This window comes from Ooceraea biroi, chromosome 5 (genome assembly GCF_003672135.1).
Source record: "Ooceraea biroi isolate clonal line C1 chromosome 5, Obir_v5.4, whole genome shotgun sequence".
In the NCBI taxonomy this organism is placed as follows: domain Eukaryota; kingdom Metazoa; phylum Arthropoda; class Insecta; order Hymenoptera; family Formicidae; genus Ooceraea; species Ooceraea biroi.
In genome coordinates, this window is record NC_039510.1 from 4125703 (window position 1) to 4229329 (window position 103627).

The following is a 103627-nucleotide window of genomic DNA, read 5'->3' on the forward strand; positions in this document are numbered from 1 at the left end:
TTCTTTTCCTCGTGGACTACCTCTCGTCGAGGGAGTTCAATTATCCCGGCGAGACTTGGCGCGACGAGTTTTCGTCGGGACGAAAACCACAACGACGAAATAAGACGCGAAGAATAATGAAGCGGCCCGGAGGCAGCTTTTCCATTCCGCTTTCCGTCTGCTTGATGCGCTCGTGAGCCGCGCGAACGAGCGAGCGTTGCACGTCCGACACAAATTATCGATTTTATTGGTGCGCGAGATAAATTTAACGCCGATTCATTGCGCGATTACATTTAATTGCCTCCAATTAAATCGCCGTTCCAATTAAAATCGAAGCGAGAGCACGGAGGGTTCATTACGATTTATTGGGCCGATGGCAGCGACCCTTCTTTCCGCCTTTCATCTCACGCGCTCTCGCTTCTCGTAAATTTATATAAAGAATTCAACCAAAGGAGTCACAATGCGTTTTTCTTGGTGCATTTTCGAGATTTTGACAAGAAGTCTGTTTTTTATTCCTGCACTGCTGAACTGGTGCAATACGTTAAAGTGAGACAAGTATATTTTTTCTCACTCTAACTTATTACAGTTCAGTAGTGCAGGAATAAAAAATAGACCTTAGATTTTCCTCGAAAGATCTGTTACTTGATTGCTCAAAATTATTTTTTTATTACTTTTTTACGCCAAAAAATTATAGCACAATGAGAAGATCAATTATTAATTTCTTCGATAAAAAAAAAGCGGATTGTTCGTACTTTGTATTTAAGTGCACGCATAGAAAGATCGGCATAATTTTTCCATAAATAGAAAAAATCAAGTCATCATTCTGATACCCCAATCAGGGATGACTCTTTCGCAGCCGCTATATTACAGAAAACAATATTTATTTCCAATAATGACAATATTTAGTAAAACGCAGAATTGTATTTTGCAACACATCACCTGGCAATACCATCCTGTGAAAGGGACACTACCGTCCCTACGGTCAAAAGATTCTACATTTTTATTTGTAGTTGAAAAATACAAAAGTTCACGGTATGCGTGAACATGTCTTTGCAGAATCAAATAATGGTTCTTACAAAGTAACGTTCTTAGGTGTCTGTACGCGCGTAGACATGGAAGCGTTCACTGATTAGTCGGTGGCGAGCCACCGTTGTCGTACTGGCTCTTGTTCCTGAGCAAGTAGCCGGCGAGGAAGCTTATGGGATCGGCAGGTCTCTCCTTCGCTAGGCAGGACAACGCCTGCAGCAGTATCGGCACCACCGTCTGATCCAGATACTGTCTGGTTGGAAGAGATTGCACTTCGACCCGAGACTTCTTTGGTGGTATACCAGACAGATCACCATCCTTATCCATTCCTATTGTCTTCTGCAAGAGAAAGAGAGACTCGTGAGTTCTCGATGTGTGATCGATTTGCTGCACAAGCGGATACACATGCTTCGTGTCAGCAGCGACATCGACGACTGTAAGATGGGACGAGAATATATTGAAATAAATAAAGAAATATTTACTAGATGCATATTTGTTAATAGAGAAATTGCTAATTCGGAACAAATCTACGAGTCGAGACTTCCCGTATCGAACTGTGCTAACCTCGACTACCAAAGCAGTCTCTCTTGTCTCCAGCCTGGCACTCCTTTATATAGATATAGATTTATATAGATAGCTTAGACAAAAAGTGGTCTGTTTATCGAGTATTGATATCGAGTGCAAATCATGCGTTCGATCGGCCTTGATAATATTTCTCGCAAGACGGATGCCGTGCGACGAGCGCTGATGACGCCGCGAAACTCGGCGCTAGCCTGGTTTGCACGAGTTTACGCTCGCTCTTACGCGACTTACAATTAGAACGATAACGGCGGAGCGAAGTGCCGCTGCTGTCGAACTCGAACCGCCGCCATGCCTTAGAGGTTATGCGTAAAGTCCCAACTTCACTTACGTGTGTCGTGTCGGCCGCGGCATTGGCGATGGGTTGAGTTGGCGTCGACGCTTCCGTCCGTTCCTCGGTCGCGTTTTCTGTCGTCAAAAAAGAAAGAAAGGGTTCGGCCGTTATTAGAGCGTGAGATTCTGAGTGATTGGCCTGGCCGCGCGACCGCCAGACCGGCTCGCGATTACATCGGAATGGGAAGTAAGCGGACACGTACCACCGCCGGACGCCATCGTGTAAACAACCGTCGCTTTCAAACGACGTCGAGCCGTAAAACGCAGCCAACGTCAGGCCGGTAATGCGCCCGGTCGATAAAACTGCGCTGCAGAGCACTGTTGCGGAGTAATATGTTGGTTTGACCGAAAAGTGCGGACTTTTTCCAGCAAGATTCAAACGCAAAACTTTGTATTAAGAATTAATAATTATTTTTAATACTATTATATTTTTTATTTAATTGTATGAATTCTTAATTCTGTTATGAATTAACACAAAGGTTATTTAATCAAAGCACATAAATATACATTTTCGATTAATAAATTAGACACGCACGTGACGATTATGTTATATTGGACTGATTAGAAAGTTCGTTCGAATTCTTTTAGCGCAATTCAAACAAGTAGCAAACCTTTGTGTTAATTCATAACAGAATTAAGAATTCATACAATTAAATAAAAAATATAATAGTATTAAAAATAATTATTAATTCTTAATACAAAGTTTTGCGTTTGATTGCGTTTCATTATTTCATTAGCATTTGATTGCAAAATTGCTAATGAAATAATTAAACGCAATTATCACACTATTGAATATCCAATGAAAGATGTAACATATATAATCGAATAACCATGATTCGGTGTATGATAATTGTTTAATGTCTCATGATTAAACATATGCATATATAACGTAACAAAAATCTCAATCAACAGATCCCAAATTGTATAATGCCGAAATTGTCCTTCTCTGAATAACTTGGGTTGCAATTATTAATACTCCCGTGATCAATGGCAGATGAAAATATAAAAAACTATAAAAACAAATAAATGTAATATATAATGCACTACAGGTGATGCAAAAATTATTATTATTACCGCGCAGGCAACTCGGAGGGAAGCTGAAGGAACGCCAACGCCTCGATTCCGTTTTAGATTATTTATTTAACGCAAAGTTAGACGCTACAACTTTGGTACAAAAACATAAAATAGTGGCGTTGAGGAAACGGTACATTGCGAGCGGGTCCTCGAGTCTCTGGGATCGCGGAGCACGATGCTGCGAGCGCGCATCTCCTCTCGATTTTTTACGATGACCATCCCGCTTTCGTTGAGGATCAAGGGATGCGCGGAGGAAAAACGCTTCGGGTCCGGCAGGTGACGATGAGGAAGGGGCCACGTGCTCGAAGAACCGCGTTCGCCGTCGTACAGAAAGAACAGCCAAACATGCTTTTATCAACGCGTATATCAATCAAGCGGTACACAAGCGAGCGACCGCGTTGCGGCGCGGCGTCCAAAAAGTAACATCGATCCTGCAAAGAATTACGCGTCGTCGTCGCGCGAGACGACGAGCGAACGACGACGGGCTCGTGGACGTTTCTCGGCAGAAAGGGGCAGAGATGGCTGGCAAACGAATGCGTAGGCGAATTTTACTTTCAGCTCGCACTCAGGGACGCTGCGTGGCAGCAAAGCAATCATCCGCGCGAGATAAATGAAGCAACGTGGACGTGAATTCTCAGTCTTTACGTTGTATATCGCATTGCCTGTGTTGACATTTGATATTTCGCTGAAATTCGACTTAACTAATCGATTAATTGAATCGAACGTTCTTCCTCGTGGTTTTCCAGCCCTCTCTGCCGAGCGTCCCGTGTCCGTTCACATAACATAACGCGTTTATCACCTGTGCGACGTCGCGGACGTCCACTTCGCTTGGCGACAAAATGATGAGCCGCGACCGAAAACAACGCACGGACGTGATCGCATCGCGACATACACGAATGCATTAATATATAATCAGCAGCATCATCATTATCATTATCATCATTATACCATTATCGTCGGCCTGCATTAGCTTTGCCGCGCTAGCTCTGGTTAAATCCGGAAGCGAGTCAAAAGCGACGAAGTTTTTCGCGCGGGGGCGAGTTAAGTGAGCGAGTAGAACGTGACGCTATAAGTCGTAGAGGGTGACTTGGGACAATACGGCTACGTTAATTACGATAAAGAGCGCGATCGTAACATATACACGAGACACGAGGCTTCTGCGCAGCCTTTTAAAATCACATCAATGAGTAAAAATGCGTCGGCGCGTCGAGCCGCGGCCAGTTTCGGGAAGCAGAGGGTAGGAATTCCTCTGCGAGGAGCGGAAGCGACCCGCGGACGAAGCACCCTTGGAACCATTCTCTCCCGTGCATCACGGAAGGTTTCCCTCGTTCTGCCTATTTAATTTTAGAATAATAAATAAGAAACAACGATATCGATCCGAAGCATAATCAGAACTAAATCAAAATTAATTTTTAAGATGCAATAATAAGTTAATAACGAGTAAAGAATTTAATAAACTTGCCATTAATCAATAGTTGGACAAATTTAAATAAATTAGGCGCACCAAGTTAACATTAACAATAACGAAAGACGATAACTTTCTGGGCGCACTTTCTTGAACGTGGCGGTACGCTTCTAGGATCCGATCAGTTATACGTTTTGCACCGAAAAGTCTCACACAACGGAGATCATCACAAGCTCGACAGTAAACGTTACTACTCGCGCAGCAGTCGCTTCATGAGGGGGTGCTTTTCCGCCCGATCGCCAAACTGGGGTCGGCTCGTGCATCGCCTCGGCAAACAAATGCGACACCTAGAAATAGCTACTTACAACGTATGTATAACATATAGTTAGTGTATATTATATATAATATTTATATATATTTATATATTTATATTTATACTTTATATATATATCTAGAGAAATAGTATCGTGATAAAAACGAACTATGAGACGCGGCGTCGCGATCGCGGCGTCGCGTGATCTCGGGCTGATGCAGAACGCGAAGAAGCACGGAGGAGCATCCGCTTCGTCAAGCCAGTAGGGGACCGAGCATCGCGTAATCACGATCATCGCGATCTTCTCGATCGGATTTTTGAGGGAACAGTCCTGTCAGTCGACCCGAGAACTCGCCGCGCCGCCGCGATGAAACGACGCCTTCTCGCGACCATCCGTCCGATGCTTACGAGCTACCTACGTTAAATCGGTTTTCATTACTTCGCTTATATCTGTAACGAACATCGTCGCGATATCAGTGAATTACTTATCGGTACGTCGCAATCGATCGAAGAGGATTAGCACGAGGGAGGAGGATAATTACGTGTGTACAGCGGACTAAATATGTATATCATATAGGACGACAGCAAATGTGTATTTTTGTGGGTATGTGTCTGTATGTGGATATGTGTGTATGTGTGTGGAGGTGTAGCTGACTGTATCATGTGGCCGTGTATCGCGTGCACGCGTGAGCACGCGGAGTAGCAGATAATGTCGTAATAATATCTCGTGGCTGGCCTGCCGTGTATCGAAGCGATTCCCTCGATGGCTTGCCGCTTTTTTCTTCCTACGGACAGTCGATCGGCTGATTTTTCTGTGTACGGGAGACTCTTCCTCTCGAGCGTGTGATGGGAATGCCCGAGGGGATGGTGGTCGATCGCCTAAACGGATCACTAAAAGGACGACGACGACGACGACGAAAGAGGAAAAGCGACGATATCCTAGAAACCTTGCTCTCCGCGACGTCGAGACTCAAAACCGCCGATCGTCAAAAAGGGGGGGGGGACCGTGTAGGGGACACAACCTTCGTTACGAAATTATAAATCGTACAGTATATGTATATAGTATATGTACGCGTATATACGCCCGCGGGGAGCGGCAGTGTGGCACAACCATGACTTAAAAAGCGACCAACTAATCTCATGTGTGTGTTATACATGTCGTTATACGTTTCTCCCTCCGTTACACGCGACTCCCGCTTGTAACCTGGGATTTCACACCCCGGACATCATATGTGAGGAAACCCCCGTTTAGATCCACCGTCGCCGAGAGCACCATCGCGGGCCGCGTCCCTGCCGCGGCTTGAGCGTCCGCGAACACGACTTCCGAGCGTGTTCGCTTTCCTACAGGACAGAGCCGCTCGCGGCAGTCGCGAGTCTCGATCTCCCCCGCGCACGTTCGACGAAAACGTGGGAACATCCCCAGATGGATTTCCTTCAGAAATCAAAATAGAAATCGTCCCGCAAGTATGTTCAATTAATTAATCCGTGATCATCGATGTCTGTTTCATGAATTCGGATGCACGTCACCAAGGAAGACTCGTACGCAGCTCTTTCTGTCCAATTTGCCAATCGGTATGCGAAACTGTCGCGCGATCGCATCGTCGAACGTGCGCGAGGACTTCCGGGAGCCGCAAGACTCACGAAGCTAAATGACCGGCCTCGCGGATCGCTGTGCCTCCTTCGCGAAAGGGCAGTAGATGCAGACAGTCTTTAAGTTTGGCCTTCCTGGATGTGTGCGTAATCGACTGAATCCACTCCGAACAAGAGTATAAAAAACAAGGCAGTTTCAAGTTTGGCCCATCAGATCGTTTAAACTAACGCGCTCTCGAAAGCGATGGAGAGCACGTGGATAAATCGAAAGGCCGAAGAGATAAATTGAGAAGAAGAACGCCGTATGGTCGCAGGGCGAAGGAGACGGTCCCATTCCGCGAGGCGGGCCACGAATCTTCGTCCGTAATCACGATCTCGAGATGATATCATAACGCGCGTACACCTTACTTCGGTAATCGAATCTATCTACTCGCGACGACGTCTAATTTCTATCGTAAATCGTTGCAAATTGGACCGACGACAGCACCGGGGGAAGAGTTAGCGTAGCGCTTCATTTCCGCGTCTCTCGGCTGCTTTCCTCGCGGCCGCCGGCTATCGAGAGAGAGGCGGAAGAGACCACGGAAGATGATGATTTTACAGGTTACACTGCCACAGTATCGTAGGGTGTGAGGAGTCCCCCGTGACCGCCGTGGGGGCTGCCGGTTTGCCGGCCGGGAGCTTCGTTTCTGCAACACAAACCTGCATTTTTGGCATCCGACGACGACCAAGCTGACGTTACGACTCCAACGCAAGTCCAACGATTGCCCTCGCGTGCAGACGTCTTCCGCGCGTTCTCGCACTCTAATCAGATCAGGAAATTTAAATAGCGCGTCTTTAATTTCTAAACGGTTTTTTGTTAAACAGACAGGCCGAGATACCTGACGAATCTCCATGAGAGAGGAAATGTTATACGAAAGAGAGATCTGCACGCGAATTTGGCGAGTGCATGCTATAACAACAGCCAGAGCAGTGACGACGGCAACGATATTTAATTATGCGATGAATGAAATAAAATATAAAGATGATGATCGTAGGCATGTCAGTCGTTAGTAGCATCGCAGCAGTCCGGATAGAGGTTCAGTAGTAGCGGTGACAGTGGCAACACACAGCTGTAGTGGGAATCGGCGTTGCTTGACGTACTTGTATCGCATTCTATTCATTACTCGGATTAGTTACACAGCTACACGTTACACACTGTTAATAGTCGAAGGCCAACCGCATTAATCGAAGCTACATGCAAACACATGATCATATCGGTAAAGCGTTTCTCGGTGGAGAACTTGGGGGACTCGGTCATGTCCGTAAGCAACGTTCTGGAGGATCGTCTACTCTGATCGTCGCAAAACAAATCGAGTGATAGGTCGAACTTTTAAATGGGATATGATGAAACTCAGTGGAAAAATGGTGTACGACGCATCTCAAAAGCATCTCTTCGCAAGTCTTTAACAGTTCTTTGTACATCCTGATTTCGATTATGTTTGACAAACTTACGGCTTCCTGTGTAATTAGCCATGAAACAAGAAAAGATCAGACGTACGTTAAACAGACAATCAGACACATTGAATGTTCGAGGCTCTTTGAAAGTCTAGCGAACCACCGTGCACTCGACGCTCGGTCATTCAAATCACGTACTCGAGTGACCGAGTAAGAGAAAGTGAGAACACGAATTGAGAGAACTCGTTACCGAACTCGATGCAGCTTGATCCTCCACGGAGGAAGATAGAGATGAGAGCCGGATCGCGGTCGAGCGACCGCAACGAGCGATCGTGAGCGATCGTCGCTGAATTCGAAAAACGTTCTTGCGGGAAAAGCGTTTCGATGAACGCGTATCCCTCTCGCGGGAGGGAAACGATCGCTCGAGACACAGCGGCGGAAATAATGGTGTAACGCCATTAAAGACCGTCCACCGTTAACCAAGCTCACTCGCGCTCTACTGACCTCTCTATGAGTTTACGCATCTCCTCGGTGGTCATGCCGTCCTTGCCGCGAGCATTCACTGAAATAGAAAAACACACGGCACGATTGACACAACGATTAAACTACTACGACAACACGTAACATGCAATTTGTGGAAGCGATGAACCATTAGAGAATTTAAAAAAATTGAAAAAAAAAGAAGAGTAAAGACACATAAATCCACGGCGAGTCTTCTCCATTCGCGACTCGCTCGCCATGCGATATACGTCCGCATAATGAGCCGCCGATACGCCTAATGATGCGTAGTGCATAGTAAAACGAGCATCTGTAGTAATGGAGCTGAATCGGAGTGATGCCTCAGGGAGGGAAGCATGTCGCCAGACTGACGAGGATCGAACGGGGAAGGGCGAGCCCTTAGGCTCCTCCCGATCAAACCAAGTCAGGTCTCGGCTTCATGGTCTGGCCTCCGGCTCGTTCTCCGACTAATCGCGAATTTTTCTACTGACCGCCGTAGTTGCGGTTGACAAGCTGATCACGGTCGCACTCGGCCTCGCTGATCTCGTTGCTCTCCTTGCTGTCGTTGAAGCTGGAATTGTTCTGATCCTGGTGGTTCCTCGGCGGCGGTGGAGGCGGTTCAGGCGAGCCAGAAACGGGAATGTTGCGAATTGATCCTACGCTGCGACGTCCGACAGATCCGCGAGATCCGTAATGATCGTAGGGTGCGCCGTATTGCGATCCGTACTGCGATCCATACTGGTCTTCCTCGGGTGCGCAATTGGCCGGGTCGTCGTATTCGGGCGAGAAGACGTTGTGGGTACCGCTGCCGCCTCCTTGGGATGGTACTCGAGAGTAGCGGCCGTTCTGACGAGGCTGTGGAAACGATCGATCGTGACTTTAACAATGTTTGCTGACGGAGCGAACGTAATTTGCGAAATAAATGGATTTTATAAATGTTCTGCGAGAGCACAGAATGTTTTCGTTTGCGATGCGCATATTGCTCTTGCGGACTTGCGAATGAGAGGTAAGATACCATGGATTGAGATCCGGAGCGACTGTGAGCGGAAGCGTTGGTCGGATGTCCTACGGGTGGTCCCATGGTGCCGGAGTGACCGTTTCCTGGGTGAGGGAATGTCTGAAACTGCATGGCCTTACTTGGATCCATCTCCTCGCGGAATCCCAGAAGGTGGAAGGTCGCATACGGGCAGATCTCATCCTCCATACCTGCAAATGGGCAATCAAGCAGGGTAGACTCTGCCGTTATGGGTGAGAAATCTAGGAGACGGGATTTGTTGAACGATAAAGATTGCTTCGACGGTGTCTCCTTGTGTATAAAAAAACCATCGCGATGATTTCAGATTTACTTCGAAACGGAACAAGATTGTGAGAGCAATCTTTCCCTCGACTGAATTCACATGCGCCTTCTATCGCGGATTTAAACGAGGCAGAAAGGAAACTTTACTCACTTTAAGTTTCTTCTTTCCTCGATTCTCTCGTTCTACATTTATGAGAACTTTAAATCTTCCATAACTGATCATGCGTATTAAAAAATGTGTTTGAATAGACTTGAGTCCATTGACGCCCGATTCATCTTATCGATCAGTCACGTAATCTTTATTAAACACGTATAAATTTATTCTGCGATTAATTAATTAACATTTTACACTTCGCTGTTATGTAGATGAGCAATTAACCGAAACCTTAAATCGATATGACGATAACGGGCACACGGAGACCTTGAAAGATCTTCTCGAAAGATGATGAATGAATGAATGTAATTCCTTTCTACATGGTATTCGTGTTGTCTGTCGGCGTGCTATGAGCGCAAGCATGCGAAAACGTGCAACATCGAGTGACGTGCCGGAATTAAAATGACACGAGGGTTCAAGTGGTACGGGTGGGGGACTTACGAAGACCGAGCTGGGACCGAGCCAGCAACGTCAGCCGGTTCCGGCCTGCGATCATCGATCGGGCGAATGCCGGATACCCCCATGAACCGAAATTGCTATTACCAACCTCTGTGCGGGAGACCTTCTGCGCTGCCCATACGTGGTGGCGGCGGGCATCTTCTGTTGGGCACGTAGTGACTCAATTCCTCATACATGTGCCGTCTCGGATCCCACGTCGAGTGACTCCTTACCGAGCCAGTTCCACCTATCGAACACATACTACAAAGGTCGTACGACACGCTGGTGCCTACCAAGATTCGTTTTACCAACCGACCAACCCTGTTCCCTTTGGCTGGCTCGAGACTCGGGGGGGATGTCTTTTTGTCTTTCTTGTTTTTTTCTTTCTTTCCTAAAGACACGATTGTTATATGCGAATCGGCATTATACTCGACACTCGTTAGGCACCAACGGCGTGATAAGCGCAAACAAATAGGAACAAATGAACGAATAATGGTCTCCGCTGGGACACACACCTCGGTAATGTAAGAACGAATAACGTGAGAACATTTCGAAGCGAGAGGCGAGCGAAAAATAGAAACTGGCAATGATGTATGATCGTGTGTCTGGCATGGGAGTCTGTGAGGCGTTGAATCGGACGTTATGTGTGCGAATCGACGTTGTATCCCTTGAGAAAAGATGAAAGAAGGAACTATCGTGCCGATGCGACAACAACTAGACAAGAATAATGGAAACTCGTCTAAAAGGTAAGTGTTGGCAGTTGTGGCTTACTTATAACTGTACCTCGCTTGATACGATCGCAGGTGTTGTAATTGGAACCGGGTACCGGTGGCAGCTTGCGATTCGGTGGAGCAATGTACCCCAGTTCGTCCCGGAGATCGGATCTGCGTTTGTCCAGGGTTGCACCGCCAACTCCAGTCTGCTGATAGACTACGTCATCTGGAATAGCGGCACAGTATAGCAAATGTCAACGTGAGCACGATGCTTGTGCTTTTATGTTGCAATGCATTATGCCATCACCCACGCTTGTGCAACAAAGGAAAAACTGGGAAGGAGAGAATCGAGAGAGGATCGCTCGGGAGGATGGCAAGACTAGGGTGGCCGACGCGTGGATCGATCGTCGAGAAACATTGACGAGCTGGTGAACATAATTACACTTTGTTCTCGAGAACCTGCAGCTGATTAAAAAAGCACTTGCAAAATTCCCAGCGCGTTTCCCGACGAGCCTCCATCGTCCTCATGCGACTTAGCGAGTAAAAGTAAGAAAAAAAAATTGGTATACATTGTCCCTCGTAATATTTCTCGTCGGCTGAAGAGATACCTCGCAGCCGTGTTTGCTCCGGACCTCGAGTTCGCCTCGAGAGCGCCACGCAAATCACAACTATTCCTACTATTATGACAACGACCGTTGCGCCGACCGGCACCACCACGTTTACGTCGAGCCAGCTGGGCAACCACGGGAAGTAACGCCTGACATCCGCGGTGTTGTCGCCGTTACCGCCGTTACGTACGGGAGGTGCGATCGTGCCTGCACGAAGAGAAAAACGGACGGAAGACGATTAGAGTGCGGTATGCAATTACCTTTATCGCTACCGTGACTCTTCCCCCTGAGGAAGCACATCACGATGACGGCAACGAAGATAACGAGAATCGCCGCCGCCACGGGAACGATCAGATTTAAGTTAGCCATGAAAATTTTCATCGGGTCGTCGTCGTTGCCACCACCGTTCACGTCCGGTAGCTCGCGGGCCGGTGCAATGGTGCCTGGAACAGAAAACGTTTCGGCAACCGCTCAATCCAGCCACCATTGGCACCGCCAGCGCGAACTGACAGACAGACTCACCCTAGTAGCACAGTACATTGGCAATACGTTGGCTAAATATTGATTACATTGGGAATATCTTGGTCAATATTTCCCAATGCAAAGCTAATATTGGTTATTAACAAAATGCAATTGCACTGCCAATATTGTAGTGCCCATGACAACACCAATTAGTTATCAAATAAATGTAATTGTGCTGCCAACATCATTACACCCATGAATTTTGGTGAAGTCCATCCTTTTTATATCTATTCTAATCCTATTCTATAATAACTTATAATAACAATTCTAATCCTATAAAAACAAAAGTGATACTTTATCATATCAATTAACGGTTAATCAATTTAGTATTAATAAATAGAGGATAGTTTAATTAGACTTACATAAAAAATACGCATATATATTGCTTAAAAACGTAATTATATACTGTTACGTACAGTTCAATTACAATGTCTTTAAAGAGACGTACTAAATGGAAAATAATAAATGAAAGAGTTAAAAAACATGTAGCAATACTTGAGACACAGGATAAGGAAACAAATAGTGCTAGATAGAAGAATAGAAGAATTAATTAGGTCAAAATACTCTAAAGAATCTCTTAATTCTGACTTGTATAGCATAACCAGCAATTTAATCAATATGAATTTTGTGAGTGAATTTAATAAATGAGGATGAATGTATAAATTCTAATTGCATTAATAATGAATCTGACAGCTCATGTTCTTCTATTGAGTATTATTTATTTGAAGATGATTTTAATGAAGCAAGTTTTCATGACAATAATACTTAGGTATAGAAGTTTTGTTTCTAGAGATTATTTCGAAGAAATTACAAGATGCATCAAAAAGTGAAATTTAAAAAAAATATCGAAGTTTCTTGCAGAAAGCGGGGACAGAGAAGAAGAAAGGAAAGAGAGAACATAATAAACGTGATAAGGTTAATAAGAAAAATAAGATTTTTTATTAATAAGATTATTAATAAGATATTTTATATGCTAAAGAGTATTGTTATCAAAGAGTAACATTATTTTCTTATTAAAATACTTTATGTTTTTTTTTATTTTATTATTATATATTAATACATATATAATATTATATATTATGCTTATAAGAATGTTTATAAACTTTCGTAAAACAAATAAACTGAATAAAATTAAAAATTAGAAAATTATTGAACTATATACCTTTAATTTTTTGTACGTATTTATTTTTTGTTTGTTGAAATTGTTTGGCATTTTATACAACAGGCTCGATATTTAATAATGTATTTTGTAGCCAATAATGAATTATATATATTTATAAAGGACCCTGCACAAATCTTATGGGAAATGGATCCCAGTCGAATCGGCTGAAAATTTAATATTGGCCAAAAAAGAAAGTTGTTTACTTTACAATATTAATTCAATATTAGAAACTGATCTGTATCCAATGTAAAAAACTTGGATATGTATTAGCCAATCTTGGCAAAAAAATGAAAGTAATCTATTGGTCCAATAACAAAATTCAATATTGGCTAAAAAAGAGAGCGCCTACTTTACACTATTGGAGCAATGTGGGAAATCACTACATAGTATAGTGGACTGACAAAGATCGAACCTTCTAAGATTCCTTCGTTCCTTCGAAGTCTTTCGAAGCTTCGAAAAAGTAACAGTCCTACTATATACCCAACAACATGAAAGATTGGACATATGTTGTTGCAATGCAGTTGTGCTACTAAGGTCATCCTCGTACTCACCGCCAGTCACCGTCAATGTTGCGAATTCGTACTCAGCCACAGCGAAGCCGGCATTGTTGTGAGCCGTGACGCGCAAGTAGTACCAGCTAGCCGGATCCAGGTCCAACACTACGAAGTTACCGCCCGGCTTGACGTTGTTCGAGACCTGGTTCCATTCCTGCTGATGCCTGGAGAACGCGAAACACGCATCTTTAACTACCGACTCCGACTACGTGGACCGGGTGTGCCAAACCGCCGCGTTCTATCGTTTCTTTATCGTCTTACTTCTTTTTGTGCTCGACGACGAAGTACAGCATGGGACAGCCACCGTCCGACCAGGCGCTCAAATGCAGGGTGATGCTGTTCGTGGATACCTCGATGAATCTCGCCGCTTCGGGGATGATCGGCTTCGAGCCCTTCGTACGTGTGTTTAGGATGTCTGAGGGATCGCCAGTACCAATTCTGCGAATGATTCTCGTAAGTAAAATTCTCTGTGACGTTAATTAGAGCAGTTTTGGTAATTAAGTTACCCATTATATGCCGTAACGTAGATCTGATAACGGGAACCACACCACAGGTTTTCAAGAGTGTATTTCTGCGCCGTGGAGCTGATCTGAACGGTCTCCCAGTCACCGAATTCGGGTTTATAATGAATCGTGTAGCCATGGATCGGTGCATTGTCGGTGGGATGCGGGCGCAGCTTCATCGTCAAGGAGTTTGTGGTGGTTGCGGTAAGAGTGACTTGCGGCGAGTGCGGGGGAGCTGTATACAGACCATTAATTTTATTAAAATTCGAAATGTTTCTATAATTTTATTAAATTCATTATTGACAGTATTAAACCTGAAGTATTAATTTTTTAATAGATAAAATTGAAAATTTGCATCCACGTACCGTGAACGACCAACTGATGAGTCACGGTGTCGTGTCCGAAGGAGTTTTCAACGTAGCAAGAGTATTCGCCAGCATCAGCGCGGTCGACTTCCTTGATAAATAGAGATCCCTCGGGCAGCTGTCTCAATCGATCACTCGGCTGGAGAGTGGCACCTCGTACCTTCCACGTTACTTCCGGTGCGGGCACGCCAACGGTGAGACACGGCAGCTTCACGTCTTCCTTGTACGTGGCGGTGAATTTGTCATCGAACGACGCGATCTTCGCCGGTACTATGAGAATAAAAATTAAAGTATAACAATTTACTTATGATCAGTTCTGAAAAATTATAATCGGTTTGTTTCGATTTCTCTCAAGATATTGTAATTAAATAAGAGTTAGAAATTTACTTATTTGAATTTTATTCAATTTTAAAAAGAAAAAATTTACCTCGAACGCTAGGTCCTAGCGTGACGATCTTGGAAGCTTCTCCTTCGCCGATATTCGTGCTAGCAGTCACCCAGAACTCGTATCTGCGTTGCTTATCCAGTCCAGACGCTTCGTGAGTGAGTTGATTCGGCGGTACCTTCTGACTGGTAGGTTCCTCTGCGTTATCGGCCTTGGTGTAAACGGTATATTGAGAAATAACTCCGTTGGGCTGGCTGGGTGGGCGCCATGAGATGAGAATGGATTCCGCGGACATGACCAGAGCTTTAATGGCGATCGGAGCTTCGGGTGCTGGAAATTAGCGCAGAAAATACTAGTAAACTAATGTATTCCATTAAAAAATGCCTGATAAATAAATTTTAATTACCGTCTTGTTCGGTCTGGCAGTGAATCGGTGCGGATTTGACGCCGTCTCCGCCGGAAGTGAAGGCCAGAACTTGCATGCTGTAGTTCGTATACTTTTTCAGGCCGTGCAGAATGGTCTCGCTGGAAGACGTGATCTTCGTGTCCTTCGTGTTCTCGTCATACCACGTGTCGGAGGGTCCATAGATTACCTGAAATAAGTATTTAAAGATTCTATCGTGAAAGATTTTTACATCTTTTTCTTCTCAAGTCGCGCTTTTACTAACTTTGTAGCCGGTGATCACGCCATTGGCCGCGATGAGAGGTGGTGACATCCAGGACACTCGAATAGTCTGAGATGTTAGAGTTGTGCAAGTGGTGTCGTGAGGTGGTTGCTCAGGTACGCCCTCCGCTGTGTGCTGTCTGCGTTCTTCGCTCATAGGGCCAGAACCGACCTTGTTGAACGCCTGAACCACCACGCCGTACTGCGTATAAGTCTTGAGGTTCATGATCTGCAAGTGGTGCTCCTTTCCATCTTCCTTGGAGAACTCGACGGTCTCGAACATGTACGGCTTGTCGGCTGATTGTCTATATCCAACGTAGTAACCAAGAATCTCGCCGTTCCAGTCTTCGCGTGGCGGCGGTTTCCATGTTACCTGGGTAATTCATAAAAATTGCATAAAATTATGTAATTTAGTTATTTAATTATCGCAATTCGTATTAATTTACTTAATTCGATTGATTTAATTTAGTTTATCGTGTTATTGTAGTTTTGAAGCCACAATTGCAACCGATCGTTACCTTAAGCGTGTGCTGATCGAGAGCGTCCACTTTGACGGAAGTCGGCGGGCCGCTAGGCGCTTCCTCGGCCGTGATGATCGTGACTGTGTCGGAAGGATCGGACGTGCCGATTTCGTTCTCAGCGACGATTCGGAGGTGATACGTGGTCGCGGGCCTCAAGTTGAACACTCCGGCTACATTCTGTCGAGAGCCAGGTACGAGCACTCGGTCGATGTCGGTTTCCCAGGAGCCCTTACTGATCTTGTACTCGATGACGTATCGCGTGATCGGGCTATTTCCATCGTAAGGCGCGGCCCATGATAACTGCACCGAACGCCCCGATTTATCCAACACCTTGAGACCATAGGGGACTTCCGGCACCTCTATAAAAAATTGTGCGAATTACATCGACATTCCAGACATTTAAAAAATATTTACTGATATTAATCGCATAAACCAACCTTGTACGATCATATTGATGCTGGTGTCGTCGCTGCCGAAGGCGTTCGTGGCCACGCAGGTGAACAACGCGGAATCGGTTCTCTCGGTTCGTTTGATGCTCAAGTCGGACAGCACTCCGTTGGCCAAGATCTCTTCGCGAATAGTGTAGCGAGGATCGCTCTTCGTGTCCAGTCTCTTGTTGTTCATGTTCCATAGAATGCCGATCGGTTTCTCTCCTTGCGCCTCGCATTGCAATACGGCTGGCTCTCCGCGACGAGCAGTCTGGTTTCGCAGTTTGATCTCGAATTGCGGAGGGGCTGAGAGATTGCAAGAGGGCACAACGTACAAAACTCGCCAGAAATAACAACGAGATGCGAGAGGTTACTGAAATATCGAAAACTCGAACCTTGAACCGAGATGAGAATGACGGCGGACAGGCCAGATCCGATGCCGTTGACAGCCTCGCAAAGGTAATAGCCTTCGTTCGTCTTTTGAATATTATTGATCGAGAGGGTGCCATCCTCCACGCTGATGTCGGGGTTGCTCAGTTTCAGGTCGGTGTAATCTCCCGGCGTATCCCCTGCGAAGCGGAATAAATTGACAATTAACGCTCGTGACTGGATTAAGAGACCGGCGTTTATCAGATCGTGGATTTGATAAGCGCGACTCACCAGCAGCTCTCTTCCATGTGACTTGCGGCTTGGGGAATCCGTCGGCTTTGCATTCGACTCGTGCGTCAGATCCCTGAGCGAATGCCTTATCAGTGGGCTCCAGAATCCAACGTGGAGGTACTGTTACAGAACAAACAGATTAGCCATAATGCTCTCTCGCGCAACGTGCGATTGTGCAGTATCCAGAAGCCAGTCGCTTGCACACTCGAGTCGCTTACTTTTGCGAAATCTTCAATTATGTTTATTTATTATCTCGATGGACTCAATATGTTATATTATATTAATTATAAAATATGACAATCTATTAAAGAAATAACTAATTCTTTCTTTATCGTGAAATCTATGATTAATATATGATACAAATTAATTCAATTTTTTAATTGAAAATTCTATATATTTTTAAACTGAATACATTTGCCGATTGAAAGTTGCAGTTTTAATATCATTAAAATCGGCAAAGACTCGACTCGTGGCAATTGGTTTTGTCGCGTGCAAAGGACAAAACGGCGACACGCTCCTGCTACTGCGATGAATGAATAGTCAGGCATGCGGGTTTTGAAATGATTACATATGCAGGTATCTAATGCATGAATAAAGAGAGAGATAGAGAGAGAGGAAGAGAGAAAGTGAGAAAGAGATAGAAATACAGACTAAAAGAGAGACTACGGATTCAGCTCAGAAGGAGCCCAAAGGCGTGCGTGCACAAAGCGCCATCGAATCTTTACTCGAGCACGGTGCGACATGCTGTACCGCGTTTACGAATAATACTCGATTACGCTCATCCACGTAATAAAGATGCATGCATAATTAAGTGTTCACTACACTACCACACACGCGTACTACTAAAATGAACAAGGCAAGACATGTGAGGTGAGGTGGCAAGGGTTCGAGGAGGGGACGTGTTCGGGGGACTTCATTCATAGGGCGAACGGAGGCTGGGGATGAATTCGTTAAGAGGGTTGACTTCTGAGATGTGGTTGGATGGTCGGTCGGTCATCTTAGAACAAGGACGCGTTTTGGCGCGACGGGGGTACGGTGAGGTATAAATCGACACTCGAACGTAACGAGACGAGACAGTAAAAATTGCACGTGAGAGAGAAAGTGAGATCCTACGCGATCCTGTGATCGCAAAAGGTGGTATTTTCGCTCTTGCACGACTCGGAATGACGAACAAATTCATCGACAGATGCGAGAGAGAAAGAGAGAAAGAGAAAGAGAGAGAGAGAGAGGGGGAGACACGGTAAGAATCTCGCGTGAAAAGGAGGTACGTCCTGAGCGTCGCGTTACTTCGCCGCAGGGATGGTGCCGAAGCCAACGTAAAAAGTTGCAGAGGAGCGGCTGACGATGACAGCTAGGTAACCAGGCGGGCAAAATAAACGACGAAAGCCCAACGGCTCGACAGAAGCTATTGATTCAACTCTAAGCAAACTCGAGGGACTTTGCACTGATCCTTGCTAGTTCGCTCGCTTGAAAAACCGATGGACAGTAAAGGCGGGATTTACAGCGTGAAATAAACGGCAAAGAGAAAGAGAGAGAGAAACAGAGAGAAAGAGACAGAAAGAGAGAGCGTAAAAGGAAAGAGGCAAGACAGCGGGAGAAAGATTGTACGCGCGAGAAATTCGTCAACGGCCTGGACGGAAGCAACGCGCTGCGTACAGTCGTCGAGTCGCGCGAGCAATTCCGCGTGAGATTCCAACTGAAATTCCAGAAAGCTTTCGCCAACAGGGAAACAACACACGATCAGCTTCAAGTCACAGCAACGATGAGTAAAAATGCAACCAATCAAGCCTGCACTCTGCAAATACTGCCGCGAGACCTGCGCGGCCTGCATCGTATTCTCATTCCGGTAACTTCGCTCAACGACGCTCAATCATCATTAATCATATCATCATTCTCAGTGCTCCGTTCTTTACTCAGGACCTAACCATGGACTCGTAAGGTTGCCTCGTAGACCGCCCTGCCCGACGGATTACTAGCGATACACGCGTAACATCCGCCGTGCTCCGGTGTTACCGGCTCGATCAGTAGTATACTCGTCCGTGGGCCGAGTTTCCCAAAGCTGTATCCCATGAACTGCGACAGCGGTCGGCCCTCGTGGGTCCAGGCGATCTCGATCGGCGTGTCGCCTACTAGCACCATGCATGCCAATTGGGCGGCCTGCCCGGCATAGATCGGTCGGTCTCCAAAATCGAACGGACTGATCCGTGGCAGGACTGCAACGGAATGCCAGGGTAGTTCTCGTGATCTCCGATCACTCTCTCCGAGTCCTTCGCGATCGATGCAACGCGATCGATGATCGTGTCTGTTTTCGCATCTTGTCTGTTGCAACGCGCTGCCGCGCGCTCGTCTGTAGCTTCATCGAGATCTAACAGTCTTCTTCGGTATCGACGCGAATAATCGACGGTACTAAATTAATCAAGGTATAATAAATCCATTAACGCACGGAGTCAGTAGTAATTCGGTAACCGAGTTGTCGAGATGAGAGAAGGGATACGGAGTGACAGAGAATGTGGCAGATGTGAGAGAAAGACAGTTCTGGACCGGGAAAGAGCGGGAGACACGGCGCGTCTCGTGATATCGACGGCTCGTACTTGATTGAAAACGGCTGACACATCAGCTGCGTGAAGTGATCGTGGGCACTAACTACTCGCGCTCGCCTATGCAAACCAGCTAAAAATGACTCGGCCTCGTTACAAGGAGGAGAACTCGCTACAGACAGGAGGATAGAGATTGTATGCGTCGAGCAATGCAGACTTCCAGATACACACATCTCGGTATAACGTCATCGCAACAGTCAGGGCAGACAGATTGGAGATTTTACGACGTACGGCGAAGCGGCAGCAAGGGTACAAAAGTCTACCGAACGCTACTTGACAAGATATATGGATGCACGTATATAATATATGTATATAAGTCTACAACCGAATAAAAGAGAGGGTAAACGTACCACTGCTTTCCGCTCAAATAGTAACACGCATTACAAAACGGTAGTACTCTCACTACGCGTACGCCCGTTAAACACCATCACATCATGCCGCGCGGTATCGCTTAGTGTCTCAAAGATAATATATATAATACATATGTACGTATGTAATCTTTTGAAATTTCTTTTTCTGTTTATCTCTTTCTGCTGGATGCTTTTGTGATCGTGTGTTCGTATTCTCTGTACCGTTCACTTTCAGGTGGGCGCTGTGCCGAGCACTACCCGCTGGATTATCGGCGACGCAAGCATACTCCCCGGCGTGCTCCCCCCTGACAGCGGGTATCGTCAGGGCCGAGACTCTATCCCCCAACGCGGTGATACCAACTCCGTCGCCTACTTCTAAGTGGCGGCCCTCGAACAACCACTTGAGCGAAATCGGCGTGTCCCCCTTCACGACCGCGCAATGGACGATTATCAGATCGCCGGAGTTGGCCTCGTCGAACGCGAACGGCTGCAGATGTGGAGCGACTGCCGGGAGATAGAGAACGGAACAGAAGCTAGAGACAACTGGCAAATAATCACACGAGAAAGAGACACGCGAGCGAGAACGAACGACCCGCTTATCGAGGTGGATCGCGATACCACCCGGGCGCCAATTATCCTGGTTCCCGATCGTCGTAACAGCCTGCTCTCTCGTATCTGCTCGCGTCCGCAGAAGCGCGGATCGCGAGCAAATCTTGAGACGCGACGGATATTTGAGCGGAAATAGGTTCTCATCGAACGAGCGTCTAGAAGCGGGAGAAGCGATGGTCTAGGACAGGTGGCGGAGTCGCTCAAGGGTGGATGAGGATGGTTTTCGCAGGGCTCAACGAAATATCGAGTATATCCTTGCGGATCGTTTTATGCACCGTTCACTATGAGATCGGCCGAAAGCTCGTGCCTGCCGGCAAGGTTTTCCGCGACACACGTGTACGTTCCAGCATGGGTCGCCTGGACGGATCCTATGCTCAGTATGGCGCCGCGTCCGCCCAGATCCACGATCGAGATTCCAGAGTGCGGCGAGATCGCATGACCGTTTAAGGTCCAACGGAGCTTCAAGGGTGGATCGCCCTCGACCACTGCGCACGGTACCGTTACTACTTGACCCGAGTTAAGCGGCTCCTCACCGAACGAGAATGGCAATAATTTCGGAATTACTGGAAGAGAGAAAGAGAAAGAGATCAGAGGAGGAAAGAAAGGATCTACGCCGCGGGTAGAACAGCGCGATTTGAAAATGTGAACATTGACGTCCGAGCCTTACTCCGTTCGTCCTCCTCTCGTTTCCTCTTGCTTCCGCCTTGCGAGTGTATCGCTATCACTCTGCGGCGATTGATTTGTTCTGCAGTTTCTGGTACCATACTCCTGATTACCGCGCGCGAATCTCATCGCGGATGACGAAAATAAAATCGAAAGAAAGGACAGGCGTGTGCAACCAAGAAGATCGAGAAACGTGGTGTTCGACGCTGGCTAAAATGACAGTAACGAACTCTAGAGAACACAGACACACGTCGTGCTACGAGCATAATATAAAAAGCGAGAGAACGAAGTGCAGAGGAACTCAGAGAAAAGTAACGACGTGGAGGATGAAGCTGTCAGGATGAAATCGGGATTTGTCAGAGGGTGTCAAAGAAAGAACGGGAAGGACGAGGGACAATTCGGCTGAATGCGGCTAAATCGCGGACATAGATCTCGTCGAGAGATGTACCATTCACGTCCAAGGTAGCCGAATGCGAGACCGATCCAGCCGCATTTGAAGCGACGCAGGTGTACTCTCCGGCGTGTCGCGCAGCCACCGATTCGATGGTGAGTTGTTTGACGCGCTTTCCGGTATCGGACACGATCACGTCGCTGTGATAAGACTGTATGGGACGGCCATCGAAGGTCCACGTGATCTCCAGAGGAGAGTCGCCCTTTGTCACCACGCACTGCACCGACACCAAGTCTCCGGCGTTAACGGGCTCGTCGCCGAAGGAAATCGGTCCTATCTGTGGGGAGACTGCGACACGAACGGCAAGATAAAGCACGATTCGAAAAATGTGGGAAAATCACGCGTGAAATTCAACGAGCGAATGCTCGGATCGTTTCAGCCTGCAGAGTTCGACAAAGATAACGAAGAATAATTCGACGAGTGGCTTCCGTGATTTTGTTTGAATTGGTATTTATTTTGGCACAACTCCAAGGTAGCGTCAGCTAGCATATCAATTGGACACCATGCCGAATGATAGTTGATATAGCCTTATCTCAAAACTCGGAATTTAAAGCAGATTTCAGTCGTGGTAGCACCACAGTAAAATGATCACTAGTCACAGTTTCCTTTTTTGAATTAATTTATTAACGTCCAAATATAATTGGCGAGGCGAACTATGTTTCCAGTCGATCGTGATAGATATACAGGGTGAGGCACCTAAAACAGGCCACCTGAATATCTCGGCTGTTATTGGTGATAGAAAAAAATGTGTCAGACCAAACTTGCATGATTTGTTCTAAATAGTTTTTTATTAGGTGGACGCGTAGAGGTCGTATGAAGGTAAACTTCGTTTTTTTAAATGGTATGATATGTTTTTTTACGTACCATCTAGTAGAGCGTTTGAAGATGCGCACATTGATCTACGGGTCAAAATCATTCAAGGTCACTGAAGGCTAAAATTTCTAAGTGCTAGAACTTTTTCATTTCTGAGTTTACGGTATTTTCAATAGCAGAGAACTCTAGGCAATATAAAAAATATAGATATCAATAACTCAGAACTTCGCGGAAAAAGAAAAAATTTCTAAGGGCTAGAACTTTTTCATTTTTGAGTTTACAGTATTTTTAATAGCAGAGAACTCTAGGCAATATAAAGTAAATTATTTTCCCTTGCAGTTGGCCTTCAGTGACCTTGAATGATTTTGACCTGTAGATCAATGTGCGCATCTTCAAACATTCTACTAGATGGTACGTCAAAAAACATATCATACCATTTAAAAAACGAAGACCTTCATATGACCTCTACGCGTCCATCTAATAAAAAACTATTTAGAACAAATTATGTATCCCTCGAAACCATGCAAGTTTGGTCTGACACATTTTTTTCTATCACCAATAACAGCCGAGATATTCAGGTGGCCTGTTTTAGGTGCCTCACCCTGTATATGGCCCATGATAAGATTTTTTATCCGACTTGGATTGTCTAAAAATGACTGTACAATTCTCGAAACGAGATTTAACGTATTGCGAGGCTTTCTGGAAAAAGTCATCGGAATCACCAAAAAGTGAAACAAATAATTAGATCGGAGCGCGATATATTGATACTTAAAATAAAATCGATAACTTGTTCCGAAAGTGTTTCCAAACATCTCGCAAATCGCAGGATATTGGAATATATATAATTTCTAACATATTTAACGGCATTGAATGCTCCGAAATATAACGCAGTCTAGACTTAGAATGCAAACTATCCCCAAACAGTATTAAGAGTGAGTATAAATGCAGAGCGAAGAGAATGAAATTACGGATCTCTGTCCAAGGGTCGATTTTCTAAATGAGTATAGCAAGATCAGTGAGTTTAGAACTTCAGCGATTTGTATTGATTGGAAAGGATAGATTCTGAAGTATTTTGCGGGATGAAAAGTGCTGGCGTAGTGACACTACGTCTTAACATGCGGCTTTCCAGTACCGTTGACCGATAGGATGGCAGAACGGCTGACGGATCCGACCAGGTTGCTCGCGACGCAGCTGTATTCGCCAGCATGACGGGCGGTCACGGATTCAATGGTCAGCACGGATGTCTTTTTCCCGGTATTCGTGATTGTTACGTCCGGATGAGTGAGATGCGTTATGAGCTCCCCATTGAGACTCCACCGTATCTCGATCGGCAAGTCACCCTTCAAGACACTACACACTGCGGAGACTTGCTCACCCCAATTAGCCGGTTCTTCGCTGATGGAAAATGGAGCGATTTGCGGTGCGACTGGAAACAATCGCAGAAAGCCGTCAGTATACCGTGCACATAAACGGCGCGTGTATCCTCCTCGGTCAACGAGACTTACGTGGATGCTGTCGTGAGCAAACGTACCCCGCTTTTATTCGATAAAAATATATTTATCAAATTATGAAAGATATCCGTACGCTATCGATTGCCAATTATACCTCACGCGATGGGACATTTTTACAGGAGTGTCGCGTCATCGCTGCATACGCGAGGAAAGGAGAGCGGTGCCTCGTTCAAGCACGTGTGCTTGCAAGCAGAGCAGAGACGGGGACTCGATCCTTCGATCGTACAGCGAGCCACTTCGTTTCATGCAGTGCTGTACCGTTCACAGCCAAGGTAGCAGAGTAGCTGGTTGCCCCGGCTGCGTTCGAGGCTGTGCAAGTGTACTCCCCGGCGTGTCTCGGGCTCACGGCCTCGATAGTCATCACGCTGACTCGCTTGCTGTTTCTCGAGATAGACACGTCCCCGTAATTCTCCTTCGTGATCGGTTCGCCGTTCAGCGCCCACGACACCTCGATCGGCAGGTCTCCCTTCACGATCGTGCAGACTGCAGAGACCGCCTCTCCCCAATTCGCGGGCTCGTCGCCGATCGAGAACGGTGCGATCTGCGGAGCGACTGAAAACGATTTTCCAATGCCTGGTAAGACCCATTTGCGGAATATCTGAGTGTCGTCAGAGAAACCGGCACACCGACGCGCATCTTACTTCATGATTTGCGCGGTGTACATCCCTCTATGCTATTCGGCTTTCCTATCTTTCACGATTCTCATACAAGCAATAAAATACAGTTTCAAGAAGAATGTGAAATTAATCAAGAGAGGATACATCGTAGCGTCGTTGATATCGAACTCCGTGCGGTAGCGAGATCCCCGCGGTCGCTGCAAACACGCGGATGACAGCAGACGACAGGCAGACGCGGTTCTCATCGACCCCCGTACTCGACGAAACGCGCGAGAACGTTGAAAAGATTATGAGCGCGCGGGTGAGGATTGAAGAGGATGATGAAAAGAAGGGACGCCTTGTCTTTGTCCAGCGGATAAAGAATAGTCGGGACACCGGTACGATATACTCGTCTATACATGCGTGTTACCATTCACTGCCAACGCGGCCGTGTGGCTGGAGGCCCCGGCTTTGTTCGACGCGGTGCAAGTGTACTCGCCGGCGTATCTCGCCGCGACGGCATCGATCGACAAGACGCTGAGACGCTTGCTCTTCGTGATAGAGAACTGATCTGTATGCTCGGCGGATATCGGCTCGCCGTTGAACGCCCAGGCAATGTCCATCGGGAAGTCCCCCTTGAGAATGGAGCAGGTGGCGGAGATCGCCTCGCCCGAGTTCACCGGCTCGTCGCCGAACGTGAACGGGAAGATCTGCGGAGCAACTGCGATCGCGGATCGCGCGTGAGAAATTCGACGATCCACCAGACGAGTGTCTCCCGGATGGAATCACCTCGCGACTCGCTCGCGAACGATCGTCGGGATTAATCACGTCGGACGATTAGGAGCGGCGATTAAGGGTGTCGTGAGGCTAAGACGATGCGATGAGATGTGGGTGATTTGCGAATAAATTATGAGATCGCAGCGTGATGGATTTTAGGCAAGTGCTGGTTTTAGCGACGTTTAGCTGGCGTGCAGGTGTACTTCTGGTGATACGTAGGTAGGTACCGTTGACGGCGAGGGTGTCCGAGTGGCTGACGTTGCCGGCTCTGTTCGTAGCCACGCACGTGTACACGCCCGCGTGCCTCGCAGCCACGGATTCGATGCTGAGGGCGCTCATATGCTTATTAATCCTCGTGATCGTGATATCCGAATCGTGCGGATTAATCCGATCGCCGTTAAATTTCCAAGTGATCTTTACGGGAAAGTCGCCCTTCGTAATGGAACACGTCGCCGAGACCATGTCACCCCAATTCGCCGGTCCGTCATTGATCGCGAAAGGCCCTATGTGCGGCGCAACTATAATATCACGATAAAAGACGATCAGGCAAACTTCGCAGAGCAAAGTTCTATGTAAAACCATAGCGTCGGACCTGCAATCTTAGAGTACAGCTGAAATATGTCACCACGATGCTTCCTGATACCGCTGAAATGGAAAGAACAGATGTCGACGAGATTGGTTTGTGTAACGGTTCGGTGATTCTGTTTCGCGCCTCCGTGCGAAAGAAAGGAATTGACGGGAGATATCATGTGGGAATGATAAACCGCTCGACGCATGCACGATATACAGGGTGAGGTGAGAGAAACTACGCGATGCACAGGACGTGGGAAGGCCTTAATACCGTTCACGGCCAGTGATGCGGAATAACTCGTTCCACCAGCAACGTTGCTAGCCGTGCAGGTATATTCTCCCGCGTGGCGCGCCGTCACGGCATCGATCGTGAGCAGACTGACGCGCTTGCTGGTACTGACTATGGATATGTCGGGGTGATCCCGAGAAATCGGCTCGCCGTTGTGCGCCCACTCGATCTGGATCGGATGATCACCCTTCAACACCGTGCAAGTCACGGTGATGGTATCCCCCCAATTAGCCGGCTCGTCGCCGATATCGAACGGCATAATTTCCGGGGCAACTACGGAAGTATCTTAATTACAGTTCTATTCTACTGCTGCAGTGAATTTTAAAATCTGATATTCAAATTTATGGTTCGGCCCGTCGGAGCCTTCGTCGAATCTAAAGAACGCGAGGAACGTGACGGGACCTCTCGGGATTGAGTGTGTGAACGGTGTTAGTGTCGAGCTACATGAGCGGATGCCTCGTACATGCACCGGAGAATTAATAAGAGTTTCGAAGAACGTCGTATTGTACCATTGACGGCTAAGGAAGCAGAATAGCTCGTCCCACCAGCGGCATTAGTGGCCACGCAGGTGTACTCTCCGGCGTGGCTCGCCGTGACAGCGTCGATCGTGAGGAGGCTGACGCGTTTGTTGGTGACGATCGTTATATCGGAAAAATCGTGGGAGATCGGCTCGCCGTTGAGCGCCCACTCGATCTGTATCGGATGGTCTCCTTTCAGGACGGTGCACGTCGCGGTCACCGTCTCTCCCCAATTCGCCGGTTTCTCACTGATCACGAAGGGCGCAATATCCGGAGCAACTACAGTAGATAGAGATCGTGCAGCGACTGATCACGAAACGAGTAAGAATAACGCGACGTTTACGATCCGAAAAACCTCGAAGACCGCGATCGACCATTGACGACGAATCGGGAAAGGGGCGGGTAAAGGGTGTTGCAGGGAATGCGCAGGGTTCAAAGGGTAAATGATGCACAGGGAATCTCTCGGGCGAGATGTACCGTTCACAGCTAAGATCGCCGAATGGCTGGTCGCTCCGGCTTTGTTCGACGCCGAGCACGTGTATTCTCCTGCGTGTCTCGCGGCCACGGACTCGATGCTGAGGATGCTATTCTTCCGCGTGGTCGCCAGAATATTAATGTCCGAACGATCTGGCCGGATCGGCTCGCCGTTCAACGCCCACGTGATCTCGATCGGCAAGTCACCCTTGAGGATGGCGCACACCACGGAAATGGAGTCGCCCCAGTTTGCTGGTTCCTCGGCGACAGCGAACGGTGCGATTTGCGGTGCGACTGCAACGTGTTACTACGTGTTCAGTTTCCTCTCTCTTTTTAATTCGCGCAAATCGTGTACGACATCGTGCCGTTATCTCGACGCGACGCACGCAAGATCAGAGAAAGGTTCGAGGGGGAAATGAATGAAAATGATCAGGACAGTTTGCTGCGATGACCGCTGCGCTGTCGTTTTTCCATTAAACGTTCGATAGCGTAAGTTTCGATCGGAAAAGGGAGGAAAGAATAAAGGGGAAGATTTCGGCAAGACCGGCATTCCTTTGTAACGGCTGTCGTAAGTACCGTTGACTGTCAACTCCGCGGAATAAGTGGTCGCACCAGCAGCATTGGAGGCAACGCAAGTGTAAGTGCCCGCGTGACTCGGACTCGCAGAATCTATGGACAGCAGGCTGTTCCTCTTGGTGGTGGTCACGGATATTCGATGGGTCTCCTCGATAGGCATTCCGTTCAACGCCCACGTGATCTCTAACGGGGTGTCCCCGTTCACCACCGTGCAGACCGCCGAAACGGAATCGCCCCAGTTCACCGCCCTGTCGGCCATCTCGAAAGGGGCGATACGCGGCGATACTGTCAAGTTACAGAAACGCTACTTCATACCGAACCGGAAGCGGGACAAGCGAAGTATGACGCGCGGGAAGAGGAGGCTTGGAAATAGCAGATCGCACAAAATTTCGGTCCCCTGAACGATCCTGGACAATTCGTCGTCTCTCGAGACTCGCTTGAAGGCATTCTAACGTGCGGAAAAAGAAATGATCGCCACACCACTCTAAAGCACATCTCCGCTACTGACGCGTGACTGTCACCAGTTACATCTCAAAGCTGCGCTGCATTACCGTACACGCAAACGTTCTTTTTCCTGGGTGCCACGAAGCGCTAAGGAAAGCATAGCCCGGTGTCTACGTGCGTCCAACCAACCACCCAACCGTCATTGATTCTGAACTGGACAAGCGTACCGTTCACCGAAAGAACCGAAGAGTGGGTAGCGGTTCCGGCCGTGTTGCTCGCAGTGCACGAGTACTCGCCCGCGTGTCTTGCGGCTACCGATTCGATCGTCAGCGTGCTGGCCCGTTTGCTACTCCTGCTTATCACTATGTCGGGATTGTCGTAATTGTGCTCGTCGAATGCGCCATTCGCGGCCTCGATCTCGCGCCCGTTAAACGACCAGACCACGTCGATAGGCAGGTCGCCTTTTATCACGGCGCACTGAACGGTCGCCATCTCTCCCGCATTGGCCGCTTCGTCACCGAAGCTGAAGGGCGCCAGTTGCGGTGCCACTGCAACCGCGAAGGGCACACTCTTGAGTGAATCACACGTGGGAGCTTCCGGGAGTGGCACCACGAACACTCGCGGTAACAGGATTAACTGGTGCCGCCAAACCAAAGTCAGAACTAAACGGAACGACTCACGAAAGCGCTTCCAGATTTCCAGAGGGAAGATCGAGGAACGGGAACGGAGAACGTTACTCAAACGGAGGACATCGAACAACAGTGTGACGATAAAGCGATACGGGGAAATAGTTTAACGGAAAAAAAATTTAAAAAAAAGAGAGAAGACTCAGAAACGCAGGCCATCATTTCGCTGTCTCTGCGGGATGGACCTTGCTTGTCGCTTGCTGCCGTCATCTTGGGCGATAATCTCGCTCCTGCGGGATTACGTCAAGATCGAGATTGCCGCCAACGACGACGACAGCGAGCGAGCGGTGATTACTCAATCGATATTACTGCGGAAGTACAAGAAATTACAAGAGAGTAACGAAAGTGCGATTACAGGTGTAAGGCGATAAGTTGTCTTTTTTTTACATATACGAGCGCGGTACCGTTCACCGATAGTACTGCGGTGTGACTGTCAGATCCGGCGGCATTGGTCGCAGTGCATTTGTATCTTCCAGCATGTCTCGCCGCCACGCTGTCGATGCTCAAGAAGCTGACCCTCTTATTGTTTACGATAGTAACGTCCGGCCGACTCGAGTCGATCGGGATGTCGTCGAATGTCCACGTCAATTTTACGGGGAAGTCGCCCTTGACGATTGTGCAAGTGACCGACAGCATCTCGCCGGAGTTGAGAGGATCGTCGCCGAAGGAAAACTGGAGTATCTGTGGCGCGACTGCGCGAACGGCAAAGCGGCACAGACGGAAGGGCGTGATAAGAGACAGAGAAACGTGAGAGTGGATGTGTATGTGTATGTGTGTGGGCGAAGGGAAAAACGACGTACTTTTGTTTCGTATTTCGCATAACGTTACACGAATAAAAAATTCTATACGTATTTAACGTAACGAGAAAACGGAAAGAACGAAAACGTCAGAATTCTAAAATTATTAAACTGTTAGTAACGAAATAGTAGTGATTAATCGAACATGATAATAGAATGTCAGTGTATAGCATTTGCGTAACCGTGTGCGAGGATATTTAGTGACCAGTTACGATAATCGATGGACGATTATCGCATGCTTCGGGGAGAAACGAAGAAGAACGAGGAAGATGATGCATGGTAGTAGGCAGAGAGATGGGCGAGCATTCATTTCTTCTTCATGGGAATCGGTTGCATGTACCGTTTACAGCCAGATGAGCCGTGTGCGTGGTGGCACCGACACGATTGGACGCAGTACAGGTATAATCGCCGGCGTGTCTGGCCGCGACCGATTCGATAGTTAAGACGCTGTTCTTTCGGTTCGTGCTGCCTATCACGACATCCGAGTCGTGATTGTCGATTGGCGTCCCGTTAAAAGCCCACGTTATTTCGATGGGCTGATCGCCCTTCGTGACGGAACAGGTAACTGAGACCAGCTCGCCCCAGCTGGCCGGTTCGTCCCCGAAAGCGAAAGGCAGTATTTGCGGGGCAACTGGAAAGAGCGACTGGGAGAAACGAAACAAGAAAGAGCAAGTGTGGGTTCGTAACGATCGAGGAACCCCATGATTGCGGACGTTCGTCTCGGAATCATTGAAATCGAGTGGCGATGGATCGGTAGACGTGGTTGGTATGGCGGTGGAATATGTTGTGTAACTCGTCGTTTGGCAAGGATGGCGGATGATTCGGGCTACTGGAAGGTACTCGAGGTTCGGTGTACAACAATTATGCACATCGGATTCGCGATTGCGACGGGAACCGTGCGGAGGGGAGTGAGATCGTACCGTTGACGGTCAAAGTAGTCGATCGACTGACGGAACCGGCCAGATTCGACGCGGAGCAGGCGTATTCCCCGGCGTGGCGCGCCGAGACGCCGTCGATGCTGAGGGTGCTTAAGTGCTTGCTGATTCTGGTGATCGTGATACCCGTGTCTTTCGACGTGTCGATCGGTACGCCGTTGAACGCCCACGATATGTCCATGGGCATGTCGCCCTTCAGGATCGAGCAGGGCACTGACGCGGAGTCTCCCCAATTGGCGATCTCGGCATTGAAAGCAATGGGTAGAAGCTGCGGCCCGACTAGAAGGCAATCGGCAGGTGAACGATCATGCTTCGTTCCATGTGAAACGTTCTGCGTAACTGCGGATCACGCTCGGTGGTTCTAGTAGACACCTGTGTGCGCGTCGATCAACCGTTCGTCCATCATTCGTTCATCGTCGTCGACGCGTTTTGGGGGATCTCGACAGGCGGAGGATGCGATAACACTGACGTAGAGAGGGTGTGAGAAACGAGGGAGCAATGCTGGTGGTGCTTGCTGAGTCTGAGTGCAGGGACGTGACGAAAGGTGGCAAAACGCAACTGAAGAGTCAAAAGAAAAGGCTGTGTTCTCTAGGAACAGATCGTGTAGTCCCGAACCATTGACGGTGAGGACGGTCGAGTGGGACGACGTTCCAGCCGCGTTTTCGGCGGTACAAACGTACTCCCCCGCGTGTCTCGCGGTGATGACCGAGATCATGAGCATGCTAACGCGATCCGCGACCTTCTTCGCGAGCACGCCGGACGAACCGCCCATCTCTTCTCCGGGATAGCTCCAACGTATGTTCAACGGCAGGTCGCCGGATGGCACGATACACTGCAGATTCGCAAACTCCCCGGCGTTCATCGGTAGCTTCGTGAACGCGAACTCCTGAACGACGGGTGGCACTGGGGATGGAGGAGCGATGTATGGATGTGTACGATTAGGTGTCGCGCACGTGTCTATCCGCATTTGCGTCCGCGTCATACACCATTTTCATGAGTGTTACAGACACGTTACGTTAACATTGTTTTAACATCAATATTAACTGTTGATCGAAGAAAATTCAAGATTTCATTTAGTATTTTATTTCAACGATGCAGAGAGTGTCTATTCACGCGCTTGGTGTCTGTAACACGCACGAATGCATGGTACTTGTTGCTGCACGAGACGGACACGCGATGTGAGAAGAGATCTGAATTGAAAACAAGCGCATCAGAGTTCTTACTGACGATTCAGTCGGCCACCGCCATACCAACTCCCGAACTTTCCACGAGTGAGTGCGTGTCCTCTTTGTGGATCGACGTACGTTTGCTCTACGTTATTAAATGTGGTCGCAACGCCGTCAACGGGATCGTTCGTGCGCGTGTCCGAGTCCGTGCCCGTGTCCTACATACAGTCGCACCCTTTAGAATCTATGACACGTTTTCTATAATACGCGAATGACACCCTCAAAAAATATTCGTCGACACCCTTTGGCTCGGCAATGCGGTCATCGATATATGGGGCGATGCGACGTGACAAAGTTTAGCTACAAAGGACACGACAATCCGCTGTAAAGAGAATAGCTGCAAATAAATATTCGCTATTCTAACATTATCGTATATCTCGTCGGTTGCTACTCGATCGATGGCTGCAAATGTCAGTGGTATCCTGTTTTCGAAAATATATTGCTAGACACGCTATTTTGCTAAAGAATTCATTAAATGGAACATGAGAGATAAGTCGTTTCGCGTATCTGCTTAAAAGTATCAAAATTGACGATTGGATGTAAACACGTTCTGATTTACTCAAATTTAATGAAATATTCGCGATATTTTTCAGATATTTATCAGTATCGAATAAATTTTATGTCAATTCTGTTAAACGTCAAAAATTATTTAAATAGTAAGATATTACTTTGCATTTTTGTAATTATTAATCCGAGTAATTGCGAGTAAAAGATTAATATTTATTATAAGATCCGGTATCAAAGTATCGATATTACGCGAAATGACATAAGGGAGTAAAATTTCGAACTTACCCATAACTTGAACTTCCAGAGTTCCACGTGCGCTGTAGCCCTGTGCATTACGTGCTACACAGGTGTAGGTTGCTTGATCGCTCATTCGTTCGACGTTTTCAATGATGAGTGTGCCATTGGGGAAAACTTTTTGCTTTCTGTTGATCGGCAGAACTCTGGTATCTCGCTCCCAGACGATACTCTCGATCGGATATCCAGCAACGGGGCAAGTGACTCGCAGAGTCTCTCCAGCGACGATAGCCTTCTTGTCCATGTGACGAATGAACGGTAATCCGTAAACGTTGAGACGTGCAGAATGTTCAGCAGATCCAACCTGTGAGGAAATTTCACGATCACGCACTTTTCTATGAACGTTTTTAAAAAATTTCAAATTGCTTCTGTGAAAATTAACCGATAAAAGAAAATGAATAATAATATCTAATTTCTTGTTAAAATTATATTTCTATAAATTTTGATAAAGAATATTGTGAAATACAGTGGCACCGACCTTCGATGCAGCGATGCACTTGTATAGTCCACCATCATTGGTATGGATGCTCGAGATATTCAGATGCGACACGACATCACCGTTGACTGTGACGTATTGGCCCACTTGCAGTCTCTCAGTGTTCGACAGGCGTTTTCCATCGAGTTCCCAGGTGATTTCGGGAGTAGGATTTCCGCTGGCGACACAGTTCAAAAACATGCTCGGTCCGGGCTGAAGAGTCTCTTCGGCAAAGGCTTGACGAATCTGTGGCGGCTCGACTATCGATGATCAAAAAAGTGAGAAGATAATACCACACAATCATCTCGCTGTCTTTTTAATCATGTTTGTTACGCCAATTTTTCCAATTAACGATTTAGAATTCGTTTAATTGATGCTTTAACAAGGAGTACAATGATCGCGTCAAAGAAACTTAATTTCGATAAATTATTGACAACAATAAAAATGGGAAAATATGTCAAATTCAAGAAAATCCTCCAGAGTATAACATATTTATGACATATTTCCACAAATCTAAATGTTCAAAAACTTTAAAGTGATATAACGATATAACTTACATCTTCCACCAAGTTTCAGCTCAGCCGTTGCTTGCGCGCTTTCCTGGTCATTTCTAACGAAGCACTGGTACATTCCCTTATCCTCCTTCTTCACGCTCTCGATCCTGAGCACGCGATCTTCCAGTCCAAGAGGTTTTCCATCCTTAAGCCAGGAGATGGTCTTGATTGGGTTGCCTTGGACGGTGCAGGTGAAAGTCGCGGGTCTTCCAAAATCGATGGTCTGAGTGCTCGGCTCGATTTCCGCAGTCAGTGGTGCCGTGACGGTCAAGACAGTCTCCACGCTCTCGCCACCGACGGAATTGTTAACGATGCAGAGATATTTGCCGGAATCTTCGACTCGTGCTTCACGGATGATCAGAGTGCCGCTGACCTGGCGTACGCGCTCATTCAACTGGACCGGCTGACGCCTCGACGTACCCTCGATGAACTTGTACCATCTGAAAAGAGAGGATGAGAACTGCCGATTTTCACGCTCACGACGGAACGAGATTCGTTCCGTATCTTCCTTGTTTTTTTCATTTATGCAAATCAATCTCGCAAAATGGAACAAGGAACTGCTACAACCAGATTTTAATCAATTTCGTTTCAATCAATCAAGTTCTTCTACACAAATTATTCGTACATGAAAATGATTTTTTAACAGAAAATGCTTTTCTTTACTCTAAAATGAAATAAAAGACAGACGGCAATGAATTTTGACAAGTGCGATAACGTGATTTGCTCCATTCTACGCTATTATGCCTTATTCTACACGCGGGGCTTTGGGCGTCTCTGGGCACGGCCTTCCATTTCTTCTACCAACCATTCGGTGTCGCGTCTCTTACGCGAGATAATTTTGTACAAGAACAAAACCATAATTCAAGAAGAAAAATAAGACATTTCTACTGCAGCCTTACGATCGAGAAGCGATGCAGGCAGGGACGCAACAGAAGAACAAGGATTGGCGGCGACGACGGACGATGGAAAGCGTAAAACAAAAATGCGTAAAAACGCGAGGATTCCTAAGGGCGGGAAGGTGTGAGGCGACTGCAACGTGAAAGCAAGTACGAACGACACTATTCGATTCTTCGTGATGTGCGATCTCGGAGCGACGACTGTTCGCAACGACAATTGTAAGACAAAGGAGAGCGGAAAACAGAAACGCCAATAATCCAGAAAATAATAACCAAGTAACCAAGCGATCGTAGCAACGGTCCTTTGATTGTCTGGGCTGTTGGATTGGCAGGTGCTGGTGGTGCAGGGGATCACTTTCGCACTTCTCCAAGTAACGATATCTCACGTAACGACGTTGCAGCGCAAAATCGTTTCGAGATTTTCTCCGTTCGAACAATGAATCTCAAAATTGGCGGACGATCGTTTCGCTTGGAGCTACGAAGTGTTGCGGAGGACACACGCTGGTGGTGAACGGATGTAGAGCGGTCGGTCGGGCGGGCAGGAAACGTGAACTGGTGAACTGGCGGTACGCTTAATGGCGATAGTGCAAAACTGGACGACGTGAAATAACGTTAAGGCTCGATCCTCCTCAGTCACTCAGTCACACACGCGCAACGAGTAAACGCAAGGTGAAACAAACGATCCGCTTCTTTACCTTTCCTCTTGAACGAGTGAGAGAGAGAGGGCGAGGGGATGAATTAACACGAGCGGATGAACGGAGGCACGAGACGGCGGCGAGGACTTACCAGCCAGATATTGTGGGACTTATTTGGAGGTGTGCAGGTGTAGGGCAACATTGACCGCCCCATCGATCGGGTGACACCCTCTCGGACCACCCGGATCAGCATCGAGGATACCGGGGGAGCAGAGGGCCCGCATCCTTTTCGAGGTCGCGCATCCGTCACCTATCTCGAGGGTTGCGCCGCGGGGGAGGATCCAGTTGGCACTGAAAACCAACACGTCCGATTGGCCCCGGATCAGGGATACACATTTCGTCGATTAACGCTATCGTTTGTGTGTGTATGTGTGTATTGCACCGTGTATTTTCAGTCTTGGAGCTCAGTGAGGCCGCTAGATTGTCGCGCGAAAATTGAGAGCGTCTACTCTTCCCAGATGAGCCCTTGGTTCCATCCATTACTACATAAGCTCTGTTCTAATCTACGCTCTCTCACGTTCGCTCCCTCTCTCTTTCGCCTTCTGCACGTTCTCTACGCTCTTCCTCTCGCACGTCTCGCACCGAGTCTTAACGGTAGCTCTAATATCTCCTTCGTAATCCTGGCGTTTACAATGTACCCCTATGCCCCTTGTGGAAAACGTGTCCTTTCTCTCTTCTTGCCCCTGAATTTTACGGTACCGCCACCCGACACGGGGTAGAGGGTAAGGATGGAAAATATCAAATGTGAATCACAGGATCTGTGCCCCGCGGAGCGTGAAACTACGTCCAAATCAGGGAGAATAGTTAGAGATCTTATACGGAGGTGTGTGTACCTAGTTATCGGGGCAGGAAAGCCTTGTGCCGCACACGCCAGCGCCAGAGACTCGCCCTCTACCCCGCGGTACTTAAGACCGTCTCCAGTCGCCTTTGGGGCGGTACGACCAGACGGTTCTGAAATTAACAGATTGCCCAAAGTGAGAGCTTCGTCTCTTCATTCCAATTTTTCATTTTATTTTCGTTATTTTATATCCCGTAACCGGTGCGCGATCCTTGAATCCGAGCAATTAAGAGTGTGATTATACGTACCCCATTACGTACGCCAATGCGTTTGTCCTGGCCCGACTCGATAGTATTGTCGCATGCAATTTACTCACCTGACAACGATGCCAATCTCGCCAGATGGTGAACGAATGTGAATAGCGCGTTGCAATAATCTTAGATCTGACAATTTATGACATGACGTTTATACATGACAATCGTGAGATTGTAATATAGGATAATGCGTCAAGACAATCAAATTTTTGATGCTGCACGTCATGTAATAAATGTTAGATGTAGATTTGATTACTATTAGATGTCTACTTAATTTCACGAAACAATTACTGTGCTCATTTTTATTCTCTGTTATTCAGTAAAAGCAGAATCCTCACGTGGACACTCAACGTTAACGAACAGCTGTAACTTAATTCGATTGACAGCGATGAAGATGACGACGACGACGATGAAGAATGGAAGGAAAACGGAAATAAATTTCGAGAGCGGCTCATCGTCTACCTTGTGATGGGTGCAGGATATCCTTGGAGCGAATGACTCAGCGCGATATCCTGATTTTCAGTGGCCGAGATAACTTCGAACCCAAACTTCTTGCCGGATAATCGCGGCGCGATCTTATTTGTACCGTCTGAAAACGGATTGTGAGAACATGGGAGATTTTTGACGATTTCTGTCAATGTACCTCGTCAGTGGGACAGGGAAACCTTGAGTCGCGCAGTCCAAGGCCGCCATACTCGTCTTTGGTACATCTGCTAATTTATGACCCTCGTAACGTTCACCGGCAATGCGTGGCGCAACATTGCCGGTCGGTTCTGTAAGCAGGATCGGTGCAACTACTAAATTTCCTACTCAAATTACGCTCTTCCAGCAATAGTTGTGTTACAACTTGATACATCAGAGATTCTAAAAGCCCCACTTGAATGCATATCACGCTTTGTGAAGCCTATAAATGCCTGTACCTGAATGCGGGAGCTGGGAAACCTTGAACAGGGCACGGTAGACCGACCATCTGTTCGACTAGGATGTCCCTCCTCAATCCGTTTATATCTTTGTCTCGTACGTTCGGACGTACGCTGCCTCGCGGCTCTGCAATAGCGCAAGTATCGGAAAAATGGGGAACGCGATACTACCATCATCGTCATTGTCGTCGTTGTCGTCATTATTGAGCGTATCGTTGATGCACGGCACGCAGAATGCGGGCGTCGCAGGATGTGAAGATAACGATTGATTCACTTTGAGTTTTTCACAAAGAATCACAATATTTTATCGTTTTTAATTCCTCCTTTATCAATATTAATGAATTTTAGACAGTTTAAATAATTTTGTCGTGTATAAATTTTCAGCAAAAATTATAACGATCAGTTCATACTAAACTGGTCGACTCTGCTCACCTGAACAAAGGCGACGGACTAGCCTGAGCATCGCAGAGCAACGTTATTGCTTGACCCTGGATTTTCCAAATCGCATCGAACTTGGATTTAGGCGGCAAGCGAGGTGGACTACTTCCAACCGGTTCTAAAAACGAAAAGGCGAAAAGTTCACCAGCCAGTCGAGGAATCGATCGATATCTTCACATATATGCTTCAATCCAGAATACGCGATGCAAGGTGCATTTCTTTTCATAAAGAAATAACGATATCGTAGTGTTTAAAAAAATTAATTAAAGGGATTTAAATTTCTGAATAATTCCTTTTTCAAAAATCGAAGAAAATCTTTTATGATCTCAACTCGAAAAATTCATTCTATACGTGCAGGAAATATAATCCTCATTCATAGCAACCTTATTTTCATTTAATTTCCATTTCAGACAAATTTCAACCATCGACATTCACATCGAGCCAGCCTCGACATACCTGAAGACAGGAAGTGGATTCGCCTGAGCCTGACACAGCATTGCCATGGAGATTCGCGACGCGACCGAGAGGACAGTTATTTTAGCTGTCGGTGGCACTTTCGGTGCTGCGCCAGTTACTGGCTCTAGATACACAAATAATAAAGCGATGAAACGAGTCGACAGACGTATCCTGCATCCATTGACATGTAACAATCGAGCGACAAAAGTTCTCCTTCAGCGGAAGCTGTTGCGTAACGTCGGAAGAGGAGTATTTTTATGCAAGAATCTAATAATATCGATAGGACGGCGAGCCGAGCCTCCGCTACGGATATCGGCAGTAATAATCCTAAATACCTATAAGCTGGTAAAGGGTGTCCCTGCGCAGGGCATAGCATCGTCACAGCCGCTCCGACAATGCTCGCGAGAACGTCGTACTTCGACGTAGACGCGACTCTAGGCTTGGCACCATTTACCGGTTCTACAGAACGATAATGTTACGGAAGCTACATTAGACACGAAGAAATTCTACACGAACGTTTAACGTTAAGTTAATTAAGCATGTCGATGAACTGACCTAAATGCGGGAGCAGGGAACGCCTGTGCGTCGCACAATAAGCTGATTTCGGCATGGTTCACCACTTCAAAGGAATTGATTTTTGCCATTTTCGGAAATTTTGGAGATACACGACCTGCTGGTTCTAATGTGAACGAAATTTGTTATTTCTGTTGAAGCGACAGGTCTGCGTTAGGACAGAACGCGCCACCGCCGCATAATTTGCTTTTTATCAAATATTTCACTAAAATTTATTAATTTTATTTATTTATTTATTTACTACTAAAATTAAATTCATAATATTCAAAACAGGCTAATTAAATCTGATAATGACTGACCTAAATCCAGGAGCAGGGAATGCCTGCGCATCGCACAATAAGCTTATTACGGCGCCATTCACTACCTCAAAGGAGTCGGATTTCGCCGATTTCGGGAATTTTGGGGATACACGGCCTGCTGGTTCTAATTTAGAAACGAAGATCGTTATTTCTCTTAAAATGATACGTCTACACCAGGACGGAACGCGCCACCGCTGTATTATATGTTTTAATCAAGTAATTTACTAGAATTAAATTAGAAATGCTGTATAATATCTAACGATGAAAATTGTACATAAAATTATATAAAATTCATATCAATTGTACAATTGATCCAAAACTGTGTAAGATGCATCGTGACAGACAGCAACCATTGTTAGTTAAATGACCAATTATGCAATCCGCATTCAGCTTGTTAACAGCGCATTACCTGTGACTCGGAGGTGGCGAAGCCTGAGCGGAGCAAGTTAGCGCGAGAGACGATTTCGCGCTTCTTACATAAGTACTGCTCTTTGCGTCGCTCTGAAAGGCGGGCGCCTTCGATCCCACGGGCTCTGCAGCGAAACGAGGAGTTTGAGCATCGAGAATCTTTTATTCTCTTAATTACCTGAACGACGGTACCGGGAACCCCTGCGCAGGACAGTGCAAGCTCGACGTGCTTCCGGCGGCACGTATAAACGAGTTCGCGCGATCGTCACTCGAGAATTTCGGACCCTTCGCTCCCATGGGCTCTGGTAATACAATAATCGTAGCAATATGGATCGCTTGTTAATTGAAGGATGAATCACACAATTCGCGTTTTGATTTCACGTAAAAGTGAAATCCTCGATATGAGTAAAACGAATCTCTATGTACGCGACTCGTCTGTCAGTATCATAGAATTCTCTTATTGATATTCAAATTGGCAATCAATAAACAGCAATCGCCATCTAACTACCTGAACGCTGGTACCGGGTGACTCTGCGCTTGGCACTGCAACGCGAATCCAGCCGTCGATTTCGTCTCCAGCCATCGTTTCGCATCACCCGTGACGGAGGGTGCTTTGCTGCCTACTGGCTCTTTGAGCAAGAAAAAGCATCACAGGCTTTTGTCATCGGAATTAAGAAAGTTACCGTATAGTATCAATTTAGTCCCGAGTAAAATTTTATCGTTGCGTTCCTTAAGAAAAAAGGAAACAAGAGCGAAGTCCTTCCGATTAATCGCGTGATTCGACCACGTTTGATTTACCTGAATGTTGGCACAGGGTAAGCTTGCCCTTGGCAGAGGATCACGATGTGCGTGTCGGTGCGCCTTTCCATCAGGCTGCCCTTCTCCCCCAGAATCGAGGGTGCTTTCGTGCCGACCGGTTCTATCGACGTACAATGCACTTTAATCGTTCCGAACGCGCGGGAGTCGCGCAAAAATAACGTTACCTAAAACTGGGCACAGGGTGGCCCTGAGCCGGGCAGAACAATACGACCGTGAAGCCCGCATCTCTCTGCTTCCATCCACCTTTTAAGTCGCCCGTCAATGCCGGCGCTTTGCCGCCGACCGGTTCTGGCGGGACAAAAGTCACCGCGAAATCAGAGAGAAGTGACACGCAACGCGCGCTCGTTAATTGCTCGGTAACTTTACCTAAAGGAAGGTACAGGATATCCCTGCGCAGGGCACGGCAACACGGCGCTAGAACCCGTTCTCTTCTTCAACCATCCCCCTCTTATCTCGTTCGTGAGAGCCGGTGCTTTAGTTCCGATCGGCTCTGACGATCATAGACGTGCACGCGATCAAGCAACTTGGAGTTTGCAAAATTAAACCGCGCGGTTTGTCTAAATCTCATTAATTTCGCATCTTAAATCGCATATTAGAGCCCGAGTCCACTGTCACGTGGATAAATCGAGGCAAATCCGAAGAATTTGGAAATAATAAAATAAACCGCGAACGCTTTATCGTAGATCGACATGAATCCTGCGAGATTTTAATCAAATACTAGCTAAATCGCGAGATGCTAAAAACATAAATGTTGAGTCTATTATTCTACTAAGATGTTTATATTTTTATACATTGCAGTTACCTAAACGAGGGTACAGGATAGCCTTGCGCCGGGCACGACAACACAGCATTGGAGTTCATTCTTTTCTTCAACCATCCCGCTCTTAGCTCGCTGAGAGCCGGAGCTTTAGTTCCGATCGGTTCTGACAATTACAAACGCACACATGCGATAAACCAGCTCGGTTTTTCGGTAATTTTACGAATTATTTGAAATAGAATAACTTTTAATTTGAATTTAATTAAAAATGAACAAAACTGCTGGTTTATCGAATTTAATCATACTTTTTATATGATGCGCCATTACCTAAAGGAGGGTACAGGATAGCCCTGCGCTGGACAGAACAATACGATGTCGGATTCCGCAACAGACTCCATCCATACACCCTTCACGATGCCGGTTATCGCAGGTGCTTTGCTTCCGACTGGCTCTAATCATTTATGTAACGATCGTTCAACAAGCTGATATTTTTATTCGATGCGACTGCTCTCGTCGCGTTTTTATATAAGTATACTGGTGGAACAGGAGACCCCTTCGTCGAGGCAGGAAACAGAGCGGAAAATCGGAGCAAAAACCGCGCAGAGATAAAACGTGAAACGAGGAAGCGATAACTTGCGCTTGATTCGCATAATCGATCGCGAAGTCTCGATATCGTTATATCCGAACGCACTTCGTCGTTTTTCTTTTAGAAGATTCATAGTAACTTTACCTAAAGGAAGGCACAGGATATCCCTGCGCTGGACACGGTAACACGACACTGGATGCCATCATCTTTTCCATCCATACGCCTTTTACGTCGCCTGTAAACGCTGGCGCCTTGCTGCCCACGGGTTCTAACGTACAAGGAAACCATGCGGTGAACACTAGCAAAATTGCAAAATTGCATACGTTGCCCGACGGGGGACAGGGGACCCCTCTTTGATTAAGAAAATAATACAAAATCAAATAAACATATAATAATTTTAAAAGAACCGATAAAATAAAATTCATAAAATCGTAAGTAAAATAAATTAAAATGAATAAAACTGCATGTACGAGCACAACAAGGATTTACCTAAACGAGGGTACCGGATAGCCCTGCGCAGGGCAAAATTGTACAACGCTGGAAGCAGCCTTTCTCTCCATGAAGCCTCCTTTCAAAGTGCCCGTCATCGCTGGCGCTTTGCTTCCGACTGGCTCTGACAATTTACAGACAGACACGGGCATGCTTTGAAAATCCTATTAAGCTCTACGGTACTTTAGAGTACTTGCATGTGTACCTATACGTTGGAACCGGGAACCCCTGCGCGGGACAAAACAGGGTGAGATCATCCCCGCGAACGCGATCGTACCAGGCTTTCTTCGCGTCGCTCGAGAACTTGGGCTTCTTCGTGGCGACTGGCTCTAATTGCGTGATAAACGATGAAGCGGAATTCTCCGCGAGAATCATCTATCGTTCTACCTACGATTCTGATACTTATGCCTGTACCTATATGCTGGCACCGGGAACCCTTGCGCGGGACAGAACAGGGTCAGGTTCTCCCCTCGAACGCGGTGGTACCAAGCCAGCTTCGCGTCGCTCGAGAACTTGGGCTTCTTCGTGGCGACTGGTTCTGATCGCGTGATCGGAAACGAAATGAAACTCTGTTTGCATGCTGCGGGAAGTCTGGCGTTTCCGTCGATAATCTTAGAGAGAGCATTCAGAGCGTGTACCTATACGCTGGAACCGGGAACCCCTGCGCGGGGCACAACAGGGTAAGATCCTCTCCTCGAACGCGATCGTAGCCGGCGAACTTTGCGTCGCTCGAGAACTTTGGTTTCTTCGTGGCGACCGGCTCTAATCACACGACAAGGAACGAAATAAAATTCCACTCGCGTGCTGTGGGACTTGCCTAACTGCTCTAATCTACGGCCTTTAGAGTACTTGTGCATGTACCTATACGTGGGAACTGGGAACCCCTGCGCGGGACACAGCAGAGTCTGATCGTCTCCGCGACCACGATCATACCAAGCCAGCTTTGACTCGCTCGAGAACTTTGGTTTCTTCGTGGCGACTGGTTCTAATTACATGAGAGGAAACGAAGTAATCGTACGGCTGTATCGAGTTCCAGCGATTCCAAAAGTGAGGGAATCCGAGTGACCGTACGGAGATCATTAAACCCCGGCCTATTACTACTAATAATAATACTAGAAGACAAACTGCGAAGTAGATTATGATGTAAATCGACGATAATAATGCGTTATGGTACCTGGTTACAGCAACAGGATGCCCCTGCGCGTTACACAGCATGCTCGCTTCCGATCCGCGATTACGAACGATAGAGAACGTTTTAACGTCCCCGATAAATGCGGGCGCTTTACTTCCCATAGGTTCTAAATGAGAGAACAAAAGGTCCACGTAATACGAGAGATACGCGTTTCTTATGTGGCTGAATACTCTCGGACAGAGTTCCCCTCACCGACATATCTCGCGCGATTATTTCACGTAAGAGAAAAAGAAATTAATTGATTTTACGTTTTTTTGTTAATAATTAATATTCCATGTGATGTAGATTTCTTTCAAAGCGTTTCTGCATTGATATTATTTTCAGGGACGCGTTCTTATTGCATTCAACTCGATGTCATTTGAACCTTCATTAAATATCGTACCTAGACACGGGAGCAGGATGGCCTTGGGCATTGCACGGAAGACTGATTTCTGCGTTCGCTTTCCGTGCCAATAGAGAGATCTTTGCTTCGCCGGCGAAGGCGGGCGCCTTGCTTCCGACAGGCTCTAAAGAATATCGGCTTGCCATTATTTCGAACCCGATCTTTGTTTGGCAATGTAGAGCGGAGACAGGGCTACCCCTCGCCAACAACGAATTGCTACGCATAATTAATTCTACAAACTTTTAATTAAGAATATCACGTTGCGAATAAATATTTCGCGTTATTTTCTGCTTTATAAGATGAAAACCTTGTCAAATTAAACAGTTTTTTTCCCGTTAATATGTATAAATAATATCATCGCTTTTAATAAAATTTCTTTGTGTTTTTTTAATTACATTCCGTACCTAGATACCGGAGGAGGATGACCCTGAGCATTGCAAGGCAGACTAACGTCCATGTTCGCTCTTCGCACCAAGAGAGACAACTTCGCATCGCCCGCAAAAGCGGGTGCTTTGCTTCCAATGGGTTCTAAAGAATATTGAATTATTTGAGAAGCTGTACTACGTGCACACAACGCGGGAACAGGGTTTCCCCTCAAACATGAAGCTCGACCTCAGCCAATCGATACAATCTTCGCTTCTCTCAGAGTTTATCGAGATCAATACAGAACGCTTTTATCTACAAAATTGAATTTGGTCAACTGAAACTAAAATCTATTACCTAGTAGTGGGCACAGGACTTCCCTGAGCAGCACAGAAAATACTAATTGGCTGTCCTTCGTGTCGCCGAATTGTGCGACTAACATCATCCGATGTCAGTCTGGGCGACCTGGCGCCTATCGGTTCTGAAATCGACGGAAATTGGATTCGCGCATAAGAATCTCTTATGGGAGATTACCTGGCAGTTGGAATGGGGAATCCCTGAGCGTTGCAGGCAAGCACCACGTCCGTGCCCATACGTCTAGGATAAGCTCTAAGAGTATCGTCGGTGGAGAAGATCGGCGATTTAAACCCGACCGGTTCTACGGGAAACAACGTGACCGAGATGATCAATGTATCGCACGTGGCGACCACCAAAGAGAATCATTAATTAGATGATTAAATTGAAGAGGTAAGCTATCGTAAATTTTCCAACCCGAGATTCGACGTGCCGATTATTTAATTAAAATCTTTAATTCCAGATTTTAGCGTGACAACCAGGAGCATAACGTATCCACGTCTCACCTCGAAATCGGAACAGGGTAACCCTGCACTGGGCACATCAGATTGGCAGCGTCACCCGACTTAGACTCCATGAATTCGACCTTACGCACACTGGGCAGTTTTGGCTTCGCGCTCGACGTGGGTTCTAAGAGACGCGCGAGGACGAGAACAAGCGATTGTTAAGCATGGAGAACGGTACTGACCGTGTAATGGGGACAGGGAACCCTTGAGCGGGACAAGTCATCGACACCGCGGTGGAGCTCGGTGTTGGCCTCACCACTTTTATGTCTGCGTTCGTGAATTTCGGTTTCGCACTGGACACCGGCTCTGTATCGAGGAAACGTTAGAACGTCACGTACGAACGTCGATATCGTATCACGATCCGAACGCTGGGACCGGGTATCCCGAGGGAGAGACCCAGATGTAAGGCCAGATAAAATAACGTAAAGCTGTGTGTCAAGTACGGGATACAAACTGTTCTCCAACAAGCATATCTGTACTTTTCAAAATCCATCGAGATTAGACTACGATACATTCTCGAGCATTAATGCGCTAGATTATACGATAAGTTTTCGTTCTTGGAAATTCGAAATGTTAAATGTTACACATATGCAATATAATATCTTATAATTTTCAGAAATCCATATCATGTGTATGCAGAAATACTGTTCAAGTCTGACTAGAAGCAGAAAACGACAGTTATCGAGTGCCTCAGCTGAGAGAAACCCTAGAACAAAAGCCGCGACAGAAGAATTAAGCGGGATCTGAATGTAATTTGAATAACAAGGACGCGATTAAACCTGGAGGAAAAATCGATGGTTGCCCTTTTGCGTCCACTTTCTCTCGGCTTTTACTCACCGCCTGCATCGCAACTGTGCATCAATCGATACATACTCATTGTCAGACGCATTCTGTGCACGTTTGATATACCTGTAGCTCGGTACGGGGAATGCCTGGGCTGGACACGGCAAAGTCAGCGGTTGCTCACGTTGCACCGTATACGTCGTGTAGGTGCGAGAATTTTCGGTCATCGGAAATTTTGGTCTTGTACTGGCAACCGGTTCTACAAAAGAGAAACCGAGGAAGCTGCAGTCTCTGGATAACCGATCGTTAAATAATGATTCTACGGAAGTCCTGTCCACAAATTATACAAGAATCGCGATTCGTATTACGATGCAGTCATCGTAATACTTAAGAAGAACCTGAACTGCCACAATTTGGTAGTAAGTATCATTGCACAATTAATGATTTTCAAATGACATTTGCCACGAAAAAGATACGATTATTTCTTTCTTTTTCATCGTTTCTAATCTTCTAATTTTCCTAGGAAAAATCATGTACCGGGACAAGGTACAGCTCCGTGCTGAGGCAATCAGACAGCATTATTGTATCGACTATCCAGTGCTCGGCAACCGCCGCGAAACACTAGGGAGGATAATCACCTGCGATGACGTGTCCTCGATGACTTCACCCGGCGCGATCAAAGGCCGCGGCAGACGGCGGGGATGGCTCAGACGAAATATTATACGATAAAGAGCAATTTACCTGAATGCTGGCACGGGAAACCCTTGAACGGGACAGAGGAGGGTCGCGACGGTGCCCAATATCGCATTCGGATTCGTCGATTTCACGTCGAGCGCCGTTAATTTCGGCTTCGAGCTCGACAACGGTTCTACGTAACATCAGAAATACACACGACTGAATACCGGATCGTTTTGGCGGTAGAAAATCGATCGGTAGGAAATCAAGTCCCCTCGCAAACTTACTTGAAGACTGGGACGGGATACGCCTGGGCGGGACACTGCAGTGTCAGACCTTGGTCCTCCGCAATCTCGAATGTACGGCTTTTATCAATGGTCGAGAACTTGGGCTTCGCCAAGCCGACCGGCTCTATAAACGAAACCCGCGATCAAGAGCGAAATCGATGCATCGATTGATTCCATCATTATACGGGGTGTCCCAGACCTACCGTACCACCGGTTAATGGTAGATCCCTGAGGTGATTCTGAGACGAATGTTCCTCTTGCAAAATGTCGAGGGTGGCGTAGTTTCGGCGCTACGAAGGGTTATAATTATCCCATCCTTGTGTAGAATTTTCCCGCGTTCAGTGACGGTGGGTCGAAGGGGTCCCGCGCATCGCGCACACTTCAATTTGAACAGCCGCGAAAAATTAAGATCAAATTGAAGTGTGCGCGATGCGCGGGACCCCTTCGACCCACCGTCACTGAACGCGGGAAAATTCTACACAAGGAGAGGTAACTACAACCCTTCGTAGCGCCGAAACTACGCCACCCTCGACATTTTGCAAGAGGAACATTCGTCTCAGAATCACCTCAGGAATCTACCATTAACCGGTGGTACGGTATGTCTGGGACACCCTGTATATAAATCTACTTTTAGAAACATAAATCGTGATCGGTACTATTAACGTTAAGCCAATGAAATTAAGTACCGCAAATGAAGCGGATATCGTCTCACGGATGAAGAATTTACGTAACTTTTATCGTCGGTCGGATGAAAACCGAGATTAAATGCGGTTTTCTGCACGAGGAATCGATACTGGGACAGGATAGCATCCTCAGGGAAAAGAAGTTCCTCGGGTGTCTACCGCTCGCGTACTCCGCCCTCCAGAACGATAAAAGGAGATCGACCGATTCATCGACGTACCTATACGTGGCGAGCGGGAACGCCTGAGCCGGGCATAGCAACGTAAAACCCGCGCCTTTTGTAACGCGCAGCCCAACGTCGTTTACAGATGGAAACCGAGGCTTGGTGCTCGACGCGGGTTCTAAAAACAGAATGCTAGACAGTCCGATATGCACAAAGCCGGCGGCGCCGGGTTATTCTAAATATGCTGGAATAGGGTTTGCCCCCGTCGACATCGCGACGAACTAGTGCGCGAGCTAAAGACTTTTCGTTGGATTAGATTGCCCACCTAATTGCTTACTACACGGCAGCAACGATATCTTGAAATTTTACAGTGCCAGGAGAGGTCTTAGGAAAATTACCGTTGCAATTATGCAAGAAAATTGAACGGAAGCTAACTGTTGGAGGTAATAACGTAGAAATTTCAGGCTGCAGCACGAAAAGTGGCTCACCGAGGCCTCGATTCCCTACCGAAAAGTGATTACAGTAATCTACGAACGCCTACCTATAGAGAGGCACCGGAAATCCTTGAGCGGGGCAAAGGAGAGTAACGTTTCTCTGCGAGGAGGCGCTAAATCGCTGAAGATCGCTCGAGCCGGACAATTGCGGGCGCGTGCTGGAGGCTGGTTCTGATGAGACAGATCATCGAAGGGTGAGAGAGCTTTTTACCTGTACGATGGGACGGGGAACCCTTGAGCAGGACACAGCAACGTCATCGCACCGCCAAGATACACTTTGAATCCTTGCGAATCCGCCAACGACGGAAATTTCGGACGAGCGCTTGCGACTGGTTCTACGGAAGTTCGATGAAGCCAGAGAAACATTTTTTAAATTAGCAGCGTATACTATGCGTACTTGGATAAAATGTAATATAACATTAAGATAAATGTAGAACAGTTAATGCGTTTTTGTACACGATAATCGCCGGAAATTAATGGATGTATTGATTCTTGGAGAAATCGAATGAGAAGAAAGAGAAGAATGAACAAGGCGCGCACGTGTTTCCGTCCGCACTTCCTTCCTCCGTATTCTCTCTGGTATTCCGCATTGCGGTCGTGCACCAACCGGGGATATAGTCGCTCTATAGTACGCATTTACTTTCTTATGGCATAGACGTTTTGTGTACCTGAAGGCTGGAACGGGGAACGCCTGTGCCGGACACATAAGAGTCAATGGCCGATCGCAGTGAACAGTGTACGTACGCGAGTTCTCTGTCATCGGAAATTTTGGTTTTGTGCTGGCGACTGGTTCTACAAGAAAGCGAAAGAAAGCACGAGCGTACAACGCAAGTCTGCAATTTGGACGGTCGCAAATTTGCGCAGCAACGGAATTTCTACTTCCGGAACTCACGTCTCTGCTTAATCGGTCTAAAAATCGTTATCGTTAAAACTGATTGCTGCGACAGGGTGCGTCATATAATGTTCCTCTCAGATAAATTATCGCTAAAATTTCAGATATTTCAAATATAATATTATCAAACGATGTAGGTAATTAAACAAAATGTATAACGAGAAACAAACCCGTTGAATTTCTTTGTTACAAAGATGCGGTTTTCGAAAGTAATTAGCTTTAATTATCGCTCGCTGTTTCCGACGCTTCCGCGTTTCAGATTTATTCCTGAAATCTAAATATACTGCGATATAACCTTGTCCCACCTATGCGACGGAACGGGAAATCCTTGTGCAGGGCACAGTAGAGTCAAAGCATCTCCCTCGTTCGAGACAAATCCACGCGAATTATCCATTGTTGGAAACTTTGGGCGTACGCTCCCTACGGGCTCTAAGGAAGAAGACCGAGGGTGAAAGGAAACGCTGACGATGTCACAATGATCCACTTATGTATGCCGAGAGACAGGGAACCCTTTGGAGGCATTGAAGTGCTTAAAGGGAGGTAACCACCCATCCGAAATCCATTATATATCCAGGTCGTTTCCGTGTCACAGTTTCGTAAATATCGGATCATAAATAATCTAACAAATACCTAACATTTTCTAAGTAGAGCTTTTTTTCTCCAATTATCACAAAAATACGGCAATCTCTGAAATCGTGCGAGAAATCTCGATTTTATTAGAAATTAATTTTTTCTAGTGATACAATTTCAAGATCCTACCTATAAGACGGAACCGGAAATCCTTGTGCAGGACAGAAAAGCGGCAAGCTCCCGTTGGTCTTCGTCACGAATCCAATCAAGTTGACGATACTTGAAAGTTTTGGACGTGCGCTCGCTACGGGCTCTGGCAATCGCAGCCCGGGGAAGAAGAGGACAATTATAAGAGACGACGAGGAGGCAGGCGAAGCGTCGTCGCGAGTTTCGACTTACTTGTGAAACGGGACAGGGAACCCTTGAGCGGGACACAACAATGTGACGGATCCACCTTTGATCATGCGGAATCCCCGGATGTCGTCTATCGTCGGGAATTTCGGTTTCACGCTTCCGACTGGCTCTAAACATCGGTGAATCATACATATACTGTACCACCAGCTGGGGATTACAGAACGACGAAGAACCTCTGAACCTCTGAATTCACATGCTGCGATTTCGTGACCAATAATTAACGATAAAACCGTAATACGATTTCTCCGTGTTACGAATGTATGAGCGCAGGCGGTCTTCGCATAACGTTTAATCCTGGAAATTGCGACACGATGAGAAATTCTCTCTTGAACAATGTTAGATTTTAATTATATATACAGGGTGAGGCACCTAAAACAGGCCACCTGAATATCTCGGCTGTTATTGGTGACAGAAAAAAATGTGTCAAACCAAACTTGTATGGTTTCGAGGGATACATAATTTTTTCTAAATACTTTTTTATTAGATGGACGCGTAGAGGTCATATGAAGGTAAACTTCGTTTTTTTAAATGGTATGATGTGTTTTTTTTACGTACCATCTAGTAGAGCGTTTGAAGATGCGCACATTGATCTACGGGTCAAAATTATTCAAAGTCACTGAAGGCTAAAATTTCTAAGTGCTAGAACTTTTTCATTTCTGAGTTTACGGTATTTTCAATAGCAGAGAACTCTAGGCAATATAAGAAATAATGATATGAACAACTCAGAACTTCTCGGAAAAGAAAAAATTTTTAACGGCTAGAACTTTTTCATTTCTGAATTTACGGTATTTTCAATAGCAGAGAACTCTAGGCAATATAAGAAATAATGATATGAACAACTCAGAACTTCTCGGAAAAGAAAAAATTTTTAACGGCTAGAACTTTTTCATTTCTGAATTTACGGTATTTTCAATAGCAGAGAACTCTAGGCAATATAAAAAATAATGATAACAACTCAGAACTTCGCGGAAAAAGAAAAAATTTCTAAGGGCTAGAACTTTTTCATTTCTGAGTTTACGGTATTTTCAATAGCAGAGAACTCTAGGCAATATAAGAAATAATGATATGAACAACTCAGAACTTCTCGGAAAAGAAAAAATTTCTAACGGCTAGAACTTTTTCATTTCTGAATTTACGGTATTTTCAATAGCAGAGAACTCTAGGCAATATAAAAAATAATGATAACAACTCAGAACTTCTGGGAAAAAGAAAAACTTTCTAAGGGCTAGAATTTTTTCATTTCTGAGTTTACAGTATTTTTAATAGCAGAGAACTCTAGGCAATGTAAAGTAAATTATTTTCCCTTGCAGTTGGCCTTCAGTGACCTTGAATGATTTTGACCCGTAGATCAATGTGCGCATCTTCAAACGCTCTACTAGATGGTACGCAAAAAAAATTGTTAACACAAATTTACATTCTTGTTAAAAATGAAAACCGCTACGATATCGTTGTCAATTAGGCCTCGACATCAAAGACGAGAAGACCGCCCTCACTCATTATCAAGTACGGAATATCTAATTGCAATTTCTTAATGGAGAACCAGCGCAAGGGCCGCTTTAAGATTTGAGACACTCGATGTACCTATATGACGGGACCGGGAAGCCCTGCGCAGGGCACAGAAGCGGCAGGGTTCCGTTCGTGGACGTGACAAGGCCGTTTATGTTGCTGACGCTGGGGAACTTCGGGCGCACGCTTCCCACGGGCTCTGCGGCGGATTGCGGAATCCCGGAAGAAGAAAGAAAAGAAAGAGCACATAGCGCGACTTCCGCGTGGCTTCCGCGACTTACTTGTACAGGGGGACAGGGAAACCCTGCGCGGGGCACATCAGCGTGACCGAGCCGTCCTTCGTCGTGCGGAAGCTCCTGGAGTCGTCGATCGTCGGAAACTTGGGCCTCACGCTGCCGATTGGTTCTGATCACATCGTTACAATTGGGACACTTGCGCGTCCGCAAACGGCGAACGGTCATCCCGCGGGACTCGCGTTCGCTCATCGACGTTGCGGTCTCTACCTGAACAGGGGAACGGGAAACCCCTGTGCCGGGCACACCAGGGCCTGGGAACCACCGACGAGCGTCCGGAACCCGCGCACGTCGTCCGTCGACGGGATCTTTGGGCGCACGCTGCCCACCGGCTCTAAAAAGCACGCGGTGTTTCTTCTGTTCTTTTACGTTCTCTCTCTTACGGGTTGAATGCTTGGGTACGCGACACCATGGATCATCCTTGTGAAAGGATGTGGATGATGAATCGACCTCGACATCATGTTACGTTACGAGCGAATCTGAGTGCCTTCCAGAACGATGACACCGGTTACTTTAACTAGATCAATGAGAAGGAACGGGAACCCCTGTGCTAGACACATACACATCGCGACGCCTCGAGGCACAATTTGCGTAGGTACACGAAGTGATATCTTTATGTTAAATATAAATCCGAGATCGTTAAACTGCGAGTTGTGCGTACGAAAACTGGACATACGAAAGCTCAGTCGCAAGTTATTTCTATAAATTTCTGCTCGACGTGCGATTCAGTTTATTACCTCGGCTATAATTTTCCCCATTGATTCTTAAGAAATTAAGAATTAAACTTAAGAAAATTAATTAGTTTCTTAAGCATAATTCAAACAAAGAAAAACATGCAATCGATAATTATCGTCGCGTCGAGCAGTACTAAAACTGTCTCATCTGATTAGGATCTTCACAAATTCCTTTGCGCTCGATCAAGAGTGTCGTACCTATGAGATGGTACCGGGAATCCTTGGGCAGGGCACAGGAGCGGTATGCTGCCTCTCAAACCCACGGAAAGGCCATTTATGTTGTCCATCGAAGGGAACTTTGGCCGTACACTCCCCACGGGTTCTGCGTAACGAAAAGCCAGTAGAGAGCCCCCCTGGTTCGTGCCGCCAATTATCCTTATTACGGCTACATTGCATCTTGCTCCAGTTAGCCCCCAGATTGTTGCATCGCGCATCGTGTTCCATCAACGTGACTCGACAAGTTTGCTTTCGCGCTACTGCCCATCGTACGGTATATAAGCGATCCGTTCATCGGTGTCATCATGTCGATCAGCATAGCGCTCGAGGGCTATTAGCGGCGGAGCGAAAGTGGTTTTGCATTCAGCGTTCATTATAACGTGGTGAATCCGCGTGAAGAATTAAAAGAGAATCTTGATTCCGAGTTATCCAAGTCACGCAACGAGACGAGCCGTTGAGCGTAATAGCGGTGTAAGTCGTGAATGAAAATGAGATTTTTATCACACACATTGGTAATTATTTAGTTTAACGGAGCAACCTCGGATGACCTTGACCTTGACATATATTATAGAGGTCACCCTCCTGAGTGACCTTCAAAAGATTTTAGCCGTCGCTCATTGTTTATTAAAAAGTTATTAACAAAAGAAGTTTAATGATTTTGCACGAATTTTCACCTGTCCACGCGAAGCAAGGACTTGAGTTTGACATATATTACAAAAGTCACCTTCCCGAATAACCCGCACTAGGTTTCACCCGTCGCTCGTTGTTTGTTAAAAAGTTATTAACAAAAAAGTTTAATGAATAGAGCATAATTTTACGATATCATATACGTTTACGAAAGAGTATATTTGATGGAATTTTACCTTTAAATCAGAAATAGGTTTGGGTTAGGTTATATTTTCCGAAACTGGAGCCCCGGACACATACGCTCGTTTTCAGCCCGCTTCGCGGGAGGGCGGGGGGAGGGGCAAAGCCCCTCCCCCCGCCGGAGCCGGTGTTACAGATTTCACCGTACAGATTTTGATCACCTGGTACACGGCACGGATTCTGGCGGGGGGAGGAGCGAAGCCCCTTCCCCCCCGCCCTCCCGCGAAGCGGGCTGAAAAACGAGCGTATATGTGTCCGGGCTCCAGTTTTGGAAAATATAACCTAACCTAACCTAACCAGGTTAGATTAGATTAGGTTAGGTTAAATCACTTTCCTTCCTTCGTTCATATTCGTCGTTTATGTCTTTCAATATTCAAAATAACTACTATATTTTCGAAACTTCTTTTGTTAATAACTTTTTAATAAACAATGAGCGACGGCTAAAACCTTTTGAAGGTCACTCAGGAGGGTGACCGTGACAACATATGTCAAGGTCAAGGTCATTCGAGGTTGCTCCGTTAATCTAAATAATTACCCACCATTATATGGCAGTCTGTTACGTAATCGTTCCAGCTTAATTTAAGACCTGTAATTGTTGTCGAGCAAAATAGCAAGATGGAACGCGCTTTTGAGCGCACTTCTGAGCTACGAGATGACGGAAACTTGGCTGGTACCACTGTCGCGCTTAACGGCTGAAATATCGTTAGTCCACGTAATTTATAACGCGGAACGGAACTCGGCTGCGTTGAGTGCCACGTGTATGGAACGTGCGCAACGTCCACACACGGAGGAGTTCTCGGCTGAAAGAACATGTTCCGTAAACTTACCACGCGAGAGCGAAGGACAGAGCCCGGAGATCGCGGAAGGCGCCGCGAAGCGTCGAAAGAATTTCGCACAAGTCATGGTCTCTTTCTTTCTCTCTTTCTTTCTCATTTTCATCTTTTATCTCTCTTTGGACAATTGCTCTCGAAACCGATCATGCCAAGAGTCGAGTTTTGGGCGGGCGGTGGCGCGTGCCCGCAGGGGTACCCTGTCCCAGCATTCAGGTTCACCCGCGAGCTTGATCGCATTACAATGCCAGACATGCGTCTCGTCTAAGATAAAAGAGCTCGTAGGACAATATAAAAATGTCTGTTTTCCTTGACAATTAATGTTTTGCTAATTAATCGAGGAGACTCGAGAAATCGAATAAGTCGATCAAGCTCGTTGGCGCAAACGATTGCACGTTCATCGAACGTGATTACAAACTCGCAGAGACAACTGATTTTCTAATAATATATAAATACCTTACATGGCAGTGAAATAAGCAAATTGTGAAAGAATCACAACAAAGTCAGCATTGTGAATAAAATTCTTTTGTTATGGAAAATCAATTGTCTATCGAGCTTTAGTTTCGAACCCAGACACCTCGTAATACAATGAATGATTTATGATGACGTTCAAATATTAATGTTGGCAAATTTTTAAAAAATTGCAAGGTATTATATATAAATTATTTGATATTTAATATTGAAAATTTTCTCATTATGATAAGGATAAATTTATATCTCACGTTAAAGCGGAGAGTGCAAGCGAATTGTGTTACACAGATAGTTTCTTAATTATTTACTTCTTATCACTGCACTGTGCCTGTGTATATATATATATATATATTTACAATATATATTTACAGAGAGCAATTTATATATGTATACATATAAAAATAAACGAATAATTATATTAAATGTATTAATTTACAAAGCCGGAAGAGAATGTGCGAGTCGCTGGTATCCGGGTCCGAAACTAGAAATACGATTCTGATTTCGTCTGAGAAACAGATGCGAGACGCTGATTAATGTGAAGCCGGGCCCTCCGCTTGCATCGAAGGATCAACGAGAGAAACGTTACTAAAGAGAGCGGTGCTGAATCAGAATCGTGATTTCCATATGAAAGAAAGACGAGACACGCTTTTGCGTTTTAACTCACCGGTAATGACGAGGCGTCCCTTCGTGGCGGACAGTCTAGTTTCACCTGTGAGCCTGTGCTTCGTGCGACACTGGTAGGTCTTGTATCCATCTTCAGGCCCGACGTCCCTGATGTGAAGTTCGCCGGACGGCAGTACCAAGTATTTTCCATCTAAGCCCGCCCAGAATCGCAGACACGTTAGTCATCATTGCACATCGGTCCACGTAAGTGACACGTCAGGATAATCGAACAATTATTAAGTCTGACCTCGCTTGGCGTCATTATTAACTGTTTAATTAGATACTCGATTAATTAACACGCGCATACTATTGGTATCAAGGAAAGCTCGATTATCCAGACACGATCGGCACGATGCTGGAACGACGACAATGTAAAATTGCCAGACTTCGAGCACAATGCCGTCTCGATTATTATACATGCAGTACTGTTCGCGTACGAATTCGTCGAACGCTGAATAGCCGCGGACCCTTCGTCAATGCTCCTCCTGCATCAACGTCCGGCGAATTCTTTACGGAGGCAAAGCACGTTCGCCAAACAACGGCATGGGAATCTCGCGGCCACATCGTCGCAAAGGAGAGACATTAAGCGATGTTGCAATGCGGAATCACGTCCTCATCCTTGTGCAAGTGAAGCGACACGAGGCGCGCGAGATTCCTCTCGCTCGTTCATGCATCCAGGAAGGATCGGTTCTTTTCATTCGTTACGAGAAACCTGTGCAAATGAGACGGTGCGTTTATTCTAAGAACAAAAGTATGAGAATGCGATAAATAATTAATGAGCTAAATAACTTTTGAATTACTTTCGCACGTTATTTATCATGAAATTAAATCTGATTTTAATTAAAGACGCGAATCAGCATTGTCGCGACAAGCGGATCACAACAAATTGTCCATTAACGCGTTAAAATGACTCCACTGCGATGGAAATTGCAACTTCGACGCCTCTAACGAATCGGATCGTTTTTGTAACCGGGTGTCATCGACAGACGAAACTTCCTGGCTGGGCGATCTGGTTACATGCGATCACACACAAGCGGTTATTCATAACTATTACCACACACGCAGAAGAGGACACAGGTGAGAAGAGATGAATGGTCCGATCGAACGATCGGAAAAAAAAATAAATCACTGGGAAGAGGAGGGCAGGAGGGGGTCTGGAACAGCGCGAGCAGCGGCAGTCAACGTCGTACGAATTTCCACGTGGAATCCCGCATTGCACGGTTGTACTTTCGAAACGAGGGACATCCGAGATCGCAGAAAATGAAACACGCATTCTTGTATTCTGCATCTTGCGCGCATCTGTATCGTGACGTAACGTCGTGATTCGATTGGCATCTGGTATCGACAGAGCGGAGGCCGATGGAACGATTTAGACGACCTGGATTCGTGTGTTACACTTTGCAGCTAAACTCGTCGGCGAAAATACCTATTTCCCTTTCTTCGCCATTCTCTCTTTCCCTCTTGTGTGTCGGCCCTCATAAAATGGAAATTTTCTGTGCAACAATCGTTGCTCCATCGAATCGTATAATATATTCGGATCTCGTGACCAAGGCCAGCGCGTTTCATGCCTGTATCCGATCGGAACATAATTTTTGCGCGAATGCGATCGCCATAGAAGTATCATTACCGAACGACTTATGAGAGAATCCTTGAACCACATTGCGGTACACTAATGGCTTACTAAGCCATCGTTTATCGTAATTCTGCGTTTCAAACTGAACCAATCGTTCGAGGCATTCGCTCTCTTATGGAACACATGACACGAAGAAGTTGCAGTTCTTCTGAACAAAACGCAAGGTATATACAAGAAAAAAGGAGATTGAAAAGTAACATGAGAAAATCGGCTCCGAACGTGTCAATAGATACTTTCCTCATAATTTAAGTCTGAAGTACTCCGTGTTACAGAAATATCTCACGAGAATCGTACGACTTCGGGATAACGGAGCAACAGAAAATATTTTAATGCACACAGAAACGAGCGACGTGATTCCTATTACGATCTCGCGGATTGCGAGTGCGCTAAAGGCTACGGAAGATTCACGCGGCGTTCTCGCCGAGCGACGTCAAGTGTTTGCTTGCACATCATCATGTACCGTAATCGGCGCTAGGATATATATCAGTGGTCTCGTCTTCGATCCAAGAGTCAACCTCGACGAATTCGGCGACGAAGCTCGGTATGTGACACTTGATAATTGCGGCGTTCCCCCGAAGGACATGTTCGTCCATCACGTTCACTGCATACCGCTGCCCGACAACTGCAACCAGACACCGGTTTCCGGTTTTACCATAAGGCGCACATCTACCTACACGCAGGACGCGTTCGATCGCTCGTTGATTGATTATGATTTCAATTGTAAGATGCAAATGAAAATATCATTTCCAGGATTCTGCTTCGTTACGCAAGTTTCCTGTCAATCTCAACTAAATTTATGAACTACGGGAAAAGCTGAATGAAAAATTGCGAAGTGAAGATCCATACATCATTTTGCCGAGAAGTCAAGATTTTGCTAAGCCAGAATTGATATTGCGCAACGTCTCCGTGTCGCATTCAACAAGAGACAAGTTAATTCATAACATTCCAATGTAGTGAATCTAATTTGAATGTTCATATCGCGATAAAGCTGGAATCAAGACATCTTACTACTCAAATCTATATCCAGGCAGTAAATGTATATTTTTAATCAAACTGTACATCTTTAGGTATTCTTTATTCGAGAAAGCCGTATTTACTGGAATCACAAAAATATTTAAAGATCATCCAACTAAACTTCTTTTCATTTCCAACGAAATTAGGCCAACTCGATGAACAATCCTTACGTTATTCTCAATGTAATCGTCGTAAGGACTTTCAATGACTCGATCAATCGCGCTTGGCGAAACGTATCATAATCGCATACTCTATTCACGTCACGTCGGCGAATTAAAATAAACTTTGTTGTCACGGCGTCTAAAGAGTACGTTCCTGCGTTCATCTAAAGAGAACTGGTCGTGCGACTGGTCTTGAAATAGATAGGCGATCGATATTCAGCATTACGATTCGTTACATACGACGTTCAATAAGCAAGTAGCACACACTCGTGCGATACGCAATGCAATGTACAACACCGCAAGAGCGATGTCTATCCGCGTTGCACGCACTTTATACACCTCGCAAACATGATACTAGTAATCGATCGGAGAAAAGGAGAGAAGTGTAGAAAGCGCGTGCGACACGTCGAGCGACCCGAAAGCTCGAAACACGGACCAGTTCTCTCGTTCGGTGATCTGCGCCTCCCCTAAACGGAACCTGTGCCCTTCCGGCTTGCCAGGGAGGATACGTGCGCCCTTCCAGTTTTAACTACCATATGACTGTTCCTCGGCGACGTAGCTGCCGCTGTTGGAATCGATCCATCCCACCACGTCCACGTGGTCGGCCACGAACGAGGGAACTTGACACTTGAAAATCGCCGCGTTGCCGCGTATCGCGAACTGATCGTAAACCTGAACCTCGAAATACTGGGCGACCACTGAAACGAAGCGAGAAAGAGAAAAAAAGGGATGTAAAAAAGCGCGTTTGTCCGGGCTGCGCCGGTGTGCACCTTGGTGAGCTTTGATCGCGGCGATTAAAATTTCAATGAAGCCAAGTATCGGTAAACTGCCAGTTTCTCGATCGTGCCTGCGACGAGCACGGTGGAGTTCCATTGCACGTGGACATCGATCCGATCAAATCCGACTTGATCTAATTGCAAATTACGCGCGCGAGAGAGCGAGGTAGATTAACGAGAGACTGATTCATCACGCTTTCAAGTAGTATTTAAAATAACATTTTTTTCTTGGCGTTACAATAATCATAAAAAGAATTTAACATTATTTTTTAATAATGCGGCTTGTGTTATAAGAAATGTCCATTTCTGAACATAGATGACCTAAGCACGAAAGCGACCTAAGTACGAGATCTCGATTGTTCATATGAGTACGTAACGAGGACAAGAAATTGAATACACATCGATGCCTACCGTGCAGCTTCGTCCCACTAATTAATATTGCAATATCTTCGGCCGTCGCGCGGCTGTAAAGTAAATTCGATTACGTCGCCGGAAATAACCCTTTAACGATCCTCTCTCTCTCTGTCTTTACCGAAAGTGGATCAACCTGGTCGCGCGGGCGTTAATTCGCTTCTCGGCTCGATTAATCCGGATTAATCCGATCCGGGGATACCACGTCGAACGAGGCCACTGCCAGCCGCACGCTCTACCTTCGTTCACCCTCGCCGATCGCCGGATCAGAAAGGGTAAACTTCCCAGACAAAATCCGCGTTCCACCTCATCAACCCTTAAGCCTGCTCTCCACTGGCCGAGAATGCACGTTTTGTCGAATAATGCGAGCGTGTGCCTCACGTATGCATGAATAGAGCGTCTCCACTCACCTAGGACATGCACGTGGTAATTTAATTCGCAAAGCACTCCGCCGGGGATATGAATATTTTGGAAAAATTCCAGAATGTAGACAAAATTTTATAGAAAATGAATTCGCAAATAAAATTACTTGTTGACTTTAATTATGACGTTAATTCTGACTATTATTGCAGTTTGATCAATCAAGATGGAGCGAGATTACATCGGAGGGTGGTTGGAGTAACGTTATTCCGTGACGGTTGGTCTCGTGCAATCGACTTAACGTCAAGTACCCTTCTCCTGCTGGCTGTTCGCGGTATACATCGAACCGTCCTCGGCCACCCACTCAATCACATCTACGAAATCCGCCACAAAGCTGGGCACGAGGCACTTCAGGGTCGCCGTATTGCCGCGTAAGACGAATTCGTCGATGACCCTCGTCTCGTAGAACTGCTGGACCACTGCAACGCGCGATTTCACAGAGAAGATCATTCACGGCGTGACCGTAATCGTCGTATCGAATTAACAAATTGTCCACCTTGACGGACGCCACTCGAACTGACCCGACGAGCAATTAAAATTCTACGAGGCTATCAGCTCCTCCGTCGAAGCTGTTAACGTTCTCCCAGACCCATTTCGGTATTGTCTTTGAAGCATCAATCTCTCGGACGATTATTACACGTGCGACGATTCGCAGGCGTAATTTACAAACGTGACTCATTCTCGTTTTGTGTAGCTACGGTGAATTATCGTGGATCCGAAAGTAAAAGTTGGAGCGTAACTGCAGGTCGCGAGCTGCAGACGACAGTTGTTGGCAAGCGAACGAGAAGAAAGTGCGAGAACTCGTTTGTGGTAGGGAAATGAGAATGCGGGAAAGAAAGAAGAAAACATAGAAGCTGTCTCGCGGACAACGCGCACATCGACCGGCCTCATACCGTACTCCTGTCCGGGCGTGTAAATCGTCCCGTCGTCGGCCACCCACTGATCCACGTGGACGAACTCGGACACGAAGCTCGGTATTTTGCATTTCATGATCGCGCTGTTAGCTCGGATCACGTACTCGTTCTCGGCCTCGGTGACGTAGAACTGCGAAACGACTGCCGGCGCCGGCAACGTGTTAACTCTTTGAGACACGATGAGAGATCAATTGCAGAGAGGCCTTCTTAAGAATTCAACTAGAATTGTCTCGATGATTGTAAGCTAATTTTTGTATCGTTCTAATCGATCGAATCATAAAAATCATAAAAATCATAAAAATATTTTTTCGTATTCTTTTGTTATGCTCTTTTAGGAGATATTTACTTTATATTATCCATCTTTTGAATATAGCGCATATGCTTCAAAGAGTTAAACCGAGTAGACGAATCCCACGAAATTGTGGCAGATGTTATTTCGGTTAGCGGGATTAGCAGACATAAAGAAGCGACAGATTTCTTTCATCGCCCACAGAAAATTCACGTAGGATTTGGTCGTAAAGAAGGAACGCGCAGTAATAGCATTAACAGAATTAGTCTCAGTTTATTCTTTCTCACTTTAAAAGTAAGTTTCAAATTAAAGTCTGTAAAGTTTTAATCTCTGCTGCTGTGATTACTGAACTCTTTCATTTCTTGCTTTCCAGATTATTTATTACTAGAAAAAAACTAAACCGCAAAGAAAATTAATTGTCAGAAAGGATAAATATCTGGCATTCTAGTCCGTGCACTAATTTTCTGTGAGAGATAGCTGAAATAATCAAAAACCGCTATGGATATGTAATACCCTGCACGACCGCAGGATCCTCTGGAAGGTAGACCTCTTTATCCTCGCGAATCCACGCCTCGACAGTAACGAATTCCGCGATGTAACTGGGGATGCTGCATTTTAAGATCGCGCTGTTTCCCCTTATAACGTACTCAGTTAAGATCTCCGGATTGTATGGCTGAGTGACGACTGCGTGGGGAGTCAGATTAAAATAAACGAATGTTCGATTAAATCAGAGTTAAAAATCGCATCGTGTCGTTTAAAGAGAGCATTGTGCAGATACGCAAAGCAAAATGCATTTATTTCCAGGTTGTCAAATTATTCATAAGCAGTGAAATCACGTTTGCAATCTTGCGCGAAGGAAGGTATATAATCAGACAGGAAAAAGATTATACACAATTCTCTATACTTGACTGTTCTTCTCGTGAATGCACTTTCACATGTCTGAAGTAGAAATGGATCACGACAACGGAATCACGCGATTAATATTAATAACCATCAGTTTAAGAAAACATCAGATTCAACTCTGTTCCTTCAAGCTTCGCGCTTATTACTTCCAATCTGATGAATCGCAGTGTCGGTGCAGCCTGCCGTTACATCGAAAAGTCGAGCTGCGGACTTTTTCCCGCGCAGCCTGGACGTGCTTCCTCGAGATTTTCCCCGCTCGACGCGGCATCGGCTTATTTTCTTAGGCCTGTCGTAATTCGCGGCGTGTGAGCCACCGGATGATTCATTAAACCCCATGTGTGCCGTGTACTGCCGCCGCCGTTCAGTCGCTGTCAGAGCAGATCGCGCGGCCGGCGGAAACGAATCGTTACCACGTGCCACTTTGAACTTTGACAAAGTTGGACGAGGGGACGGGTGTCCGAACAGCAGGAAGACTGAGGGCGATACGACCGGAAAGGGAATTTCCTTGTTCTGTATACTCATCGGGGCAATCATCGGCCGACATGATCATCAATGCATAATGACGCAGATTGCGCAATGCGCGTTTGCTTATCGCGAATCAACCAAGATGCAGCTTTACTGACAGCGAATACTTAGAATGTTTTATACATGCGATACTATATATCTCTGAGCAAGTAGAATGATTTGTCTTGCAGATCTGCAAAGATTCTTAGCTTTGAATAAATGATTCTTTCTTACTAGAAAGAACTATCTATCACATTTTTAAGACTCATTTCTTTTTCTTTTCCAGGACTTCAAGAATTACATATATTAGCGTTCTGCGCTTCGTACACGTCGGCCGCGACAACGACAGTGACAAAATATCGTCGTCCGTTTCATCAGATTAACGAGGACAGTCGGGGTCGGTTTTCCCAAGACGAATGAATAAAGGTGGACGAGGTGAAAGAGGAGAATAAAAATTGCTGCCGGCGGTATCAACCCTCTCAGGATCGAGCTCCCCCTCTGGCAGGAATGGAGAACAAGCGCACTTAATGAACGGAAGCTGCATTTATGGTATACCATAATCGGTAGACGGTCTGAAGGTCGTGCCATCGCTTCCCACCCACGATTCCACCGACACGAATTCGGCGACGAAGCTCGGTATGGTGCACTTCAAGATAGCTGCGTTTCCACGTATCACGTATTCCGATACGACTTCCGCCTCGTAATACTGAGTCACGACTGCGAAAGATAATAGCGTATTATAATAGCCCATTGTGCAACTGCATCGCGCGCTTCCTAACATCGCCCTGCGTTCCTGCGTGCCTAATCGGTAGGAATCAATTTTCTCTTCAATCAGGGCACGCCGCGGCATTCCTTCATCATCGTGCAAATCATCGCAGGACAATACCTCGTTACGCACGCACCGTGATTCGACCGCAGAAATGAAATGAGTTTCTCCGGAGAGGATCGGCCGATCACGATCGAGAAGATTGCAACCGGCCAGTAGCTCATCCTAGCTCCGACACATGGTACAATTTAATCCTACGCTCCGCTTGCACGCAATTACGAAAACTAGTTCTCAGTAAGCAGGGATCCGGCGATAGAGATCTGGATTATCTGAGAAATTACGACAGCACGATCTCATTAAACGAAACGTTAAACATCCGTTCCGATGCGCGCGTGAAATATTTTAATCGTTTAAACCAGAATCATTCCTGCACTTGTCATTACTCTTGATAGTTTAAGCCTCACGCGAGGTATTTACGATTTCTTATTTTATGCAATCTTATTTTCAGATAGAGACTTGTCACGCGACATCGACGACGTTGACCAGTTGATTTCTCGCTGCCCACGCGCGTTCGGAACAACCGCCGAGTTTCCTACAAGTCTCGGATTTGGTACCGTTGTCCTGATCCGGATCGAAAGAGTTTCCCTGGTCATCTTGCCAGCCAACGACTTGAACGAACTCCGCGACAAAGCTCGGTATGCTGCACTTGAGGATGGCCGCGTTGCCACGTATCACGTACTCATTGTTGACTTCGGACTGATAATACTGATGCACCACTGCAACGAACGAGCAATGTAAGTCCGCGCGAGCTCGTTCCTTCCATCGAACGTGCCATTTAACACCCGATAATCGGGAGAACGCTTATCGGGGGAACTGTCAGCGACGGGGCTTGCGTTTTACGATTGCAATGCATCGAGCTGCTCGAACGCTGAAACGCGATTTAGCAAGGCGAGGAAACGCGTACGTGGTCGGTGATGAACGTTTCTTTCAGATGCACGAAGAGATTGTAATGTTCAACTTGAACTGGCCGTGGAACCTCGACGACGTTGACGGCAGCCTCGGACGATAAGTCTCGCCGTTGTTCCGCGAGCAGAATAATTCGCATTGTCGCATCTTATGTCGCAGTCGCCGACGAGACAGGCGTCGCAACGACAGTGGTGCGATCGATTGACGTTCAATTCCCGATATGTGCGTATGCAGACTGAATATGTCGATACATGACATATCGAGAAAATTTTCAATGAGACTGTGAAACTTGTTTTGCACTTGAAAAATCATATTTATCCGTGATTAAAAATAATTTACGCGCAATTAATAGTCTTGATTATTTTTTGCGTAGATTTTACGAAATGCCGAGTAAAATTGACAATTAGGCAGTGTTTAGCAGAAATTAATTCAAAGTAAAACGAAAATTCACAAAAACGAAAATTGGTGCCATCGATTAGTCAGCAACTGCTTTATTTCCCGAGAGAGAGAGAGAGAGAGAGGCCAGACTGAAAGTAAAATATTACTAAATAAACTAACGTGTTTAAATTGTATAGTCCGCGACGCCAGAGACGGATACCGTATAATCACGTGGTTTAACAGAAAACCGAGAGAGACAACAGGTCAGTCAAATATCCGATCGTTTCGGCCAGCACGCCCGATTTAACGAGCTAGGAACGACCCGTTAACGAGACGAATGACGATACGCGTATATATATATATATATGTATATATGAATGTATACGTATTGGCCCCATGGAAGTGGAAAGTGAGCGACCCATATACTTTCGCGTTGCACCGCTCGCAAATGGATTTGCATTTCGCCACTGCGGCAATTGAGATCAATATACGAGAAGCGACCGAGTCGCACGGATGGTGTCAGTTATTATAGCGAGGGATAATACGTGTCATTTCTTAATTATGTACTTATAAAAAATGTCGAAGAAATTTAGACGAGTTTCCGAACTGATTTTCCAAACTGAGAAATATTTTATTTCACTTTTCATCAGACATTTAGGGCAGCTGCGCATGTCGATGCGTGAATTTCATGCGTCATTACGAAACCTCAGATTTCTCCGAACTTGTGAAATCGTAATGAATAATATCTATAGTTCGAGTTCCTGTCGACGAGGATTATTGTACGACGAAGATGCAACAATGAAATTTTCTGCTCGCAGGAGAGATGTGGGAGTCGGTAAATTTGCTGTTCGAATGCTCCGAAAAGTGATACCGAAATCATCGCCGGGCACGAACTCCTCTCCCTGATCCGTGTGCCAGGACAGGACTTTGACGAAATCGGCGACGAAAGAAGGAACGACACACTTCAAAATGGCACTGTTTCCACGGATCGCGTATTCCTTATTGACGTCGGTGTCGTAGTATTGCGCCACAACTATAATTTCATACACAGTTAAATAGCGTGTACGGTGCGTCAAGTGTAGTTTTGCTCCAGTCTCCATAGCTCTAAGAATTTTTCAACAATGTTTTGACTCAATTATAGATAAGAATTACAATTTGAGACTATAATTTTAAAAAATCGCTGCTTTTGTTAAATAATTTCATCAATTAACATAATCAAAAAATTTTATCGTTTTACTTATGATGCATGTATGTAACAGTCGCCAATTTATTTAATAATTTGCGTTTATCATTGTTAAAGCAGACGACTTATAAATGAAATTCTGCGGAAGAGAAGATACATCGTTAACTAATGCGATAAGAATACTACTGAAAAATCATATTACAGTCGATGAAACGACGTGACGTCAGGTCTAATGACATCATTGTGTGATTCAGGAGTATAATATTTTTAATCTCTCAAGAAATACGATGATATCACGTGGAAATGGGATTACATCAATCTCATAACAAGTAATTTGCTGATTATCCTTAATTTTGATTAGCTTAAAACTGGAGAACGAAATTAAATTATAGATTCGTATAAACGGCGGCGGCAGAGACTGCAAAGTATTTAAAATCGCGATGCAATGCATCCTGATCGGATTTTATGTTATCCAACACTGATGCCTTTTACCTACTTAAAGTCCTTCCAAAATAAAACATCGGACAAATGTGGAAGAAATGGAACGTAGAATCATGCTACGTTCAGCTATAGCTGGAATGAATGTTCTTTAAATTTTCTTCTATATTTAGCCATCCTACACTCTATCCTAAGATAGCTTGCTTTTAAGATTTATATGTATAATATTAACTATCACACAAATATAAAATTGAAAACTCTTCAATTAAAATTAATTTTCTTTTTTAGAAAATTCTGAAGGAAGTAATTACATTACGAGAAAATACTTTTTTTTTATTACAGAATATCCCAGACTCCTTGACTTCAATTTTAACGAGTTTTCCTTGCCAAGTTACGATTACTTTAAAGTTTCCTTTTTCTCTTCCTCTCTGAAAGCGAAAGTTGATGTCAAATTTGTCGAAGAATTCATTAAGATTGCAGTTGCAGTTGCTAGCAAACAAGTTCTGGGACATTCTCTGTCAAAATTCCGTAGAGATGGCTAAATTTAAGGGAAGTCCTTAATGGATAAACGTAAAAATCGACGCTTACCGGCTCTCACGTTGACATCACGGCTATGTACCGAACCTGCAGAGGAGCGTGCCAAGCAACTATACACCTGAGCGTGAACTTCCTGGCGGTAATCCTCGGCGCGGAAAGGAGGGAACACCAAATTTCCGTTCGGCAGAACCTGTGTGGGATCAATAACCATATGTAAAATCCCAAACCAAACGTACAATTACGTGCTCGGCAAGTTTCAAAATAATTGACGCGTCCTTCGCGATCGCGTGAATGAACGTAGGATGACATGGGTGTTTAACGATCCCATTCACACATTGCTGAACAGCACTTGACTCTAGAAACGGCCGATAGTGTTGGCGGCTGTTTAAAAGAATAGCTTCTTACAAGATGGTAAGAGAAAGAATCCATTTTCAATAATTTGCGATAATTTTTGCCGAAATTGCTTACTGCAAGTATCGACAGAAAATTTATATAAGAATATTATTAAAATTAAAGATTGTTTCTTCGGAGATTTTTATGAGATTGATTAAGATTTTAAGAAAATATCGTAGCTTGACGTAATACCTGTCGCAATCCGGGAACGTCCCCTACGGCGGTTCCATCGGAACGAACCCAGATGATGTCCGGTTGAGGATTTCCTCGTGCCTGGCATTCGACGACGGCTCCGGTTCCGTTTGAAAAATCAATGCGGTTTGGCGGTTCCTTGACGAACACAGGTCCCATAGATTCATCCTCGGCCGAAACAACTGCAAACGAAACGCAAAGATTTTTATTGATTACGTTGTACGAGCGTCTGAATCATTCAAGCATTTATCTTCAAAAGAATTACATGCAATTCCGGAATTTCTAGTAAATTTGAATCTATCGAAATCAACAACGTTTCTCTCTTTCTCTCTCTTTATCTTCATCGTTTCTCAGATAAATGGCTCATTTTACAGTTGTCTTCGAAATGACAAACGACATGCCGTGACTCTACGAATATTTCTTTTTGCAGATGCGGCAATCAATTTTAACTAAACCGCTGCAGCAGACTTTTGATTACAAGAAATGTTTCGTGCGCACAGCGAAATGTAAGGGACACTCGACAGTTTGCGGGAATTAGCACGAAGACAATTAATTTAAAGCGTCACGAATGACGAGACCTTTTGTCCCGTGTCTTCGAGTTTCGCTTATCATCCGTTTCAACCAGGATATGCGACACCCACATTCAATTGGCGCGTTGCCAATTGCAGCAAACAACAGGTTGTCAGGGCCTGTTATTGAATAATATGCGAATCAACGTCACGTGACCATAAGGGAGACGACAATGCGTGATTCCTTTTCCGTCGTGGACAGAGTTGCGCTGCCCGCATCCACCAATACCATCGATAGCAAGAAATATTTTTTCCGTCGATGGCAAACCGCGTGCCATTCGTTGCAAAGTTCATTACGGGTGCATAGGCCAGATCAAAGGGCAGAATGTTGCCTTTTCCACACAGTAATGATTATCAAGTTTTACGGAGATGTAACATTTAAACGTCATTTTTAGTGACGTCACTCATAGTTCGTGACCTCTGCTCGATCGACGAATATTTAGTGATGCGAGTCGCTCGTCGCTGCAAAGGACTGCAGAAGCCGACCTGCAGGAGGCTACCGTACTACTTTCTTCGCACGTAGCCGCCTACTGATTCACCTACGACGACGACTGCAATCCAGCGAGAGCAAATAAACCCGGTGCAAGTATAAAATCAAGTCACGAAGAACCGGTTGGGCGAAGCGTGCGCCATTGGGCGAACGGCTGGGTATACCTACACGCAGGTATAAAGAACAGGTGTTCCGAATTTTTCTGGATCCGCGCCGCCTGCCACTCTGAACTTTAGGTCTGCGGGACTGCAGCTTTGCTGTCGCCCGTCCTTGCTCTGCGAATCATTTCATTCATGTGTCGATTGCAAGAGAAACTTTCCTCCGACGAAACTGGTCAGATTAAATTAGAGCAGATGACGAAAAGAAAAGAGAGGAACGTAGGGCGTATATAGAAAGCAATAGTTTATTTATCGTCTTTTTATGAATATTGTTGTGCGCTGTTTTAATTTTTCTGCAATACGTCTCGGTCAATATTCACCCTTCTTTCTCTTTTGAGTCTCTTCGTGCGGGGCCGATAATGCTGGTACCGAGAGGGTACTAAGAGGGATTATACATGGGTATTATGTATGATGATTAGCCGGATGGATTCATGTCGTTTTAATAGTGAGCGCACCGTCCGGTGCTCGTGTCTTGGTCTCTTTGTGCATTTTATGGCGCGTGCACGGTACCATGTAATGGCCAGGAGAATTGTCGCAGCTTCGTGACAGACGTAATACGTTGCGTCAGGGTATCGATCGCAGAAGCGGCTCGTAAAATTTTTTCCGAGATTAAACCTCTCTCCTTCACGCCTCTTCGATGAAAGACGAGATTCTTCCCGGTCGACAACCGCTCGGTAATCTATATATAGAGGTAGCTTCGAAACGTCCGGACACGCTGCATCGAATATATTTCCAGCGCACACGCGCGTATGGTGGCACACACGTCTCTCGCGTGTGTGTGCGTGCATGTGTCGGAACGTGAAACCTCGTGATCTGCATAATAATGAGCAATATTTCGAAATTATCAAGCCGCCGAAGAACAATGATGCGAATCGATTGAATAGCCTCCCGCTGAGGTTTTGTTCCGATCCTTTTGTTAGCCCAAAGTTCAATTTTGATCTTGAAAATGCTCATTCAAGTCAAAATCAATTATGTTTTTACCCAAATATTTTGTTAATATTATCGTTCATTGTTAGATGTCTTCGTCCGTGGCTTTTTATAACGTTTCCCACAGAATTTTCGAAATCTCCTCAACGTTGTTTCCTCAACGCGCTAAACGCGTATTTCGGTGATAGTGAGGGTGGACACGCAATTCTCGCGTAGGTGGAAGCAGCCTGAGGAAATTCTTAAGCTCGGACTTTGTTTGGTGTCTCGTATGGCTTCTTCGATTTAAGTGCATCTATTTCTGTGACTTCCTGCCAGATACCGAAACATCGAACGTGTCTTTCAACATCGTTTACGATAAAATTTATGCGGTGAATTCTTTTGTATTTTTTGTTTTCAAGGTTCACGTTTCGTAGATCTACGATGCTGATGCGATCTCCGCGTGGCCAAGTTTTCCTGATGGAGCCAGTAGATCCCGCATAAAAAACGGATTCACCTGGTGGCCGAGGATCCGCGCGCGCAATTCTCTCCGCAGCCTGATGTGAGCCTGCATTCTGGGAACAGCAGCTGTTCCCTTCCCTCGATCTCCCCGTCCCCTTCATCTTAGTCTTTCCTCCGGCAGCTGCACTTCGTGATTCGCCTGTACCTTATACTTGGGACCTTTCACGGTCCCAACTAACCGCCTGCTAGGTTCAAAATACGCGGACGCTGCGCGAAGAAAGAGCAGGAGAACCGTTATGATGGGTCACGAGGAATAATACCCTCAAATACTCGAAAATCAAAAAAATAGATCAAATAATAATTAATCTGCACAATTATTTTACATACACCGCAATAAAATATATCTGTATATAATTATGAAATTAATTGGAAGACTATTACACGTAGGAATTATCATATTATTTATATTATATATTATAAATTAATCTGAGGATTAAGCATTCTTATGTAACATCGTCTTCAAATTAATTTATATAATATAATATAAAGATATGCTAATTCATAATTAATTTTAAAATATTTAAGAGCTTTATATTAGTTGCATATTTTGTTACGGTGCACGCACGGAAGTCACGGCATGTCTCTCTTGTGCGAATGTCTTGCCGATCTCCGACGCAAATCGAGACGGCCGACATCCATTAACGCTGCTCCGTAAAATGATCGTCGAAGCACGTGGTGCGAAACGCGACGTGAATGAGATCTCCTCGCGCAAAGTTGACTCACCAGTTGTCAATGCCAGGAAAGCAGCTAACAGGAGCATAGCGATGACGTGGGTGGGTGTCTTACACCCCCCGCCTGGAGGTTCTCGCCACATCCTTATCCCAGCTTCGCAGAGCTCACTGATTTTCACCTGATTTCGCATAAAACACCCTGATTGAACGCTACGTTCGTCGATCGCGAGGCGATCACCACTGGTATCGGCCTCGATGGTGTCTCAACAGCTATCAGACGGTCATTTCGTTGACATTTAACGTATCAAGTCGAATAAATTTCGCGAATGAACGCGAGAAGGCTTTTCTAAGTTCAAGGTCAGCTGGTTGGTGACGATCAGAGGCAGGATCGTTCCCAATGCGCGCAGCGATTTAGCATGCATTAAAGAATTCACGTACGCTAATCCCTGTCGCTCTCAAGCCGCGCATGATTGGTCATCCTCCGCTTGTGGGATAATAAATATTGTTTGATTGGGCGGCAAGATTGATAACCCGGAACCAAGTAATCATTATTCAACGGATCCTCTAGCCCACCGGAATAAACATGGAATTCGGGTTAAAGTAGGCATCGAAGAACTCGTGATTAAAATCGAGGTCAGCGAAGCTGCTAGCAGACGTGCGTCAGCATGGAAATGTAACGAATGCATCAGCTCTTGAATTTAATAAAAACAGAGAGAGGGAAAGTTTGTAGATTCTACAAAATAATTGCATTCCCTCGCCCGAGAAGAAGAAGAAGAAGCAATTAAAGTTGCCAGGAGAATTCTGAAAAGCCTAGAAGTCCCTTTGGCGTCCGTCGGTCCGCAATAATCCGCAAAAACGTGACAGTGCTATCTCGCCATGGAACGAAGTGGAAGTGCACGTGCTGAATCGCTGATAGCAAGGGGTTACGGGTTGGAGAACAGCGAGCCAGCGGGGAGGACGAAAGCGGAAAACAGCGCGAGCACGAGGAGGGATGAAGTGGCCGCGGGGGTTGAAGGGGAGCCAGAATGTGGCGGAGTTGAACGGCTCGTCACGGGGCTGCTCCCTCTCGGCGAGTTTATTGATCGCAGGGTGCGGAGCGGTTCAATCTACCCTCGCAACCGTAAGCGCCATGCTGCCATCCGGAGCCTCGGAGCCAGCCAGGCGGCCACGATGGTGTTCGTGGACCCCCGCTAAATTCACACGACCCCTTCACGCCCCCCGTGGCGGACCTACCGCGCGATCAGAAATTGCTATCCTATCCGGTATTGTCAGCCAGTGCGTTGCTCGCGGAAGTCGATTGATCGCGACGAAAATACGAAATGTGACGCCAACACTTACGTCACTTGCCGTTACATCGTGTAACTTGGCGGCGTGTAAGAAACTACAAAGTCGAAAAAAAGATTCTAGGATTAGAGGACCAAAAATCTTTAAAAGAAGGGAAGATCCGTAAAGAGATCGTGGCGTGCTCATCGCGCAGATGTTACTTCGCGATTACTTCTTTTCAGAGAAGAAGAGAAAAAAAAGAAAAAATAATCTCTTGGACTCGCTCGATGCTGATCCTCTGCATGAGAAAACGGGGAACGATGAGAGAAAAAGTCAGTCGCCAAGGAAATCGCCCGTTGCGACAAAAAGAGCGAAATCTTGCAACCATATGAGAGGAACGGAGGAGAAATAAAAAAGGGTCCACGCAGACTCCCCCCCATGCCGAGATCCGTCGCGTTCGGGAGAACGATTAAGGACAAATGCGCGCATAGAGAGAATCATTGTCCTAGATCTTAGTTGCACAGCTCGCTCTTCCCGTGAACCGACTGACATAAAGATCGCTGTTGGTCCATCATCTCAACGACTCCATCGAGGTCCAGCGACCAGTGGCGATCGCGTCTTGCCGAATTCGCCAGCTTCCGCTGACGCAGGCCGATCGCCCACAGATCGGCACACATGCACACATGGCACGATCACTGCCGATACGTTCCACCACACATGCACACACAAGCAGACAGACACACGAGCACACACCCACAGGAATTTCGCAAAATCGGCTCCCGATTTGCCTCCGTGAGATCGGCGTCCTCCACTTCCGGGGGAGGATGCGCGCGTAAGACGTCGCGACGCCGGTCTTACGTACCAACGACACTATCGTGTGTACTATATGCAAGAACACAAGATGCACGCCGACCGCAACGATCGGAGCAGAGAGACGAGCACTCCGGATCCGTCAACGACCGACCGTAGAGTGCGGCGTCGTTTGCTTCGGAGCGGCGGCTGCTCCTCGGCTATCTCGAGGTCGGCAACGGCGGTGGAGGCGGTGGGGCACGTCGGTGTGAACACTCACGTTGCGCCGCGGGGTGAAGGGTACATCAGCGTGCCAGGGCCGTTCGGAAGTTTTAATGTCCAACCCTCCACCGTGACACAGGGGATGCAGAAACAGATGGATCGGAGACCCGAGGCACACATTGAGGTTTAATTTTTATTTTCCGTGAAAATATAAGTAAATTCGGAATTATTAATCCGTGTACGAAAATTATATTTTAATTAATAGAACGTACAAAATTTGAGATGTAAAAATAACGGGCCAGGAGAAGCCTATGGAATAAAACGTAGGACTTTATCGCAAGAGAGAGTTCAAGGATTCTCTGTAATTAACATGTTTTATTAAATATGTCTGACAATTCGGCCTTCTTTGCCGATCAACGGAATTAGTACTTTGTGAAAAAGTATATACATTTTTATGCGTTGTATAATAATTCATTGCATTTTATGCGTTGTACAATAATAATAATGCATTATATGGTCGTTTCATAAATTATTTAAATTGGAAAAATAACAGGTCACATGTAGTAAAATCTCGTTAGGGGTATCAAAAACGGTGGACCGGCACTGCCGGTTAGCCGACCTTTGTCGCACGCGGCGGAAACGGCCAATGGACCAAATATATATGAAATATGTACATTTGTGTGCGAATGTGCATGCGCGAATGTGTGTGTGCGCATCTCCGCGGATATTTGCGGAATGCTCATGGTCTCGTTACTGGGTGATAAGTAATTATCGACGATTATGCAAAGTAACAACCGATAATAGCGGCCAGCAGGGATAAACTGATTGCGAAAATGCACATGCAATTTCAAACTGTACCAAAAAATGCAATACGAAAGCAGAATGTATGAAAGCGCTTCTGCAGCAACATTTATATCAGCGTTGAGAATTTGTGTAGCAAAAATTGATGATTCCGAGGAAATAACTCCAGCATTGCTTCTTCGAGATGTAATATATTACAAGAGAAAGATAAATGTGTGTGTTTGTGTAACAATAAATTAATGGATTGCATAAGATGGACAGATATGTTGGAAAACAGGAAATATAAAGGTAATAAAAACTTCTATTGCAATTTCGTGGAATATGAGACATTTTATTAAATATTTTCTACATCTAAAGTATTTCTCTTAATTTCTACAAAGCATCTGTTTTTTCCGGAAACTTGCTCAATTACTTTGATGTGCGCAATTACTTAATTACACGCGCTTTCTATTACTCTAGTTGGATGCGATGAGTTGTTCCGTTATGTACAGATGTGTAATATTTTATTACAATAATAAATTTTTGTATTGCAACAATATTTTACATTTTGTGTAAAATTACAATATTAGTAAAATAAGTTTTATTTAATTCCGCGAGTATACATCGCGTTTCGAATTTGTTGAAATGACTGGATGCATTTCTGCTAATAATTTTAATATTACAGAAGAAGTAAATGTTAGTCAAAAAATTCTTCAAAATTTGTTATTTTGTAGGATGTTTGTCGATTTGAAAATGGCGGGTCTCTGATGTCGCTGCAATCATTTCAATGGCGGAACATATCAGACAAGCAGATGAAGCAGACCAAGCAGACCAAGCAGACCCTGACCGGTTGCTGTTGCTCGTTGACACGTCACTTCTTTTTGTACAGCTGTCAAAATGGTAAACAAGGAACAGGTGAAGAGGGACATAAAAGAGCTCTGCAAAAATGACAAGTACTCCATCCTACTTCCCACCTACAACGAAGTGGAGAACCTACCGATAATAGTATGGCTTATCGTGAAATACATGGAGGAGAGGTAACTAGATTATCTGCATAACCTCGTAAACAATTGAAACGATTAACAATAAAAAAAGCTAAATTTAAGAAATCAATCACATGGATGCGTGAAAAAAATCATCAAGTGAAAGAAAATGTGCGACATTACAGCGAGCTCGCCTATGAGGTCATCGTGATTGATGATGGTTCTCCAGACGGAACTCTTGACGTGGCGAAACAATTGCAACGCGTTTATGGCGAGGACAAGATAGTCTTGAAACCCAGAGAGAAGAAACTAGGTCTGGGGACCGCGTACATGCACGGGATCAAATACGCGACCGGGAACTTCATCGTTATCATGGACGCCGACTTGTCCCATCATGTACATATCACGTTAAAAAACACTATTGTTATTTAATGACGCGTCAAGTGTTTCCGTAAAACAGAATGCGTTCTATTTTGCAGCCTAAATTCATCCCGAAAATGGCAGAGCTGCAGCGGTACCTCGACCTGGACGTAGTTAGCGGCACCAGGTACGCGCAAGGCGCCGGTGTTTATGGCTGGGACTTCAAGAGGAAATTAGTCAGCAGGGGTGCAAATTTCCTGACACAGATCCTGCTGAGGCCTGGCGCAAGCGATCTCACCGGTAGCTTCAGGTGGTGAATCTTTCTATAGATCCAGTTCAGACCTTGCGAGATCTTACGGTTTTGCTGAGGCCCGAGTGTCTTCCGATTTTATCATTGCAGGCTTTACAAAAAGGACGTGCTGGAGAAGTTGATACAGTCGTGCGTATCGAAGGGATACGTGTTCCAGATGGAAATGATAGTAAGAGCTAGGCAACTCAATTGCACGATAGGAGAGGTGCCAATTACATTCGTGGACAGGGTGTATGGGCAGTCAAAATTAGGTGGTTCAGAAATCTTCCAGTTTGTAAAAGGTCTATTGTATCTCTTCGCCACTACGTAACCGAACATACTTGCAACACACACACACACACACACACACGTACACACAAAACATTCCTTTAAATAAATAAAAATCCTGTTCCTCCCTTAGGATAATGTCGACCATCCTGGTCACACATATTTCAGATTTTCTATTAATTTAAACCAATGTCGATATATATTTAAAAGTATAATAATGTTTTTCTAAAAATAAATTATTACGATACTATTTTATATAGTGTTAATTATGCTTTTGAATTCAAAAGCACGTTTGCCGCAAAAATGACCTAATCGTGACGAGTGCCTTGAATACTCGGACAAAGCATGTACGTCTCTCGGAGTCTCCTTAAAAGTTGACGGTATCCCGTCATTAAATCATGCCGGATTATCATGCAAATATTTTCATGCAATATTTGCATGGGGTATGTACTTTTGCGCGGAAAGAATCAAAGTTACTTTAACGTGACACGTGCGCCTACACGTGGCCACGAATGGTGAAAAGGAGCGTGCGTATACAGCGATACTCGTGGGCTCGTCAACCCTTGCCGCACCCTCTGACGTCACGCAACCTCCATTTATTGATCCATTATGAAATCACAGTCTATGTTTCGACTCGGCAGACTTAAATACAATGCAAGAGGCGAGTAAAGTATAGTAAAGTTTATCAACTAGATAGTGACGTAAGAAATAAATTGCAAGGTGCGACAGTTTTCGTAAAGATAATTTATTTTGAGAATTCTCAAATATTATATTCAACAAACAGTATTTAAATTAGAATAAGTTAAAGGAAATTTATATTAAATTAAAAATTAAATTTAAAAACTTTAATTTTATATTTCAACAACCTAATACCTCGTGTTAATTACTTAGATCAATAATTTAGTGTGAAAGATATATTTTTAAGCACGCAACCGAGGAGGCTGATATATTTTTAATTCCGGAGCGCTCGCGCGAAGGAACACGAGCAGACAAAAATAGGAAGAAACAGGAGGCAATCTAATCTAATTATCACGGAGTCAATCCTTGACCTTTCACGAGCAGATGGAAACGTATTTCTATTAAACCTCCGATTCTAAATTCACCTCTTTCTTTCCAAGACCAAGCAATTACACGGAAACCACTATCGATATGGCGACATGGTGGCGCCTCTTTTATACGAGCTGCGTCGCATTTCGCAGAGCAACGTGTGCGAAAACGTCGCACATTCGCGAATACACGCATGCCTTTTCGCAGGAAAATCCTTCAACCCGTCAGCGGAAACGGAGACGGCGTTCCCAGCACGAAGCCAGTTCTGTCGCAAGCTTCGCCGCGGCCGGATGGCCAGTGGGGTGACCTGCGCGCCGGGGTGAAACTTGCAAGCTCCCCCTTTATCGAGCTTGCAGATGGCTGTGCCTTTTAGATTTTGACGTGTCCCTCCGTTCCTTCTGGCTCGCTCACTCGTGCGCTTTTCGTAGTTTAACATTTCGGTCGCTTAGTCGCTCGTCTTGACAATCGTCGCCCTCAGCAGCCCTCAATATGCCCAGGAAAGTCGGATTCAACGTCGTCTACGCCACGAGTAAGGCGGCCACATTTGTGAAATAAATTGCAAGCTAACCTCGGGCGGTGATCGGAAAAGGACTGGAATTGCTTGGATATGAATTTCGTTTTAGTGAAATTAAGTGGATCTAATAATTCAGTCAAAAAAAGTGTCACCGGCCTATGTCGATAATCCAAGTAGTGCGAGAACTGCTTAACGTGGGGTGTTATTATGAGCAAGAATATCACGATCGCAATTTATGGCTGGTTTCGTAAAGATTAGCTTTAAAGAAAACTAGGATTTAATTAATATTTTTAGAATACTTTGGATGCTTGAAATATTTGATCAATATCTTGGAAACGGTTATACACAAAATCAAAATTTTTCAAAATTTCCCTCTCAGTACGCTCTGAAATGTACCCTGTGCGGCTCAGGTCTGTGTGGTCCTCAATTTACTCCAGTCTCGATGGCACGCCGCAATTTCGCCAGGACCGCCACGTTTCAATGCACCTTTCTCTCTCTCTCCTTCACGTCACATATTCGGATACATTGATTTTTCCGCAATCCTTCTATTAGACAGCACGTGTCTCGCGAATCTGGCAGATATGAATAATTTGTGTCGGATGCAAAAAATGGTCTTTAAAAAAAATTTCTCAACGATGTTGCAAGCACAGAGTGATACGAATTCGGTACGACCGTGAAACGTATATTCCGTTAACTATTTATATAGTCATAAGTCGCGCAGAAAACTGCTGCATCGCGTGACGCTATTGCGTTGCTTCTCTTGAAAGACATATTTTGAAAGTCTAAGGAACAAACGCATTAACATTGCGGACGGATATACTTCTGCCGGAAACCGGCAATCATAAATGCTAAAAACACGACTGAAAACAGGTTGTGATAAAAACACGAATGAAAACAGACTGTAATAAAAGAAAAGCTCGAGGAAGCTATCAATATAGTAATATCCAGCACCATGCAACTGTGTATCAATAATTAAGTAACGTAAAGTACAGCAAGAAACTCCGCACGAGCATGCTCGATCGACACTCAACTCTCGATTGATATTATAATGGAATGCTTGCAAATAAATATTTGGTTTTATTATCATAAAATAATAAAACTACGTACATATAAAGCAATTATATATTATTGTTAATCTTATAAGAATAATTTTTGCTTCAGTTTAACATTTAAGCAGCGGTTGAGAGAAAACGATAAAAAAATATGCGTACTTAAAAGTAAAATATAATGGCCAATTGCTCTGAAATATAATATAATAAAATATAATAATTTTATACATATTGCCATCTTGTGATAAAATCATTAAGACTCTTAAATACATCTTGAAATCCACTTTCAAGGCGAGGAAGACAGACACTCGTCGCTAGAACTCAACGTTCACGGACCGACAGTGAGGGGTTGGCAGAGTGCAAGAAACTGTACGTATCCTCAGGAACTCATTCTACGTCTTCATAGTCCCACGAAGCTTACAAGAATACAAGTCCTCGCACATCAGTATCTCATTCGTAAGTCTTAAAACATAATCCGCTATTTGTGCGTACCGCGATTAAATTTATCTTTCGAAAAATGGAGGAAAATAACGTTAAACGGAAAGCAGTTTTCCCTCTCGACGTGATTAAAGTCGTTCATTGCCCGTTAAAACGACGTTCCGGTTGAAAAGCAATTTGCTGACAATGAAAATCGAATTAACGAGCCTGCTTTCCGTGATTCCCGAGGCTACATCATCCCCTTCTTTCTCTCGCGTCTCTTCCTCCTCATTCCGCCGGAAATCACGCAGAAATTGCTAACCGGCAAAAGAGAATCGTGCCAGCTTTCGATACAACCGGATTACAGCCGAATGGAAATTTTCACCGTGAATTTTTCGCATGAAACACGAATGTACTTTGATCGCAGCCGAGAAATTGGAGATCTGGACGACGAGAGAGGAAAATGCATCCACTTCGACAGACTTCAGTTACTTGGGCTACATCACGCTGTCCGACAACGCGTCGACCCTTTACAAGAGCAGGGAGTTGAAAAGCGTGGCTCTTCCGGAGACAGAAGCGTTGTCGCTGGAGCTCAGGCTGCACAAACCGCACACTAACGCGCACAACACTTATTGTCAGGTATGACGAACGTGAACTGTTGATAACAAAATTTTTAAATAAAAAATTTGTTAATTTAAAATAAGCTAGAGATAGCTAAAATTATGCAAATTTCGAGGCAAAGAATTCTAAAATTATTTTTTCTCAGGTTGGTCTCATCGCCATAAATATACTTGGCGAACCGTATGGTCAAGAAATGTCCGGACAAGGTGATGCTCCGTACAATCCGCACTATACCTCGCCTTACGACGATCTGGCGTTCGAGATGTACGTCGATCGAGAAGTGGCCAAAATCATTAGACAGATGGAGGCGAAGAAGCTGCTGGCCGTGGAAGAGGAGAGATTCGAGTACGCGTCCAAGTTGAAGGTGGCAATGGAGAACCTGAAAAAGGCGGGCGAACGCCTGGGCAAATACGAGCTGGAGAAGAAGTACGCGATAGCCCTCGAGGACTACGACAAAGCCAAGGCTAAAAAGGCTCAAGCTCAGCAATACAGGCAGCAGGTCTACCAGTCGCTGGAAATACACAATCTACTCGAGATTCACGGGGTGAGCAGAGCGCGGTGACGAAAAGTCGATGTTAATCTATCAAATTTGTTAATCCAGAAATTATTGATGCAGCCAGTAGAGAAGAACAACCTGTCGGAAGACAAAGAGTCGACGTCTGACACGTGTACCTCAAATGCAGTGGCGTTGCCCGATGACGTGACGTCACCCCCGAGACTGGTCATTCCGCCGAACCGCGATGGTGCCTTGTCGCCCACTGGTCCCGCACATCAGCCACCAGTATCGCCATTACGTCAGAAGACTAACAGTCCTGGTACGATTGGAGAGTAATTAAAGAAGGCGCGACCACTCTAACACGATCTCAATTTTTAGAATTTACATAATTTCATGTAACAATGATATCTTTGTGATATTTCCTCCAGAGGTAACCGACAATGCCACTAACGGTATCCTCGAGAGGCAGAGCAACTGCAACAAGGGGTCCCTCAGGCGGAAAACTAAATCGGCGGGCCCAGCTCTTCGCTCAAGCTACGAAGCTTACGAGGAGAGGACCATCCCCGCTCTCAGACAGTAAGAAATCCTCGCATCGAGGAAACACCGTTGTAGTCATCGAAACATGATATGTAAAAGTTCACCGACATTCATTTTCAGTTCGCACACGAACGAGTTTACGAGGGAATGCCACTTGGACAATGCAGAGACGAAAGTCACTTCGAAACTCAACGATCGGGAGAAGAAACAGGCCGCTTTGCCCATCGCGGTCTTCGGAATGGACATGGTAATGAAATCGTTGAAACATTACTTAAAGGCGAATTACAACGATTGCGTGCACGCAGGTGGAGAAGTTCTACTCGAAGCAGTTCACGGACAAGGAAGAAGGACTGCTGCAACTGAAGGAGGAGCTGAAGACCTTCGATCAGCAGGTGTCGAAACATTCCCCGAATAAAACAGCCAGGGCAGCTATTCTGCTGTTGCACAGGGCGCTCAGGGACAAGGTCTTCAGCGTGTACAGCTTGGCCGCGCAGCTCATCAGGCTCTTCTTCTCCGAGTTCGCCGCGGACAGGTAAGCTCATCTTCTTAACACATTCGCAGCCGGTGATTCTGACGCGAGAGCCTTAGCTGGACGCCGCCTACAATTTCCAAGCGTCCATAGCTGAACGCTTTGTACTATAGATAGCTATAGATTTTAAAACGACGTAGAACTACGTCGCCAATGCGTAATGCGTGATGAATAAAAAAATATGTTGCCGTTTCCATCCAACTCCAACTTTTCATTTAACGACAAATCCTCCAGGGTGTCTTCGGCGGAGATAGCCAGAAGCGTCGAGCGCCTGCTGCCGGAACTCCTGACGAAATCCGGAGACACCTCGCCAAGGATACACAACATGGCAGTGCACACGATTCTGAGCATGGCAGATTGCAAGTGCGTGCGGGAGTTGCACATTATCCCGGTGCACCTGACCAGACCAGTGAACAGCAGCACGCATCAGAGGCAGGCGCTAAGCCAACTGGAGATGGTGGAGCAGCTGATACTGAGCCACGGCATCTCCACCGAGAAACAAAGGTGATTCTGAACGATATCTTCAGAGTGCACGCACGAGAACGACTCGCATGAGAATTACCAGACGTTTTGAGGAAACGGGGACCTCTGCCATCGAAGCGCGGTCTTTCCCTGCCCATCCAGTCGATCCGCAGAGGTCCTTCCTCAAGATCGACTCTGGATTATTAACACGCAATTACTCTGATAAGGTATTGTAATTGTTGTAGCGGACTGACGTGTCGGACGTTATCCGAATTAGGTTCTTCCGGTCTGCACCATTCGGCCGAGGCGGTGCGGAAGGTCTCCGAGAGGATCCTCGTGCTGGTGTACAAGGTGAACCCGCGGCTGGTGCGAAAGCAATTGCCACCTGACGACGACATAACACGACGGAATCTGCTGTATCGTCAGCTCTTCCACGAGTTTGATCGGATCGATCTTCAGGTAGGTGCATGGGCGTCCGCAGGATTTTTTCAGGGGGGAGGGGCATGATTCAAAATATTACTTCCAGAATTAAAATACTTATAATTTAAAATTTATACACTTTTTGGTAGTAAACCTTTTTGGTTGGTAATGCTTTCTCACCGCGACAAGGTAGATGCTGTAAGCGTGCGTTACGTTTGCAATCCGGCATCTTTTTTCTTTATTTCAAGGAAGAACAAATTTAATTGTTTGCTGATTCCAGGGGGGGGCAAATGCTCAGTCTTGCCTCCCCCTGTGAGCGTCCATGGGTAGGTGAACACACCTGATCGCATTAAACCTCACGTTGGCGATCTCGATCGCAAGTTCACGATCATGCAAACGATTGCAGAGAAAGAAGGAAGCCGAGTCCACCCATAAAGCGACAACGACCCCGACGCGAAATAAATCTACGGAAAATAATGTTGTTAATTCAACCAAGTCGCCCTCGAGGTCGAGTCCGGTCGTGAGCACCGGCAGTTCAACGAGTATCACGTCTCCGTCCGAGAACAGCACCGATTACAAGGGGGATAAGTAAGTGACCACGCGAATTAATTAATCAATCGCATTGTCAACGGGGAGTTATTCTGACGCTTGTCTCGTTTGTCAGAATGTGCATATTTTGCCTGTCGAAGGGTCAAGTATATTCGGAAGAGGGTCTGAACATACATTATTGGAGGACCTGTCCTATGTTAACGAAGTGCGAAGCGTGTAAGCAAGTCGTAGAAATTTCCTACTTGAATCTTCATTTATTAAGTAAGTATCACATTTAATACAATTCAGTTACATTTAATATTGGGGAAAAAATATTTAAAAAATATGTGCGAGACGAAAGTAATGATTTTTTTACACACAACTCGCATTTCTTAAATTTTACATCTTATATTTTATGAATGTTTCTTTACAGATGAATGCGACATGAGAAGTAATTACGTAAAATGCGATACGTGTAAACAGGCGGTGCATGAGAATGCATTCGAGACTCACGCACAAGATAAGAAGTGCACAAGTATGCGAACGCATTGCCTCATTATTCCGATATCACTTACGATATAATTAGCATAATTATTTAAATACCTGGAAAATTTAACTCTTTATTCTAATTTTAGAACCCATCGAGGGATACGAGCGTTGTCCCCTCTGTTCGGCTTTGGTGAATCAAAATAAGTGGAGGGAACATCTCATGGGAGAACATCCGTGTATAAATAATCCACGAAGCAAGGGTGGAAAAAATTGTAAGTCTTAATAAACCTGTAATTTAAAAAGAGAGCAATTATTTAAGCCAGTCATGATTAATATAAAATGATGCTTCTGCTCCGGTTAATGAAAATATGAGGTATTCATTAGACGTCGAGTGGCTTTATACTACACGAAGCGCGTTACGCGAGTCTCAGATTTGTGCGTCGCGGAACAGGAATTAACAGGAGCACAAGAGGTGACCGGAGGTCGCACGAAGTAATGACATGAAGTTAGCTGTTCAATTTGGATTTCATTTAAATTTCAATTTAAATTTAAATTGAGTTTTAACTAAGAAGATTCTAACTAAAATGACAAATGTCGCCAGCGATTTGGGAGTAGCGTGAATCTTAAAGTGCGGTTTCGTTCCGGATACACCGGAATATTGTACAATAATTATCATATATATTGTAAAACAAGCTTTTGTAATATAACCATTCGCGGTATATTCTCGTTATAAAAAGCAAGCATATCGACACAATTCATTCTAAAACTTATCTCTATGATTCCAGGTTCGAAATCGCAGTCTACTAACTCGCAAAATCTCAGCGGCAAATTAACGTCGCCGACAGGCAGGGATTACTAGCATCAGGCGTCAACCTCGCAGCCGACGGAGGGACCCGACGAAACTTAGGAGGATTTTGATTTAATTTATTTTATAGTTTATATATATGTTACGAGCTGTCCAGCGTTTTTCATGTTTGTACCTATATTTAAATGATTTTTATAGCAGAACCCGTCCTTTATTCGTAGCGGCCCATGTTGCGAGTATTTTTAATCGTAAGTTGGGGCAAGAGATCCTAGCATTTAAGGAGAAATGAAAAATAGGCGATACGCTGTCGAGCGAGTTCGTATGGTGACAGAAGGAGGCACGAGATATTGTTAACAAGAGTTGTCCACTCTCTCTATCGTTATCGTATTGATACTAGGGCATTTGCGAGGGGGGCTACATCAATTATTAAAAGTAGTGATGTCAAATGCGTTGCGGGAGCATCAGTCATTTGAAGATTAACGATTCCTCTGCATCCGGCCACGTTTGTAACGGAGTTTGTACTATACTACGGCGAGATGCGTAAGATAGACATTAAGGAATGCTCCTCTTCATCGCTCAAAAACGATATTAAGCAACGCATGTAATTTCATAAAATAGTTACTTCTCATAGAGAATGGGCAGTAAAAATGATCATTTTATCATCCTTCCACTGTCAATGTTTTTATCCTAAAAAAAACGATCGTGTTCTTTATTCAAGTTGATGGTAGTACAATTTATCAACACAATGATATTACCAATATCAATGCTTAATCTTCTAGATCGGATAAGATCTAAATCCCGATAAATAAAAAATATAATTTAAGTATTACACTCGTAGCGCACAGTAAGCATAACGTGGATCAGAGTTTAAAAAAAGTTACAAAATCTCAGGATTTTGTATGATTACGTCGTGATGTCCGAGTTCGTTGTTTCGACCGTTGCTTCCGCGTCGTCAAACTTTTCTACGCCGTCGCCGTTCTCCACCGCGGCTTTCTCCGGGTCCTGAATTTCGTTGTCGTCGTTGTTCGCGTCCTCGGCTAATGCGGCCGCGCGATTTTCCTCGAACTTGTTTTTCTCTGCAGCAGAATATCACGTAGCGTGAGTAAACGACCGTGTCCTCCCGCGATACGATACGAGGTACGATACCGTATTTACGTTCCACCTACCAAATTTAGAGCAATCCGCGCCCAGAAGTCGCAGATAGTGAATCGCGTCGCAAGTAGGCACGTACGCCCTGAGAGACATTATACCTCTCCACCCCACCAGCTGGAGATCCAGCGGGTTTAGATTGTCAGTCTTCTCTTCTTTGTATAACAGTATACAACTTCCGATCGCTTAAATGAAATATATTTTTCAAGCAACACTTGTGCATATTGTATGTATGTATGTAAGGCTAAACATCATTATTCACTAGCATTTACCGAAATCCTTCAGGCGTTCCTGGGTATCTGGACTGAGTTTCACGATTTCAGGTGGCGTGTGCGGATCGTCGTTCTGCAGGAGCATTATCAAGTCCTCCTTCGACACCAGGACCTTCCTACTGTCGCTCACGTAGTGCAAGATACTCTGCATTCCCTCCTGAGCGAGCCTAAAGGCGCACTTCATGTTCCTATTGTCGCACCGCACGAAAGTCTTGACGCCGGTGTTGATCATTTTGACTTTGTCCACGTTAGACGTTACTAAATCACGAATCGCCGGTGACGTGAAGTAGATATTCTTCTTCTTTCCCTCGTGACATCTTACCAGCAGACATCGCGGGTTCAAGTCGTTGCTTATGCCGTAGAAGTCTCTGAAAGCACGTTGGCCAACATGAAAACAATTTACTTAAACAAATATTTATATAAGAAATAATGGTGAATTAAGCAGTGAAAGGGAAAGCTCACTTGATAGACTGCCATACATCTTCCGTTTCATCCTTGAAGAAGACGAACGGGTCCTCCCTGTAACCGGCGATCCTTCTCCGCTTCCTTTGTGACTCGCGCAATTTATTCTCCTCTTCTAACGTTCTTTTCTTGCTCTCCGAAAGCCTCGCGTCTCGTGCAGTTTCGTCCTCAAGCCTCGGTCCGTCTTCAAGTTTTGCTTCGTCTTCCTTCTCGTTGTCACCTGAACTCTGGACACTCTGACTTAACGCAGAAGCTTCGCTTTCCCACGGCAGCGACTTGACCTTTTCCAGCACAGCGACGAAGAAGCCGCCGGTATCTTGATGATGCGGCAATATCCTCATGCTACAATACAATTGACGAATGAGAACACAGTTTAGTTTAGGTATGATGCAACGCGTCAGCTGATTCGCTCTGTATTTACCAGCGCTCGAGATGAAACTTGGAAGCTTCCTGTGCGTTCGGAGGGAACATCTTCGGCCTTACTTGCGTCTGCCACTGCTCCGGAACGTCGTCCCACGTGTCGTAGTGTTGCAAATTTTTCGACGCCGGTTTCCAGTGCGCGACACCTGTGTGCAAAATATGATGTTTTATGGAAATCTTGTCGGAACGTTCGACATATCGCTCTTCTTCGAAACTAACCAGGATCGCATATCAATCCCGGTACCAAATCCCTGCAGTCAATCAGCTGTACGGAGTCCCCGGTCTCGCAGAGAAGCCTGTGAAGCACTGCTTCATTCTCGATGGGATTTAACGAACACGTGGAGTATACCATCCTCCCGCCAACCGCCAGCATTTCCAAGCCACGCTTCGCTATTCTGTACTGGATTCTTTAAAAGAAAGTGAAAATTAATATTTCCCTTACATCATTATTTGATACATAAAACTTAAAACAGATCACACTGTTCGTACCCATGCAGATTACTGCCATTAGCAGGGCTCCATTTGCACCATATGTCTGGATTCTTTCGCATAGTACCGTCGCCACTGCATGGAACGTCCGCGAGGATCCTGTCGAATCTATCAGAAAACAAAAGGTCAACCGGAAAATTCTTGACGAGAAGGCAATCAGGATGACGTCGAGCTACCTACTTTAATATGCCTTTTGTACCATCCGGTTTCGTGATCGTGAAGTTCGGCATAATCGACGAGTCGTGGTTCGTGATAAGAATGTTCGGGCTGTTGAGCCTCTTCGCTTGGTGCACCAACATGTAGCAGCGATTGTTGTCGAGATCGTTGGCTATCACGAAACCCTCTGGAATTGAATTTGAATATCGGAGTACGCGCGATGGATGTTTCTTGCGGCACTTTTAATTTGTAACCTACCTGGTGGAATGTTTCCCTCGTCCGCGTGTATCATTTCTATGAGTTGCGCCGTCTTCGAGCCCGGTGCCGCACACATATCGAGAACCTGCGAAATTTACTGCATGCTTTACTCCGTCGAAATTTTCTGCCTTATAGAATAGAGTCCGACGGGGCTTCAAGGGGAGTACCTTGTGCGAAGGTTTCACATCCAGGACTAAAGGAGGAACCATACTGACTACCTCCTGCCTGCTGATGCTGCCGTTATTCGTTTCGGCGATGAGGAAATTGTGCAGCCTGAAATAAGCTTCCGAACGCCTGATGTCCTTTCTAGTTAACTGCAGCTGCCAAGCCAGCTCCTCCGGATAAAAGGGCAAGCTGTGTAATATCTGCTTGGATTCGCTGGAATCTTCCTTATCGCTATCTAGATTCGCATTCAAGATCTCTTTAAAGAAGTCGCTCTTGATTATCTCCAGCAGAGCCTTAGCTTCAGCCTTCGAACCGGTAATACGGAAAGCAACCGGCAAGTTAGTCCTCATAGTGCTGAGAAACGCGTCCCAACGATCCTCCGGCACTATCCCTTGCGTTTTGTAATAATGCTCAAAGTCCTTGTTCTCCCTGACAATATCCGCATAGCTTCTTTGAGATGGATTATTCCATTCATCTTTTTTCTAGAGAAAAAGAGTAATGATACTTGAAAGCTGTACAGATATATAACATAAAAACCTAAACTGCAGGATAACCTGTCGTAAATATAACCTCTCGTAACACTCGCATCTTTCATTTAGTGAAAAATTGTACCTTCTGCTTCTCGCGACGCTTCTCGGCGAAGTTCTTTTTTGGTTTATTCTTCCGCCCTTTGCCCATTTGTCCTAAAAATACGTACTTTTAGCTAGTGTAAACTAATAATCGTGCACGATGCAATTGGCACGTGCCTCGACGTCCTGCGTGCCCGTCAGAATTCGGAAATCGTGGATTATCAGGGCTGTTATCTTGTACGATGTGCAACAGATGACGCTACCGGTACCGTTTAGTATCTAGCTAGTATATCTTTTTTAAATAATTATTTTGAGAGCTGATTTATGCATTTTTTAACAAAAATAAATTACCAGATTTATATATAGTAAATTTTAATTAAAACAAATATACATACAATTCTATTAATTATTATATGTACGCCATTATTACATCATTAACAAATAATCTCGTGTAGGCAACTCGATATTTAAACATCCAATCTACAAACTGAGAAATAATCCCAGAAATATTCATCAGTTGCAACAACAATCATGATTAATGATCCGAAATCAGTAGTTCGCACGCGTCGTTCATCGCCGTGCCATAATATTTTCTACAATTAAAAAAGTGCAGAATAAAAATCAACTTTCATCAGGATCGACGTTAATCGATGTTGCCGCAACCAGCCAAAATATTGTCCATATTCTAGAAATTCTTTATATACAAAATTACAGTGTGCCGCTTTCGCGCCGTTAAAGGACTAGGCCTTGATAAGAAAGTCCATCAGAATCCGGCGACTCCATTCTATTCCTCAAGTGTTCCAACGTGTTCGCTAAGTGCTTCTGTATCTGCTCCGTCTCCTCGCTGGCTTCTAGATTGGGAAGCTCCTCCCGTATCTTCGCGATCACCTGGTTCAGTATCAGCACGGTCACCTGAAAACGGGAAAGGAGAAAAGAAATGAAAAAAAAAGAAATTCAGACGAGATTAAATCGGAAAATTAAATTATGTTACTCCGTAATCGGACTCACGGCTGTGTTTCCCTTCTCGTAGAAGTAAATGTAATGGTTCAGCAGCTCCACGTACAGCTGCACCTGCACCGACGTGTCCATGCACTGGCTCGCTATTCTGATGCCTTTCTTCAAGCAGTCCAACACTTTGCCACCTTCCTGCATCTGGAATTGTACGTTTCTCATGATTTCTCTTCTCACACGGCGTGAAAGTCGACGGGCGAGGTTTAAGGACGTACCTCTTTCCCGGCCGTGGCCAAGGATTTCCCCGACCAGAATATGTGCGAGCAAGTAGCGACTCCTCGACACTGGTCGGGCTTCCTCAACAACTTGCTGGCGTATAGGGCGCACTGATTCCGCACCGGCTCCGCATTCTCCTCGCCGAAGCAGCTCATTTGCTCAAACGTGGCGATGATCAGGGTGATCGCGGCGAGCTGCGCCTTCGAGTCGCTAATCTCGTCCTCGTATATCGAGAACGCCTGGCTCATGAATTCGTAAGCAACCATCTCGAAGTTGTCGAAGCGGATCTCGCCGATCGCGATCGCGCCCTGCAGGAACAGCCTTAGCGGCAGCTCGGCAAGCTCGGCCTTCATCAGCGCGGTGATGGTCGTGTGACAGAACTGGAAAATCTTTTGACACTTCTTTTGCCACATCTCGTCCTGTGAAATCAGAAGAGAAGCTTTCGGTCATCTTATTCGACAATCTTGTCTACACACTCTAGAAAAGTCTACACACACCTGGTCTTTCAGCGCTTTGTACGTAAAGGCCAGCTGATAACTTTGGAAAACGATGGGCGGTAAGGTGTACTTTATCCTCTTGTTACCGCCAGTGCTGAAGTGCTTCCTCGCAGCGCTCAGTATCATGTACTGCTGATCCGGCGTTTCCGATTTGAAGTGATGTATCAGCCTGCCGAGCAGTCCCTGCTCCTCCGCGAAATCTTCGGGATCCTCCTCTATGTTGGGTTGATCCGGCTGGTCCTGCACTAAGGGGGACACCATAGAGAGCACCGCGTCTACCTGCTCCTGCGCCGGTATCAACGTTTCGTTCTCCAGAATGTTCGTTATTATATAAATGGCGAGCGACTTTCTGCCCTCGTAATCGAAATAATCCAACAGTGGCGCGTAGTGCTCGAGCTTTAGTACGATTAATATGTTTTTGTAATTGTCCACAGGGATTTTCATTAATCTCACTAACTCTCTCGAGACGGCACTGTTGTACTCGAGTCTGAAAGAGAAACGAATGTTAATGTGTACGATGTATATTAAAATTACGTTAATTTATGTGCTCACTTGTCGACATTCTGCTTCTGGAATATTTGAACTGTCGTGAACAGAACTTTATCTACGTAATCCACTCGATCGGGGTAGCATTTGTGCGCTAAGTTTATGAGGGCTACTTGGAGGGACACGATATCTTCAGGCGGCATGTCTTGCCTCGTCTGTAACAGAGAATTTTACATAAATTTAATATAAAAATCTAGATATAATCAAGTCTCGTGCGACAGGAAAGTTTTTCGCGTCATTCTCAGACTTAAACTAGATAAAGTAAGGAATTCTCTGGTATCGAAGATCATGGAGTAATTCAGGCATCGTGTAGTATCCAAATCATCATCGAATGACTACTCTCACATGTGTTTAATAAAGAAAATCTCTATAACAAATACCTGAATAATAGTTGCGATTTGATCACTGAACACGTCGAAGAGCTTGACGTCCTGTGGAATTCCCGGCACTTGACTGGGGCTACCCGGACCTCCTACACCGTCGGACCGTTGGCTGAAAGCTGCCAGTCGATCAATTAACGATATAATTATATTTTTAACATTCACTCCGTTCTGTAACTCCGCGCAGGACTTCAGAAATGCGTTTAACGTTTGCAGGTGGAACTCGTCTGGGAAAACCTGTGGCCAGATACGTTGACGTTAGTACTCGCCCTTTGCTTGAATAAAAAAATAACATCTTCAAGGAACGTACTTGTATTATACACTCCATGAGATATTCCTGCGCGATTGCGTCTCTGCAGCTGACCACTTGCTCCAAGATCCCCGGCAACACGAGCTACGAACAGTAGTTTTCGTGGTAACGCTCGAGACAAACCTGGCGGATTAGAATGAAGGAATCGCAATAAGTGTACCTTCTTGTATTTATCTAACGTTACAGATTCCAGCTGACTGAGCCGCACGAGATTCGTTCCCACTAGAATTCTAAGCTCCTCTCTCTCCCTCTCCCTCCTCTCCCTATCCCTGCTGTGACCCTGATGCTGCATGCGTACCCATAACTTATTCATCTCTGCAAAATTCATCAGAACAAAATCTATGCTGTCACGAACCTGAAAATGAAGTTTCGGGTGTAATGATGCGTTGCGTACGGATAATTTCGCGTGACTACGTGATACGTACGGTTCCGTCCTCGTCGTCGCCCTCGGCAACGTCCGGTAAGATGTTCCTCGTGCATTGCAACAGATAATTTCTCAGGAAGAGACCGCGCAGGGGATGCTGCACACCCCTGCACATCTCCACGAGGTCTCGCAGTAAATCCCTCTTTAATCCCGGGGTAGTTTTGATGTAAACCAAACCGACGGTGATCAGCAAGTAGCTGCAACATTGATCAGATTATTGCACTTTTTTCATTCAGAAAACTGCATCGCAAGGTCATCACGCTGCGACACGCACAGCCTGGGCACGATATTGCCGACATACTGCACCAGCTCGTAGAGATCCGTGACTTTCCTCCCTTTTTGAAATTCATCCAGCAGGTAAAGCTCCAAGTGCCGCAGTTCATCAGTGATTGCCATGTCTAATGATCGTCATAAGAAATATTTACAAGCACGCATCACGCAAAGCCAGTGTTTGCAGATTAATTCTCGGATTAACTGAAATTTAAGTTTCCGACTAAAATTATATTATTGATAAGGATACACAATTCGTAGTAGCTCTTTGGACTGAGAAGCGAAGTTCTGAGCTCGCCCAGCATGGTAGAGGCGTGTTTCAGCGCGTCCATCAGCTTGGACTTGTCCAGGCAGTGCTTCATCTGGAATGCCTGAACTTTTACGACGCCGATCGCATCCTCCAACAGCTTCTCTTGCTCCTCCATCCCCGTTATGGCAGGCGTCATTGGCTGCGAGAAAAACAGAGATACCTACCAGGAACACCGGGTAGTACCAGATAAGCCGTCTAATACAAGCATGCACTACAGATGCTTAAGCTGGGAATTACATCAATCGGGAATACAAAACAAGCAATAATCTGCTCGTTAATTCAGAACAGACACTGAGAAGCAAATGTGACCCTTGAAGCAGCACTATTTAACAATGCTTATTCCAGTGCTATTTGTGTGATACATTTGCACATATACACGTCTACAACTAATTGTATGACGGCACTTTAAATTGCACTAAAATCTGATTATTTATTAAAAAATAATTCTTTTAATCAAAAAGGTCGCGCCTACAGAAAGGTTATATTCGAGTTTACGTGATAAAATTTTAATGAAATTATATGAATCATGCTTTGTACTTTTTGCGATTTATATAAATTCCAAGTTTTTCTTGAACTAAAAAAATGAGCATGATATTTCCACCGTTGTCCTCAGAAGATCTGCACGAAACAATTTTCCAGCCTCTCGTGACAGATAACCTTCACGACGCCGCAGGCTAATTTCCCATGCGATAATTAGCGCGATACGGCGTCGAGCCCAGGGGAAAATACTCATTCACGCCAGCGAAACAGCGAAACTGCGAAACATGCCTCCCAGATTTGCTCAATTCTTACCATCTTTTTGAAAAATCGACACAATTATTCGTCGCAACTCGGACACTCTGACAAGACACCCAGATACGCCCGACTCCGCCAGAGTTCCGACAAACAACCGCTCATTGGCGCGCCGAGCACACACTTGTACGATGTGCCATGTGTCTAATCAGAAGATAAATCGCCCTGTGATAAGAACGCCATGAGACTGTCTCTTTAATCTTTCAAATTTTTATGTTTTATAATTTGAATATTAACTAATTAAATTTTCATACCTCCAATGTAGTTTATAATGTAGATTTTGTACTTCTAATGTAGACCAATACTGGTCCACCCACACTATGATATGCGCAGTATGAAAAGTACAATTTGTAAAAGTTTGAAAAATTAAAGAAGATCAATGCAACTGTGTGAAAAATGTAATAAATATAAGACATCTGTTTTGTGGATAAAAATATTTATTGCTATTCAATATGCATAAATGCAGGGCTAACTCTCATTATCCATAGAATGTGGATTTGTAGGAGTCTGCTCCTAATGGATAAATAATCTTCTGTGAATCAATGCCATTAACAGCGAGGCAATTGAAAAATATGTGTGAAATATTATGTAACCTTCAGTGTTCTCATATATACATCCAGCTCATCCTCAGACTCGCTTTCATTCTGCTCGTTACAAGGAAGAACGGTTTCAGGTTCTTCAGAATCGAAGTACTTCTCTTCCTCGTCTCGATTTCTCAATTCCACGTTATCATAAGTCTCATTGTCGTCCACAGTGCTGGAAAACAAATAAAGAAAATGTATAAACGGTTACAATTAAATGCCTGAAAAACGTTTTAGAATTTTTATCTCGTTATGCAATCCAGATATTTAAAGTAACAGTCCACTTATCATGCATCTTCTATAATTATTATTAAAACAACATGCACACATGTAGACATCTTAAATTTTAGTTCACTGTAAAAGACATTTAATGCAAACGTGTTAATATCAGTATTAATTTACGCTTTTCATGAAATATTTCCACATGTACACGTGAGAGACGCATAACTCGCATGAACCGGACTTCCATATAGTACTTTACAACATTGATTAGCACAATAAATATACCTATAATCGAAATCTCTATCTTTACCATCCAGGAAACTCTGATACATGTTCGTAACGAATTCTTGCCTAAATAACTGTATCTCTTGGCTCGAAATCATTTGCTGCACCTTACTACTCTGTATTTTCTTATCCTTACAACGAGAGGATTCATCTAAAGTCCCCCAGTGTTCATGAACCTGTTTATCAGAGTTCGTTGTGTCGGACGCAACATTGTCTCTGCTATCATTAGCATCACCACAATCGTCATTCTCATCATCATCCTCATCCGAGTCATTTTCCTCCAGAGCTTCGTCCTCCTCCTTCTGCTGAGATTTCAGCCGCTTCTCCAGCGTGTCCCTCTCGACAGTCTCCATAAGTATGTCCACGTAATTCGCGTTGCGTGTGTCGATGCTGTCCCTGGCCTTCTTCTCCTCGTCCGTCAGGTACTGGCCCACCAGGTGCTCGTACAGCAACGGGTTCCTCTTCATCATCTCGCACTCGCTGAAGTACTCGCCCTTCTCGATCAGCCGCTTCAGCGCCTCGTACCTCCTGTTCCTGACGTCGATGCGGCGCGTGGAGTTGTTGAAGTACCGCCGCAGCCGGTTCACGTGGTAGACCGTCTCGTAATCCTCGCTCCCGCCGAAGTGCTCGAGGTGCTCGGCTTTCAGGTGATGCCCGAACTTGGCCAGGAACGAGCACCGGCTCTTGCCCAGCAGCTTCCCGGCTATGGTGCGCTTCTCCTCGAACGTCAGCTCGGGCTCTCCTTTCTGCTGGCTCTTGAAGATCGCCTGGCTGCCAGCCACGTGATCCAGCAGCTCCTTCACGAGGTCATCGTGCATCATCTTCGACGTGGAAATGTCCAGGGCGCGCTCTTCCCTGCCATTCTCGTTCTCGTCACGCGGGGCGGCTTTCGCCTCCAGGATCATGTTCTCCTTCGTGGCACGAGGCTCCTCCGCCTCGCTCATCAGGAAGTGGATTCAAACGCAGGAAACTGCACGAACCGGACGCAAACGGACGGTTCGCGCGGTATTAGACACACTCGTGTCCCACGCCTCGCTCGGTACAATCTTGGACTTAACCTATACGGTACGGCAAGGGACGCACTTTTTTGTTCACGTTATCGCCCGCGTTCATTGTTCGGCGCAATATTATTATGCCAGCAGCGTCATTTAGGCGTTGTTACCGGCGATAAAGGAGATAAACGTGAGATAAAGCAGCGCGGCTCTTTGTCGGCGCGCACGACGTCGAGACGCAAAAATTCGGCTGGCGATCAGCTGTTGCGCGCGATCGCGTCAGTCTGCCATGCGTCATTGCAAAGGGAAATCTAACCTGTGAGCACGCTCGCCGAGATGACAGTGCGACGGCAAAATGTAACGCGCACGAGAGGAGGTCGGAATAAATAGCGTGCAGTGCTCATTAAATACCGTGTGCCTCGATACTTATGGAAATTAGCTGATCAGCAGGTACGTCTCGGCGCGCGATCCCTCCAATTTGCGTTGTTTGCTTAGCATCACATTAAGCCCCCTTATCTGTCTATAATTGATTATCAATCAGCTAATCAACTCGTGATATCGTTTCGCAGCTCCCGATGGTGGTTTCGATAATTTTCTTATTTAAAGGCTCCGATTTGTTTAATAATTAATTTACGCGGCTGCATTGTTGAGAATGTGCGCGCGTAAAGACGTGACGTGAGAGAATCTGAAAACTGTGTAATAATCTGGTGATTAAAGAAAATAATAAGTCATGCTTTATCACGTGTATTATCCACTTTGTTCACACGGCGTTTGTTTTCTTCGATCCACTTTGCGAAGATCCTTCGAATTCATGAAAATATATCATGTAACAAAAAATGTATTGTTGCTATATTCTAATCAGGCATTATTTATATGTTCGACGCGATTGCTTCGCGTTGCTCCAACGGTATTTGTTTAACCTATCGAAGGCAGAGTTCCTCGATTGTGAGTTAATAATTAATTAAATAAAATAATTGCAATGTTGCGCAGCATGGCAGAGACTTGGCTGGATGACGTGGGAAGGTGGCAGTGGAACTGGACGGTGTTGTGCGGACATCCTGGTGGTATTAATCCGTTGAATCGCGAGACACATGACCTGGACGTCTGCTTCCAGCAGCTCTGGCTTCAGGTAACGCGATGAATCTCGTCCCGCGCCGGGTCTCCAGCCGCGGAATGAATGGATGAACGTAATCTGTCACCAGACTCTCACGAAATCCATTTTTCAATTTTCCAGACACCAGTATTAGCCCTGATAGCTATCACTTCTGCGTACTACTGCGGCAAGAGAAACGGCCTCTCGTCCCGGCAACAACGCGTGTACAACTCTATAAACATAAGAATCCTAATCACCATATGCCTCGCGATACTGCCTATCGTGAGAGCCTACATCATCCTGACTAACACCACTATTTCTCAGCACAACGGAGTGCAAGAGTACAGTACGCCAGTGCCGGGCGAATCACAGACTTCTCTTCGCAGCAACGCCAACTCATCCTTGTATGAGACAAACATCATAAGCAGGATACGCGACGGACTCGACAGCACTGTCAGACAGCTCGCCAAGGCAGTCCTGTCGCCGGGGGACGTTAGAGACACGACTACTGCTTCACCGTATACCGAGAATTATGAGCTGACGATCGCGGAAGTCACGAATCAATCCACTTCAGCCAAACCGGTGGACTATCTCGTGGCCGCTACCGAGGGCCTGGCATGGGTCGTGCATCTCTGCTACCTGCTGAGCCTGAAGCGTGGTCGTAATACCAATCCGCGGGGCTCGGTGCTGATACGCGCGCTGATATTCCTCCTGATTGTCGTCTCGGTGCTGCTACTACGCAGCCACGTCAATAATAGGCCGAGAGACGATGTTTTGCCGAATTTATCGCTGGGTTTCAGCATCAGCGTAGTAACTTTCCTGATACTGTATACCATAACACTGATACCGGGCCCCGGCGGTTCGGAGCGCGTGTCATCGCGAAATGTCACGGTGAGAATTTTTTCCGGCAGCTGCTGTTATCGCGGAGTCGTCTAGCGAAAAAAGCTCTTTCCTTCTAATCAAGGCGCTGGTGGCCTTGCGCTACTATTAGCTCGGAGTCTTCAAGCGCGGCGTTATCGTTTACTCGGTGCCTCATGATATCTAGAATCATCGGATTATCAAGTAAACGGAGATACCGCGGATCAACGAACACATGCGTGTGTTTGCAGGCTGGAGAACGCACCGCGTTACTGAGCAGCCCCACTTCCTCATACGTACAATTCCCGGAGGAGCAGGATCCAACCTACCTCGGGATTGCTATGGAGGACGCGAGCGTCATCTCCAAGCTCCTGTTCCACTGGGTGACGCCGTTGATGCAGAAAGGCGTCAAGGGACTGTTAAATCATTCTGATGACTTGTTCGACCTGCCCGATCAGATCAGCACCAACACGATCGGTCATACGATTGACAAACACTTGCATAAAACGGTAACGGACGATAATCCACAATTATTTTCTCGAGAATGTTTATGGCAATAATAATATCGACAACGATGTCGCAGCCTGCGAGCAACGGAATCGAGAGCAATGCGGAAACACCCCTGCGTACGGACGTGAAAGTGATCACGAAAAAAACGACACTGTTATATCTGCTGCATCAATGTTTCGGCTGGGAATTCTACGCGGTTGGAATACTGAAATTCATCTCGGATTGCAGTGGATTTATGGGACCGATGTTACTGAACAAGTTAATCGGTTTTATCGAGGATAAAAAAGAGCCGATCTCGTATGGATACCTATACGCGTCTCTGATGATACTCAGTGCTATAATCGGTAAAAATCGTACTCGACTTCGACATTGCTTAAACATCGCAGCATAAAATACGGAAGTAACAATAAAATTTTACAGGTGCGTTTTGCAATACTCACTTTACGTTCTGGATGTCCGTCGTGGGTTTGAAGATACGTACCGCAATCGTCACTTTAGTCTACCGAAAAACACTACATTCTTCTAATATCGATTTAAATCAGAATTTTAATTACGGTGAAATCGTCAATTTCATGAGCACCGACAGCGATCGATTGGTCAATAGCTGTCCCAGTTTCCACACGTTTTGGAGCATACCGTTTCAGGTAATCGCACGATGACAGCATGAATCTGTATCTTCCTCGAGCAAGGAAAGCTAAGCATTTATATTTTTTCAGTTATTCGTGACGCTGTATCTGCTGCACCAGCAAATCGGAGCCTCGTTCTTAGCTGGCGTTGCGTTTTCGATAATACTTATACCAATTAATAAAATCATAGCGAGTAAAATCGGCAAGCTCAGCATTAAACTGATGGAATATAAAGATCAGAGAGTCAGATTAGTAGGAGAAACATTGCGTGGGATAACTACGATTAAAGTTAACGTTTGGGAGGAGCACTTCTTAAGAAACATCTTGAGTCAGTGTGCTTTAACACAAATAATTAATAAGTAAGACAATTTTATACTTGAGCATATTTGTTCAAATACATTTTTCTTTGTCAGAGCTAAGAGAGAGCGAAGTGAAATATCTACGCAGTAGGAAATATCTGGACGCTCTTTGCGTCTACTTCTGGGCGACCACGCCTGTGATCATTGCGATATTAACGTTCGGGACGTACGTACTGCTCGGGAATGAACTGGATGCCAAAACAGTGTTCACCAGTATGGCGTTGTTGAACATGTTAATAGGACCGTTAAACGCGTTTCCATGGGTTCTAAACGGTCTCACGGAAGCATGGGTATCTCTCAAGAGAATTCAAAGGATGATGGACGTACGTAAAGTGAAATTATGATTCGGCGTAAATTCCAATTCTCTCGCACTTGAATATTCAATTTTTACTTCGTTAATTCAGCTGCCGGACATGGACTCATCGTTGTATTATACGGATATTACTCCCGACGTTGATTTATTGCTGCAAAGCGTAACGTTGACTGTGAACCGTCCAAAGAGTAACGATGCAAGTCCGAAAACCGCAATCACTCCGACCTCCAGCACCGAAATGAAGAAAAGCGTTACTTTCGAGGACGACGACGTTTTTGCTTTGCATAATATTAATTTATCCGTACAGAAGGTAAGTCTCCAAAATCTTACGACGCTTTTTTCGAATGTAAAACGAATATTCTTTTCTACAGGGACAACTAATTGGTGTTATGGGCATGATTGGCAGCGGAAAATCTCTGCTGTTAGATGGCATCTTGGCGGAAATCACGAAAACTAGCGGAATCATAGCGGTGAACGACGATCACAAAGGTTTCGGATACGTGAAGCAAAGTCCCTGGCTGCAACGCGGCACAATTCGCGAAAATATCCTGTTCGGAAAACCGTACGATCACAATAAGTACAAGTAGGTATCAAATGTTCCGAAAATGGCGCCAGTGTGCATTAAGTTTCCATATTTCTAATTCGATATTAATTAATAATAATTTCAATTCGATATTTGATTTATTACGATACAGGAGCATCTTGAAAGCTTGCGCTCTCACGTCTGACTTAAATTCGCTACCGAACAAAGACCTGACAGCGGTTGGCGAGGCCGGGAACACCCTGAGCGGCGGTCAGAAGACGCGGATTTCCCTCGCACGCGCCGTGTACGCGGATAAAGACATCTACTTGCTGGACGACATATTAGCGACGCTGGACATCAAAGTAGCAAAACACGTTTTCCAGCACGTGATCCTCGGCTTGCTGCGAAACAAGACGAGAATACTGTGCACGCATCAGACCCAGTATTTGGTACACGCGGATCTCGTCATCGAGATGTCCAAGGGGAAGATCGTCAATCAGGGAAAACCGAGCGATGTGCTGCCCGATCTGGAAGACTACCTCCTGTCGTCCGAATCACACGAGTCGAACTTAGACGTCACGTCCGTGAAACTGGTGCCCAACGAGTTCAGTCGCTCGGAAACGAACGAGATGGATCCATTGCTGGATAAGGAAGCGACTGAAAAAGGCACGGTGCAGCTTTCGGTATACACGTGCTACGTGAACACTGTGGGACGGTACCTGGCGATCTCGATATTGCTCGCCATGATCCTCATGCAGAGCTCGAGAAACATCACGGATCTCTGGTTATCGTTCTGGGTGACTCATGCTAACGCCACCGCCAACTCAACCGACATGTCAGGACTCGGAAGGCTGCAATTCTACGACAACAATTCCGGCCCGCGTGATACGAAGTATTATCTAACGATTTACAGTTTGCTGGCTGTGTTAAACTCGGTCTTCACTTTGATCAGAGCCTTCATCTTCGCGTACGGCGGCGTGCAAGCGGCTATTATGATGCACAAGCAACTACTGAGGATAATCATGCGGGTAAGTACGGGCAAACATAGCGCAGATGGTTAATTTTTCATTGTAAAATTTAATCATGAAGATATTCCTCTTTCAGGCAAAAACAATCTTCTTCGACACGCAACCGCTCGGCAGGATAATAAATAGATTCTCGTCCGACGTATACACGATCGATGACTCTCTACCCTTCATCGCCAACATTTTACTAGCAAATCTGTTCGGTTTGATCGCAAGCGTCATAGTCACGGCTTATGGCTTGCCATGGATTTTCCTGGTATTAGCACCGCTTGTCCCGATCTATCATTGGATACAAAATCATTACAGGTAAGGTCGTTTCACAGATTTATATAAATATATGAATAAAAAAGAGGATATTTTTTCGTTAAAGAAATACATCTTCTAATTTTCCATTATTTTTCAGACTAACGTCGAGAGAAGTGAAACGACTGTCCAGCATCACGCTGTCTCCCTTGTACGCTCATTTTAGCGAGACTCTGAGTGGACTGACGAGCATCAGAGCGTTTCGCACAGTACCTCGTTTCCAACAAGAGAACGAATTGCTACTGGAAGCCAGCCAGAAGACGCAATTCTCTTCCATAGCCGCCAGTCAGTGGCTAGCATTGAGGCTGCAATTTATCGGTGTCACTCTTCTGGCTGGTGTCAGCATCATGGCAGTACTGCAACATCAGTACAACATAGCCGATCCTGGTCTGATCGGTCTAGCGATCACGTACGCCCTGTCCGTAACTGGATTGCTATCCGGGGTGGTGAACTCCTTTACGGAGACTGAGCGGGAAATGATCGCGGTGGAGCGAGTCAAACAGTATTTAGATAACGTGCCAACGGAGAACGCGATGGGCGACAATCCGCCTTACGCGTGGCCTAGTCAGGGTGTCGTAGAATTTAAAGAAGTCGTTTTAAAATATAGGTAAAATCTCGCAAATTTCTAGCATGCCTGCTGTACGCTCGTAGCAGTCTCACACATCTCGTCTGACATTCACAGGGATCACCTGGTACCGTCATTGAAGGACGTGACGTTCATGACGCGACCGGCGGAAAAGATAGGCGTCGTCGGTCGCACTGGTGCCGGCAAGAGCTCGTTGTTAGCCTCGCTGTTCAGATTAACAGAAATCTCATCGGGCAGCATACTAATCGACAACGTGAACGTTCAAATGTTACAGATGAAAGCGCTGAGGTAAGCGCTCGTTCGGCGCGATGACAAGTCGAGTAACGAGCCGCGCACCAGGGGATAATTGCACGTCGATGACTAACTCGAGATAAAAAAATCGTTCTAGATCCCGCATGGCTATTATACCTCAGAATCCGTTTCTCTTCTCGGGCACCATTCGCGAGAACGTGGATCCGCTGAACCAGTACACCGACATGCATATATACAAGGCCCTCGAGAAGTGTAAGGTGCATTCTTTAGTCTATCGATTGGGCGGCTTGGGAGCGGTATTGGACGAAGGTGGCAGCAATCTCAGCGCCGGCCAGAGACAATTGTTCTGCTTAGTCAGGGCTGTGCTGCATAATGCCAAGGTACCTCTCTCTCTCTTTTTCTCTCTCTCTTTTTCTCTCATTCCCAGCGCCATTCGGAGAGAATGATCACTCGCCGATAACTTGATACTCATTTATCGCCGGCAGGTCGTTTGCATCGACGAGGCCACCGCGAATGTAGACCAAGAGACTGATAAGTTTATTCAGGCGACAATCAAGTCTTCCTTCCAAAGCGCGACGGTCATCACCATCGCTCATAGGATAAGGACGATTATGCACTGTGATAGGTATTTTATTGTCTAGACAATGCTCAGTCAATAAATCTCCTTGCAGAGAGACTTGATCGATTCTGCATGTTTAGTTTGCTGACTCTCGAAAATATCGTCTTGTCTGCGTAGAGTCCTAGTGATGGGAGACGGAGAGGTGCTGGAATTCGACGAGCCAAATTTATTGATTCAGAACGCCGATTCCTACTTCTACCACCTGGCCAGCCAAGAATTTTCAGAACAAGAGTGATCGAGGGCACGAGATGTGATTTGAAAAATCTATTATTTTCCTATGGAAAGTACGACAGGATTATATTTTATTTTAACAATAAGCTAAGTGAGTGAGAGAACGAGAGAAAAACAGACGTCACGTCTACCAAAGTGAATACCTTTTCTATTTGCGAGATTGTATCGTTAATATAATTATTGTTAATGTATTGTATATTATTGTTATACACGCCATAAACATTGCTAATAATGAGTAACTAATATGTTTGTGAAGAATTTCACTTAGAAGGTCCATTTATATTTTGTATACGAATAAACTTTCAACGAACGTGATGCCGTTTCGATTGATTCTACACACTTCTCGTGAAAAATTTCATCTGACAATGGCGATTCCCCGAAGAAATCTACAGCCGCTACATAATAGCGAAAGTATTTGAGATATATTACTCCTCGCAACGAATGCATTGCTGATTCGAGCTCCACTCGGACCGCATCCAAGGAACGCCGCCGGCGTGATTTATATCATAATTAGGAATGCGAGCGCCCGCAGTTAAAGGCGAGCGTTTTGCAATACCATTTGCGAAGCCAATTAACGCTCGGTAGCGTGTTTGCACGTGTATTGCAAACCACGTGCGTGCCTCCATTTATCTCCGGCTACACGCTACGTACTACACGCGAGAAGCGTAGATGTGTCCCGAGCATTCAGCCATTCGACGTTTTCTCGTCCTGTGTCATGATTGCGGGACGGCGGAAACTAATGAGTTGTAGCCCCAGCTAATTTGCCCCCCCTCCGTTTTTTTTAATTGCCCGGCATTTAGCGGGAGACGCTGCATTGGCGAAGATGAGAGAGGCTACACGTGAGAGTGCATTCACGTATTCCCTCCAAGTAAATCGCGGGAATGCAAGAGGAGGCACGAGCTGCTGTCTGGGCTGGAAAACAAGCACGATTCACGGCGCAAATGACGTCGTTCAATTTGCACGATCGGTCGGTTCTCCGTGGCTTTCCGGGACGCGAGGAACTCGTCGAAGGGATCGAAGCTTAGCCCCACTCGAGAGCCGTTGAGGGAGTTATTGGAAAAATCACGAATTTTGGATTTTTATCGAAAGAAATCAAAGCGAACTGCATTTCGCAGGATTCGAGGTATTACACGGGATATTACACATTTGACGTTAATTTTAGCTTAATTGGTTTAGCTTCAGCCTGTTAATTAAAGTCACGACATTTTCGTAATATTCTGTATTATACATTGTAAGTATAATATAGTATAATTATAATTTTGTTTAAATATTAATTTATTCGGGCAACAGAACAAGCTAGGCTCGTAATCAGTGATTTGAGCGTATCTACGAGCCTGACTTGTGAAACGGTACCTATGTTGCGTCAATTCTTCTATGTATATAATAGCAAATTTGTTGAAATGGACTCTATGTAATCTAATGTTATCTAAATTGAAATGTCCTCTCATTTATATTAATTTATATTAACCGATAGGTTTTGAAAATTTAATTGTATAATTTCATGCAGTTGAATCTTACTCGTTTGAATGACATGGATAGCGCACCTTGTCGGGTCAGTAAAGTTGGCAGCCCATTTTTTAGAAACCCTTTTTTTTCTTAGCGTTCCTACTTCTTTAAGAAGAGTTCTAGAGTTCTAGCATAAAAAAGCAAGAGTTCTGCTTTATATCGCAAAATAATTAGAAAATAAAAAATGAGCTTCCAGCTTCACGGAGAAGCCCACATAACGAAAATCGATTTTCAACCAGTATTTTGAATAGATCTCGATTAATACTAGAGTTCCTGATAGTTCCCCT

The 103627-nt window shown here is 45.4% G+C and overlaps 8 protein-coding genes across 46 annotated transcripts; 3 read left to right on the forward strand and 5 right to left on the reverse strand.

Annotated features, from left to right (window-relative positions):
- Nucleotides 1–839: 839 nt before the first annotated feature.
- Nucleotides 840–2210, reverse strand: LOC105287627 (dosage compensation protein dpy-30). Its single transcript, XM_011353272.3, has 3 exons — nt 2121–2210; nt 1916–1992; nt 840–1344 (listed from the first exon to the last, which is right to left on the reverse strand). Exons 1-3 carry the CDS (start codon nt 2134–2136, stop codon nt 1102–1104), a joined length of 336 nt encoding a protein of 111 aa, XP_011351574.1. The 5' UTR covers nt 2137–2210; the 3' UTR covers nt 840–1101.
- Nucleotides 2211–3037: 827 nt separating this feature from the next.
- On the reverse strand, nt 3038–71092 carry LOC105287780 (Down syndrome cell adhesion molecule-like protein Dscam2). 32 transcript variants are annotated; one of them, XM_020034359.2, is made up of 30 exons: nt 70925–71092; nt 67560–67741; nt 67026–67164; nt 63262–63423; nt 55683–55832; nt 48437–48560; nt 33921–34357; nt 33367–33623; nt 32880–33192; nt 28842–28991; nt 26414–26551; nt 17206–17325; nt 16941–17114; nt 16555–16851; nt 16115–16476; nt 15601–15969; nt 15339–15525; nt 14975–15262; nt 14548–14817; nt 14186–14417; nt 13941–14117; nt 13677–13843; nt 11702–11884; nt 10904–11059; nt 10230–10367; nt 9247–9437; nt 8723–9086; nt 8238–8295; nt 7791–7796; nt 3038–6985 (listed from the first exon to the last, which is right to left on the reverse strand). In XM_020034359.2, the coding sequence occupies exons 1-30, from the start codon at nt 71061–71063 to the stop codon at nt 6901–6903; spliced, it is 6015 nt and encodes a 2004-aa protein (XP_019889918.1). In that variant the 5' UTR covers nt 71064–71092; the 3' UTR covers nt 3038–6900. The 32 variants fall into 32 exon arrangements, with proteins under 32 accessions (XP_019889918.1, XP_026825574.1, XP_026825575.1 ...); XM_026969773.1 differs by lacking the exons at nt 11702–11884; nt 26414–26551; nt 28842–28991; nt 48437–48560; nt 63262–63423 and adding exons at nt 11403–11648; nt 24458–24751; nt 52111–52234; nt 57775–57936; XM_026969774.1 differs by lacking the exons at nt 11702–11884; nt 28842–28991; nt 63262–63423 and adding exons at nt 11403–11648; nt 60990–61151 and having other exon boundaries at nt 26414–26704.
- Nucleotides 30645–31225, reverse strand: LOC113561991 (Down syndrome cell adhesion molecule-like protein 1 homolog). The gene has a single exon (XM_026969790.1). The coding sequence runs from the start codon at nt 31046–31048 to the stop codon at nt 30788–30790; it is 261 nt and encodes an 86-aa protein (XP_026825591.1). The 5' UTR covers nt 31049–31225; the 3' UTR covers nt 30645–30787.
- Nucleotides 71093–74724: 3632 nt separating the features above from the next.
- LOC105287625 (probable dolichol-phosphate mannosyltransferase) lies at nt 74725–76305 on the forward strand. Of its 2 annotated transcripts, none has more exons than XM_011353270.3 (4): nt 74725–74963; nt 75095–75305; nt 75389–75579; nt 75670–76305. In XM_011353270.3, the coding sequence occupies exons 1-4, from the start codon at nt 74824–74826 to the stop codon at nt 75887–75889; spliced, it is 762 nt and encodes a 253-aa protein (XP_011351572.1). In that variant the 5' UTR covers nt 74725–74823; the 3' UTR covers nt 75890–76305. The 2 variants fall into 2 exon arrangements, with proteins under 2 accessions (XP_011351572.1, XP_019889920.1); XM_020034361.2 differs by having other exon boundaries at nt 74772–74963; nt 75033–75305.
- An 837-nt stretch (nt 76306–77142) lies between these two features.
- Nucleotides 77143–84392, forward strand: LOC105287623 (centrosomal protein of 104 kDa). 5 transcript variants are annotated; one of them, XM_011353263.3, is made up of 15 exons: nt 77147–77422; nt 78748–78912; nt 79301–79512; nt 79640–80038; nt 80096–80309; nt 80419–80566; nt 80648–80774; nt 80833–81059; nt 81291–81560; nt 81746–81977; nt 82345–82526; nt 82603–82748; nt 82900–83001; nt 83102–83227; nt 83741–84392. In XM_011353263.3, exons 1-15 carry the CDS (start codon nt 77383–77385, stop codon nt 83812–83814), a joined length of 2664 nt encoding a protein of 887 aa, XP_011351565.1. In that variant the 5' UTR covers nt 77147–77382; the 3' UTR covers nt 83815–84392. The 5 variants fall into 5 exon arrangements, with proteins under 5 accessions (XP_011351570.1, XP_011351565.1, XP_011351567.1 ...); XM_011353265.3 differs by having other exon boundaries at nt 77148–77422; nt 81764–81977; XM_011353264.3 differs by having other exon boundaries at nt 77148–77422; nt 80111–80309.
- Nucleotides 84393–84444: 52 nt separating this feature from the next.
- LOC105287624 (tRNA (cytosine(34)-C(5))-methyltransferase) lies at nt 84445–87956 on the reverse strand. Its single transcript, XM_011353269.2, has 11 exons — nt 87744–87956; nt 87134–87613; nt 86967–87051; nt 86733–86895; nt 86553–86660; nt 86283–86470; nt 86065–86209; nt 85644–85985; nt 85182–85549; nt 84927–85094; nt 84445–84836 (listed from the first exon to the last, which is right to left on the reverse strand). Exons 1-11 carry the CDS (start codon nt 87807–87809, stop codon nt 84664–84666), a joined length of 2286 nt encoding a protein of 761 aa, XP_011351571.1. The 5' UTR covers nt 87810–87956; the 3' UTR covers nt 84445–84663.
- A 103-nt stretch (nt 87957–88059) lies between these two features.
- LOC105287621 (vacuolar protein sorting-associated protein 35) lies at nt 88060–94779 on the reverse strand. Of its 3 annotated transcripts, XM_026969788.1 has the most exons (13): nt 93545–94779; nt 93050–93212; nt 91605–91803; nt 91359–91482; nt 91086–91281; nt 90821–91015; nt 90661–90744; nt 90351–90587; nt 89977–90125; nt 89425–89911; nt 88927–89346; nt 88709–88852; nt 88060–88612 (listed from the first exon to the last, which is right to left on the reverse strand). In XM_026969788.1, exons 1-13 carry the CDS (start codon nt 94486–94488, stop codon nt 88433–88435), a joined length of 3522 nt encoding a protein of 1173 aa, XP_026825589.1. In that variant the 5' UTR covers nt 94489–94779; the 3' UTR covers nt 88060–88432. The 3 variants fall into 3 exon arrangements, with proteins under 3 accessions (XP_026825589.1, XP_011351564.1, XP_011351563.1); XM_011353262.2 differs by lacking the exons at nt 93050–93212; nt 93545–94779 and adding an exon at nt 92457–92561; XM_011353261.3 differs by lacking the exons at nt 93050–93212; nt 93545–94779 and adding an exon at nt 92457–92539 and having other exon boundaries at nt 91605–91824.
- A 52-nt stretch (nt 94780–94831) lies between these two features.
- Nucleotides 94832–102149, forward strand: LOC105287620 (multidrug resistance-associated protein 7). Its single transcript, XM_011353260.2, has 17 exons — nt 94832–94986; nt 95527–95665; nt 95771–96520; nt 96739–96996; nt 97071–97341; nt 97418–97641; nt 97714–97951; nt 98037–98305; nt 98387–98605; nt 98667–98878; nt 98991–99846; nt 99923–100149; nt 100247–100753; nt 100829–101020; nt 101121–101364; nt 101470–101609; nt 101721–102149. Exons 2-17 carry the CDS (start codon nt 95528–95530, stop codon nt 101836–101838), a joined length of 4863 nt encoding a protein of 1620 aa, XP_011351562.1. The 5' UTR covers nt 94832–94986; nt 95527; the 3' UTR covers nt 101839–102149.
- The last annotated feature ends 1478 nt before the right edge of the window (nt 102150–103627 follow it).

Excerpts from the sequence above, each read along its gene's own strand:
- LOC105287623 (XM_011353263.3), top strand. The coding sequence starts at position 77,383 with ATGCCCAGGAAAGTCGGATTCAACGTCGTCTACGCCACGA. Across the intron at positions 78,913-79,300 it reads CGCACATCAGTATCTCATTC|CCGAGAAATTGGAGATCTGG; the intron begins GTAAGTCTTAAA and ends CTTTGATCGCAG. Across the intron at positions 82,527-82,602 it reads ACCGATTACAAGGGGGATAA|AATGTGCATATTTTGCCTGT; the intron begins GTAAGTGACCAC and ends CTCGTTTGTCAG.
- LOC105287621 (XM_026969788.1), bottom strand. The coding sequence starts at position 94,488 with ATGAGCGAGGCGGAGGAGCCTCGTGCCACGAAGGAGAACATGATCCTG. Across the intron at positions 91,016-91,085 it reads GCGACGACGAGGACGGAACC|GTTCGTGACAGCATAGATTT; the intron begins GTACGTATCACG and ends CTTCATTTTCAG. Across the intron at positions 90,126-90,350 it reads AAATCGCAACTATTATTCAG|ACGAGGCAAGACATGCCGCC; the intron begins GTATTTGTTATA and ends TCTCTGTTACAG.
- LOC105287625 (XM_011353270.3), top strand. The coding sequence starts at position 74,824 with ATGGTAAACAAGGAACAGGTGAAGAGGGACATAAAAGAGCTCTGCAAA. Across the intron at positions 74,964-75,094 it reads GTGAAATACATGGAGGAGAG|CGAGCTCGCCTATGAGGTCA; the intron begins GTAACTAGATTA and ends GCGACATTACAG. Across the intron at positions 75,580-75,669 it reads GATCTCACCGGTAGCTTCAG|GCTTTACAAAAAGGACGTGC; the intron begins GTGGTGAATCTT and ends TTATCATTGCAG.
- LOC105287780 (XM_026969756.1), bottom strand. The coding sequence starts at position 71,063 with ATGCGAAATCAGGTGAAAATCAGTGAGCTCTGCGAAGCTGGGATAAGG. Across the intron at positions 44,448-55,682 it reads GGGACGCCTCGTCATTACCG|AACCCATTGGAAGCAAAGCA; the intron begins GTGAGTTAAAAC and ends AATATTCTTTAG. Across the intron at positions 10,368-10,903 it reads CTGCGATCGTATCAAGCGAG|GTGGAACTGGCTCGGTAAGG; the intron begins GTACAGTTATAA and ends TGTGTTCGATAG.
- LOC105287620 (XM_011353260.2), top strand. The coding sequence starts at position 95,528 with ATGGCAGAGACTTGGCTGGATGACGTGGGAAGGTGGCAGTGGAACTGG. Across the intron at positions 95,666-95,770 it reads TCCAGCAGCTCTGGCTTCAG|ACACCAGTATTAGCCCTGAT; the intron begins GTAACGCGATGA and ends TCAATTTTCCAG. Across the intron at positions 101,021-101,120 it reads TTACAGATGAAAGCGCTGAG|ATCCCGCATGGCTATTATAC; the intron begins GTAAGCGCTCGT and ends AAATCGTTCTAG.
- LOC105287627 (XM_011353272.3), bottom strand. Across the intron at positions 1,345-1,915 it reads CCGCGGCCGACACGACACAC|AAGACAATAGGAATGGATAA; the intron begins GTAAGTGAAGTT and ends TTTCTCTTGCAG.
- LOC113561991 (XM_026969790.1), bottom strand. The coding sequence starts at position 31,048 with ATGCCCATGGACATATCGTGGGCGTTCAACGGCGTACCGATCGACACG.
- LOC105287624 (XM_011353269.2), bottom strand. The coding sequence starts at position 87,809 with ATGGGCAAAGGGCGGAAGAATAAACCAAAAAAGAACTTCGCCGAGAAG. Across the intron at positions 86,661-86,732 it reads GGTACAAAAGGCATATTAAA|ATTCGACAGGATCCTCGCGG; the intron begins GTAGGTAGCTCG and ends GTTTTCTGATAG. Across the intron at positions 84,837-84,926 it reads CGCGGATTGCTCTAAATTTG|AGAAAAACAAGTTCGAGGAA; the intron begins GTAGGTGGAACG and ends ATTCTGCTGCAG.